Source organism: Neolamprologus multifasciatus, chromosome 14 (genome assembly GCF_963576455.1).
Source record: "Neolamprologus multifasciatus chromosome 14, fNeoMul1.2, whole genome shotgun sequence".
Lineage (NCBI taxonomy): Eukaryota > Metazoa > Chordata > Actinopteri > Cichliformes > Cichlidae > Neolamprologus > Neolamprologus multifasciatus.
Window position 1 is genome coordinate 9,973,115 of NC_140452.1, and position 144,179 is coordinate 10,117,293.

Here is a 144,179-nt window from a genome sequence, read left to right on the forward strand (position 1 = left end):
AATACAAATCTAACCTTAATTACTGGGGGGAAAGGGGGGAGTAATGAATGATGCTCATAGTGGAAAACATTTAAAGCTGCTGTACAGAATCTTTGAAACAAGCTAGCTTAAAACATTTTTAGAATCTCCTCACTCCACCAGGGCTCTGTTTGGCACTTTCTGATAATGTGCAAATGTGGTGCACGTACTGTAGTGCAGTCATACAGACAACTAGATGGTCCAAAAGTTGGCCTACCTATTACTGGCTGAGGTTTTAGTAGAGTTGTGGCTGAACCACATAAAAATATATCATTAATTTTAATCTCCCCAATCAATGATAATGTTATGTTGGAATGTTGTTAAAGAGGGTCAAAAAATGTTACAACCCAGTTTGTGTTGCAGATTCTGTATAGCAGCTTTAATATAGGGAGAACACAACTTTCTGATTGTGTGAGTAAAATCAGGTTTTATTTCTTTGTCAGTTTAACAGTTTCTGTTTTGCCTGTCACTGTTCCCTGTCTGTTTTCTTACCTGGTTCTTCCCAACCTTGTACTTTGTCCTCACGTTCCCCTCTTTCCTCTCTCCCTCTTTGGACTGACAATCATACACAAATAGATTGTATTCAATTAGATGAAAAAAATACATTAGAATTAAAAAAATATATATATATTAAGATAACTAATAATAAAGTCCTTTTTCGGTGTACTTTCAACCAAAAGGCAAATAACCAAACCACATGTACATCTAATAAAATATAAATATTGAAACACTGAACCACATTGATTGATGGATCATTTGATCTTACACCTTTTTTTACCTGAATGTGGCTCCTTTTTTTGTGAAAAAACTTCCTTATATCCATTACGAACTTGGCTCTCTCTGCACACACACACACACACACACACACACACACACACACACACACACACACACACACACACACACACACACAATTCAGGAAAACAAACAAATAGGCCTACAAAACTAAAAATTAGCCCTGCTATGAGCCGGCAGGTGTGCCTGACAGACTGAACTCAGGGCACCGAACGTCCCACATCACAGTCCTAAGTGGTGACGTCGTCTTCCTCTTAGTGACTGCTGTTATCAAGATGGCGCTGCGGCCAGGATCTGGGGGAGGTGGCAGGTATTTTAGCCATTTTAAACTGACTCATTTCAGGGGAAGTAATTTGTGCGTGAAACATTCAACCCCGACAGTCGCGGGGCTTCACATTTAGCCACGAGGACGCCCTCAAATATCGCGATAAAGGCTGGCTTAGTTTGTCGGAGCAGAGAGATGAGATGAGATGGCTGGTGGTCAGGTGCCACAGCTAACGTTAGCTGGCTCCTTCTGCCTTTACCTGTCCATGTTCAGAGTGGACCAGACTAACTCCACGGTGTGGTCATATTAACAGATTTCACGCTTAAGTTATTCTGTGGTAGTCATAGTGTCCATTGCTCTCGGTCTCTGGTGATATAACTTGCTAGATGAATCTCTTGTAGCATTGCTAGGCAGGCCTGTGGATGGCTGGTGGGGACAGATATTTACACTTTCTCAGTATTATGTTTTCTGTTATTAGGGATTTAGTATGGTGTTGGCTATTTAGGAAGATAAAACATTAGGACGTGAAGATTTGTGGGAAAGGGGTTGATTTAATTAAGTTTTTGTCCCTGTAACACACCAAGCAGCAGAGACTCTAAGCCCTTCTTCAGGAGTCAGATTGCTCTAATAACTCTCTGCTGAATTACATAATCAGCCCTGTCGCACATGCATATTCCAGTAAGTAGCTGTAAATGGTGAGGAGATGTTCAGGTGTCTTATTAAAGCAGTGTGATGATGGTCTGCAGAGGAGATGAAAAGGCCAGCCTCATGATTTTTTCATAACACGAGCTCCAGCACCCTGAATAATAAATATACTCTGGCTACAAGGCTAGCCAGGTGATACTGATCTGACAGGTGAAACCAAAGCCCTCAAGACTGTCTGTGGCATTCTTTCACTGTGGCTGGTAAAGCCTCTACTGTATACGCTGGTAGATTTGGGCTATTGTCATTTATGAGATGGGCCATGCTTAACTTTGACTTTGGAACTCTTTTTGTAAAAAAAAAAAGTATCTACTTCCATGGTGCAGTGTGACTTTTTTTATAATCAGTGGTCCCATTTGGTAAAAAACAATCTTGGAAACTTAAATCTTGGAAATCTTGGAAACTGAGTAGCTGCAAGAAATGACAATGTGGGTATGATAAAAGTAAAATGTACCTGAATGCTAAAGTGCAAAGCCAGGAGGTGAAGCCTGTTTGAGAATTCCAGCAACCTTTTGTAGTTTGTAATAGGGCTGTTCGATATAACGATATATATCGATGACGATATGAAAACGTCTATTGTTTCATTTTACGCTTTCGTGGTGTCGCAAAATAAACTGTTGACAGCAATATTTTTTCACTGTTTTGATGGTCACTGTAGTGGCTATATTAATTTCTTAAAGTTCTCTCCTTCTCTGATATTTAATATAACCACACTACAGACGGACAAGCGCCTGTTTTTGGTTAGCAACAACGACGGTAACACCATCATGTGTCCGCTTGTTTATGTACCACATAAACCTTTCACAATAAAGCTCAAGATCCTGTTGAGACTTTTCAAAATAAACTGAATCACGTGAAAGAGCAGATTATTAACGGATGAGAAGTAAAAACAGAGCCGCCAGGTGCTAAAAAATAAACCTTTTATTAGAAAAGCCTGTTCTAATAAAACGTTAGAACAGGCTTTTCCCCGCAGCACGCCGTGTAATAAATACTCGGCGGCTGTTACAACTTGTGTCTAAAAATGTATCGTTTCATGCATCGGTTAAAACACTCGACTCCAGCTACATGACGCGCAGCTGGAAACACTTCCAGCAAGTCGAGCTGCCCGCGATTCACAGAATTTACAGAAAATGTTACATTTTTGTGATTTATATCGTTATCTGGACGATAGAATTTTTATATCGGGATATGAGATTTTGGTCATATCGCACAGCCCTAGTTTGTAGGCTCCATGCAGATCCTCTGTTTTCAACAGGGCATGTGATTAGATACTTTATGAATGTCAGATGATATCCTGTGCAGAAACCATACTTTTTACGCCAGCTATTTAGAATATTTCTTCTTCTCTCAGCTGCTCCCTTTAGGGGTTGCCACAGCAGATCACCTACCTCGATCTCACTCTCACTCTACCCTTCTCTTCTGACACACCAACCCTCTGCATGTCCTTCTCACCACATTTGTGAACATCCTCTGAGGTCTTTTTCATTTCCACCTGCCTGGCAGCTCCATATTCAACATCCTTTCTTTTTTATCCACTACCCCTCTCCTGCACATGTTCAAGCCTCTCTAAATTTGTTTCCAAACTGGGCAACTCATGATGTTCCTGTATATGAGAAAGAAAATGATTAGTGCTTGCTTTTCAGAGTGCTTTCGGTTACTTTTAGTGATGCATTAGTTGTAAAATTCTGGGCCGATACCAGTGACATTTTTCCTGCTCTGTTTATTCCCTCTGTTATGTCAAGAAAACAAAGAAATCTTCATTATACATGGATATCCAAAGTTTTTTTTAAAAGGGCTTTCAGCTCTGAAATACAAATAATGACATTAAAATCAATACAACTGATAAATCAGTAAATAAGATAAAATTTTCTGAGTTCAGTGGTGGATCTGTTGGCTAATATATCAGCCAAATGTCAATCAGCTGGCTGAAGTATTCGTCCTACTTACCTCAGTTTTTCACTTAAAGCAAGTTTTTTTCTTGTTTTGATTAATAAACAGACCAAAAAGCAAATGCATTTCATTCAGTGACTGAGAAAACGATCAAATCCTTTCATCTGAGAACCAGCAAATGTTTTGCTTTTTTTTTTTTTTTTAAACTTTCCATTCATTGCATAATGAATCAGGGGACTTATGAAGTGTCATAATTTAGTGGTGCCTTGATAGCAAGATCGATACCAGTACAGATGTTTGATTATTTAAAATTCAGATGCTTTTTTAAAAAAAATGAGAAACATTGGTTATTTTTTTTTTAAATGTATTATATTTTTTTACAGTATTTATCCATGTTCTGCACGATTCTTCTCAGATCAGCTGGTTGTGTTCAACATCATCACTCATAACACTGGTTGAAGGGTGTTTTTTCCCATCTCTTTATTTATTTTTTTTCCATTTTTACTTATCGGTAAATAGCTTCAGACAGCTAATAACAGCTGTCCGATAGATTCATTGGCTCTAGCCATGGCAACTTTTTCCTACATAATAGCATCTATGGAAGCAACAGCATTAGCAGCGAATGAGGAAAAAGTGCATTTGGAAGGCAGAAAATTGAGAATTTCTAGCATGTTTTTTTGGGTAAATAACAAAGCCCTAAATAATCAGTTGTTTGTAAGTATATGCTTTAGATCTTTATGTAGCAGAAGTGGCAGGTCTATTAAAAGTAAGCTTTTCCTTTTTATAGGAGTGATTTTAAGTTTGCTCTCTGTTCCTCTATGAGAGCAAATAATTTTAACAGTAACGACTCTGGCTGAAACTGTGCCTTCTGTCCCCAAGCATTTAAAGCAGTTTGATGGTAGCTATTAGATGAATCCAGACCTTTTACAAGGCTCAGGCCTGCCTGGTGTCCACAGCTGCTGTCGCCGCTTATCTCCCTCTATGTTAATCCACTCGGCCATGACCTCTGATTTGCTGAAGGATGGCAGAGAGTAGTGCCGTCGTGCTCAAAAAGCTTTTTAAGCTGCAAATCTTCCAGCGAGCAGATGCGAGAATCTGAAACCCTCCGGTACTTGTCATATTACAACAGTATCCTGTGAGGGGAAACACTGGCTTCTTGCTTTTAGTTTAAATGTTTTTAGATGAACAGAGAAAAGAGGACCACTCATCAGCACCAAGAGTGCCCATAAATTCACATTAGTGTGAATTAAATGTGACAGACTCAGGACTTGAACAAAGAGCTGTTGTGACTATGTCCCAAATCATAAATGTACAGTACTATGTTGAAGTTGAGCTACAGCAGGGCTGTAATTTCATGTACTACCATTTGGCAACACAAGATGGCACAGTGATTCAATTGAACCTTTTGTTTAAGCAGGCAACTTATTAAGAGCACATCCATTTTAACAATGGAAGCCTGCAAAAGGCAAAACCTCTTGGAGAAACGGCTAACCCACACACCCACTGGTAAAACGGTGCCACCTGGTAGAGAAAGCTTTAGGTAAATTCTGCAGAGGGTAATTACAAAAAGTACCTTTAACCCTTAAAATAACAGATAATTTTGTCTCTTTGAAGTAAGCCCATGCAGACACCACATTTCCATGCACTTCAGAGTTCCTCTTGCATTGGGAAAACTCAAAATTTCAAGGATTGTAATTGACCAGTTTTCTAAAGTGGGATTTAAATTACTCAAACAAAAACAACTTGTGTTTTTTACATGGACAGAAACACGAGGAAAATTCATAGACCTTAACTAAGGTAACAGTTGTGTCTGTGTGCGTACTCCCTCCCCAGAGGCCCGTTTTGTGTTGGAGAAAACCTATAACTCCAGCGGACATGTAGCACCACCTGATAAATATATATGGTTTGCTCTCTGCCAGCTCCCGAGGGAAATATGTGGTTCTTAAGCTGCTAAATGCTCCACTGGGTTTGCTGGCTAGTTACTAATTGTGTTTCAGATACAAGGAAATATGAGGGTTCTCCGGCTGGTTAGACAATGCTAGTGAATGAAGATATTTGGAAATCGTAATGACTCGGTGAATAATGATAATAACGAATAACGGACAGGGTTAATCGATAAAGAATAGTTGCAGTCGTCGTGTTTACAAGCCTGCATTATGAGCCAGTGCCTGCTTTCTGTGACAGTGATCTCTCTGCTTCCCTTCTGTCAGCACAGTTGTCTCAGTTCTAAAGTTATCAGTATTATATTGTCAGTGACGGCAATAGTGATGATCACATTAAACTGGGAATCGTTGGAAGCAGAGGCCCGGCTGGCTCCGTCTTCTGTTTGTTTCTGCATCAACGCTTCCAGTCTGTGAGTTGTAGTAAGTTATTTGACAAATAGCCGAAGGCCTGTGTGGGTTGGCTCCGGCGAGGGAGAGACTTGGCCGACTCGTAGAAAGACTTCCTCTGATTATTTCTTAAAGGCCTGTTTCTCAGCACAGCGACAAGAGTCCAAGTCGCCTGCAGAAACTCGCCCAGCCATCTACCCTCCTGTTTATCTGGCGTGAACGTTGCTCCAAAGGATCTGAGGGGTTCTTTGTGAATAAGCCTCAGCTGCTTCGAGTCTGTAGAACAAAACTGCGTCTGCTTGTTGATGTCACTGTCATCAGCAACACACTTTTATCGCATCCGTGTTTAATTTTACCCGTCGGCTTACAGGAGCGCGTTACTGTCATCTGAAGAATTACAGCAACAGGATTCAGATTTGACGCAAGAAGGAAGGCAATTTAAAGTTGTTTTGAGGAGCTTGCAGTTTTACTTTTTTATATTTTTGGTTCTGTTTTGTCATCTCAAATGAGATCAGTATAAAATGGAATAAAATTAAACTGAAGGACCACATGAAACGGAAAAAATGGACTGGTTTGTACAACTCACAGCCTCTCAATCTCATTTATTGTCAAGCAAACATGGCGTCACATCTAATTTCACTTATCTCTTCCACGTCAGTTGTGTTATTATAACGGCTGTTGATTTTAAAGGGTATTGTTGCAGCTAAGTGACAACAAGAGTCATCTGCTGCTATAAATGTTCAGCAGGGGACTGGGGAATAAAAAGGCCACATAAATGAAGGCTGTTTTTAATTTCAGCCTCAGTTTGAATCTCATAATCTGTGTTTTTCTTTTTTATTTCTTTAGTTTTATGTATCCTGTTGGAGGAGGCTTGGGACCGCCGCAAGGTGAGTCATTTTGCAGTGAATATTACCGCTCTTTCCCTCCAAACAGTTTGTGTAAATACATTCAGCTGAGGAGATGGCACACAAATGTGTTTTGTGTGAATTTGAATGGGACCATAGAATATTGCTTTTTGAAGCAAACTGTCAGGATATTGCACTTTAGAATGTAAACATTGTTTATTTTGACAAATGTTACTAGAAATCTTCATTTTAGTGGATATTGAAATACTGATTTCCTAACAAGTATGAGCACAATAATAGTCATTCTTCCCTCGATGTAATCAGTCACACAAGATGTGATCAAAAGTTTCTCGGCTCTGTAAATAACTTTAAAAAGTTTGGCTCATCTCCTCTTCAGTGTCGCCTTCTTTGGCAGCCTTGTACTCTTCTGAAAAAGGCTGAATTAAACTTAAATTTAAGTTATGATTACAAAACCAAATAATTTCATCTACTTTCTCTTTAGAGCTGTTTGTTTTTTTTATTGTGCTATAATTCAAACGCACTCCGTTCCTTTACAGTTTGTAGTTTTTGCTTAGTTGACTAAAACAGATACTTCTCTTTACCAAGATCCATATATGAAAAGAGATGAAGAGAAACCCTGGATTGCTCAGGGTCTGTCACCTGGTCCACTGTCAGCACTATGATGCATTTTAGAACATAAATCCACTCCCAACATGTTTTTAAGTTCAGTAAATTAATGTTTAAACTACAGCATTGACCATAATAGTTGTGATTATGATTGTTGCTTTAATCGAGTGCTTGCTCTGGTGATTGAACTTTGAGCGCTTGATTTGCTCCCCTGTATCAAACATCAAGCCTTCAGCTTTCATTTGGGGAAGAGGGTGAAGCCAAATCTGGGTTGGGAGAAAAAAATAAACCAAAATGCAAAATGAAATAAGAGGAATGATGAGGAACATGCTGCAAGCATGCCCCTCTTTAGAGCTAAAGGGAACATGGGAGGACAGCCTAGTAGGGGAGATAGGTTGGCTTTTGACGTTAACTTTGATTGTTTTCGTCCTTTCCTTTTAGTTATTGGTCCTTGCAGTTCTTGGGCATATGAGGATCAGTGAGGATTCGGCACATTGCAGCTCATATCTTTGTTACAATGCTCAGCACTGAGCAACGCAGGTCTCAGATGTACCATCATTTAGCTGTGGCTGCTCGTCCTACTCAGACTGTTGGCTTTGCAGTAACGCCTCCAGATAAACCACGCATGCACTGGTGGGACGAGCGTCTCTTAGGGGTCATTATATGCTCCTGTTAGCAATGTCATTTTAGTCCAACAAATTAGAATGTGCACAGTCTCCCAGACAAGCCTTTTACACAGCCCAGTTGAGCCCTAACACGGTGAATCATCTGGAGGCTCCAGTCGGAGCTGGCTGCTCAGCTCTGGTTGTCAGCTTACGTGGCGTCTCTGAAAATAAACACACACTTTTCCAATTTTTCTTCCCCCAATCCTCTTGTTTTGCTCCAAGTTGTCACAGTAGTCACCAGAGAAACAGATTTGGCTGTTGCAAAGCCTGTGTCTTTTTCCAGCTGTCGGAAGAAATGGTAATGGATTTGCAATACTGAATTATGACCAGCCTCTGGAGGCTTTTGTTTTTTCTTTTTCTTGATAACTTAAACTAAGATAAGTAAGTAAATACATTTTATTTCTCCCAATAGTTTGTAAATTCTTCATTATAGCAGTAAAAACATTAAACGCAGCCTATAACAGTGTAGCTTAATAAAATAAAACATGACCAAAAATTTACACAAAGGAAAGGCGCAGAGTTAAATGGAAGAAAAACGAATGAGCTCAAAAAGTACATTTTTAAAAACACAAGAATCCCCTGTAAAAACCTGAATGTAAAACGGGAAGAAAAAATTAATAAGAAAAAACAGATTAACTTATTAAACTTGTAATAAATTATTATAAAGAAACAAAGAACTTTATTTATACCAAAAGTTGGGAAGTTACCGTGTTTCAGCAGCCAATAAATCCAAGCACTCATTTGTATTATTAAAAAATTACACTAAATAAGGAGCTCAGATAAAAAATTAAATAAATAAAAAATGAAGAGCTCGATAAATCAGACTCCATATTATTTTGCGGACGTCTCACATTCCCCATGATGATTGCGGGAAGACCTCCAAATCTACTGTTTTCTATGTAGCTTCTCCGGTCTTACAGGCCTTGCTCCGGGCAGTAAAACTGTCAGTGCAATCAGCTGGTGAAGATTCTCTGTTGGCAAGAGAGTAATATGAAGAAAAACTACTAGAAGGCTTGTAAAAATTGACTTTACAAGACCCGTGGGTCAAACAAAAGTAGCCAAATCAACTTCACATGAATCACACTGAGTAAGAATCAAGGCTATCAGTTAATAAAACCATTAAAATAAATACAAAACAGTAACAATGGAAACTGCATCTCAGTATGGTACCAGGAAAAATGCAATGTAACAATTTGAATGTAATACAATAAAAGAGAGTAAAAGAAACTCAATAAATTCAGTAAAGCATAATAAACATGTTACATATAGAATATTTTAACCATGTCTACAGTATGTGATAACAGAGTGTGTGTGTTTCTGCAGGCATGGTACCCATGCAGCAACAGCAGCAGCAGCAACAGCAGGGCTTCCCCATGGTTCCTGTCATGCAGCCTAACATGCAGGGCATGATGGGAATGAACTTTGGAGGCCAAATGCCCCCAGGTGCCATCCCTATGCAGGTCAGCGCTATTTCTTATATGTTGTGCTTGATTCTGTGTTTGCATGTGTTTTTTGGGGGGCGGGGTCAAATTAATATTTCCCTGAGGATTTATTTATGTATATATTTATTCTCTTGTAGTATTTTGAGTGAACTTGCTAATTTGGCTGCATTTGGTGCATACATAGTAGTGAAACACTGCTGTATTGATTTAACTGATTTCACTCATGTGGAAGGCTGGCTTTACAGCTCCTCTTGAACTCATTTGCTTCCATGTTAATCTCTCCACAAACAGTTTTAAACACCAGCACATTAACAGGAATTTATTGTTGCCTGGTGATGTTTAACAAGACTTTAATCCATTAACATTTTGCTTTCCCTTGGTTAAAGCATTTGACAATCACACGAGCGGAGCAGGAATGCTAAATAGTTTGTTGCATGTTTTTTTTGGGGGGGTGGGGGTCTAACAGGGTGGAATGGCGATTGGGATGCAGACCCCTGGGATGCAGTTCTTGGGTCAGCCACAGTTCATGGGTATGAGACCAGCAGGACCCCAGTACACAGCTGACATGCAGAAACAGATGGCTGAAGAGCACCAGTAAGTCATCTTTACACCTCCATTATAATTCCTCTTCGTGTACATCAAGTTTAAGTAAGCAGCTAGCTTAAAAAACAGTGCAGTGGAAAATAAACTTCCCTTTAACACAATCGAATTTTCTGTCAACTTCAGTTTCTGGTTACTTCTCATACTTTTTAATAGAGCCTTAGTGTCCAAATTAGGTAATTTTTTTCCCCCAAATACACTGAAAGATCTGAGTTAACCATCTGAGAGCGTTCTGCTACTTTTTAGGACGTATAATCCCCCAAACCCTAACGCACTAACCCTGTAAAGACTCTTGGATTAGCTGGAAAATTCATTATCACAAAGCTGACAACATAAAGTTAGGTGATTTTTAAAGCTCTTGAAAAATGGACTTCTTCAACATCTTCTCACAGCACAGCAGCACTCCAAACATCTTAAAGAATATGGGTGCTGGGTTGGGTTTTAATCATGTGTTGTTGCTTATTTTACTGGAGTAAAGTGTCTAAATGCGTCTTTGAGCACTGCAAAAGAAACCACACTTTTCCCTGCACTTTAGTTTACTTATTTATTTTTTGATTTCTAAATGTTTAGATTTGTGTGACTGTACACTTGAGAGATTGGTGCATCTTCAAATGCGATGTCTGCACGTTACATTTAAAGGAACCAAGTGAATCCTTGTTTTATGTCTCACAAGTACTATTTTAGCCCCAAACTGTAGATTGTGCGGTCACTGTTGGTCCTCAGTGGATGAGTCCTAATAACCTAGATGGTCCCGTTGACAAGTTGACATTTGTGGTTTTAAATGAAATGTCACAAAAACTCTTGGTTGGACTGCCATGACATTTGGTTCACAGATTCATGTACCCGTCATGATGAATTGTAATCAGTTGATGAACTTTGCATTAAAGGCCATCAGGGCACAGTTTAAATTTGTCCAAACACCTGTAAAGCTGATGACATTCCCGGCTGCCTCAGCTGTACTGTGTGTAGTGCTAATTAGTGCATGTGAGCGTGTGAAGAAGAAGAATATGAAGCAAGAGAGTAGTAGAGAGAGGAGGAGGGCAACCGGGGTGAGCAGCAGTCAAACATGCAAATAATCTTGTCTCACTAAAATAAATACACAATACAGGATATTAACATGTTGGCTTCATCTTTATATATTCAAATAAATTCATTTTCAATTCAGTTTTATTTATAGTTGTGTTAAAAAGTGGTCGCTCCCTTTCTGAGTTCCTATTTTTTATTTTTTATTTGGATACTTAAATGTTTCAGATCATCAAACAAATTTAAATATAAAGATCATGCACGTAAACACAAAATGCAGTCTCTAAATGAAGGTGTTTATTATTAAAAGGAGAAAAAAATCCAGACCTCCATGGCCATGTGTGAAAAAATTATTACCCCCTAAACCTTATAACTGGTTGGGACAGCGTTAATAGCAACAACTGCAATCAAGCATTTGCGATAACTGGCAGTGAGTCTTGTGAAAGAATTTTGGCCCACCCATCTTTGCAGACTTGTTGTAATTCAGCCCCATTGGAGGGTTTTCAAGCATGAACCGCCTTTTTAAGGTCATGCCACAGCATCGGATAAGAGAGCTTATCACAGTTAATTCATGATTTAACAAGGTGGTAGCAGTCACTTTTTCTGACAGAGCCATGTAGGTTTTGGTTGTTTTTCCCCTTAATAAACACCTTCATTTAGAAGCTGCATTTTATGTTTACTTGCGTGATCTTTATCGAATATCTAAATTTGTTTGATAATCTGAAAGATTTAAGTCTGACAAACATACAAAAAATTGGAATTCAGGAAGGGGGGCAAGGACTTTTTCACACGACTGTATATAGCGCCAAATCACAACAACATTGATCTAATTTATGTTGTCAGGAAAAAACGTGCAATACGTCAGGTTGGCCTTTATTGCTTCTCTTAATGGAGCACTGTGTCCAAGTACAGCCTCACAAACCACACGGCTAATGTGTCTTGTGGATTTGATCCTTTTAAGATTATTTTCCAGAACAAAAACTAACACACTGAATCAGTTTAAGCACCAGGGCTGCTGCTCTTAGCTGACCCCTGATCTGATAGCTTTCTGGTCCTCTTCTCCATTAAAATAAATAAATCATTATTATTTTTTTTATAGATCCGCCTTCTCTTTTTTAGTAAGATGTTTTATTTTCACAATTTTCTGTCAGTTAAATCTGCCCATTGTATCTCAATACTAAAATATAAATATGACAGTTTTCAAAATTTTGCCTCTGTACACCATCGCAATAACTCAAGAGATGATTAAAGTGTATAAAGTGAAGAGTTTCGGCTTTACTTCAAGGCTTAGGAATTTAAATATTATTTGTGCTATTTTTTTAAGAGCATAACTTTGTAATTATAGGTTTGGATTTGCGTTTCCCTTCTTTCTCCTCTCAGGCAAAAATGCAGAGAAATACTTAATCCACAAGTTTATATGTAAAATGGTTAAAGTGATAAAATGTTAGTCTAGCTATAATAAGATAAGTAAACCGCAGAATGAACCGAATGAACTGAGAAATGTTGAAACGTTTTTACAAACTTCCATCAGACAACACGAACCTTCAGCTGCCGTTTTAACAAGCTTCCTTTGCGCTCATCCTTCTTAAGAGTCATATGTATTATGCTGTACTCTTCTTGCCCTTTAGAAAACGTCTGGAGCAGCAGCAGAAAATGCTGGAGGAAGACAGGAAAAGAAGACAATTTGAGGAGCAGAAACAGAAGCTGAGGCTGCTCAGCAGTGTCAAACCCAAGGTGAGCCTCTCTCCACATGTCGTTCTCCTTGTTTTTTCTGGCATGTCCACTGCTCGTTTTACTGACCCTCTGAACTCTCGATACCCGATTGTGCTGCGCTCAGACGGGGGAGAAGAGCCGCGATGACGCCTTGGAGGCAATCAAAGGCAACCTGGACGGTTTCAGCAGAGATGCAAAGATGCACCCCACTCCATCATCTCAGACCCAGAAGCCAGGTACCTTAGCACTTGGAGTTAAAAGTGTTTTCTGCTAAAGCTTCTTGCTTAAAAAAAACCCCTATGATAACTGAGTGATAGCTGGTCAACCAGACCACTGTATAATATTCTTTACTTAACTCACCCCTGTGTATTTGAGGAAATTTTGGAGATGCATTTAACAAATACACCGCATCTTGTGCAGTGCTTCCCGACCTTTCTGAACTATGAAACCTAGCAGTATTAACTTGCTGCTCCATGTTGCCAGTTTGAGATCTGATTTAAGGACACTTCTGAGTATAAGTTTCATTTCTGTAATACTATAACCTGCATCAATCATCTCAAGGCTCCTTATAGATTTATCAGTTTCTCCTGGGTGCAGACTTCTGCTTCAGCTGTTGGAATCTGTACAAATGTTGCAGTTTTGAAAATGAATAATCAGAAATCCATCTAAACGACATGTAGTAAATCTGAATATAAGTTAAGTGTTCTTCAGTTTGCAGATCTACAATTTCTGCTCTTGCACAAAAAGTCATTATCTCACTCTTGCACTGTGCAGCTCCGAAATCATCTTCCATTGTAGTGTGTTTGTCATGTGCTGTGCCATCATCATTATTTCTTCATTTTTGCAGACTCATCGCCATCACACCCGTCTGTCACTGCTCTCTCCCTTCCCCCAGCTATGTCTGAGGATAATGATGACTTTAGTGACTTTCAGGGCCCCGTCGATACCCCCACGTCGTTCCCTTTGCCCCCCTCCTCATCCTCTTCCTCCTCCACCACCACTCCCTCCAGCTTCGGGTTCTCCTCTCAGGCCCAGCCTTCATCCTCTGCCCCCAACATAGGTTTCTCTGAGGACGATGACGAGTTTAGTGACTTTGTTCAGGGACCTGTAAACACTTTCCCTTCTGCCAACTTCCACCTCTCCTCTCAGTCGCAAGTCGAATCGACTTTTCCACCCTCACAATCCCTCCCCTCTTCTGTGTCCATTCACACTGACACCCAACACTCTGCTGTCAGCACCAGCACCCAGTCTGCATTTCAAGGTAACTCTTCTCTTGCTTTGTTCACACCTCCCCCTCCCATCCCTCTAATTTGCCCTTTTTTCCACCTAGTTTGGAGGAATTTTGTACATTAGTGATTCTATCACTGATGCTGAATGCTTTTACTGGTAACCTTGGATGATGGGTTCGTTTTGACCTGCATTAATGTGTGAGAGCATGCATCTAGCTAGACCAGCAGATGACCTCAGTACTCAACACTAAAGGGTAAACAAGGATGCATAATAAATAAGGAATACTGTTGAAAATGACTGTTTCTCAGTAGGTTTTTCCCCATGCAGTAGTTGCGTTTGCTTTTGATAGTGAATTTATGATTTGTGCACTGGTAGAGGACTGTCATGTCATTTGTCATTTGCCCTGTAATCTCTGGGATGAGCAGCTGCTCTGTGACAGCTTTCAGTCTCAGACTGTGAATGACAGGACGCAGAGATCACCTTCTGTCCAGAGCAATTCAGCAACCCTCCGTCCAGTGTCATCCTTGATTCTCTGAGACATCTCTGACCTAATTGTTTAGCATCTGGAATAAGCAGATTAGATGGCTGATGTATAGATTGCCTCTGATATTAAGAGACCTGAGGAATTTATCTTGCAGTGTCTTTGTTGAAATTCAGTCAGGTAACATTTCTGTTTAGGGGACTGTTTACAAATGATCTCATTTGCTTTTTAAAAAAATCTTATTTCCAACAAATAACACTAAATAATATCTGATACTTGGCTTCTTACGCAATATCTAAAGAACGGTTTGGTTAAAAAGAAGAATATATTGGTACCCCTTGAGAAAGGCTGTACTTTTGGTAATAATGGTTAAAGTGCCTGCTGTTACCAGCTCAAGAAAAAGATCTGTCACTGAATTTGTTAGTGTGCTTTTGTATGTGGGATTTTGTGTGGTTTTTGGGTAAATCTCCTTAAAGCTTCTTAAAGAAGCCCTGTGGAGTTCTCTAGAGGAACAAAAATTACATTTCTGTTCAGTCTTAGTCACCAGAAACTGTTCTTAATTCTTGACATGATGATTGAATTCCTGCTTTCTAAAACATTTGCAAAGACTAATTGAATTTAAATGTTAAAATCAGTATTCAAAATTGTGCAGGCATGTTTTCCCCTGCCTTTGTTGGTGTATTGCTGCACATTTTGGCATGTTACTGCAGCTTGTTATAAGTGCAGTAGGGAATCATGTGTGCATGCATGCATTCATCATGCCCATTCTGAGTGTGCATGTGAGAACACATTGACAAACAAAGTTGGACCAGATATTAGTTAGTTGATGTTGGATTGCACTGGGTTGCAAATAGTTAAGTTCAGTTAATGCCTGTTAAGTAGTTATGTGTCCTGCCACCTGCATGATCTACCCAACGGCTCCCATACCTAAAGCACAGTAGTGGTTCAGTAGTGCGAATGCTTTTAAGGTGGATTATTTCCTGCCGTATGCTACATGCGGAAAAGGAAAACTGTGGAAAGTATTCCAAAATTGTCAGCTGTTTATGTTTGAAAACAGCTACAGGAAAGAAGCACAATAATGCTACAAGACGCCTGAACCATGATTAGCAACCTTTTATAATTGCTACTGACTGCTTCAGTCTTATCTTGCATATCAGATCTCAAACACAAATCTTTAAGTTATAACATAAATCTACTAAAGCATCCGTAATTTCATTTGCAAATTGAGCCTATAAATAGATGCGTTAAGTGTGCATTGTTGCTAGTATGTTTTAAAGAAGCTTGTTCCTCATCCACCCCTCTAGGCCCAACCCTGGAAGAGAAGCTGTTCTCCTCCTGTGATCTCACAGCTGATAAGACTGCGCAGGTTAGCTTTAAGTCCAAGCAGAGTTTGGCTGAAATGACTCCTAGAGCTAAAGTTTCAGCCCAGTTTCAGCCCAGTACTAAAGCGAGGAATTGGGCCGCGGCCACCGAGGACTTGAGCTCTGTCTTCGTCACAGAAAAGCCACCAGAGGCCCCGGTACCAGCGCCCAAACTCCCCCCATCAGCTGCTGGCGCATCTCCTCAAACCAGTAGTGACAGTGGTGAGAGAAGTACCCGTTCACTGGACTTCATAGCTGCTGCTTCTCTCTTGCTTTGCAGCATTAACACACAATCAGGGTGGTAGTTCTCTTTCTGTCCTTGAGAAATATTTTCATTCTTTCTAACCCTGACAAAATAATTGTATGCCTCCTCTGGCAGTTTAATCTCCTCTATCTCTTTGGGTTATAATTGATTTATGCTAGATCCTGGACTGGGCATCCTACTGTTGTAGCCTGCATGCTGTTAAATGAAATCAAGTTTATGTTTTCTTCGCTGTTGAGGTGACGATGTCTTTGAGGTGCCCTTCCTTGTGTCTTTCCATCGTCTCCTAAATCTCTGCTCCTATTTCTGCCTGTTTTATACCTCTGTCTTGTTAGCGGGGCTCTCTTATGTCACTGCTCCCTGCACAGACTGTGGAAATGGACTGTGTCTGTCAAGGTCCTTGGGTGATACCTGCTGACTAAATAAGCCGCCGTCTGTTCACTCACTGTGTAACACCCTCTCAGAGAACGACCTCTGGCGCATGCTGACTGCTTTGGTTTAACAGGGATGCGCATGGATTGGCAGGTGCCACTGGGGCCCAGCATAATCCAAGGCTGATTGTGCATGCTACTCTGCTACTCCTTTGTGCTGTTATTTGTTTGTCTGTGTCCGTGTCCTCCGCGTCATCAGGGGAAATATTGCGGCTCATCACGGGGACCAGGGGAGATTTGTAATAAGATTCATTTAACTGCTCAAGACTGATGGAAGTATTATGTGCAAAGTGGGTGTCTGGGTAAACACCTGCCTTGCAGACAGAGTGTCAGGGACTCGAAATGAGCCATAGCAGTTTACTGAAATGTCTGGTTGTCTGTTTTCTAGAAAAGAATAATTTAGGTCAATGTCAGCAGTTAAATTATATTTTTAGTTAGTTTTTCTTACAAGGCAATTGCCTCTCTCCTTGAAGCTGGAAATGACTCACAGACTGATTTATAGATGTCTGATGTGGCAGGGCGTTTGTGATTCAGTGCAGGGGAGCGTTACATCTGCACCGAGCCTTCCAGACATCAGGTGTATGATTTTGTCGAGTTCGATATGAGCAGGGCTCAGCTGCCAAGAGACTTGGCAGATCGTAAGCCTGGACAAGACTTTTGCTTCAACAGCTAATTGTGTGTCTGTGTGTGTGTATATGTGTGCTTGTGCTTCTGACAGCAGGTGTTGGTGTGTATCCACAACAAGAGCACATTCAGACCATGCTGCCCGCCTGGGTTTACAACGACAGCCTCGTCCCAGGTAAACGTTTACTCTCAAAAACATCCAGTTTAATGTTCAGACGACGATATGAAGAAATGACACGAATTGCAAAAACGTTTTGTTTTTCTTTTCCCAGAAATGTTCAAGAAGGTTCTTGAAATCACCATGACTCCGGCAGGGATAGACACAGCCAAACTCTACCCGATATTAATGTCATCAGGTCTTCCCAGGGAAGCACTCGGGCAAATCTGGGCATCAGCCAACCGCACAACACCTGGCATGCTGACCAAGGAGGAACTTTACACTGTACTTGCACTAATTGGGGTGGCGCAGGTAATCACTGAAGTCAAAACAAATTATCCACTTAGAACAACTCCACTAATCATCTCCCACAGCTTCCGCAGAGCCTCGCCATAAACTCCTCACTGAAATTAGCTGGGCTTAGTTCAAAACGGAGAGAAAAGAAGCGGTGCTGTGACTCAGCCCGCGGCCTGTGAAGCGTTATAAGGCCAATATATGGCTGAGTCCCCATCAACCAAGTTTGGCAGGAGGCTTCTTATCACGCTCAGCCTGTCACCACCACCCCTGGGAAGATGCAAATCTTCAGGCAGCTCACGAAACACTGCATGCCTCCGCTTCCATGCGAAGAATAATAAGACACCTTTGGTGATGTAAATCTTCAAGAAGCTTAAAACACAAGCAAAACAAGGTGCATTCTCTAGTGAGGTGGAAGAAAGTTTGAGTCTGCTGGTGACATCTGTTCAAAAGGATTGTGTTCAATAATTTATATATAAACGTTAGTCCTTATAAACGTTAGTATATAGGTTCACAATGATCCGTGTGCCCTGATACCTTTCGTGATTTAACACATTAACCCCGCCCCCCAAAATAAATGCAGCCAAATAAAACTTTGAAACATCTTACAGGCTTTGTTTTGTATTTGTCATTGTCAACAGTCCTCATGAAAAGACTCAAACTGACTCTGTTACTCTCACTCACTTCTTCACCTTATCTGTGGCTTTCAACCCGAGGCTTTTTTGCAGTCACGGATACATAACTCCATTTTTTAGAAAGTTAAGGTAGATTCCAAAAAAGCTGGGCATCACTGCTTTGACAAACATTGCACACAAAGCGTTTGTTGAAGACTGCTTTGATTATATTTGCAGCTGCAGGACAACGATTTTATCATGTTGTAATATGCTTTTGCACAACAGTTGGGCGCAGGGGGACCTGCTTCGCTTGAATATTGTTTGTTGTGTCCTTACTTTCAGAGTGGCCTCCCGGCAATGAACGTGGAAATCCTCGGCCAATTTCCTTCTCCTCCCGTGCCGAACCTGCCGGCTCTGGCTATGGCCATGGCCCCTGTCATGCCTCAGCACCAGCAGCCCATGATGACCCAGCCCCCGGTCTCCATGGCCATGCCCACAGCAGCCCCGCCACCAGTCATGCCTATGACACCGGCAGCACCGGCTCAGCCACCCACAAACACAAATTTCATTGCCAGTTTCCCTCCAGCACAGGTATCACAGGTATGCTCAGTTTCTTATTTTCCTGCTGTCGATCACCTCACTCACTTCACTCTCCAACATGATGTTTGCGTAGGGAACCAAAGCCGATGACGATGACTTCCAGGACTTCCAGGAAGCTCCAAAGGCAGGAGGAGACCAAGCTTTCTCTGACTTTCAGGGGGAATCGGGAGGAAGCTTCCCTACTACCATTGCACCACAGCACCAAAACAGGTACAGGCTTGTTGATGAAGACAGTGAGTCTGCCTTTTTTTCCAGGCTTGTATAATTACGAGCATTTTAAAAACTTATATGTCCCTAATTATAAGCTACAATAAATAAGATTGGGTATTTCTTATTCTAGCTCTCTCTCCTTTTGCTCTCTGTGCTGTAAACATTTGCAGAGATGAGCATCAAATATTCAGCCCTAGATGATTATTTATAGCTGACTCATCCTGCATAATATTTGTACTTCTCATTGTCTGTCTTACAGTCAGACGCACTGTCTCAATATCTTGTAATAACCTCCTCAGAATAGGAATGAGTTTGGGTCATCTACTAATGAATTCATTTCAGTGGACAGTAGATAAGCTCGTTTCTTTATATTACTTCTTTCCGAGCCCTTCAGGAGCAACCGTGCCTTCAGTGAGAGGAAGCTGAAAGGCAATTATCCACTGAAAGACAACGAGAAAGCAGAATTAAAGTATCTGAAATCTAAGTGGCATAGGCGTTTTATGATTCTCTCCTATTTCGCAGCTGAAAAAATGCAATCCTGACTGTTTCATCAATGTAACAAGAATTCCCCGCAGACTGAGATTGCTTTCTAATTAAATGAGAGGCTGAACAGCTCATATTGGGCTGCCAGCCTGAACTGGCAGCCATAACTTACTGTCGGATGTCTACATACAGAAAAAGCGCTTTGAGGAAACTAATATTCACTGAGTTTAACAATTTCCCTAAGCCCCTGATTTGTCTGTTTTAGCAGATGATCAGGCATAATGGTCATCATATTTCTTGCTTTTGGCCTGTATTAAAGCATCCTTCACTTTCAGGAATAGTTTGGCATTTTGGGATTATGCTGGTTTGTTTTCTGTTGTGTTGAGAAGACCGAAACCACTTTCTTGGACTGGCTCTTTCATCAGTTGACTGAAGTCTGTCAGCAGCAGCTCTTAAGCTCGCAAATAAACCAGTCTGTGCAAAAAAACTGAGGTGTAAAAATATGTTTTGGGTTTCAGTGGTTGATCACGCATCTCAGGTTGGACTGTTAACGTCCTGGAGTCTTCAGTGGGTGCAAGACAGCACAAACCCTCTAAATCAGGGGTGTCAAACTCAAATGTACAGTGGGCCAAAATTTAAAACTGGAACAAAGTCGCAGGCTAACATTAATATTTATTGGAAAAAAAAATCTTCCTCCAGATATAAGAATGAATCTTTTCTTATGGACTTAAACAAGTTTTGCTGAAAAGCTGAATATGGAACAAGCAAAGCTTAATACTAAACAATATATATATTAGCTGTATAATACCAGTAGGCCAGCTCTAATAGTAATTTGGTATGGCTTCCCGCGGGCCAGAGTTTGACACCTATGCTCTAAATGAAATTAAATATAAAGTGGTAATTAACGAGTATCAAAGGGACTGGAAGGTGTTTCCTTTTCACGCTAAACAAAACTAGCTCGCTACTGAATGGCCTGAATATTAGGAGACAGTAAAAGAAGTATTATCAAAATCTTTTTTAGACCTAAATCAATATAGGATTTTTAAGACCAATACCGATATTTGGCAATTTTTAAAAACTGGTATATCACTATATTTTTTAATATAACTATTTAAAACTAATGTTGCTCTAGTGTTACAACAGGCCACGGATTACTTATTTACACTCTGCTTGGATCAGCTGCTTGTTCTTTGTTCTTCTGCTAACACGCAGTCCAGTACATTTTGTCCAAATTAGTAAAACAAGATATAAATACTTTTGTTGGTGAGCTGGATGTGAGACAGTGGGCGTATATTTTTATTCCTAAGCAGAGCTACCTTCTGCCTGCCCAGTGGCCTTAATGGATGAAAGGACACCAAGAGCTTGTAACAAAAGAAAAAAAAAAAGCTGTTTCTCTCCAAACTTTGTGAATCCAGGGCAAACGTTCAGCTCAGGCAGCTTATAGGGATTAAACTTTACCTTTGAACTTCGCCCATCGTGATGTCTGACGATTCGCTTTTGTGTCCCTGCAGCACGCCTGCCTTGCTGACTCCAGTTTCTGGTTCCTCCTCCGCCTCCGTCACATCTTCTGATAAGTACGCCGTGTTCAAGCAGCTGTCTGTGGATCAGCCTGCAGAGCCTACACCCCCTGCCTCAGGTACGTTGGATACCTCATGTAATAGTGTTAGTCCTCTTGGGGGTACATACTGGGACCAAAACATAAAGTCAGTCAGAGAAGGAAACAATATTATCATCACAGCAGCATGGGGAACGGCACGTTCCGTTCCTTCCTGTGTAGATAACTGGCAAGGATTCATTAAAAGCAGAAAGGGATAACATGAAATTTCCAGGTATTTCATCATGTCGAGCCCTTTTATTACATCTAAAATACGAAATTGATCTCTGAAGGTTAAAGCAGCTTACATAAGGACACATTCAGTTCACAAACTACGTTTTGGCCTTTGAACAATACAGGGAGAGTAAATTTCTTTCATATTGCTCTTTATAGTTACCAATTCTTCTTTATTTGCTCTGATCCAGATATTGGAGACAAATACAGTGTATTCAGACAACTCGAACAACCTGCGGAGAAGAAATCAGTCGGTAAGAGACCCACACATCTCGATCTCTCTGTGAAAAAACAACAACACACGTTCACCTAATGTACATATTAGCACATCCTTGCTTTTTGACCTCTTTAGGCAGTGACGTAGAGAACTAAGAGATGAACTTTATGAACATCACATCGTCCCCAGGAAACAAATAGTTTCTTTTTATGTTCTCTAATTAAACTGTGTATTATAACTTGGACAAAGCTGTCAGGTCACCACACTACCACAGAGCCATGTTTACACTGTGTCTTGTATTGCAAGCCTGCAGCGTTGATACCCACTGTGTTTCCCATCCCTGTTTCATTAGAACAGTTTCCGATGGGGACACCTCTTACAACTCCAGTAAGTCATGCTTTGCAGTGACCTTTCTTTGGCATTGTCAGGCTCCATCTCCTTAATGAGCCTATTAGTTATCGTTCTTCCACCGTACACCAGCGGTGTGAACAGATTCTCTATTTCAGCATGCATACGTTACTCCACAGGATTAACAACTGCTGAAAACTTGAGAATTCATTCTGACTTTTTTCTGTGTGGAGTTTGTAAAAAAAGATGCAAAAGTTTTCCCACTGCTATAAGTACCCATCACGGTTATCTGCAGAAAATGATAATAGTTTGTTGTAGAGATGGACCGATCCGATATTACGTATCGGTATCGGTCCGATACTGACCTAAATTACTGGATCGGATATCGGAGAGAAATAAAAAATGTAATCCGATCCATTAAATATCAAAAAAGCATCTCACAAAACTTGCAACATGGCGTAACTCGGCTCATAACCGTAGCTTGTCGGAGCAGTGTGCATCACTTGATAGAGCGGCTGTGTGTATTTGTAGCCTGCTAGCAAACATTTCATCTCCGAGGAAGTTTTCCCAGAGAGAAGTAAAGCAAGTGTGTAAGTTCATCTCTGAATGGTTGTAAAGCATTTCCGCGTTAAGCTTAACAACAGATATATAGAGCAACTGCCTCTTCTCTCTCTCTCTCTCCTGCTGCTACTTCAATCGTGAAACTGATTAATGATCAGCTGATCGGCTTTTCTGTCGCGAGTCCGTCTCTCTTCTTAGTTTTTGGCCCACTTCTCACCAGAAAGAGGAAACCAGCGGCTGAACAACAGCAGCACTATTAAGCTTGATAAGCTGTTGTTAGAATTTATTTAATATTACTTTCTAGACCAGGATCTTTTTCTACGCAGCTGACGGCTGGTAACTGTACAGGGGCGGATCTAGCAAAGTTTAGCCAGGGGGGCCGATAGGGCATGAACAGGGAAAAGGGGGCACAAAGACATACTTTTCTTTCTTATTCTCATTTAAAATATCTAGCTTTTAATAAATAATTATCTGAATCTTACACCCAAAGTTTTAATCTGATGTAAAATGTATAGAAGTCCATTACTGTATATAATAACTGTTAAGTCTAATATACCCTAGTAAACTGTAGTACTTTTTCCTTTGGGAAAGTACCATCTGTGAATTCTGCAATTCTGTTGAAGAAAGATGTTGAATCTATTTAATTATTCTTGAAAAATAATTTATTTCTGTGAATTTTTATCACCCTGCATCAAATTAAAGTTGATTACATTGATTAAGCATCATGAGGAGGAGGGTGGTTCCCTATTTTCTTTTGCTGGGAGTTTGCAACCCTATTAGTTAGGTTGCTTAATATTTCTGCTAAGTACTCTTTAAAATACCAGAATAGGGAGGATGGAGAAGGTTTAACTTTATTAGATTGATCAGTGTTGCTGATCTATGAAATATTTTGGGCGCAGTGTGTTTTTTTTACATACAGGTATAACAGAATAGCTTTAGTGTTGTTGTTGTTTTTTAACTTGAGTATAAACTTATACAAAATGCAGCAAGATATTAAAAAAAAACGTTTTATTGATTAAAAAACACACTATATCGGTATCGGCAGATATCCAAATTTATGATATCGGTATCGGTATCGGACACAAAAAAGTGGTATCGTGCCATCTCTAGTTTGTTGTAGCTTTTTTACTTTTAGCTAACAACTTCATCAGGATTCTGTAGATGTAATATTGTTTCCTGATAACAAGTCATATCTGTCTTTTTCCAAGCTTTGTCATAAATAGCATTTTCTGTCAGGTTCAGACTCTCTCGTCAGAAAACTTCAGACATTTGCATAAAAGTCTGTGATAAATACAGCCACTAAACTCAGGTGTAAACTATCATTGCCTAAAGATATTTGATGCTATATATTTAATGACTTTATTTTATAGCATCATATATTTGATGCTATAAAATATATTTATATTTATATTTGATATATATTTATATTTGATGCTATAAAATATATTTATTTATATTTATATTTGATATATATTTATATTTGATATATATTTATATTTGATGCTATATATTTGATGCTATAAAATATATTTATATTTATATTTATATTTGATATATATTTATATTTGATGCTACAAAATATAAACCTAAAATACAGAAATTACACTGGAAACCATTTGGCCTCGTCTACTTCACTGGAAGATATTGGATATTGTAGACAAAAATGATGTGTTGGATGGTAATTTTTGCAGAATGACTATAATCAACAAAAATTACGTGTTGGATGGTAATTTTTGCAGAATGACTATAATCAACAGTTCCTTGCATGGTAGTGTCGATGCACATGCACTGTTTCTCATTAGTTTGGGGTCATTTCTTTTTAAAAGCACATTTGTTTTTAGTAAAGTAAAGTTGATTGAGAATTCATTTTGTAGGAATTCCATTAAAAGTTATATGATGTAGGAAGTATTACTTTTTTCGTCATTCACAGACAACAGTTTAATTATATATTTAATGAAAAGAAGTGTGCATTTCTTTAAAAAAAAAAAAACCCAGCCCTAAACTTTTGAGTGATAGTGTATGGAGAGCCTTTTGTGCAGTGATGTATGATCTTCTTTGCACTCTGCAGCCCAAAGTTCACCAGTGGAGCAAAGGAGTAACTAACGCACCATTCCTCTCTCTTTTAGGATTGTAAAATAACTGAATGGTAGCTGTTGCAGCTGAGAACTTTTGGCCCCTTTATATCTCTCTGTTGTTTTTTACTAATCTTAAATTCTTCTCTTTGGTTTACAGGAGAAGGATTTGCAGATTTCAAGTCTGTCGGCACAGTCGATGATGGCTTCACAGACTTTAAAACAGCCGACAGCGTCTCTCCACTAGACCCTCCAGATCAATCCAAGCTCTTTCAACCTTCCTTCCCCTCTGCTTTTCCAAACTCTCAGTCACTACAGCAGCTTCCCCAGCAACAGCCAGCAGTGTCACTTTCTCAGCCCAAAAATCCTCTCAACATGGCTGACCTGGACCTTTTCTCTTCTATAGCGCCCTCTGTTCCTGCCCCCACTGAGACAAAACCCAGCACATTCCCCTCTGTGTCTGTGCCCCCCTCTCTCGTCCTCCTGCCAGGTGGAGCAAAACCTCCGGGAGGAGGGGCAGATGAGTTTGGGGATTTTGCCCTCTTTGGCTCTTCTTCTGACTCCACTCAAGCTTCAGCCGCAGGAGGAGCTGCCTCAGCACCTCAGGATGACTTTGCAGACTTCATGGCATTTGGCAGCTCTGGTGGAGAGCCTAAAGGCGAGAGCAGCGCGGGTGTTCAAGGGGAAACCTCCACACAGCAGCGGTCTCAGCAGAGCTCTGACAAATACGACATATTCAAACAACTTTCTCTGGAAGGAGGCCTCGCCTACGATGACACCAAGGAGAGCGGCGCCGGCTCCTTCTCATCACTCAAGAGCGACAACGACGACTTTGCCGAATTTCAGTCCTCGAAGTTCTGCACAGCACTCGGTGCTTCTGAAAAGACTCTGGGTGATAAGGTGGCCGCGTTCAAACAGGCCAAGGAAGACTCTGCGTCTGTAAAGTCCCTCGACCTCCCGTCCATCGGCGGGAGCAGCGTGGGAAAGGACGACTCTGAGGACGCGCTGTCAGTGCAGCTGGACATGAAGCTGTCGGACATGGGAGGAGACCTGAAGCACGTGATGTCAGACAGCTCTCTGGATTTGCCGGGTCTCTCTTCCCACCAGCCCCCTGCTACAGGTGAGGAACTTGTGCGTTTGCTCTGGTGAGGCTCCGTGCAGTGACACACAATATCGCTTTCAAGGCCAGCCAACCTCTCCTTCTCAGTGACCCCTCCCCCAGACAAGGGGTCAAAGGGCAAATAATGAGGTCCTTGTTGAATTGAACATGCTCAATTGCTGAACACAAACATGAGTAACATATCAAATTAGATGCATCACAGCTTTCATTCTACATTTCATCGTTCATCTCATCATACTCTTTATTTATTACTTATTTAAGTATTTATTTATTTAAATCTTTAGTTTCTTCCTCATTAGTTTTTTTTATCTCCACATTCCTCTTCCCGTATATTGTTATTGTAATGACAGGAAGGTCCTGGCCCATATCTCTATTTATTTACAAATGATGAGTGCCTGGTTTTGATATGCTGGCAGTCATAGTTCACAGACGAGGTCCCCCAGCTGCTGCCTGCGCGACTCGGATAAGCCTCCTGTTTGATGTGTCCACACCGCGGCAGGCGGATGTCGCACTTCCTTTCAGTGTACCTAGTGTGTGTGTGTGTGTGTGTGTTGTTTTGGGCGATGCTAAGAGACGGAGCAGTTGAATACAGATGAGTACAGGAGGGCGTTTATCCTCTTGTTTATTCAAATCACAGGTTTTCGAACAATAGGCTGCAGCTTACCAAAGGCGTTATCCGTAAGCCATCATTTACCTTTTTAACTGATGTGTGCAAAAAGCACAGCAGATGACTTAATTTTGATTCGCTTGAAATAAAATGTTACCATTAATACGACGTTTTGCATGCAAAAACTGGAGACTATTTTCATATAGAGCAACACTATTTGTCACTATTAAAAATATTATAGGTGGATGTGAGGGCTTGAATGTGAGTGCATGCATTTGTCTCTTTATGCCTGTCAGTTATTGTATTACCCTGCAGTATTTTCACATTAACCACGGAGTATGTTTTGGATCAAATGGACATCTAATTGTAAGATGTCTAAATAATAGCGTGTCTGCTTTTTCCTCCCCTACCTCACATCCATGAAAGTGGAGTTAAAGTTTACCTAAAGCTCGTCCTTTTATAAAAAGGGAAATCAATCTAGTGTCTGTTAATAATCGGGTAGTGTCCGTGTCCTTTTTTTCCCCTCTCTTCACTGCTCATCATTTATTCATCAGGCATCTCGTCTTCCACATCATGCATCGTGTTTCATGCAAAACATTTCAAACCATTCTTGCAGTATAACATGAGATGGGTTGCATGTGTTCTCAGGTGAAGGCTCTGTAATTCAAACGTTTGTCAGCTTTAAGGGAGCTTTCATTTTTATTTGAAAGCTCAGACAAAGCTTGAGAAGTTTGTACAAGTTGACCAAATTTCCACCTGACAACAGTCGTGCAATCATTTTCCAATATTTCGTCACTTATCAGTTAATTATCATCACATGTGTCAACTTATTTCATCCAAGAAACTGATACTTTATCCTTGACTAGAAAAAGATGTAAACATCCCATTGCCTTATTTCAGTTTCTGTGCAGTGGTCAGATTTTGGTTAAACCCAAACAGGCCCCTCCGCACGGAGAGCAAACAATCCAGTCCATGGAGCTGCAGCGAAACCGCTGATCGGGTAAAGACCTGCCCGCTTTACCATCGATACATTCCTGAGAAGCTTTTACGCTGCCGTGACGGCGGTTTCATTTCACCCTTATTTATCAGCTGTTCTCGGAGAGCTCTGGGACTAACCTGTCGTTAACGTGTAGCAGTCCGAGCAGTTTGAGCACCTCACCACGCTTTGCACTGTGTTTTTGGAAATGTATGTAAGCTTAAAGAGACAGTATTTCTTTTCTGAGGTTCCTTTTGAGTCACAAGAGGAATCAAATTTTCTTTCTCGTAATTTTTTTTTTTCTTTTCAAAAAATCCGTCATCTGTGATATCGCAGCATGAATTTTTATCACATGTGGCTCTACGGTCTGGCTCTTTGAGAGCATAATGAAGTTAGTATTACCCTTCCTGCCTTGCTTTTTGCTGCAGTGTGCCTGCCTTTTCAATTTGTGAAATTGACAAGAACGTAATACAAAATAACCATTTTATGCATAACAGTATTGCAAGTTGTTTTTATCAAGGGAGAAATGTGTACATGCAGATTTAATAGTGTATTTTTATTACAGGAATATGACCTCTTATTTTGAGACTATAGGAAGACTTCTCGATCTTGTTGTGATTTGCCAACTGTGTAAATTAAATGTAGCCGACAGTATTTAGTAGAATCAGAGTATTTTTAGTTCAACGTGGATTCAAACATCAAAGTTTTTAGTAAATAATGATGTGTTATTAATCAAGGGGAATTAGTGCTCATCATCCTGCTTTGACAAACAATCACTGTAGCAAGAGGGGAAAAAAGGATACTGTCTCTTTAAATCTGTTCCTGCATCTGTGATTGGATGTAATGGAAGCCCTTACTGGGATGCCAGGTGTAAGGATGGCCCTCTTTGTTTTCTGTAACCCTTTGAGGGCTTGAATGATATCGCTTCACATGTTTACATGCAGATTAATGCAGATATCCTGATCTCTTACCCTTATTTATTAAAGACTAAATATGTACAGATGGCAGCCTCCTTGCTGCTTCTAAAGTTTAGCTTCCTCCCTGTCAGTTTGTCCCCTCAGGTCCTCAAAGGGTTAATGCTTCCTGCCTTGTTCTTTGAATAATCTTTCAACCTGGCCTTTTCAAGTGTTCTGTATTCAAATCTTTTTTTTTTTCTCCAAAAAAACAAAACAAAAAAAACACACCTGTTGATTTACATCCTTATAGTAAAAGAAAGTTTGTCATCTTCCCAGAATTACTGATTCTAGTCTGTGAATGTGCCTTCTCATTCTGCTTCTATATCCTCGGATTATCTTTGTTTTACTTTCTCGCTGTTTGTTTTCTTCCTTTTCTCCTGACTCTGCATGCACTTGTATTCCAGATGACTGAAATTTAATTTTCAAAGTGTTAGTTTGACTAAACCTCTTGTAATGGTAGACCTCTTTCACAGTTCTTTGTGACCTCTCTCTCTCTCTCTCCCTACTCATGTTGTCGTAATAAATATTACTGTTGGTATTGCTGAAACGCGTACCGTCTTATTTCTCCTTTCCTTTCCTGTGAGGCGTAATGTGGTTGTAATGACACGAGGCTCACACCACTCAATCCTTGTCAATTTCACAAATTGCTTTTTGTGTCTGAGGGTTCTGTCATGCAAAATAGGAAGGCTTCAACAAGGTGGATTTATGTGTTTGCGAGTGTCTGAAGGAGACCTGAATGCTAAAGCGTTGACAAATGTGTGCAAGCTGCACAGCTGTCAGTCAGTATCAGTCATAAAGAAAGTGATCAAAACACTTGTGACAAACAGGGCAGACGCAGTGACAGGAAAGATCTTTTATTGATGTTGTTAGTGCGTCTGCCTTGAGACAAAAGCCTTCAGGTTGCATTTAATATAAAGAGATCAACTCTGATTATTGTTAGCCAAGCTGTTTGTCACCAGTGAAAGCAGCGAGTGTTGTCATATGGCCAGAAAAAAAGTTGCGTAAACATGACTCACCTCAGGCATAAAAACACCAAGGAATGATTTATTAGGGAAGATGTATTACGCTTTGTATTAATGTATTAACGCCTTGCATCATAGAGGGTTGATACAAGGCCTTGTTGTCAGTTTCACAAATCTGCATTATAAAACCAGTTTGTGGGCCCTTTGGATTACCAGGATTTCTGCATTGATTAGTATTGTTTACATATAAAACAACATCTGATCGACATCGGTGTCACGGCTTCAGACAAACACAGTCTGCTTAAACGCACTCCCACAGACATACACACAGAGCGCAGGGTGGAAAAAGTCATCCGATTAAAAGAGGGATCGGGTCTACCGCCAGTCACAGTCAGTCGACATCTTCAAAACAACTTTGGCGCATCAAGGTCGCGATAAGATCTGCCATCAGTTTGCCATGACATCTGTTTGTCATTGTTCTGTTCTTCTTCTTCTACATAAACAGAGTTTCACATTAACTTTGGAGTCGAACCAGAGCCTCACAGATTCGAAGCAGAAATTGCTCTACAAATGTGATTTTAGTGTAAAATGTCAAGCAGTCAGTAACCTTGCTTTTATAATCAAAATGCAACCAGTTAAGTGCAAAAACACATGAGTCGTGCTCATTGGTGCACACCTACTCTGATTGCTCTGCGCTTATAAATTAGGTTTCGGAGCAGTGATCTGCAAATTTTCATCAGTCTGTCTGAGAGGGGTTGCAGTCAGATTGCCTGCCTCTCACTGGGTGACCAGTTGGTTGAGCCCTGAGTGATAGTGTTGGTTTTACCTGCACAGATTGAGAGATATTTCCAGGATTGTGGCTTTCATCCCAGGACACTGGTTGTAAATGGATTTTCATTTCATTTAAGGTGCTCACAAGATTAAAACATGACAAAAAATGCCCTTCCCCAAAATGGTATTCTACATCCTCCTGTAAAAATAAAATGGGAATAGGGGAGTGTTTCCTAAGAGATCATTTCTTTTGATTTAAAGTAGTAGTGCAGATTAAGCCATTGTTCCTAAAGAAATATCTTTTTTAAAATCTTGTGAGCACCATGAAAACAAATATTAAAACGATTACGTTTAAAAAAATAAAAAGGTTCCCCTATGCTACAGAGAACTAAATGGAGGTGAGAAAATATGTTCTGTTAATATTCTCAAGGGCTCTTTTCTCAAGACCAAACTACATTTAGAAGAAGTGAAATCACTTAAAGCATAGATAAATGAGATTAATAACCCGACAGAAATCTCAGACCCCTGTTGAGGCTTATTAGTCTTCCTCCTATCATGACAGCATCTGTGCTATTCCGAGGAACCACCGGTATGTCTGTGTTGTCATTGCAGAAGGAGACGACATGAAATTTGACCCCTTTGGAACGTCGGCCCTCAGCACCATGGCCAGCTATGACTGGTCAGACCGGGACGAGAGTCTTCCCGGTGAGGTCAGAAAGCCACCGGGCTTGGAAGGAGCTGGCCTTCCATCTTTAGTCCCCACACAGAGGAAGGAACTGACCTTTGGCAGCACTGAAAACATCACAAGCAACTCCATAGCAAACATCATCACCTCCTTCCCTGCAGAGGACAGTTCATCATCAGCAGATGACAAGTTTGAAGCCTTTGCTGACTTTGGCTCCGGCGACCAGGGCGGTGTCCATAACGAGGATGACTTTGGAGACTTTGCAAGTACTGTTTCGGAGAAGTCAGACTCGCCTGCTGCCACTGCCGAGGCGGGCTCAGAGGGAAACCAGAGCGAGGCCTCCGATGACTTTGGTGCCTTCCAGGGAGACAAGCCAAAGTTTGGCAGGTCTGACTTCCTCAAAGCCAGCGCTCAGGCCAAGGTCAAGTCCAGCGAGGAGATGATCAAGAACGAGTTGGCAACTTTTGATTTGTCGGTTCAAGGTGAGTTTTCTTGTTGTATTTACTTCAAGTAGGTGGCACATTGTTTTTCAGTTAAAAATAATTGTCTAAATCCAAATAGAATTTTGCTTAAATGATAAAAAAACAAACAGAAAATGTTCATTTTTGACAACTTGGAATAATTGAATATAATGAATGAGTTATTGAAAATTGTTGTCAACCAATTAATTTATTAATTATTTGAAGAGCAGTTTTGGAAGAAAATTATTAATTTCTGCATTGTTGAATTTGTTGACTCAAGCTTCCTCCCACAGTCTAAAGACATGCATGTTAGGTTAATAAAAGCTGCTTTTATTATGCTCCCTTATTTGCAAGGGGTTGCTGCAGTGGATTGATCCTCATGTTTGATTTTACACTGGATGCCTATCCTGATGTAACCCTCTCAGGGTTTTGTTACTGCTTCCAGTGTTGAACTTGGGATCTTTCACCTGTTGAATGTGTTAGTGTGACAGCCAAGAGGTATGTCAGGTTAAGTGGTGATTCTAAATGAGTTGTTTTGGGTTTTTTTTGCCTGTCCCATTTGGTTCTTTAGCCGTCAGAATTGTTGTCTGAAGACCAACAAGGATACCCAATGGATTTACTTTGCCAAATGGATCATCACGGCCTTGCCGTATTGGTCCATTTGATCAACCTTTGTTGTTATTATTTATTTTCCATTTTATTTTCAGTTGTTACAGACGGGACAGACATAACTGAGGGATATAAAAGGGAGAAAGAAAGATGAAGGAAAAGAAAAACAGAAGGGAAGAGGGACAGTGAGAAAGGGCACTTAAAAAGAGAAAGAAGAGAAAAAAAATCTCCTGGATCACCTGTTGAGAGAAAAAGAAGAGAAAACAAGCAAAAAAACAGGGCAACATACTAAACACAACACCATCACGTTAATCTAGCTAAGTGTAAACAGCAGTAAATACTAAATATTGAATGTTGTTGTGTAGCAAGCAGGACTGACAGCGCATAATGTGCTTGGAAATAGCAGCCAATAGAGGTGTAGTTTATGTCTATGAACAGTGAACACCCGTGTGCACACCTGTGTGGATCAGCGCGCTTGTATTCAAAAAGTTTCCCCATGTAATGGTCTGTTAGAGGATGTAGAGAGCCATAGCCCCGTCCCCCAGGGCATGAAGCAGGCATGGAGGAGAGCCAGGCTCCAGACATCCAGAGGCCCCAGAGGTGCGAGAGCCCAAGGAGGACCACCGGAGGGGCATCCATGCCACCCTCCTGGGAATAGCTGAGGAGAGCCTCAGATGAGGGGTCACCCAGTAGCCACGGAGCAGAAGCCAGAGGGGGCCACAGTGGTGTGCCCACCGGCTCTGCCGGCAGCCAGCTGTGCCAGAGTGAACCGAGCCGCAGGCCCAGAGGATTCTAAATTAGTAGTTGACATAAGGAAGCGTTGTTAGAATAAATGACTATATGAATGTATGCATAATGTGGACACATGGCTCCTCTGGCCAGCTTTAAGTCCTTGGCCCTGCACTCTGCTCAAGCACCCCACCCCCACAGACAAGGCCCATCAGATGTGTAATAAAGCTGTCAGACATTAGATGGTAGTGTTGAGATGACAGCTCCACTCTAATGGCAGCGACTGGTGAGATGGATTAGCAGATGCCCACAAATCCATAAGCAGAAATTAACCGTATCCACTTAGAGGCTGTTCATTTTCGAACCGCTGTTTGCTGCTGTTATTTTTCACAAAATAAATTATTACAGTTTCCTGCACTGTGACCAAAGCCTCATGTAGATTCATTTCCCTGTGCTGAAGTTAATGTGTGTGAAGAAGCAGGGCTCGCTAACTCCCCTTCATCCTGTGGCTCAGTGACCTGATCACAGTGGGGCTTCTGGTGTAGGCTGAGTAGTTGTGTGGTGATGGTGGGGTTGAGGGTGGATTACCTGTGTGTAGATGGCGCACGCACACATGCGCTCACAGCTAACCCCACTGGAATAGTCTGGGCTTCACTTGTGTTTGTGCTCGTGCTTGTTGTGGTACCTTGCCAGGGTTTTTGTCCTTCTATGAATTATTCATACCTGCATATTTGTGCCTCTGTTTTGTACCTAATTATTGTTTGTCACAATTAAGTATTTACTCATGCTGTCCCTGTCTGGGAGGAATTAACTACAAACAGAATGGAAGTAGAATGGTTGGAGACAAACAGGTGCACAGCCCAAAATGAGTTGCATCACAACATGTCGCTGAATTGATATTTCTCTCATTTCTCTTCTTCTCTGCTCCGTCTTTGCTGCAGGTTCCCACAAGCGCAGTCACAGTTTGGGTGAGAAGGAGATCAGGCGTTCACCCCCGTCTCCGGCACCAGAGCAGCCCTTTAGAGACCGATCCAACACCCTGAACGAGAAGCCCGCACTGCCCGTCATCAGGGACAAGTACAAGGACCTGACTGGAGAGGTGGAGGTGAGGAGGGAACCTGAATATCAGTAGATTTCAGCGCAATACCGAGGACTGTTAAAGCTTCAAAATACATAAATGCCCCTTTTTGTTCTCTTCTGTTTTCCCTTTGTGTTCATTTGAGATAATTTTGTGCTGTTGCAGGAGAGCGAGCGCTACGCCTATGAGTGGCAGAGGTGCCTGGAAAGCGCTCTGGAGGTTTGTGTTTGTTTGTGTCCTGTATCTGACCTCATACCTGGGAGAGACTTAATTGTGAGAGCGACAGCAAATGTTCTAGAGTAATTAAGATAACCAAAATACACTGAAATGTTTTTTTCAGCCAGGATTTTACCTGTCACGTATGTCTTGGGATATTTTATTTTCTTGAAACTTGCAAATATAACTTCAGGACTTTTGTGTTTTTAAAGCTCATCAAAAATTGAGGATGTTGCATGACAAAATGTCTGCTGGAATATTTACTTCTTGTTTTAATGTGTTTGACATTTCAATCCTGGGTAAAGGCCATAATTGTAACACTTTACTGTTGGATGCTCATTATGAGTTTTATAAGCAAGACCAGTGTGTATGCAATAACGCCAGCCTCTGTCCTTCCACGTTAAGGTCATCACCAAAGCCAACAACACTCTGAACGGGATCAGCAGCTCTTCTGTCTGCACCGAGGTCATCCAGTCTGCTCAGGGCATGGAGTACCTGCTTGGTGAGGAGCTGCACTAATGCACACACGGACACAGCTACTACTACCACTACTATAAACACACCGGGGGCCTCATTTATCAAACCATATAGGGAAAGTGCTCTAAATCTGTGTGCAACAACCAGCACTTTGCACAGTAAAATGTCCATTCATCATCCACGCACCATAGAGCAACCTTATATATTGTAAACCACTTTCCTTTCAAATGCCTTTAAATAGGTCTCATTGCCACCAACATGAGAGTTGGAGGTCCCGATCAATGAAGTAGCACTAAATAGAACTGTTTATTTAGCATGTTTTCTGGAAGAGTGTGGACACTGACAAAAAAAAGAAAAACTCAATGCTGCAGCTGTTCAGGTCAAAGAGAAGTAAAGAAAGTACATGTAAAAAATAGTGTTGATGACCACAGAATAAAAAATAAATACTGCCACAGGAGTAAGACGGTCCACCTCATCAGTATCGCCTGTGGATGGAAAAATTGCTTCAATAATTGGTGAGGTGTCTGTGGCAGAAATCATCCCTGAAGGTGATGCTTGACACGGTCGGTGAACCTCCACAAAGCACAGAGGGGGCAGGGCCATCATGAGTAACCACTTTATTTTATAGTGTGGTGATTGTTTTGGAGTTTTATGGCCATGAGTATCACACATAGAACTGAAAACACAAGCAATTTTATACCCTCCCCTGCAGCTGAGGACACTAGAAAAAATCAGAACCAAGATGACTTGTGAGTTCATTCGGATTGCCTCTATAGAACAAGGGCGACGTAATGGCAAGACAATGCAAATAACATTTGCTGATTACTCCTCACTCTTTGTACGGAAAGGTCCCTGCAGTCCCTAAAAACAAGCATTTCATGCTAAAATGTATCTATGAGTCGAGCTCAGCCCTTGAATGTTTGATGATATTGATAAATAACACTATGACCTGGAAACATTTGCACATAGAGAGTTAATACTTCCACATACAGTTAAAAAGAAATGAGGCCTTGCGAGCCTCAGAGGCAACAAGGGCCTGTTAAAGAAGCCGGTGTGTGGCCTAACACCCTGTGAAGGACAGAAAGGACAAGATTAAGATGAGCTCTGGTGTGATGGCTTATCTCTGCCCCGTCTGACAAGGTCCTGCTGCTTTACTGTTTCTCTGCTTTTAATGAGCCGAGTGGCTAACACGTCACGGCTAAGTGCTCAACACCGACTAAGGAAGTGTGTTTCTGTGACATGTGTGCGTTTGTTTTCTCCCTCTCAGGCGTGGTGGAAGTGTATCGCGTCTCTCGGCGTGTGGAGCTGGGCATCAAGGCCACAGCGGTGTGCTCTGAGAAGCTGCAGCAGCAGCTGAAGGACATCAGCCGTGTGTGGAACAACCTCATAGGCTTCATGTCGCTGGCTAAGCTCGCTGTAAGTTGCTATGACGTTTGTACGCACGCACCAAAAGGCAGGACAGATAGATATACAAACAGATTCATACACTTGGTTGCTTTCTTTTTCTAGTGGAAGTACGCACTGATAACAGAGCATTGAAGGTCAGTTAACAATGCAAGTCCTGCCAATAACATGATTAAGTGTTAGTGAATCCAGTATTGTCGGTCCATTAGGATAAAATCAATGATTCATTGATTTGAAAGCAATGCAGATGGAGTCTTTTGGTAGGCCGCTGTTTGGATCAGCGGGGATGATGAAGACTGTAAAGATTTATTTACCCAGCTGTCTCCAAGTATCTGTAAAACGGGACACAAGAGGAGGACTGTTCTCATCCGCAGAGCCAGCAGACGAGGAATACTGTTTGTAGAAGATAAAAATGATTTAGCATCTTGAGAAAGGAGGCAGAAACAAAATGCAACAAATGTTTAATTAAAGCAGGGATGTAGATTTCTTTCCTTATAAAGGAGAAAGATGTAAACTCGAGAATTGTTTGTTTTTAGTCTGAGTAGCCAATGTTGTGCCAAGTCTTTATTAAAAAAAGTTGATGCTCGGAGATGTTTACTGTAAGTCGACTTGTTCTCTCTGCTGTTATTATAAGAATAGAAATGACTACGTTTTGCCCTGCGGCAGGAAGTAAAACGTCTGTGTGGTTTTGTGTGTCTAGCCTGATGAAAGCTCCCTGGATTTCTCCTCCTGTATTCTGCGGCCGGGTATCAAGAATGCAAAGGACTTGGCTTGTGGGGTTTGTCTGCTCAACGTCGACGCTCGCAGCAAGGTTTGTGTGCACGCACACTCACACAGAGTAACTGTTACTGGGTACTGTTTTTTGTTGTTTTACACACATGATGCTGTGCTCATCCCCAACAGATAACAACTGACATTTCTTTGACTTTGAAACATTTTTCCAGAACAAAGAAGAAAGCACTATTGGACGTCTGTTTAAACGAGTATGAGACAGTCAACTGTCATCCAAATCTCATTCCACTCTTTCCTGTTGGGGTCCTTGGGGGGCCTATCCTCCTCTTACTGACGAGCCCTGCGGGGGGCCAAAGTGACAGGATTCCCTCCTCTCCACTGCTCTTCTATCAGAGCTGTTTTCTGCCTAGACATGCACATCATCATAAAAACCCCACAAAGTATCATCCCAAATCTAAACCCCAACCCCTCACATTACTTTGCCTGTCAAGCTTTGTCTTCTTGCAGCACATATGATGCAAGTAATATTCATTTAACACGAGTTCATAGGGAAGATCAAATTCTTTTCACCTGTCACATTGCAGACTTTTATGCATGTAGTCCTCTATTTAGTTAGCTAACTGTCACCATAAATCTGAGCAGAATCCAGCTGACGTTTATGAATTTTATGTTTCCAGCTCAGTTGTTTGATAGCTTTCTGTAGATCGAAAAACTTTTAAAGAGCCCTGCGTAATGTAACAAAAGATTAATGAGCATAACAAAATAGTTCTTGAATTATAATTTCCTCCTAGTTAGTCGTAGTGTGATTGGGATAAATGAAAGAGATGCAACAGCATGCTTCATATCTTTTATTATTGCAAATAGATTAAAATTATCCCCAGAGCTGCCAACCTTGGCCAAAACCAGACGGCTCAAACTCAGCTGTACGGCCCAGTTTGATCTCAATGCAATTTTATATAGACGTCTCAAGCTTTATATTGTAATCTAAAGCCCTACCATCAGACAGTCACACACTCAGTGACTGTGGGGAGGAAGAACTCCCATTTCATAGAAAGAGACCTCCAGCAGAACCACTGGGGTGGGGTTGAAAGGAGAAAATAAGAATAGAGACAGAACCAAATATAAACTACAAGAGAGAGTAGACACAGAGGTATTTATATGTGTAGCAGCATATATACACATCAGTAATGCAAAGAGGAATAGAGAAGTGCTGAGTGCATCATGGGAAGTCCCCCAGAGGCTTAAATAGAAGGATAAGCAGGGAACCTGCTTATCCGGAGGAGCTTTTCCTTCCCACTGTCACCAAGTGCTTGCTGACTGGGCATAGTCTATTTGTTGGGATTTTTCTCTCTATTACTGTAGGGTCTTAACCTTAAAATATAAAGTGCATTGAGGTGACAATTTTTGTGAATCAAACAGAATTTTACTGCAGCTGAGGTTTATAGTCACCTGATAGGGTTAAGCCAGTGGTGTTAAACATAAGGAGTCTTTGCAGGGCCACGCAAAGACTCTAATTCAACCTTCTGAAAGAAGTCAAGGAGAACATACATTTTTTCATAGGTTTTACAACTTTGTCTACCAATAAAGACCCCCCCCCCCCCCCTAGCCATCCATACTACTAATTAGGCAATAGATAAACAGTTAAATGTAATTACATTTGATCTGATGGTGATGCTATAAAAATGATCTGTATGTTTAGAGTCACCACATTGAAACTGAAATTAAGCGATTCCTTCAAAACGTCTATCAAGTATATGGAGGTGTTGGATGTATAGTTGCAGTATGAAGAGACTTGCTTCTATTTCTGATAGAGCTTTCCTTTAATGTTACTCCAGAAACAATACAAATAGTCCTGAAAGTGATGCTGCAAAGTCAGTGTTTCGGTGGTTTTTCCTTTGTAAACTCTCCAGACACTCTAAATGCCAGGTGTCACTCCTATTAGTGCCCCACAATGTGAACAAAGTCAGAGCTTGACAGGCTCTGATCAGACAGTCACTGCAGGGGAGACGGTGGGCAGACAGTCACTTTAGGTCGTCTCCCAGCTTTTATGGTGAAGTATGAAGTTAGAAGTATCCACGGATAACAATGTGCGCTCTTGAAGTAAATGACAGAGAGGGAAGATGTCACTTTGGCACCTCGGGGTGGGTTTTTTCACTCTGTGACCTTGAGGAAGCAATCACAAAGGTTGTTACTTTGTCTTGGAAGGGTTTCATTTTCTATTCTGCCACCTCCATCTCGATGTAGCTGCACACTTTGCCACTTTGAGCTAACAACCGTCGGTGTTTCTAATAACTGTTCAGAGAGCGGGGCAGGATGGCGGTACCTCTTTGCCTAGGGTGTCGTGATTTTCATCGACGTGGGCCATTAAGGGTATTCTCGGACCCTGCGGTTTAGAGGGCAGGATGGTAGCGTTGATTGTTTCTTGCGATCCGTCTGCTGCTCTGCCAGAGCCAGATGGATAGTCCAGACGAGATAAGGCTGACTGAGAGGCATCTAGGCTGCGAGCAGATGTGGCTTACACATTAGTCATAAGCAGGGAGAACGGCGGATAATAGACCTGCACACACAAACGCACTCTCTCTCACCTCTCGCTCCTCTGTGCGCAGAGGCAGTCTGAAATTAATGCAGTTTTATTTTGTCTCTGTGCCACAAGCATGAGATTAATAACCCATCTTTTAATTACATTTTTGGCACAAACCACCCTGGTAAGACTGCAGAGCGGAGAATAGCATCCCCTGCGAGTATAATGAAGTGAAAGAACAGCTTTGGCTACGGCAGACAGCACCGATTGTTGCTTTGTCCCTCAGTGAAGAGGTGCCGATTTGTTTTTTCGACCAAAGGTGCAGGCGGGTGGAGACGTTGATGTGGCATCAAAGAAATGCGAAAAATGCTCGACAGCCGATGTGCTCAGTCTCTCCTGTTCAATTCATGTTTTGAATTCTGATATTATTCTTGATCCAAACAGAGCCAAACAGTCGCTTTCAGCCAGACTCACCGTGTTCCTGTTTGGCTAATATTCTCTGGGTTGTCGCACCTTTTTTTCTTTTTTTTGGTTTAAATCATTCTGCATGTTATCTTTGGGTTAAGGGGCTTGGATGGGCGACTGCAAACAGCTTCATCTCTCCTCAGTTTGTCACTCAGAAGCAGCAGCAGTTTCACCCTAAGTGATACTTTTTGGCTAATGATGCTCCAGCTCCTCCACTAAACGATAAATGCTAATTTAGGCATTTACAAGGAGAAGGACTGGAAAGGAGTTTAAGCTGAATAATTTAGCATTTTTGACTATTTATTTTAATGCAGCTTTTTCAAGTGCCTCAAGCATTTGGATTATCAAGTTGAATGTGTGGTGTTTTGACAGCAGCACACGGGAGTTTGGACCACAGCTTTGTTCTTAGGCTGCCCATCTCTTTCACAGCATGTTTCCATCTGGTCGAGGTTAGCGGGGCTCCTGCACATACAAAGAAAGTCAGGAAAATTACTTACCGTGCAATACCGACATTAAAGAATTTGGGAATTGAAAGAGCACTCTTTGAAAATGTTCAAAAGCACAAATTCGACAAATCTGAAGCTGAGAGAAACTGAGAAGTTGACGTGTTTGTCTTGGTCATTCAACAGTCGTCCCTGCAGCACAAAAAAAGTGGAACTAGTCTGGCTCCAAAAACGCCGTGGTTTCTTTTTACAAAGCCTCATCAGCCTGGTTCGGATATTCGTCAGCGACTTCCTGTGTGGAAGTGACATAAATTAGCGAAAATCATGTCCCCATCCCAACTTTAATTAAAACATGTTGGTGCTAGCAAATTTAGACTGAGCAGATATTTAAGTAAGTATGTTATTTCTTGTTTTTGTTATATTGTTATGTTTAATTCAACATTGTAACATTAAAATTAGTTTCAAATTATCACTTTGTTTACATTTTACTTCACTTTTTTAAAAAAGGGTTGTGCTAAAAGTAACATTAAACTTGAGCAACAACCTTAAAAAGTAGCGCTCGATTCCAGGTCTGGTGATGTATCACGGACAACTTGTAGCTTCTTTTTTTTTTTTATTATCTCACAGTAAAGAAAGCTGTCAGTGAGGGCAGGTTTCAGTTTGTGCTGGCTTGTAAATCTTTGAGTCATTGATGGTTTTTTTCACCATGTAACACATGCATCCACATGCTTTGTTGTTTTCGATCAATAACCCAAATCCCAAATATATTCGGTTTATTATTGCAGAAGAAAACCACGAAACAGAGATGAAACTGTAGCTTTAAGTCAGCTAATGTTTCAGGCGATTGGCTGATTGTTTCAGCTCTAACCAATCATGCTGTTGTACCAGCAACACGGCAAAAGATGGCAAGATCAAAACATGAGGGACTGGTAAAGGTCCTTTCTTGGTTTTCTCCCAACATCTCAGCTTCTTTTTGAGCAAGGGACGTCTGATTAAACCAAACCTTTGTTCTTTCAGCCTTCAACCTTTATTTTAATGTCAGTTGATAACTGTCATTTTAAACACAGACTCTGGTTCATGTGAGGTGCTGCCGCTGCAATAGCAGCTTTTCTCCTTCTGTCTACAACCCAGATTTGTCTACAGGACTGGATTAACTGTGACAAACCGCGCTGATTTGTTTCAGTGAGCATACTGGCCAAAATCTTCAGTCAATATTTTAGATCGATCGCGGCAAAATCTCTTGAATTCTGAGTTGGAAAAATGTGTAGGAGCCCCGAGGGTAAAAACTTTCATGTTTTCACCCAAAAACATGCTGTGAAAAGTGGTGAAACGGCTGCTCGCTGCTTATTCTGTGCACACTTTGCTCTGGGCGCTGCATGAATATGCTTCACCTCTCTGACTGCTCTTGTGCTTACAGGCATTGACTAAAGACAGGGAGAGGAGCTTAAGGGTAATTATGCCTTGTTTTTGTTTTTTAACTTCTAATAAAATAGTTTGCATTTAAGCTTGATTTTCATATCCGAACAGATAGAGGAGCCAGGACCTTTACATGCAGCTGAAAGGTCAGATGAATTAGCAGAGTCTCTGTTTTATCTGACAACTCCAGCTTGAAAACATAAAACCCACACTGTAGTGTCACAGCAGGCTTTTATTAACCTTTATTTAACCAGGCATTAGAAACAAATGATTTTCCAGGGCAGGCTGTGTACAAGGCTCTGTTTAGTTAAAACAGGTGGATATTAGCCTCCCTTCACTGACACACAGGTGAACTCTGGAGCAGGAAAGGCACTGCAGTGAAAGCAGGGGTGTGTTTTAGTTTGACCACCCTTTCATTTTGCATCCTCTCCCTCCCAACATTTCCCAGCTTTGGCACTCCTCTAAGTGCAGGTTTGTGGAAGCAAGTAGGCCAGGGCACAGAGGGGTCTCTGAAAGGAAATCGCTCCTCCAGTGAAATGTGAGCGTGTGAAGGAAAAAGCGAAAAGTGGAAATGTGTCATTCGGCTCGTCTGAGAAAGCCCTTCATCGGGCGGAGCATCTGTGCCGCAGACTGCATTCAGGCAGGTGGAGATGTGTTTGACTTAATGGTGTGTTGTGGTGGTGTATTTCTGCATGCGTCTCCCCTCTGCTTCTGTGTGGGAGGCTGTGATTCACTGCACATGACTCATTCCTCTCTCCGGCTTCAGCTCCATTATTTCACCGGGGATGCAAACTCCTAAACTGCACATCACACACATTAGCATCTCCTGATTGCGCCCACCGTGCCGCAGCTGGGCCCAGTGAAATCGCAAACTTGCATCAGAGCCCTCGTGTGTGTGTGTGTGAGAGATTTCAGGAGTTTCGGGTCAGTTCGACACATTTCATTTTCTAAATAGCTCCAGTTCAGGCAATGTTTTTCAGAATCAAATCGCATTGTGACGCAGCAGGTTTTGCGGTGGGGCATTGTTATCCTTTTTGTCTCAACAAAATAAATGAGGTGATCCATATTTGTTGATACAAGTACAGACAGTGATGGAATTACAGCGTCTGCAGTCATAGCATGATCAGATTTTTTTCTCCTCTCAGTTCATTTTATGTTAAATCTTTGGGGAATAATTTTGCTTTATTTTTGCCCCATTTAGCAGTCACTTGTGGTGTGTTTGGATCCCCTGATCAGGTTGTCAGCAGGTTTAAACATGAGATTGCTATCATGTTTTTTTTAGCTTCCTCTCATTTTTCAGTGGATTTTTCCGTTTTGCCCCCCCCCCCCCCCCCCCCCCCCTTAATATAAAAACTGCAGACATGGCTTCATCTGATTAGACATGCAGCTTCAAACATATCTAATCTTCTCCTGTGGTTTGATTGAGCTAAATCAGCATGCATGAAGATATCCATGGCTGCTTTGATGGCTCTCATGCATACCTCCAGATTTAAATAAAGAACGTCATCTGATGCCCAGCTGTAAACACGTTACTTCAACACATTATTTCCATCTTGGATGCATATTTTGTGTATAAAGAGAGGACTACACAGCACCTCTCATCTTAGGTCTCTCTAAATGTCAGCCAGTGCACATTTATTTGTTCCGGCACATTTACAGAAATACCAGGGGCACTGTCATCCTTCTTGAGTTTGTATATATATAACAGTGTAAAAGTGTCACAGCATGCAGCATCCCTTGATTTCAACCACAGTCACATTTTTTAAATATGCAGAAAATCTTTAGATTTAGTTTGACTCCTTATAAACAGTCAGATTTAGTTATGATCAGTGAGATGTTCACACCATGTGGCTCTCACAGCATTTCTGTAGATAGAACATTTGTACCCGTTGGACTATTATTCATACACTATTTTTTTCTTCTTTTCCTGTGCTCTCATATAATTTTATGCAGGCCATTTTTAACGACTTGAGTTTTTCCCCAGTAGGTGTTGCCCATGTGTATTGAAATGTTTTGCTTGCCAGAGGCAGATTTTCATCCCGCGTAACTTGGCTGTAATTTACTGCAGGGTCACCTACATTGAAGCTGTGCTGTGCTGTGCACCACTGTGCTGCTCTCAGAGGATAGCTGATTCATGCTCTGAATAAGCGTGCTGCACATACTTTTATAAATACCATCAATACAGCTGAGTGGTAATGGCATGTGTCATATTTCCCAGTTAATTAAGAGGCTTTTATGGTTGGACTGGTGCGAGCTTCCTGTAACCTTCCCAAAAAAGTCGATTTTAAAAGCTGCTTTCAGATGCTCGCTTACTCACAGGGGCAGATTTCCCCCTCCCCCCTCCCCAATATTTTTCAGTCTCTACAAAAGTAAGCATAGAAATAACTGCATTGTGGGGTTTTCCATCTGAGGATCACGGCCATCGGTAGATCTGACATGGACTCCATAGCGTGTCTTTTGTCCTCTCCCCCTCTTACCCACAACCACAGAAGACTGTCCCTCCCTCAGCTTGGTTCTCCCAGAGATTTCTTCCTGTTAAAAGGGAGTTTTTGCTTCCCACTGTCACCAAGGTCTTGCTCATAGGGGGTCGTCTGATTGTTGCGGTTTTTCCCTATTATTCCTATTCCTATTAATAGAGTCTTTACTTTACAATGTAAAGCACCTTGAAGCAACTGTGGCTGTGATTTGGAGCTATATAAATAAAACTGAATTGAATTCAAGTTAATTGGATGCTGCTGCAGGCTGCTTTGTGCTCGTCAAAATAAACTAGCCTTTTTTCCCTTTCAGCAGCATTAAAATGAAGTCCGGGTAAAGCAGGTGCACACACAGGTTTATATTATTATAATATTTCACCCTTTCACTCTAACAGGCGTTCAACTCGGAGACAGACAACTTCAAGCTGATGTACGGGGGCCATCAGTACCACGCCAGCTGTGCCAACTTCTGGATTAACTGTGTGGAGCCCAAACCCCCTGGCCTCATCCTGCCTGACCTGCTCTGAGCTGCCATGGTAACGCGGCAAGAACTAATTACCACCAGATAGGTGGAGCGGCCACTCGCCTCACACCAAGAGCAAGAGGAGGACATCTACAGTCACTGGATTCCTCTAGATTTTCTTTTTATTATCCTGAAATCTCACCCAGACTGTGTTCATTTGCAGATCTTTTCCCTGAATAGTCATTGGTCGGTTCATATGGTTACTCTTTCGTTCAACCATACAGGTCAGCAGTTGAGGTCATATTTAAATCTGTTTTTAATGCTGCTTTTGACAAATTATTTCTGCTGACTATTCGTGCAGAAATGCAACAATATTAATAAATATAACTAATCAGTGAATCCTATTTAAATTATTAGGTGTGCAATATCCTTATAACACTGGCAGAGGAGGTTTTTGCTTCTGTTTGTATATTTTTTGTTTGCAGTGAATCAGACTTAATGAATCATAAGTCTACCATTGAATTACTTGAATTGTATTTCTGTCGCGGGTCTGTTGGATGAAACTCTGTAGCTGTTATGGTTTTAATGTCTTTTTGAAAATCTTTAACGTTCAAACCATCTCTGCTCTGCCGGAAGGCAGGCGCCTCTCTTTTTCTGCATTGTTTCACTGCGCTGAATGTCTTTTGCACTGTTTGTGAGGAAACTTTAACACCTCTTTGGGTATTTAAATTGTATTTTGTAGGTGTTGGGGATTTGAAGGGAATCTGTTGTGACTTTGTGTTGTTGTTGTTGTTTTTGTTGTTGTGTGCAGAGCTGAAATTCTGGAAGTATTTACTAATGCTGAATTTGAACAGGAGCGGCATTTTCTGTATATTACAGTGTCATGCTGCAGCTTTGTATTAATCACCCAGCTGTAATGTGAATGTTATGTAAATAAATGACGTGCAAACTGGTTAAAGTGTCGCAGAGTTAATGTAATTATCAGGTTTACAGGTCATGCAGACCAAGTTCACCTGAAGGACATGCTTGTGTGCACTGTGGCGTTTCCATGCAGACACAAGAAACTGGAGGGCATGTGTACATCCACTCTGAGCCTTATGATCAGCCTTTAATGAAGCCACTTATTTAGCTTGGGAGCCGTACATAATCTTGAATGAAGAAAGTATAACTAACCTGGACTGAATACACAGCAGTTCATCATAATTTTCCATAAAGTAACCAGCTTCTTCTGAGGAAAGCAAATACTTCTGAAAACTACATGTGTAGTTCTAAAGTAACTCATTACTTTGGTGAATATAATTAATGTTACTACTCCATTACATTTTTTTAATCACCTTTGGTCTTTTGCCACATAATTGCCTGAAGTCAAAGTTCTGCATATAAAATCCCTTTTAGGATAAAAAGAAAATACAACAAGTATTTAATGCAAGCTCCTTGAAATTTGAAAAAGTCATGCACAAAAAAATTGAAAGCCTCTGTATTTTAAGACCCTTCCGCCAGACAGGCATAAAAAAATAAGCCCTGATTTATATATTCTCTTACTATAGCTACTGCATTCCTGTGCTGTGGACTGTTTAGCCTGTTTTTTAGCCAATTTCCAGGTGATTACTCGCCTTATAATCCAACGGATAGTGGATATAAACTTGATGGTACTGTTGGAAAATGAAACTTCTGTGATGCTTTCACATCACTTTTCTGGATTCATTCATCCAGTGTGTTCAAATCTGAACACAGCACAGTCTTAAAATGACTCATTTAATTCACGTGGCTTTCTGCTCTTATTCCGCTGCTTTTCCTGTGATGCTTCCTCTTCCGAATGCATGAATGTTTCTGCACATTTCCCTCTGTCATTTTACCCAATAATGTACTTTCTCTCAGGCCATAGAGTCCTCATTTCCATCACTTTGCGACAAAATGGAATAAATTCTCTACCAACAAGCCTGCAGGGCCATCGCTGGCGGTTGAGCTCAGCCAATCAAATGAGATGTCTGGGGGAAGGTAGGGGTGAAACCAGTCTTATTATTATTCCCCCGCTCTTCAGGTGTGTTCTCCAACATCCATTTTTATCTCTCGCCATTCCCTAATTTATTTCCTGCAGAAAATGAATTCCTCTCCTCTCACCGTGAACACCGGGATTACTAAAATTACAAACACTGAAATCAATTACCGAGCGAGGCCGCGTAAATCAAAATGCAGCCTCGTCTCTCTCCTTGCTGCGCCCATCTTCACGCCTATTGTCTGCGATGGCGTGCTGAAACGATCAGTCTGGCAGAGACAAGAGATTGAACTGATACGGTGCTGTACTGAGTGCTGCTCTTTGGTGTTTCGTGGCCATGGCCCATCATATTATTGATTAAAAACAGCTGCTTCTGTAAGTTCATCTTCACCCTCGTGGAAAGAGCTGCTTCCCGCTTTACATTTTGACAACATTTCCAATTATTTATGTTTGAGAAGCTAAAGCAGCTGTTTCAGTGTTTACGGGATTTAATCACAGTGACAGCAGAGGAAGAGCTTAAATGTATTAGCAGCATTCGGGATGATTAACTGAGCACTAATCCTGCGTTTTTTTGCGGGGTGGTGGTGATGTTTGAGCAAAGTGTTTCCTTTTAATCAAGCAAAAATGTATTCAAAGTAGTCAAAAATTTTAAACTATCAATAAAATGACTCGAGCCATTCATCAAGCAAAACGTACAAACCGTCAAAGGTTTACATTTTTTAAATCGGAATGCTATTCCTGATAAATTAGAGCTGGAAGATGAGTCATGATATTGATTTTTCATAGTTTTTCTGAAATGTTGCAAAGTGATTAATTGGTTAATTACTCATCTACAGTAGAAATATTAGAACTGGATTAATTATTGAAGACGCAACTGTGAAATTACCAAAGTTGACTCAATAACATGCCTTGTCAAAAAAACACAATAAACAAATCAACATCTAGATTATACTAAATAAAACACAAATACAGTAAATAAATACTTTTTTGTGTTTACTGACCTATGACCTATTCAAGCATAAGAAAAGGCGACAAATACACAGCAGAAAACGCTTAAATTGGGTCTCCAGGCACTTTGTTACTAGCAGCCTTTCACAAAACCAAATCTTTATTCCCTTCTTTTAACATTGGCCTGCAAAAAATACCCACAATAACATAGTGTGACAAGCAAAATAAAAAGTAAAATACTATTTTTATGTCAACAAGTTGAACAAAGAGGTACAATGTTAAGTGTCTACAGCCATTTGTAAAACACAGTGGAGGCTCTGTCATGGTTTGGAGCTGCATTTAAGCCACCATCTAACTGGCAACAGCTCAATCTTTCAGCATGGTAGGAACGCTAAACAAACTGCCAACAGTACAAAAGAAAGGTGGTCTAAGAAAGTTCAGTCTATGTTGAAGAAGGTGGCCAAATACTGACTTTCCAGGCCCAAAGCTCATTGCCTGAGTGAATGTGTGCCATCATCAAAGCTAAAGGTGGTTCAAGAAGATATTAAAGTGTCACTTTTTTGGTCACCTCATGAAAAGAGCATGTCATGGAAATTATTTGAAAGACACATTTAAAGTTACATTTTTTTAAAAGTCCTTAAAATGCTGGGTACTGTGTTATTTCTAACAAATGTGACACAAATGGAAGTAAATAATATAAACTGAGGTCTATTTTTGGCCTTGGATTAATGCACATTGAGCTCCCGAGTATTTAACAGTAAGACAAATCAAAATATACTCCATGGTCTAAATAAAAATTAACAAATATGGCAAATGGACTTTTACACTCCCACTGGGTTTCAAAGCACTCAAAGTGCTTTGAAACATTACAAGTCACATTCATCCATTCATCCAGGGCTTTAGGAGCTTTTTAATCTGTCACACACACAATCACACTCCGGTGAACGCATCGGGAACAATTTGGGATTAAATACCTTTCCCAAGATACTCAATCAGATCGAACCAACAACCTCCTGATTGCTTGACGACTAACTCTATCTCCTTAGCCACAGCCGCCTGTACAGAGAGTATCCTTTAGCGCTCATCTTTGGGTCACTGTTAGTGGAAAGCAAAAGCCAACACTTAACACACTTAACCAATTTCCCCATTAAGGACCTGGACACAAATATTAGTCATTTCCACTGCTTTGATGCGCAGTGCACAGACTCAAGCTTCGTGGCTCACAGTCCTTCGCTTCAGTGTCCAATCAGCTGAGACAGCTGAGACTTGAAAGGCAGCCGACAGATGAGTCACTGCTATACCACAGAGACAACGCGCTCGTTCAGCTGCTCGCCGAGGAACAATGACTGTTTCATGACTAACTAAATTCTGCTGTGCTTCAGATGACCCTCAGTCAGACTGTGGGGCTGTTTTTCCTCCCCTTTCTCCATCTTTTATTCTCAGTTATGGATTTTTATACAACTGCTTGCACCCTGAATTTTCATTACCATAACACAAAGCACTAACAACATTTAAATCTGCCCTTTGGGACTTTTACACGGGTTTCCATCTAAGCAGCATCCTCTATGTGCCAATTCTCCTAATGTTTCCAACTGTTGTGAAGCTAAAAGAAATGCAGGCTTTGACTCACACCACACAGCTGAAGCGTATGTTGCTGTTTGGCTAAATCATGTTGTCAAATTATTACTATAACGAGCATGTCAGGTCTAAAATTGAGGCAGTGTGTTTATATTAATAATGGGCTTGTGTGGATGGCCTTATTAAAATGGAAATGCAGGATTTACAACCGAGTGATACGGCAGTAGTTGTGTAGCTCATGCAGATTATAGTGGATCATTAGAGGCTGTATAATTTGAAGCCCAAACAGGCCATAATTCAGTAATCCATTGCAGCCACAGTGGATTTTTTTTTTTTTTGCTACGTGTGGTTGAAAAATTTCATTATTTACCAGGACTGCAGCAACAAAACCTACGATGAAAACTGAAAACTGTATTTTCTACCGATTTTACATAATAATAACAATAACAACATAATAATTTAACTGTTGTGTTGCATTTTCAGTTCCACAGTTCTTATATATTCTGTTTATATTCAATCACTATTTTATATTTAACATAATATTTGGTGCTAAAAATAGATAAAGATAATTATTCTTTTAAAAAAAGGAAAGAAAAACATTTTCTGATATAACAATGCAAGAATGACCTCAGGATCTACAGTAGCAGCTCCAACCCTGAATGATTAACCGACTGTAGAAACCACATAAATATTAATTAGTTAGTTTGTTTATGTTTGTTTAGTTTGTTGTGATTTGGCGCTATATAAATAAAATTGAATTGAATTATGTACAAATAAAAAACACTGATGTAATCTTTTTAATTCTACATTAGTTTTATTGTTAAACAGCAGTCTGCTAGCGGCTCTGTGAGTCTGTACTGTTCAGCATTCGCATGCCGATGCGTGACAAAATTACAGCATTGATGACTTGAATGGTATTTTCTGTCAAAGTTACGAATTCCAACTACAATAACTTAAACAGAAGCAGCTAACTAGCAGTGTTGGTCAAGTTACTTGAAAAAAGTAATCAGTAACTAATTACTGATTACTTCCCCAAAAAAGTAATCCCGTTACTTTACTGATTACTTATTTTCAAAAGTAATTATTTACTTAGTTACTTAGTTACTTTTTAAAAACACGATTCACAACCTGAATAGGTGATAAAGCGATAGATCTTTCAGCCCAATTCTACTTTTTCTACATAATCCATCACACAAAATATAATCAAATGGAAAGGTCCCCTTTTAAAACTTGTTTTATCAGTTTTAATCTTTTAACTTTATGCATCAAGCAAAAATGTAATCATATGCAACATTCTCTGACTGGAAGAAATTTGTTTAATATTCAAACCTATTTTCTGCACATTCCAGCACATAATATATATATATATATACAGTGGGGCAAAAAAGTATTTAGTCAGCCACCGATTGTGCAAGTTCCCCCACTTAAAATGATGACAGAGGTCAGTAATTTGCACCAGAGGTACACTTCAACTGTGAGAGACAGAATGTGGAAAAAAAATCCATGAATTCACATGGTAGGATTTGTAAAGAATTTATTCGTAAATCAGGGTGGAAAATAAGTATTTGGTCAATAACAAAAATACAACTCAATACTTTGTAACATAACCTTTGTTGGCAATAACAGAGGTCAAACGTTTACTATAGGTCTTTACCAGGTTTGCACACACAGTAGCTGGTATTTTGGCCCATTCCTCCATGCAGATCTTCTCAAGAGCAGTGATGTTTTGGGGCTGTCGCCGAGCAACACGGACTTTCAACTCCCGCCACAGATTTTCTATGGGGTTGAGGTCTGGAGACTGGCTAGGCCACTCCAGGACTTTCAAATGCTTCTTACGGAGCCACTCCTTTGTTGCCCGGGCGGTGTGTTTTGGATCATTGTCATGTTGGAAGACCCAGCCTCGTTTCATCTTCAAAGTTCTCACTGATGGAAGGAGGTTTTGGCTCAAAATCTCACGATACTTGGCCCCATTCATTCTGTCCTTAACACGGATCAGTCGTCCTGTCCCCTTGGCAGAAAAACAGCCCCATAGCATGATGTTTCCACCCCCATGCTTCACAGTAGGTATGGTGTTCTTGGGATGCAACTCAGTATTCTTCTTCCTCCAAACACGACGAGTTGAGTTTATACCAAAAAGTTCTACTTTGGTTTCATCTGACCACATGACATTCTCCCAATCCTCTGCTGTATCATCCATGTGCTCTCTGGCAAACTTCAGACGGGCCTGGACATGCACTGGCTTCAGCAGCGGAACACGTCTGGCACTGCGGGATTTGATTCCCTGCCGTTGTAGTGTGTTACTGATGGTGACCTTTGTTACTTTGGTCCCAGCTCTCTGCAGGTCATTCACCAGGTCCCCCCGTGTGGTTCTGGGATCTTTGCTCACCGTTCTCATGATCATTTTGACCCCACGGGATGAGATCTTGCATGGAGCCCCAGATCGAGGGAGATTATCAGTGGTCTTGTATGTCTTCCATTTTCTGATGATTGCTCCCACAGTTGATTTTTTCACACCAAGCTGCTTGCCTATTGTAGATTCACTCTTCCCAGTCTGGTGCAGGTCTACAATTCTTTTCCTGGTGTCCTTCGAAAGCTCTTTGGTCTTGGCCATGGCGGAGTTTGGAGTCTGACTGGTTGAGGCTGTGGACAGGTGTCTTTTATACAGATGATGAGGTCAAACAGGTGCCATTCATACAGGTAACGAGTGGGGGACAGAAAAGCTTCTTACAGAAGACGTTACAGGTCTGTGAGAGCCAGGGATTTTCCTTGTTTGAGGTGACCAAATACTTATTTTCCACCCTGATTTACGAATAAATTCTTTACAAATCCTACCATGTGAATTCATGGATTTTTTTTTCACATTCTGTCTCTCACAGTTGAAGTGTACCTCTGGTGCAAATTACTGACCTCTGTCATCATTTTAAGTGGGGGAACTTGCACAATCGGTGGCTGACTAAATACTTTTTTGCCCCACTGTATATATATATATATATATATATATATATATATATATATATATATTAGGGGTGCAACGATACACAAAATTCACGGTTCGGTTCGATACTTTGGTGTCACGGTTCGATATTTTTTTGATACAAAAAAAATGTTCATGCCTTTTTAATTTGTCATTTATTAAAATTATAAATATATATTTTAACTCAAAAGTACAGTTTTTAAATTTAATGTTGCTGAAACAACAAAGTAATAAAAAAAAAAATCTATCTGATCGAGAAATCACTCATCTTTGGAAAAGAGAGTTTATTACAGAGAAATGGCTCTTTCCAAAATAAAAGCTATACTATACGCTTCTTCTGGGCTATATTCTCAGCAGCATATTAAATATATCAGGTCCCCATAAGGAGAATCATGTGCTAACGGCTGTCTAAATGACTCGGGTAAAGTTTGTAGCATGCGTGCTTGTTGTTTTTGTCTGCTTCCACTTGTCTTTGCACTAGGATGATGTCGGAGTAAATGTGCAGTCATATTCGTTGTGTTCACACTAGTGCTGTCAGCGTTAATCTGAAATGATGTTAACGCCACAACACGGCAAATCGCCGTTAACCAGCTACCGCGGATCGCCCTGTCCGTGTGCCTGGACGGCCAACACGTTAATGAGCTAACTGCACGAACGCACTAGTTCCCACCAATGTAATTGAGCATTGCTGGCACATCCAACATACTGTTTTACTTTAGTCCATGACGCGCTTACCTTCAGGATCATAGGTCACATGAAGACCAAAATAGTTTCAAACGCCAGATCTGAATTAGGGTGGGGGAGGTTCAATTTGCCATGTTGCAACGAGAGCTTAACTTCTGTCTCGCTAGCTTGTGCTGCGCTCAGTGAATCTGCGTTTGACTACTCCGCCTAGGCTGCACTATCGAGCGCAGATCCACTGAGTGCTCAACACAGACAGCATCATCAGAAGAAAAGTTGATAAAATAAATTAAAAATTTTGTATTGCTCGATACATATGCGTACCGAACCGAAAGCACTGTATCGAACGGTTCAATATCGATACGAGTATTGTTGCACCCCTAATATATATATATATATATATATGTATATATATATATATATATATATATTGTGTGTGTTTACACTCAGTCTTTCAAATAGATGCAAGTAAAACACAGCAGAAAATAAATAAAGTCAAAGACTAGCGGTCCTTTTGCTCTATTTTCACCTGTGAAGCAGGAGCGGGGTAGGCGGAGGTGTGCCCTGGTGCAGGTGTGCTGCAGCGGTCAGTTGAAGAATCCGTGAGTTTGTCTGTGAATTTCCCATTACGTCGTAGTGCACTTGGTGCTTGTGTGGTGGATCATAAATTTGATTAGTTTTGAAGTTGTACATCTCTGTTCCTTACGTTTTATGTGATGCCTTTATTAATGTTTTATTTGTTGCTTTGACTGTTTTCGAATAGAATATGCAGTGGGAATATAGAGGGAGATATGTAGTGAAAGTTTTGCCTGGGCTGATTGTGCGTCAATCCATTGGTAATGCCTCAGGGCTCCAGTAGGTGGGTTCGCGCTCTCCTCACTATTTCCCCTGTTTAAGGGCACAACATTTGCTTGGAAGTTTGGGGGGGGGGTTTGCTGTAAAAATAAGTTTTCTTCCCACGCACAACGGACGCTAATGTTTTTGTCACTTTTTATGGAATCAAACTTAAAGTAAGGTCAGTACTTCCATGCTTTAAACGCTGCACGCTCATACTCTCTCCCGCAATCGATATATTATCCATTGTTGATCTGCACACAGCTGTTGTCACGAACGTTGCACTTGCTTATGTCACTGTCATGAGACATTCTTGCAAAAAAATCACGGTTTTAGTAACGCAGCGTTCCTACGGGAAAGTAACAGTAATCTAATTACCGTTTTTTGCAATAGTAATCCCTTACTTTACTCGTTACTTGAAAAAAGTAATTGGATTACAGTAACGCGTTACAAGTAACGCTACAAGTAACGCTACAAGTTACAAGTAACGCTACAAGTTACAAGTAACGCGTTACTGCCCATCTCTGCTAACTAGTAGTTAGCAACTAAAGCAGAACTGGAGCTGGGCTGTACTTTGTGAAATACCACTTTGTACCACAGGATGGCGTAGTGATGATGGAGCAGTCTTTATTAATGAGGAGACTTAAGAGCACATTCTTCTTCAAAACGGCAGCCTGCAAAAGACAAAGTTAAAGCAGCACACAGCAGGAGGTAAAATGCTGCCCCTAGTGGTGAAACCTTTGAGTAAACTATACAGAGGGTTATTACAAAAAACACCCTTAAGCTAAATGCTAATTTTCCCAATACTGTCCAAAACCTTGGTGTGAAAACTAACAGATCACTAGATGTCCGCATCCTAGCAACAAACCATGAACCGAACATTAAAAGCTTCCACATGAAACACTTTCCTCTGTCTTTAGCCAGTGCAAACACAGTCAAAAAAGATCATATTTGGGGTTTATTCTCTCATTTGGATAAAGCAGGCAGTTTGAAGATGCCAAATTGTGCATTTTTAACTTGACATTTTGTATACTGAACATTAAATAATTCATCATAAAACAACAAATTAAAATATCATAAAGACAATATTAGCACACAGCGGTGTGTTGCAGCTCACCAGTATCTGATGCTTTCCGTTGAGTTGCTGACTGAATGTCTGAATGTCATCTCCAGAAATGTCCTCAGTGCCATTCGTTCTGCATGGACTGCACGGCTGGAGCCAGGTCTGCTCCGACACTCAGGATGATGCAAATGGTTTTGCTTACTGCTTTAATGATAGACGATAATATCCTGCTGCTGATGAAGGATGTGTTTACTTTTAGTGCTTGACTGTGCTCTGAAAAACCCCCCACGTGCATGTGTGCGCGTTAACACTACCAGGAGGGTAAGGGGATAACTAAAAGAGTTTTTTGCAACCTCCAGCAACATTTAACGCACTCCCACCAGAAATGGTGTGCGCGCTGTATAATTTGGGCCCATCACTTGAGCATTTCAGTAGTGAGCCGCGTCTCTGTGGGTAATGGAATTCATTGTTAGGACCACTCTGGAGGTCCCTCAGAAGTGTGGGCACAAGACAAATGGTGCTCATCAATATCTGCCTGCTGCTCTGTAACCACAGCAAAACGAAATGAATGACACAATGCTTTTTTGACATCTGAAGACATCTCTTGGGGAAATTGGCTGTGCAGATTGAACATCAAGAGGCCTTTGGAGAAGGAAAGACTGCTGCCTGTTCATGTGAAAAAATCCCGGAGATGTCTCCATTCACAGTTAGAAAAAGAAAAGAGAGAAAATGTATGCTTTTAGTTTTGTTTTAAATGTGCACTCTGATTCTGGTAAAAGTCCAAAACAATGGGTGTAGGGGTGAATGCAAACAGTGATATTATCTTTTTATGTTTTTACATTTCACTGTCTCAGGGTTTGAAATAACATCCTCGTACAATCCCGTACCTCTGGTGTTTTATTCCTTTTTACACCTGGGATATCAGAAAAGCATCTGTGCACTGATGTCCGTGGCTTGAAAATTTCAGCTCAGTGCTGGTCTCTTAAAGTAGTACTACAAAGTGACATTTTATTGCACCATTGCATGGTTGTACTCTCAAAAGAATTGCTTTCTTCTAGGGATGCACCGATACCGATACTGGTATCGGGTATCGGGGCCGATACTGTAAAATGTGTGTGTGCTCATACTCGTAAAAGTTAACCGATACCATGAACCGATACTAACTTATTTCATTAGTCAGAGGGTGGCTGGTCATTTCTGTTGTAGTTTTTAGATTGGTCACTAGGGGGACATCCCGCGCTAAACAGGCACAGGGTTAGGCGAGAGAGAATGGCGGCTCCAGATAAAAAAGAGAAACTGGAGGCTGCTGTAGCTAGGCTAAACAAAATGTCAGCAGTGTGGACTGGAATAGCCAACTTTAACTCAGGTTTTGGAAAAGCGATGAAAAATGTCAAGAAAAATCCACTGGCAGTTAAAATAACAGAGGCTCTGACTCATTTTATTTCTCTGGATGACCAGCCAATGCCGGTCGTGGAAAGCATAGGATTGAACCGTCTTCTCAACATACTCGAGCCGCGATATGAAATTGGACACTCTGCAATAATTTAAAAGTTTATTTTATTCTCAAACCTAATTTGTATTTATTTTATTCCAAACAGAAGTGTTTATTTATTATTCTGAAAGCTCGAGACAGTGCCCAATAGTTCAGTGATATTTTGTTAAATTACAATGTGGATACTCCGCAATAATTTAACAGAAGTGCTTATTTTTCACTTGAAATTTTTTTTGTGGTCATTTTTATTACGATTTTATTTTTTATCGGCAGAGAATAACATAAAACCTGTCTTCCAGTTCATTGCATTTGTGTGTGTGTGTGTGTGTGTGTGTGTGTGTGTGTGAGTGGTAGAAGTATCGATTTTGTACTCAGTATCGGCAAGTACTCAGATCCAACTATCGGTATCGTATCGGTTTGAAAAAATTGGTATCGTTGCATCCCTACTTTCTTCTTAAATAATAGATTTATTAATCATTGCTCCAGTACACACACAAATGTTGCTTTTTATTAGGAAAAAAAATACAGTTTTTTTCTTTTTTGCTTCTTTGCTTTCTTTTTGGTTTGCAACAGAGTTTCTCATTATATTAAAAAGAAATATGGATGTACTGACAGTTACCAAGAAGTGGCCTTAAAATATGTTCACAAGCCGGTGGCTTGTTGAAATATGCCATAAAATTCACCACCTCTATGCTAACAGTAAGCCCAAGAACGGAGCAAAGGCAAGCAGGTCAGCGCAAGCATCGGGCAATCGCTGATCACTAGGGAAAAATGTGAGTGGCTGCTGGAGGTTGCTGAAAGAGAGGTTGTTGCACAGAAAATCTTCCAGTTGCTTTGGTTGCTAGCAGGATGCTGTGGTTACATGTAGTTTGCATGGGAAATGCTGACTTGTCTGCAAACACTTGCCAACTGCTCTCAGTAAAGTACTGAAACTTGAAAAAGATAATAATTTGTAAGCAAAAGTTCTCCATTTCTTCAATATCGCTTGGCAAGTAGTTTGCGTGCAAACGACAGCCAACTGCGATAATCTGCTTGCAACCAAAGCAATCACAAGAAGGTTTTTGTAGTCGCTGCCAAATGTTTGCAGACAAAACAGCATCTTGCATGGAATCTACAGGCAACTATCTGCCAAAGACCAAAGCAATCATAAGGCGGTCTCCGTGACTGATTTCACCTTGCGAGAGTTTGCAACCTTCAGCAGCCAGTCACTCACTGGTTGGGGAATACACATTTTTTCCCGAGCGACTGGAGGTTGCCAGGTGGTTGTTGGCCGATCTCTAGGTTTGTGTGACTGACGACTGAAACAATGAAGCATCTTGCATATCGAGTGAATTTTTCTTAATGTTGTTTCTGTTACATGAAAAGCTTCTTTCTGTTATTATAACTGAAAGGTGTTTCAAATAAAGTAGTCACAAGGGAATGACCTCTCCTTAACCATGTGATTCATCATTGTCTGTTTCACACAACACAGAGGGGTTCAACAATGCATTTTAGCAGCTGATTCTGAGGGATCTTAGGGCCATTAAAGGGCCATATTTTCGATTCAATTTTGTACTGTAGGAAGAAATGGTGAGGTGACATATTGTCCATTTTAGCACCTGCACTCTGTGGTACAAGGGCTCTTTGTCCCACTGTGTGGTTTCTTTTGATGGATATAGTCTTGGACTTTGGCCAGAAGAAACTTAATCTGAGCAAATTCAATAAATACATACAAATTCATTATACTTGAGGAAAGCTGTGTTTTTCAACAACCAATTTTTCAACCAGGGTTATGTTTAGTTTGTCTATAGTTTTGTCACACTATATGGATAATATAGTACTATATTATACTATTATATAGTACTAGAATGTCAGTAAATGCAAAAACACTACCCCAAATAAAGCAGTAGAGACTAGATAGCGAGACAGTGAACATGAATGTAGGATTTAAATATTACAAAGCTGGATTTTAAGCCAGGCTTTATGAGAAGGAAACACATTCTACAGACACAAAAAGTCCACTTGATGGCTCTAAGAGGACAATATCACTTGAAGTATGCAGACATTTTTGTATTTATTCATCTTTTATGTGATAATTGTCCCAAAGTGTATTTTTATTATGATTTACTGCAGCATGTCTCAGACCTACAACCAGTATTTCTGAAGTGTGGCTAGAGCGTGCAAAAAAAGTTTAAATTTCATCCTGCAGATGATAGCAAAAGAAAAAGAGAAAAAAAAAAGATCTTCAGCCTACTGATCTTCAAAAGAGCGCTACACCACAGAGGTGGACCAGTTTCCAGACAGAAAATAAAATGTTTTTTCTGTGCTGCGCTGATCTTTTTGCAGCCTTACCCGAATTGGGATAAAAGGCAAAAACTGTGGGATGGAAAATTGACTTCATAGAGCTACCGTTTATTGAGGCAGCAGATATTTTCTTTAATATAGCATCAAATAGCACTACAATAACATAGTGTGGTCAGAGGATGGAACAGTCAACCCTGTGTTACACAGGAGCTTTCCCTAAACCTCGATTCCTAGCTTACATCTTTTCAAATTTCACCTTAAAAAAGGTTGCTATAACATCTTTGATTCTCATTCAGTTAAAATGCACCATAAGCTTTTTTCCCCACTCACTATCATTGCATTCCAATAGAATATTTTCCCAATATTTTTTTCTGTACACTTATCTTTAATGCTACCATAAATTAAGAGCATGCTGCTGCCCTTCACACTAAGGATTACTGCAAAACTGGCACAATACCACCACATGACACCACGTCAGGAACAGAACTTCAGTCACATCACTGTTTGAACACCTCTATCATCCGCTGGAGCTGGAAAGACAGACCCAGAGAAGGACGGCACTGACTTCAACTCAAAGTTTTAACTTGTTTTGGTGTCTGACATCATTGTGGTCCCATCCAACCTCTGGTCTGATGGATTCTGGGCTTTAAGTCCCCTTTCTCCCACTTAAAGACTTAACTGGAGAAAATTGGTTGGATCAACAGCAGCACCATCAACGGCCAGTGTTTGATTGAACTCCCTCTGTCCAAAAGCACCATCACTCATTAATTAAGCTTCACACACACGCACACTTGTGCATTTTCTCTTCCTCTGTCCAGAGCAGGTAGGAACCTCCAGTCCAGAAGGGCAAAAGGGCTTCACTTTCATCCTCGATCCCCCACTGAACAGTCGGCACTGCCTCTCTCACAGGCCCCAGTATGGAGCGAGGCTCCTGCGGTCCCTCTCATAAACATCAGGTATGACCCCGTAGGGCGTCTGCACCATCTTAACAGAGTTTCTGCCGAACAGCTTCCTCTCGTACTCGATTAGCTGGCGCCAGAAGCCACCGTTGGGCCTAATAACGGGGCGGCGGGCTTTGACCCAGGCGTGGGCCTCGGCCAGAGACACACGGTGGTACTTCATGAGATACGCCAAACACAGAGAAGCGGAGCGGCTCACTCCCGCTGCACAGTGCACCAACACCGCCCCTCGCTTACGTCCCACACTGTGGATCTTATCGGCCACGCTGTCGAAGTACAAGGAGATGGGGGAGTGGGGCATATCTGCCAGTGGGACCTTTACATATTCCATGTGAGGCCAGTTAAAGTTGGGGAGCTCAATGGTGGCGTTGACCACACAGGTGATGCCTTTAGACAGCAGCAGGCTGCGGTTGGAAGCCACGTTTCCTCTGCTGAGGAAGAGGTTGGGGGTGATTTGTGCGATGCCTCCCAGCAGGCTGCCATTTTCGGGCAGCAGCCTCGGTACCGTCGCAGGCACCATGGAGTTGCGATGGTGGTGGTGATGATGATGGTGGAAGAAGCCTTGGCTGCGGGAAGCCATTGAGAAAACAAGTGGGCTTTAACAGGAATGGATTTTCTTTTTTCCTTTACAAAATCTTCATGAGCTCAGAGTCATAGTAGTGCAGCGGCACCAGCCAGACAGCTCCTGAAATACAAAAGCAGACTTAGCTTTTATCTAAATTAAACATTTTTCTATTTCAGTGCAGGCTGACAAACATAAAAACACTTCAAGGATGAGTAACGTGACTGCTGTTTGAAAACACTACAAAACAAGGGCACTAAGATCCTTCTTTTGGAGGGCAGAGTGCTGCGAATCCATGAAATGGTTTGGATAAAAAGAGAGAGGGAAAAAAAGGAAATGCTTTTGTAAGTGTGCGTCTTCAAACTTTAAAAACCCAGACAAAAAAATCTGTTAGAGTCACAACAGTTTGAACTCATTTAAAAATACGAAGCTGTGAGCCTCACAAAATTATACGAGTGGGGTTTTCAAGAATCCGCCGCGCCGCAGAGACCAGTCACTCTACTGTACGTGTCTCAACACTCAGGTCGAATGGCCGCACGCTGAGACGAGCCTCGCTCTGCCATGTGAGCGCAGACGTCCCGCAGGCAAACACTCACCTCATCTCATGTTCATCCATCCACGGCTCCCACATACAGATTACATCTCGTCTCTCTGGCTATTCCTGCCGTTAATGTCATTTCTCTACTGCACCAAACAGCAGGGTGGAAGCTAATCACACATACTGTACGATCATACCAAACTTAATTTAAACACACGATTTGCCACCCTAATTTCATTTTCTTTTCTCTTTTTTTTCCTAAAATGAAAATTACCTCTACTCTCTTTGAGAGTACAGCACATACAAGGAAAAGTATATTATGGAAACTCTAATATGATATATACTACTGTATGTGCTCAACTGATGGAAACACCTGTGGCAATGCTTAGACTATCAGCGGAGAACCCACAGCTCCGGGCTGAGCTTCACACACTGTTGCACTTGTCGTGCGTCATCCACACATCCTGCACCAGTCTAGGCTGGCAGGTCTTTCTCCCTTATTTCTAGTGCGGTCTGGTTAACAAGACGCATGGCAAAAACACTGCTGTGTGCCGTCACCTTGCAGACTGGGATTCTTCTTATGAATTAAATTCTAATCAAAAACATGAGTGCGGAAGGTGCAATTAAATTGTGATCGCAGCTTTCAATGCACAAAAGGGTTGCAAGGTAAATCAAATCCTAATCCCTCGTTCCCCACCTTTGATGAGCGGATGCTTCATTTTAATACAAGGAAGAGCGTCTGCTATGCTTTTCCATATTTTCTGTCATGTTATTACAACAGTGGACGCTCATGTTCAAATCAAGAGTTCAGCATATGTACAGGTAACGTCCCTGTGAGCCAAAATCTTTTCCTACTCTTGGCTCTGTATGATGTCAAAGAGAGTGTCCATAAAATGTTTCTATCGTTTCTAAGACGCAGCCAATCACAAGGAAGTCAGGTTAAAGGAGGACAGCCTTAACCCTTATTCTACTGACTGGGGTCCATGTAGACCCCCAGAGGTGTATTTTGTCATATCTCACAGATGTTATTATTGTTGTTTTGTTTTTAATTGTTCCCATTTTTATGACTTTGTCAATCAATTTGTTTCGTTTTTTCCAATTCCATTATGTAATTCTCTTGACTTCATCAAAGCATGAACTTGGTAAAGTGATTGGGAGGAGCACCTGAAGACATGGTTCTCAGCCAGGAGAGGGTAGAGTTCCCGCTCCACGCCAGTAATTAGTTCAAGTAACTTGGGGTCTCGTTCACGAGTGAGGGGAGGGTGGAGCGGGAGATTGATAGACAGATTGGTCCAGCAGTGTTGCTCCCGAGGTGATTCAGGCAGGTGTTATTTTTATGGGGTTTCAGCCATGTCCTATTGGGAGGAGGTTGGGGCAGACCCAGGACACACTGTAGCGATGACATTTCTGGGCTGCCTTGCTTTGTGTTTGTTTTAATGATTTTATACTGGTTGTTTTTTTCTTTCGTTTTTTTTTTTTTATATAAATACAACACAAATTTTACCTTAAATTATTGAAAACTAAGTGTTACCATAATCAAAGGTTGGTAAATACACTGTTGAGTAGTAATGTGGAATATACTTCCATAAAAGCTGCAGGCTGCAAGAAAAGTAGATTTTCATTTTACAACATGATTGAAAATGTAATGTAATAGAAAGGGAAAATGTAGGCATACAAATAATAATGATTGGATAAGAAATAAGTTTTGATATTATTATTATTATTATTTCTATTACACTGAGGTTAAAAGGAAAGCAGTTAAAATGACTTGTTTCAGGCAGAGGATGTTTTGAGTTGGTGCACAAACGGTTACCATAAAAAACACTTCAAACAAACCTAACCTTGATTTCTGCTGTGATTTTGAATCCAGCCCACAGAAGAATGACGAGTTTGATGTCTGCTCACCATTTTTATGTCACTTTGTTCTCAACAAATTACACAGTGTATGTCAGTAAAGATTTTCAACTGGAACAGTTCATTCATCCAAGAGCTGATGTGTGATTTAAGTGTTCCCTTAAATTCTTTTTAACTTTTACTCAACTCTGGAAAGTCAAAGAACAAAAGCATTTAGCTGTAAATCAACATAAAAGGACCACTTTAAAACCCATAATATAAATAATATCAGTCATAGCTTTTATTTTTCCCAACAAGTTTCTCTCTGCCTGCAAGATTTTTCTTTTCTTTTTTTTTTTACATTGTTAATGATTTTATTGCCTAAAGCTTGCATAGAAAATCAGTAAGTCATGGAGCAGCTAATCTCCCCAAGGGCTAGAAAAGCCTTTCCTTGTATTGCTCACAGCTTTGATATCCCAGCATGGCCTGCTTCCCTTTAAAAAAAAAAAGAAAAGGTAAAAAGGAATGAAAGGATAAACTAAAATAATGCAAAATAATGCTATCAGCTCTCTGTGTTCCTGGCTGCTATCCACCATGGACTTTGCTATGAAATGGTTGCCATAAACCTGCTGCACCTTCATCCACAGCGCCACCACTTGTGATAAAACAACAAATATGTTTCTCACTGTAGAGCCGTCTCAAAATCCCAAGACTACATCAGAGTGTGAACAAGTTTCCTGTAGGAGCATCAAGTGCATAATAAGTACTAGCAGTGATTTACCTCACCTGATGTGACAGTAAATTAATAGATTTTTGGTTTTTGAATTGCTGGGTTGGGCGCCTAGGCAGCTCTAAACACCAATAATTGAAGATTAACTGATAAGGAAAATCAGTTAAAGTACCACAGACCAACTGCAGCCAAAAAATGAGCCACAATTTACTTTATTAGTCAATGTTAATCATGCAATCACTTCATTTCAGCAATTTTAGGTTTGTTAATGGGGTCTTCATGGTTTTAATCATTCAATAATGAGTGATGGGTCCTTCAGTCAAAATGGATGTTAAACCTAAATCAAAAGTTTTATATTAAAATGTGAAAAAGTAACTAGCTGAGGAGGATTTTAGAGCTGAACAGGTCTCAGAGACGTCACATGCAGCAGAACCACAGAACAATAAAGATTTCTGAAACAGACTCTCCCAAATGAGTTATCTTCACTCTTCAGTTCACTTCACCTTTAGTGACTCTTCATAGTGCTTTACTGTCATTTTTGCAGAAAGATTGATATTGTAGCTCAAACTCAGGCACACCTCCCTGTGTAACAATCGGTGAGGAGTAGTCAGTCTATGAACTGAATGACAGACGATGTGTTTTGTTGTTGCTGCTAACTCAAACAATCACTGCTCATTTCCACGTTAAAAAAATCTATGTATGCATGTATGTATGGACCCTAACGACCTCAATATCTCTTTAACCTTATATTTTGAGCAAAATCATTTGGACTCTAAAAGAACTATATTGTATTTTGATGGTCAAATGCCACTGTGACCTTGTAATTCAAGTTTCTGGCCAAAACTCAATCACTCTGAAATATAAAGATGACGACATGAACAAAGTGAAAAGGTCAACATCCCTTTGACACCATAATTTCAAAAACTTTTCATTACTGAAGAGCCTGGACTAAAGCTAACCACTACGTGACTGAACTGACTCTTTGGTGATCAGCTAATCCATCTTCACTAAATACTATATGAGTCTGGAGGACATGGATACAAACTAGTAATTATTCTTTTACCAAGTTTTTGAAGGTATACCAGACCAGCATACACTGGGCCTTAAAAAAGAAAGTGGGACAGGGTCTTAATAATAATAATAATAATAATAATAATGGATTGCATTTATATAGCGCTTTTTGGGGCCCTCAAAGCGCTTTACAATTCCACTATTCATTCACTCTCACATTCACACACTGGTGGAGGCAAGCTACAGTTGTAGCCACAGCTGCCCTGGGGCAGACTGACAGAAGGCTATCGTGCCATCGGCCCCTCTGGCCATCACCAGTAGGCAGCAGGTGAAGTGTCTTGCCCAAGGGCACAACGACCGAGACTGTCCGAGCCGGGGCTCGAACCGGCAACCTTCCGATTACAAGACGAACTGCCTTCTCCTCACATACAAAGTCTTGAACCATCAGGCTCTGTCGTATCTTAAAAGACCTCATAGTACAATGTTATCCTAACATAGCATTGCTGGCTTACTTGTGGTTCGAAGAGTTTCTAAAAGTTGAATGGGAGGCAGAGCCATCAGCTATTACGCCTCTCTCCTGTGGAACCAGCTCTCAGTTTGGGAGACAGACACCCTCTCTACTTTGAAAATTAAGCTTAAAACTAATAGGGCTGGATCAGGTGGCTGTGAACCCTCCCTTAGTTATGCTGTCATAGGCTTAAATTCCTGTGGGACTTCATGCACTAAGTACTTCTTTAATCACTTCTTTTTGTGCTCCACCTGTTTATATACCATTGCAACATGTCATAAAAGTTTTGCCTTTTCTTCCTTATTGTGTGTTTTCCCCATTTCCCTATACTCTTTTTCTTTTCTCTTTCCTCTTTTTGCCTCGACCTGCAACTAGTCGCAGCAGATGGCTGCACCTACCTGAGTCTGGTTCCTCTGGGTTCTTTCTGCTAAAAGGGAGTTTTTCCTTCACACCCTCGCAGATTGCCAGCTCATAGTATTATTGTCGGATCTTTAACTCACAGTATAAAATGCCTTGAGGCAACTGTTATTGTGAATTTGCAATATATAAATAAACCTGAACTGAATTAAATTCTTCTCTGTAAAGCACGTGAAGGGGTTCTCCACCAGTTCAAGTCCCACACCTTACACCAAATGTGGGACAAGAGACTCATTTGCGATGAAGCTGATAGGGAAAAAAAAACTGGTTAGAGAAAGATGAAACAGGAAGGGTTGAATAGATGAACTTTCAAAATAAAACTCAGATGATTCTCCACTATTAAAGTTATCCCAGTCCCTAATCTCACCCACATCAGTCTTGAGTGTAACATCTCCAGTGACATCTTTCTAAAATAACAAAAGCTAAGCCTGACCTGCGAGCAGATGCCTTGTCTTGAGTCTCTATGTATTGCACAGCTGATGCAATAATTCACAGACAGAGATAACACAAACTGAGTTGCTGGGCAACCAAGTAACCAACAGTGCAACAGCAGTAGCCACATCAACGGGGAAAAGAAGAAAATAAGAAAACCAAATAAGCCCAGGCCCTCTCCAAAGTGCTGATGAACCACAGCGCTGGGCTGTGCTGAGATTTGCTTCATCCACATGGTTATTTATACCCCTGGCAGGGCAGAAGCGGAGGAGGAAGAATTATGCACAGGCTGTCGTCACTGAAAACTCTACTGTACGTTGGAAATGCTGCAGCTCACTGTCAGTCAAATTTACTCTGAGGATTCAAAGGACAGCATTCCAACTTTTACTCTACAACTAATTAGTGCTGAACTTTACAAAAGACCAAATTGAAGTTGTTTTATTATATACATTTTCATTATTATAGCCTCATTACTATAATAGTCAATTCTCCAAGCCAATTATTCTAAACCTATTAACAAAAATAATAAATCCATATTGGAGGCAATCACATTTTTAATTTCTCATTAGGCTACAACTATTTTGACGGTGTCTTTTATGGTTGTGTTTTAGACCATTAAATTCTTAAAACTGATTTGTGAAAAAAAAATCTTTCAGAGAAATCCCAATGAGACATTTCCCTCAAATCACCTAAATTTCAGGTTTTCTTCTTCTGATCTCGTTTATGTTTCAGAAACATCCCCTCTCTCAATCACTCAGATGAATCTGTCAACAGTTGGTGCCACCTCACAAATCTTGTGACGCTGCTCTCTCGCTGGGGAGATTCCTCAGGGGTCCGGTTCCACCTTCGCTAACACAAATTGGAAACGTGACCCACCTGCAGGAAAACTAGAGTAGCGGTCCCGCTGGCAACCTCGTCCTCACGACACTAACGAGTGAAACCTTGATAGAACTGAACTTCCTGACCGACACTCCCTCACACCACAGAACGAGATAACTGAAATAGCCGGAGACAGCTGCGATTTCTCAATAAAAGAGACAGTCTGCTCAGGTTGAGTGATGTCTGAAAGTGTCTCGGCACAGACTCAATAATGATCTGGGGAGAATGAGCAGCAATGACAGGGACGGTCTTTTTGGGCAAGCAAGGAAGGGCACGGCCTCTCAAATGTCTCCAATGCAGCTGGATTCCAGCACAAACAATGCACACAGTAGCTGCTGTTGGTTCAGAGGAGGGAAAGTTTCGAAACAGAGGGACAAATGCCACATGAGAGTTCGGCTCTGGCACCTTCCTGCTGCAGCAGCACCACCCAGATCCACAATGTCACACCTCAATATGTCGCACCAAGGGGAAAATCACTGACGGCCACAGATGGTCACATGTCATGTAGTAAGAGACAGGATGCCTCCTCCCTTTCCTTTGAGATGTTTTCCACAAATTTGTCTTTAAATGAAACACTTAGTGTCGCTTTTAGAGATTACTCACTGTAGCAGACACACGAGACAGATAAACGGACTCTACTTTTACACAATGGGAAAACAATGACAGACTGACACAGACTTAACCTTTTATTATCCTTAATTGATTCCACAAGCTGGGAATGTCAAACACTGCGAAAATTAACCAGGAACTCTTCCTATTTGTTTTCAAATATATCAAAAAATTTACTAATTTCAGCTTTTTTAAAATGTGAATTGTTCTTGCTTTTCCTTATCACCTTTGATAGTAAACTAGAAATAATTACATTTTCAGATTTCTTTAAAAAAAAAAAAAAATTAAGAAGCTTTTATTCAGTGTTTTACGACATTTTACACATATTTTTTACCAGTTGGGAACATGACAAGCAGATAGATTACTACTTTAAACTTTTATAATTAGCCTTGTCTCGTTATTTTTCGTTTTCAGCAACCAGTACGAGTCTAGAATGTGGAGTTTGAAGTGAATGACTCCTCAAGTTTAATAATTCAAGAACGAGCCGTGAATGAGGACCGCTCCTCTGCGCACGTTCCTATGCCCGTTCGCGTGCGCGTGACGCGGAGATGTGCTTGCGTTGTGACAAGTTGGGCTGTCGGAAATAGAGAATATTAGTAAATAGAAAATGCCTGATGGAAGTGTCAGCGACACGTTTGCTGTCCTGGCAGGCGCGCTCGCTTCTCCAGTTTCACTCAGCTTACATCACAAAACTAAAAAGCTCGACATAAACCTGCCCGGAAAACCCATTTTTAAAAAATAAGTCAAGGCTTTAAGGTGAATTAGTAGGCATCTTATATGAGGTCCTCATAATGCCGATAAACTGGCTCAACGTCAGATGGAAAACTCAACTTACCAGTCGACTCTCTCTCAGGCAGAGATGGAGGTTTTCAGAGCGCCTTCGCCGCCTGCACCAAACCGGCGCGCACGGATCTGCTGCTGTCACACATCTACCTCCTGCCAGTCCGCTCATGCACACGGCCGGGTAGAAGGCGAGAGGTTGGCAAACAGCCCGCAACACACAATAACATCACGTGAAAGTCACCAGAAATACAGTACGAGCCATCGGTACATCCGCCTGGTTGTGCGGCGTGCAGAGGGCAGCGCTGCCTCCAGTATAAGGGGTGATCAGTGCCACACAGAGGGGGAGGAGGGGGAGGCAGGAGGAGCATGTTGGCTTACTGAGATGATTCCAGGCTTTTCTATTGGGAGATTCAGCCAGTCTGAAATCTACAGGGCTGTGGCCGAACCATGAATGAGCCTCAAGCTCCAGATTCACCGTCTGAACAAGACTAAGTGCACATAAACCGATTTACTGCACTAGTTTTACAGGAATTTTATAAACTAAGGTGAGCGATCTGTAAAAGTACCTTCACGATGTGTGATCGATTTTTAGGGATGAAAAGCTGGGGATCAGGACCAGAGGCAGTGAGACTGATCACAGACTGTGAAACACCCCCCACAGCTGTGGGACTGTAGGAGGGTCAAGTGCATGACGGTTCTTTATACTGGTGATTCTAGAGTTTATTGGGGTTCTAGGCAAAAACAGGTGCCCATCCACTCAGCATTCATCACCACCAGAGTTGGCCCAAAATTTTATGGGTCCTTTAAGCAGAATTTTATTTGGGGACCCTCACCCCCACACAAACCATCCCCAACTACCCACAGAAGCAAAGCTAATATGACCAGGCTTGATCATTTGTGCATTATGCATCAAATACAACTATTATCATGGCTTACTAGAGTGCTGGAAAGAAATGAAACAAACCAACAGACAGTTCATGTAATTGTATTTGAAATGCACAAAAGGGCAGAAAAGTCACAAAATTTAGCATAGGCGTATATATTATTTTTGCATAACAATGCAAAAGTTAAAACAGACAATATGAAATACATTAACAGAAACTACCTGGTTAGAGCTAACAGCAGGTTACCAACCATAATGCCTGTGGTTTCCACCTAAGCCCACAGACCTTGACTGAACCGATGTCTCGTGTGACGCTTCTGTTCTCTATCACATCAAGAGTATCTCTCCACTCTGTATGCAGGGCGGACATCAGCACTGAAACTCTGTGAGCTAAATCGCAGTAATTTGTTTACAGAGGCATGACTGACACCTAGAAGTACCTACATAAGACACATACACAATCCTTTTTAAAAATAACCCTCAAATTATGACTTTTGTAAGACAGGTGCTGAATTGATTCTTTTTTCTTGCCGTTACAATTATTAAGACAATTATCATTTGAGCGGGTGGTTGTGATGGCAAAATTAGTCCTTGTGGAAAAAGCGGTAAAGAAAAAGTTCAGCTAGAACATAATAAATACTGCATTTAACTCTAGTTCATCACTATGTATGTAGCCCCCAACATCACTGGATATGTAGGATGGCCAGATGGGTGATCAGAGTTGAGTCTGTGATGGCCGTGCTTGTGTGCTTGGCTCTGTCTGTGATTCTTGAAACTAAAGACAGACTGCGGTGGTCATATTCTCGCATGTATGCGACTGTTGTAGAAACTTGTGGCTTTTCGATGCACAGACGTGTCAGCACTTCGGCCAAGCTACTTTACAGTTTGCATGCATTTCCGAAATGAATGAGCAACACTGACAGAGCTGTTTCTTATATCTCAGTGCTGAAATTCACCCGGCAATCATGTGACATTCTTCACCGTGACTCCATACAGTGTGATACAAATCACAAACCAGAATTTTATTAGAGCCATCCAGCACATTGTGGCATTCAGTAAATATTCACAGCCACGGTTGTTTGCTGATGTTATCCCGAGCTTTTCTACTGGAGGTAGATTTTCTAATGTGTGTTTTTCTGAAAAATAAAAGTTTGTATGATCTTTGTATTGTATTGTATATTATCACCAAAAAACAAACAAACACAAAGATTCAATCAGCAGCAACAAAAAGAATTGCTGCGTCAGTCGGGAAAAACCTGTTTACATGAACATATTCAAATGACACATCAAAGTTCCCGATAAATGCATAGATGCTCCAATTAGTGGAAATCATTCATCATCAGGACTGATTGGTGTAGCCTTTACCATCTGGAAAAAGAATGTATAAGAAAGAGTGAGGATGTTGATAGTGAAAATAGGTTTGCTTCATTTAAACAATTTACAGAATGTTTATAAAATTCCTGCATCAGGATTTTCCCACTGCTTAAACAAATCAAGATTATATTAGAAAACATGCTTACCTTTGATCACGAGACCCTGGATGTGATGAATAATTTCTACCAGGCACTATAAAACTGTCTCTGGAATTAATTCAATTTCAATTCAATTCAATTCAATTTTATTTATATAGCGCCAAATCACAACAAAAGTCGCCTCAAGGCGCTTCATAGATACAGAGAAAAGCCCAACAATCATATGACCCCCTATGAGCAAGCACTTTGGCGACAGTGGGAAGGAAAAACTCCCTTTTAACAGGAAGAAACCTCCGGCAGAACCAGGCTCAGGGAGGGGCGGCCATCTGCTGCGACCGGTTGGGGTGAGAGAAGGAAGACAGGATAAAGACATGCTGTGGAAGAGAGACAGAGGTTAATAACAGATATGATTCAATACAGAGAGGTCTGTTAACACATAGTGAGTGAGAAAGGTGACTGGAAAGGAAAAACTCAATGCATCATGGGAATCCCCCGGCAGCCTACATCTATTGCAGCATAACTAAGGGAGGATCCAGAGTCACCTGGTCCAGCCCTAACTATATGCTTTAGCAAAAAGGAAAGTTTTAAGCCTAATCTTAAAAGTAGAGATAGTGTCTGTCTCCCGAATCCAAACTGGAAGCTGGTTCCACAGAAGAGGGGCCTGAAAACTGAAGGCTCTCCCTCCCATTCTACTTTTAAATACTCTAGGAACAACAAGTAGGCCTGCAGAGCGAGAGCGAAGTGCTCTAATAGGGTGATATGGTACTACAAGGTCATTAAGATAAGATGGGGCCTGATTATTTAAGACCTTGTATGTGAGGAGCAGGATTTTGAATTCAATTCTGGATTTAACAGGAAGCCAATGAAGGGAAGCCAAAACAGGAGAAATATGCTCTCTCTTTCTAGTCCCTGTCAGTACTCTTGCTGCAGCATTTTGGATTAGCTGAAGGCTTTTCAGTGAGTTTTTTGGACATCCTGATAATAATGAATTGCAGTAGTCCAGCCTGGAAGTAATAAATGCATGAACTAGTTTTTCAGCGTCACTCTGAGACAGGATATTTCTAATTTTAGAGATGTTGCGCAAATGGAAGAACGCAGTCTTACATATTTGTTTAATATGTGCGTTGAAGGACATATCCTGGTCAAAAATGACTCCAAGGTTCCTCACAGTGTTACTGGAGCCGACAGGTTTTAGACAGGCTTGGGTGGATGAAGTGAATGTGGAAGTAAACAATTAGGTGTGGGAACAACATTTGGAGAATACACATAACTGTTTAGTGAATGTCAGACGTAGGCTAACATAGGTCATACTACTCCAGAGAAAGGCTTCACACTCTCTTCTTTGATATTTCACCTGTCTGTCATAGATGTAAATCTGCCGCTGGTAATCTGACTCATTTATTCTGGTGCTGTACAAAACACACCACCACTCTAAAGCATTTGGAGAGAGCTGACTACTGGATGTATTTATAGATATACTTGATGTGACCAGCTCTTTGATTTCTGTAAACAAGTATGAACAATTGCAATTCTGCTCAGAATGGTGACTGCAAAAAGTTCATACTACAGCGGTGGAAAAATAACTTTCTACCCACATTTGAGCTTTGAACAAGTATCTACAGAGACATCTCAGTGAGAACAGACTGAATATAATTGAGAGGTCCTGGAGTCCTGTACTGGCATTTCTGAATTGGGAATAATTAGTTTGTATTTACATCTACTGGTTTTATCTTTCTACAGGTTTAATGCTGTCTCAAGGCTGTGGGGCTGTTGCTGTTAGATGTGCTTTCATTCAATACAATAACAAATATTAAAAAATACACACTTTAGGTGTTTAGGTATTTGACATGTGAAGTACAAATGTGTTTTACCTGAATGCAACTTTCCAAACTCCAGGGCTAGCTAACACCTGTTTTTTGCTCACGTCGCCCTCAGAAACAGCAGTGTGTGTCAAAAGTGATGTTACAACTGCACTTTAGTGTCATTTTGACCCATTCTGTTTTTTCCAGACCGGTGAGTATGATGCAGTTGGCGGGGATATGAGCGTACAGTCATATTTGGCTTTACTGCCATTTCAAGCTTATAGCTGTACAGGAGCCTAGAGGTTCCCTGAAAAGATACGACTTCCTGGCGGAAACTCTGTCAAACTTCCTGTTTTGACTTCTTCAATTCCTATACCAGCGCTGATGAGAAAGTGGCCATGCCTATTGCTCAGGAGAAGACTGCACTAAATCTGGCACACCTTTAAGTCCCAGTAAAAGATGACGAGGCTGTGTGATTTCACAGTTGGCATGTGACATGTGATTGTAAAGTAGGCTTTGTTGTTTTGCAATCTAGAACAGACTGTATACCTGAAATATTTACTGTTATTTCAGCAGCAGTTCTGTGTGGTAACCCCTTAATCAAGCCTACTGACCTTAGTTCAGCCATGCTCTGACCACCATTTAGTTTGAAATCTATCACAGCTAATGTAGGCTGACAATGAGTGGAAAGAAAGAAATAATTTATCAGTGTTTTAATTCTATAATCCCAAGAACGTTTCCCACAAGGTTATTGCTATGCTTGATTTAATTGATAAAAAGTCAAGACTATTTATTACTAAAAAGCACTGAATATGACATAAAAGCATGGTGAGGTGAGAATCAACAATCAGAGGCAGGTGTGCCTCGCATGCTACTGTGTCCCTGGCATCAATCACTCCTCATACAGAAGCTGTGGGAGCTTCTGTATGAGCTCCCTGAAAACCTCCCTGAAAACTGTGAGCTACAGCTATGGAACAAACAAACCTGTTAATGGAATCACTAAAGTCAGAATGAAACTCTCTTTGCTTCTTTAAATGAATACAAACAGGACTTAATGAAGACTACAGACACAGTCACACCAAACTGACATCCACCAGCCATCATTTATTCTACTTATAACCATATTTCCTCTGTCCACCCATCCATCTGGTTATTTGAGGTTGTGGTAGTTTATATTTTGTATAAAATCCTTTTAGGCTCACATATCAGTATATTTGGTGTAACATTTAAAACCAGGATGTGAACTGTTCTTTAAAAAAGCTCCCCTTGAAAAATTGGTTTGTGAAATTGTGTTTGGGTCTCTAAAACACTGACAATTTACTGTTTTTTCTATCTGCAATATTAGGCTGTCACTGATTAATTTAAGAGAATGATTCATCACCAATACACTTTAGTAATGATACCAGCATGAATGCTGCGCCCGTGAAATGTAAAACAGAAAATAAACAAGTTAATGAATGTATGAAGAGCAGCACTCAGGAATCCAAGAGCTGTACTTGCTGAAGTCGTGTTTTCCATTATGACCATCGACATCTTCTTTTTTTCCAAAAAGGACGCCTCAAGCAAAAGGTGGTAAAGCCAAACTAATATACAACTGTCAGTCATTGGTAGCACTTTGTAGCACTTTGTGAAACCAACAGTTTAGGAACTATACATGCAAGCACTCTGTAAGGTCTGCGCAGCTGGCTACACAAGCTGCATGAGCTACGATTGGTACATCAAGCAGTAAAGTCTCCAACCAGCACTGTCTGTTAGTGGAGTAGAAGAAAGTGGTGCAATAGAAAAATAGAAAGCATTGCAGTTGATGGAGGGGGGGGGAGGGGGGGAGAGAGAGAGATTGCCCATGCAGGATGCACGCAAGGACCCAAGACCTTACGTCCTCCTTGTTAACATCTGCGCTTCTTGGAGAACAAACTGGACTACCAGAAGCTAAGACATGGCTAAATCCATCCATTCCAAGTGTTACAATAATATTCTGAAGCTGTGCTCTTATTACCTGTAGTCGTCGTGTGTGCATTTACACTTAAAAGAGCTTGTGCAAAAATACTGAAGTCATCTCAAGTCACAGCTCTTCACACACAGCGTTTTTGACTGTAAGATCTAGGCTCTTCTACCTGACCATTGAATGTACTGTTATTAGCATCACAGCTGTGCACATTCCCTGCAGTGCAAATATCAAGGAAGCCCTGAATACTCTCTACTGCCATCAATGACTTGCAAAATACTTATCCAGATGGTGTTTTCATTGTAACAGGAGACTTTAATCAGGCCTGCATGAAAACAATTCTCCCTCATTTCCATCATGTAGATTTTGCAACTAGTGAAAAAAACACACTGGACTTAGTCTATTCAAACATAAAAGAAACATTTAAGGCAGCACCCCTTCCTCACCTTGGCTCTTTGTGTGATACTGATTCCTACATACAAGCCCTTGCTAATCAGAGAAAAACCCACCATGAAGCAAGTGAGAATCTGGCCTGCAGGAGCATTGAAAGCATTACAGGACTGCTCTGCTTTGAATATGCTTACTGGGACATGTTCCTGGCAGCTGCAACTGACAATCAACATGCAAATGTGAATGAGCATGCCAAGTCCGTGTCTGCATATATTCAGAAGTGCATGGAAGATGTCTCTGTCACCAGAAACATCATCACATACTGGACAACAATAAACTGTGAATGAGTAAAGAGATACATGCGATGCTCAAAGCACAAAATGATGTGTTTAAATCAGATGACATTGTGGCACTCAGAACAGCAACAAGTCAACATGAATCATTCCATAAAAGCAGCAAAGCAAAACCACGGTACAAGAATACAGAAACTTCTCCAATGACCCTGTAAGTACCAGGTGAATGTGGCAGGATATCAAAGCCATTATGGACTCTAACCCAACTCACTCACCCTGTGAGAACAGTATAATCTTTTTTAATCAACCTAAACAAACATTTTGGGAGGTTCAAAGTGCTTAACAACACCTGTAACACCTGCCTGCACACCCTGATGTGCAGGCATTTAGTCTTGAAACAGCTCATGTCTGGAAGACCTTAAGAAAAAGGGAACATAAAGGAAGCATTGGACCCTGAAAACATACTAGGATGGGCCCTCAAGGAGTATGCCAACTAATTAGCTCTGGTTCCCACAGAAATCTTCAACATGTCACTGAACAAGGCTGTCATAGCATCTTGTTTCAAGATTGCTGCCATCGGCCCTCCAATGGCAGGGCCCTCTCTCAGGCCCTCCAAGGTTTGGAGGCACAGCTGGCTGCCGGCGGAGCTCACGGGCACGTCACTGCAACCCCCCCTGGCTTCTGCTCCGTGGCTGCTGAGTGACCCCTCATCTGGGACTCTCCTCAGCTCTTTCTGGGACAGTGGCACGGCTGCCCCTCTGTTGGTCTTCCTTGGTCTCTTGTGTTCTGGGGGCCTCTGGATGTCTGGAGTTTTGATCTCCTCCATACCTGCTTCATGCCCTGGAGGACGGGGCAGTGGCCCCCCACACCCTCTAGCAGATCATTACATGAAGGAACCTTTTAAGAAAACAAGCGCGTCCATGCTCACAGGTGTACACACGGGTGATCACACACACAAACTACACCCTTTTTGGCTCCTACCTCAAAGCACACTGTGCTGTCGATCTTACGTGCTGCACAATAATGTTTAATATTTAGTATTTACTGTCATATTCCCATATATCATTGTGATGTTGTTTATTCTATTACTCTCGTTTTCTTCTGCTTGTTTTCTTTTTTCTTTCTCAACAGGTGATCCAGGTGATCGATATATGTATTTTTTTCCCCCTGCTTATTCTGTTGGTTTTTGTTTTTTGCCCTTCTCCCCCGTCCCTCTTCTCAACTGTTTTTCTTTCCCTCTTTCTTTCTCCCTTTTCTTTCCCCCAGTCAAGTCTGTCCCGTATTCAGCAAGTGAAAATAAAATAAAGAATAAAAGGTGAATCAAATGGACCATTACGGCAAAGCTGGGATGGTCAATTTGGTAAAGAAAATCTGTTGGGCATCTTTCTTCACCTTTAGACAATAATTCTGAAGGCAAAAGAACCAAACGGGACAGGTAAAAAAAAAAAAAAAAAAAAAAAGATTGCTGCCATCATTCCAGTACCCAAAAATACCCACAGTCACTCATCTTAATGATTACTGCCCTGTAGCACTCATCCACATAATGAAGAAGTGCTTTGAGAGGCTGGTAAAGGACCACATTGTTTCTCACTACCTCCTGCATTCAACCCATTCTGGTTTGTTTACTGCCCATATCACTGCATAGAAGACACCATACCCTCTGTGCTGCTTCTAAGCCAGGCACATCTAGAGGAGAAAAAAATACATGCAAATGCTGTTCATGGATATCAGTTTAGCAGTTAACACCATCATTCCACAACACTTGCATAAATGGGTTTACCTGTGTAACTGGCTGTTAGACTGCCTCACCAGAGCCCAGTTTGTTTGGGCAGGTAAAAAATGCCTCTAGCATCATCTCCCTGAGCTGCCATCAGGGCCGCGTCCTGATCCCGCTTCTGTCCGCTCTGACGACCCACGACTGCTGTGCCAGATCTACCACTAATAACCCTGAGGCCTGCTACTGTTTACAACAGTAGTGTTTACAACACACTGTTTACAACACATGAGGCCTGCTACTGTTGTAAACAGTAGCAGGCCTCATGTGAGATAATGACAGCTAAGCCCATGCAGAGGAAGTGAGCCAGCTGGTGGACGAGTGCAACACTAAAAACTTGACTCAAAATGTTAAAAAACAAAAATTAGTAGGACGCAGCAGAGTCACACTTGGTTGTTCAGCAGCACAAAGTTCCTTAGTGGACAGATAACAGCCTGGTCATTTCATATTGGAGCAGAAATTAGATTTTGTGCTGATTGAGGGGAGCTCACCTCTCCCCGCCCATTTGCAACATTTGCAGCATCTGCAGCAGAACAGCTAGATTCTGCATCAGCTTCTTTCACCCAGCCATCAAGCTGCTGAATTCTCAATAAGTCACCTCATCACTAACACACACATACACTCACTCACACTGGACCGACTGATCCTGGACTACTCAATATGTTCAACACAGGTTTCTATCCATGAAAAAACCAAAAAACAAATATGGCTTGTTTGGAAGGATTGCCAGGAAAAAGCCTCTTCTCTCTAAGAAAAACATGGCAACGAAGATGGCAGCTTAGCGCGGTCGCTCTCAGGACAGTGTACAAACCTTCCATAAAAAACCCTTGTATATGCTGTTAGTGTTGTCTGGAATATACGGCACTGACATGTCAAAGGCTTCATCTGTGAAACAGTGTGAAATCTTTACCCGAAGACGCAAGACAGGCGCTATACCATCAACGTCCGACACAGATGCTAACATGGCTAGCATAGCCGAAATTTTGGATGAACTCAAATCACTCCGGTCGGATTTTGGAGCCAAGTTGGACAGCATCGATATAAGACTGACTGGGATGGCGAGTGCTGTGACTGCACTGGAGGTTAAAGTCTCGGAGGTAAAGCAAGACATATTGAACCAGGGGGCTCATATCGAAGAGGCCGAAACCCGCATTGCCGAAGTTGAAAGCACACTTGAGAAAACAGAAACGTCACTGAACTCGGCTATCAAACGAATCGCACTTCTTGAAGCCAAAACAGATGATTTGGAAAACCGCGGACGACGAAAGAACCTGCGCATCTTCGGCATAAAAGAGGGAGCAGAGGGGCAACAATCACTCTTCGACTTTATTAACATCATGCTACCTAAGTGGCTGGGGCTAGCCCCCGACAAGTCATTCACACTGGAACGAGTGCATCGCACGCTTGCCTCCGGGAAACCAAACCAGAGCAGAGCGGTGCTTATTCGTTTCTTAAAATTCCAAGAGAAGGAACTGGTATATCGGGAAGCAAGAAAACAACAAATTACACATGATGGGGCCAAGATCACATTTGCACAGGATCTGTCTGCGGAGACGGTTCGGATCCGACGGGGATTTCACCCGGTTGTCAAACTGTTTATTGATATCAACGCCTTCCGTGGATTCCAGCACAACCCATGCAGACTCAGGATCCTGTACGGTGGAAAGATCCACCTCTTCTCAACACCTCAAGAAGCCGAAAAATTCTACAAGAATCTGCCGAAGGAAACAGCAGAGGATGCTCATCACCAGTGAGTCGGTTAAACAACAGGTTAACCATTAAGACACTCCATAAGACTGCCTCTGCTTCAACATAACCGACCAGTAATTGAGTCACTGATAAGAGACAGATAAAACTTTGAGTTCGAATTTATGTGGGACTTATGTTAACATAACTGGGCGTTTTTAAGCGCATATTCGTTCTAAGTTTGATCGCAATCGTTTTTGGGTTGTATATTAACAGCTCAACCTCAACTGTCTTTTTTTTGTTTTGTTTTGTCCTACCAAGGGTAAACTTTACTTTATTATGGGGGAAAAAATCAGTATCATTATATGGTTAGTGTACACTGTCTGATTTATGGGGTTTTGGAGAGGTCGCGTTGACTAGTTACTCCTCAGTGATGTGGATTAACGCCCTCCAAATAATTTGTTCAAGGGAGGGGGGACACATTTCCAACAAGGAAATGCAAATGTTCAATCAGAAATTGTTTACAAGTTCTTTATCTGGTATGTGTGAGTGTGTGAATGTATGTGCAAACCCGCTTCTTCAATTTTTCCTTTACTTTGTTTATTCAAGTAAACAGTCTGACAATATCTTATGGAGAGGACAACTAAAGAAAACATTTTGAACGTTAACATTACAACCTGGAACGTTAGGGGGATACGGAAGTTAGTTAAACTGAAACAAGTATTAAACTGACTAAACCATTCTAACTCTAGAATTATTTTCCTACAAGAATCTCATCTTACTGCATCAGAGATACATTTATTAACCAAAAGATGGCAGGGTCAGGTATATTACTCTTCTTTTACTAGACATGCCAGAGGGGTCATTACTCTTATACATAAGTCAATCCCATTTCAAACTTCGAGGGTGATTACAGATCCAAACGGGAGATATGTAATTGTGCAGGGCCGTATCTCCATGTTAGAAATAAACCTGATAAATATCTATGGCCCCAACGAGGATAACCCATCCTTCTATGAAAATCTATTTCTCACAATATCAACCTTGGAGGGCCTTTATATCATAGGAGGGGACTTCAATTGCGCCCTGGACCCTAACCTGGATAGGTCGTCTCAAACTGACACTACTCATACCCAGACTAGAAAAATACTTTTTAACTATATGAAAGATTTGAGAATAAATGAGGTCTGGAGAACAAGGAATCCAAATAACAGGGAATTTTCATGTTATTCTAGTTCGTATCGAAGTCATTCGCGGATAGACTACTTTCTTATCTCTACAGAGTTACTACCTTGTGTTGAGAACTGTTGGTATAACAGTATTGTGATTAGTGATCACGCAGCAGTATGTCTATCAGTTAGATTGGGTGAAGTCAATCAAGGGGTAAAGCGATGGAGGATGCAAACATTTTTGTTAAACGACCCATCATTTGTCAAATTTATAGAAACTTGCATTGATCAATATTTTCAAATAAATAAAGATGAAACCACTGCTAGTATTAGGTGGGAAGCATTTAAAGCTTACATAAGAGGGGAAATTATAAGCTATAGTAGCAACAAGAGTAAGCAATATAACCAAGAATTAAAATCGTTGGAAAGGCAAATTAAATCTAATGAAACAGAATTTTACCAGAGCAATGATCCCACTAAACTAAACAATCTGACTATTTTAAGAGCCAGGTATGATAAATTAACAGCAGAGAAAGTGGCAAAAAGTTTAATGTGGACCAAACAATTATTTTATGACCAAGGAGAGAAGGCAGGAAAATTATTGGCCTGGAGGATAAAAAAGATGCAAGCAGAAAAGGCCATCACCCACATAAAGTCCAAATCGGGTATTATAACAACAGACCCTTTAAAAATAAACGAAAATTTCAGAGAGTTTTATCAATCTTTATACCAATCTGAATATACAGGAAACAGAGAAACACAAGATGCATTTCTTGATCAGTTAAAATTTCAAACCCTCTCAGAAGAGGATAAAACAGCCCTTGATAGTCCTTTAACAATAAAAGACCTGTCAGAAGCCATAGACGACCTGAATAGCGGTAAAACGCCTGGCCCTGATGGACTTCCAATGGAATTCTATAAAACATTTAAAAATAAATTAATGCAGCCACTTCTTAACATGTATGAGGAGTCATATAAGTCCGGAGTACTCCCAGACTCACTGAGATTAGCTACAATAACCCTTTTATTGAAGCCAAATAAGCCTCCGACTGAATGCTCCTCTTATAGGGGAATTAGTCTTATGTAATGTGATACGAAGATTTTGTGTAAAGCACTCTCTAGGAGACTAGATAAATATGTGCCTAATTTGATAACAGACGATCAACAAGGTTTTGTTAAAACGAGACAAGGCTATCATAATATAAGACGTGTCCTCAATGTACTTTATGAGAAAAACAATAGGGAGGACACTGCGCTGCTATCACTAGATGCGTGCAAAGCCTTCGATAGAATAGAATGGAATTATCTCTTGCAGGTGCTCCCCAGATATGGACTAGGTGAAACATTCCTGAAATGGATCCGATTATTGTATACACATCCAACAGCACAAGTTTTAACTAATAATAACGTATCAAAACCCTTTAATTTACAGCGATCAACCAGGCAGGGCTGCCCTCTGTCGCCAATTCTCTTTGTGTTAGCAATAGAACCTCTGGCCATAGCTGTGAGAGCAAATGCAGGGATATCAGGGATAAGAATTGGAGGAAGAGACCATCTAATTTCTTTATTTGCAGATGATATTATATTTTTTTTGACTAATCTGAAAGATAGTATCCCTAATTTAGTAACGTTAATAAAAACATTTGGAGAATTTTCAGGATACAAAATTAACAATTCTAAATCAGAATTAATGTTTCTTAATGAAGAAGAAAGAAGAAGCTCTGTGGTGGCCACCCCATTTAAAACAACTACAACAGGCTTTAAATATTTAGGCATTAGGATCACCCCAAGCCTCAAGGACATAACCTCAATAAATTATGATCCCCTTGTAAAAGAGGTCACGGAAATGCTAAACCGTTGGACAAACCTGCCTGTATCTATGATAGGCCGGATAAATATCCTAAAAATGACAATTTTACCCAAATTTTTATATTACTTCCAAACACTTCCGTTGCCTCTACCAACTTCATTTTTTGACAGTTTAAACAAACTATTTAACCAATTTATTTGGAATAATAAGAAGGCAAGGCTCCGCTTACAACTACTTTACTTGCCCTATGAAAGAGGAGGTCTCCAAGTCCCCAACCTCAGATGGTATTATATGGCTGCCCAACTAACATCAGCCACCCATTATTTCTGCCCAACAACACCTCCAGCCTGGGTTGACATTGAGCAAAAATCTGTTCCAGATCTTCCCTTACACACCTTTCTATATTCTTCAGACACTAAGACATTAAGAAAAAATACAAGGAACCCTTTCCTGAAAAATACAATTATAATTTGGCATGCAGCTCATAAATATGTGGGCGATCCTCCATCGCTTTCGCAATTTACCCCTATTTGGGGAAATGAAAAGTTCACACCTGGTAAAAGTGATGGAGGTTTTAAAATATGGAAAAATAAAGGCATTCAAAAAATTAAAGACCTATATGCAGACGGCATGCTGCTCACATTTGATCAGTTATGTAAAAAATATTTAATACCCCCAAAGCACTTTTTTAAATATTTACAATTGAAAAACTATTTGTCATCAAAACTGCAAAGGATTGCTGAACTCCCACCATTGACAAAAATAGAGGAGGTATGCATTAAGAATACAAAAGGGAAAGGTTTCCTCTCTATATATTATAATTTACTGATGCTTTCCTCCAAAGACTCAGCAGCAGATAAGCTGGATGCTTGGAGAAGGGAGATCCAAGAGGACATAGATGAAAATGACTGGAACCAGGCTTGCTTAAAAGCACAAAAACAAACAATAAACACACGCTTTAAACTACTGCAATATAAATGGCTCATGAGAACCTATATAACACCTGTCAAGCTTCATCATATGTCCAATGATATTCCGGACATCTGTACTAAATGTTTAGTTGATAAAGGAACTCATCTTCAATGTCTATGGGAGTGTCCTAAAATCCAGGACTTTTGGAAAGATGTTATCAAATATCTGTCCAAAGTGTTTAAGGTAAAAATCCCTTTAAAAGGAAAACTCTGTGTACTTGGAATATATCCAAGGGAATTTAAGCAATCGGGAAAAAAAACGAAATTACTGGACTATGGACTACTTCAAGCCAGAAGAGCCATTGCGCTATGTTGGAAGAGTATGGATGCTCCCTCCATGGGACTCTGGAAGAAGGAAATTGCAGACTCTCTAGGCCTGGAAAGACTAACATATATTGCCAAGGGCAAACAATGGGACTTTGAGAATATGTGGAAGCCATATATGGATATTTTAGGGAGTGGAGGTGAAGGACATTTATGAAAAAGAAGGAAAAGAAGAAGGGAAGGAAGGGAAAATCTTGTCTATCCTATCCCATTGTATTTTTGTATTACTGTGAGAACTATGCTCATTTCTACATTTGAATGTGATGTAGGCAGGTTTGATGTATGTATGGATGTGTGAATGAGAGGGTGTTCAACATTTGTTTGTAGTGTACTATAAAAAATTTCAATAAAAATATATGGGAAAAAAAAGAAAAACATGGCAACAAAATTGCATCTGAACAAGCCACAGAGCTTCTGGAACATCGTCCTTTGGAAAGACGAGACCAAAGTGGAGATGTTTGGCCACAATGTCAGAACCAAACACAGAATATCAGCACAAATATCTCACACCGTCAGCCCCGTGGTGCAGGGGTGATGATTCGGGTGTTTGTTTTGCAGCCAAGGGACCTGGGAACCTTGCGGTCATTGAGTCGACCATGAACTTCTTTGTATACCAAAGTATTCTAGAACAGACTGTATACCTGACAGTTAAGCTTGGCTGAAACTGGATCATATGACAGGACAATGATCCCAAGCACAGCAGAAAATATACAACAGAAAAAGAAAAGAATCAACGGTGTTGCAACGGTTCAGTCAAAGTCCAGACCTCAGCCTGATTGAAATGCTTTGGTGGGACCTTAAGAGAACATAAACAACCAAACCACAAACCTCAATGAACTCACGCAATGGAAAACTGCAAAAACCTTTGTTTTCACATGACTGTAGTATTTGACATCCTGTAAATGAATTAAAGTGTTGGGCAATCAAGATAAGTGACAAAGGTTTCTGCTAACTTTTCAATGTAATTTTTATGATGCACTAATTTTGCATATATTTGTAAGCACAGCCAACTCGTATTAATTTCGATTAATACCATTGTAATTAATTTACAGTTTACTTTCATCAGAAGGACACTCATCAAACTGCTCTCGTATTTGTTCCTTCAGGAATTCATCCTGTTGAATTAGTGAGTTAGCAATTTATTCACTGGTACTTTGTCTGAAAAACACAGATCATCTGATCAATCATTTATTATCTCTCTCTCTCTCTCTCTCACACACACACACACACACACACAACATGCCACTGCTTGTTTACGATTCAACCTACTACACTCTTTTTATCGTGCTTCCTGTCTTGTAACCTGTTTATTTCATCTATCTATACTCCTGTTATTGTTTCAAATAAGACAGGGTGTAACGGGCTGCAGCAATAAATGTACCCCTCTGCTACGCTGCTATATTATATGTGCTAATACGCTCACAAGGTGTTTTCTTCACCTCTTTCTTTTGTGTGCAGACAGCTGCATCATACAAGAGGCACGCTCGATACTGTAGCTTCACAAACAACGTGAACTATTTATTTGACCGCCTGCAGAGACGTGTGATCGTGTTGCAGGTCTTGAACTTATAAAACCCACGAGCAAACCGAGTTGGAGATGTAATAAACAATGTAGGACCACACTCCACAGCGGCTCAGGCAACACATATCCACTTTAGTATGCTACTGAGGACGCGCACATTACCAATTTAAATGTTGCCTTGGCATGGCAGGCTACAGGCGTACATGGAAAACAAATATACTGACTGTTCTTTAGGTCTGTTATTTCAAATCTTATTATGCCCTGCCTGGAAGAAAACAGCTCTGACGATCTATGGCCACAGCTCGGAGACCTTGGAGATTGGAGATTGCAGCTGCATCTGCGCGGCTTTCTGTGCAACCCTTAGTGAATACATCCATGTGCAAAACCGTAATTAGACGTGCCTTCCAAAGTCAATTCTATTTCAAAGGGCTCCTAGGGGAGATATTACGCTACCCGTAAACCCATGGCCCCGGCCTCAGTCACTCCTAATTACATTCCAAATTCAATCAAGTGGAAACAAACAGCAGCAGTAACAATAAAAAAAAAAAAAGGTTTCAGGCAGACTGGTTCTGCTTTATGAGGGAAAAAAGTGACAGACTAACAACGATTTGTGATCCTGTACTTAAAATGCATCCTGACAAGAAAAATGCAGAGGAGAGGTATCAGCTCGAGCTGATTGAAATTCACCTGACGAATGTTTAAGGGGGACACTGTGACACCAAATGTCTGTGAATGAAACGAGCAAGGAGTAAAAGACGAGTGATAGATGTGTTAAGAATGGCTAACCTTGAATTAGAACAGTGAAAAGTGAGAGAAGAGATGGATGGAGATGGAAACGGAGAGAGAGAGGGAGGAGAGAGCTGCAGGCTGCAGAGACGGGGACTGGGGTTCAGACTGAAATGTCAGATGAGTCAGAGGCATTCTGGGAAGACGCTCCTGTTTAATATGTCTCCACAGTCTGCCATGGAGGCTGAAAATTTACAATGACACCATTGCCATAATAACAAGCACCTGCAGCCACGTTGTGAAGAAGCTGTCTGCTCCGAATGAGCGGCGAAGTGACATTGATTAACCCTGACCGCCTGTAACACCAGATAACTGATGTGGAGAGGGTGCCACGGCGATTTAACCTTAAAATCCTGTGCACATCCCTCAAACGCGCGGACGCTCAATAACCTGTGCTTCTCAGTTATGGCTACTTATTTACACTTTCTGAGAGCCAGCACAGATCTGTCAATCCAAACACTGAATGATGAGCACGGCTGTGAAAAATCACTGAGGGGGAAAGCTGTAGAAGACAGGCGAGCACCTTTTGGAGTCATGCTGTGAGAGCTGAGGCAGAAACACATGCAAGAGGGACCAGAACATCTTTATCTCAAGATGGGTGTGCGACCTGCAGATTATCAGAGTATCTGTGTCGTCTTGCGGATAATTAGAGGAACGATTATCTCTGAGAAAGTAAAAGCAAAGTGTGAAAATCTGATCCCAGCTGGCTGGTAACACTAGAGATGTTTATTTCTGTCCATGGTGCTGTGTGTGTGTGTGTGTGTGTGTGTGTGTGTGTGTGTGTGTGTGTGTGTGTGTGTGACACTGGTGGGCCGGGGGGTGGTAAGATGAGGAGAATGGAAAGTGTTTTGTGGTCAGATGCAGGCGTGTGTGTCTCTGTGTGTGTGCACATCTAAATAAAGTTGCCGCTGATCCCACAGGCACCCCAATCGCTCCAGCTGTGACGGTGGTAAATAGACATGGGATCTAAGTGTTTGCTGTGGCAACATGTGAGAGCAGCGTGGAGGCTGAGCTCAGCGGGAAGCCTCCCCGTCACTCTGATCCGCTCTGACATCAAACGCGCGCATACGCACATGTGACGCTGCACAAAAGAAACACACACACACACACAGAAATACAAACACACATCCTCCGTACAGTGGCGGCATCTCTTCTCATCCCAATAATATTATCTTACTGAGTGCTGAATGGCTCCCTCCATGACAGTGAGTCACTGAGAAAAATTGCACACAGACGGATGGGTGGGGGAGAAGAGGGGAGGGGGGCCACAGCAGACTTCACTGCTCTGGTTTAGTCACGACTCCTCTGCCCAACAGATGAGCATGAGCAACAGGGCGAGCGTGTGTGTGTGTGTCTGTGCATCTCCATGGAGCTGGCCCCCTGCCCCTCCTCTCCACCGCTTCATCGCTCAGACTCCAGCATGCCACAGACCTGGTTGCCAAGGTAACCTCTTGTGTTGATGGGTTCACCTCTGTGTTAATCACTGGCTAGCAATAATGACCAAAGGATGCATGCTGTGTGTGGTTGTCCTTGTAAGGTCGAGTTTATGGCTTAGGTTAGAGCCACAATAAGAGCTTGGATTATTCATTTAGCTGTGATGGTTAAAGAAAGGAACCACTGTCCTCACAAAGGTAGTACAAATACGTGTGCAAGTGAGCCTCTCAGCAACACACAGATGTGAGAGACATCTTTTTCCCTTTTCCCTGAATAGCAGCAAAGTTAAAAATCAATAAGACAGCAGCAAAGGAGAAGCTCTGAAACCAATCGATTGATTTTCTCTGCAGAGTTTGTGTTTTCTGTTTCCATATCCACAAAAAAAAAAGTAGTCTAGTTTTTCTGCCTTAAAAAAAACAACTATATTCAAATGTCTCTGCTGCAAACATGCAGATCATTAAACTTGGTATATTATGGACGATTAATTAACACTAGTGCAATTTGTCAGCTGGGATGGGCTCCAGACCCCTGGAGCGATAAGTGGTTGAGGCAACAGGTGGATAATTTCCTCTGTGTTATGTATAAAATCCAGCTCAGCCTGATGCAGATTAGCAGTGAAAAAAAAAAACAACTAAACTAAAAATCTCTAAACTTAAGTGCAGCGTTCAGATCCTTGCACTTCTCCTTCAGTCATTTTTTGTCACTTTAAGCTTTTATTTGATCTCAGATGGAAAATTGTTCTTTTTAAATCCTGTGTTTATCCTGAGAATATTACATGTATTATTATATTACTTATGTTGAATATGTTGAAGCAAGGCAACAATATATAAAGTGATAAAGACCAGTAATATCTCTACAACAAATGTACACGTTAATGCAAATGTTATAAGTGTGTTATTATGCCCAATACTAGTACTTAGAATTACATATTTATGCTGGTAGTTTTTGTACTTTTACCTGTAGTCACATGGAAAAGAAGGTTTTCACGTGGATCTTACATTGTTGTTGTGGAATCTTGGCTCTTTCTTTTACAATATCAGTTCAGCTGAGTTGAGTTTGCATGCATTTGTTTATGCACAGCTCTCTTAAAGTCCCACCACAGCATTTCAGACATAGTGCGATCAGGATTTTTGCTGGACCATTGCACCATTTTGATTCTTTTCTTTTTTCAGCAATTTTGTTGTAGATTTTCTGCTGTGCTTGGAATCATCGTCCTATTGCACGACTCAGTTTTAGCCAAGTTTTAAATGTCAAATTGATGACCTCACATTTGACTCTAGAATATTTTGGTACACAGAGGCGTTCATGGTGGACTCAGTGACTTCAAGGTTTCCGGGTCCTGTGGCAGCAAAATAAACCCAAATCATTGCCCCTCCCCCACCACGCTTGGTAGTTGGTATGAGGTGTTTGTGCTGATATGCTGTGTTAGGTATTCTCTAATTGTGGCATTGCGGTCAAACATCCCTACTTTGGTCCAAACAACATTGTTCCAGAAGTCTTGTGCTTTGTTCAGATGCAAGTCTTCTTTTTAGAGAGAAGAGGATAAATATACAGTTAAATTCACGTAGCAAATAGAATAGCCCTTTGTCATTGTACATGTACAAATGAATGAAATTATGGAATTTTTTTTTCTTTTTCCAAAGTGCCAAAATGTCTGCTCTTACAGAGGTGCTCACACTTGTTAATGAAGTGCATTTTCACCACCCTACATCACATCTGCTGTTTAAAAATCTAACACCTCAATACTGCTAATTTGGGGTTGCTGATTTAAAAAATAGCAACGCATTTTGCTCAATCACATTGTGGGTTTTTTTTGGCAATTGTAAACATGATCAAGATGGGTTCTTTTTTCTGGAATATCCGTGGATGCTTCATTACATCAAAACAGCCAAAACAACCAATAACCAAGACAAGCAAGCCACAGGCACCTCATTCGGTTTGCCAGGAGAGTGTCAAAAACCTTGAAACACTGAGTAAGAGAAGGAGAAAAGAGCCAAATCACTTTGATGACAGCTACTTCTGTTTAGTTAATATTCTGGATACACACATGCACGCAGCGAAACAGAGAACAGAGGAGAGCAACACAACAACAGGAGAGACTCACACCAGGCTGAAAGTCAACACAGACAACACAAGCAGCAAAGATTCATATGTTGTGTAGCACAATGAATGCTATATTTTCATATTGCATTGTAAATCACCAATTAGTGGCAAAAGTTGCTAATGTTAGATAAACCTTTTTTTGAGATCACCTTCTCTGACAAGTTAAAAGAAAATCAGTTTCTGAGATTTTCATGTATGAAACCATTTGAATCTGTGCATCCTGAGACTGCCATCTATTAATCTGTCAGTCCAGCTTACTTACATACTGTATAGATGTTACATAAAAAATATTTTAGGGTATGACTGTGCGAATTTCTCTCTTTGAATATATTTATTACCAGTATATAAGCTGAAGAAATTCAGCTTTGCTTTACCTTTGTGAGGAGTCTGAAATGAGCAGAGAGCAGCAGGCACAGTCTGCCTGAGAAGACAGTATGTGGGTGGATTGAGAAATGCTGCATCTCTGCACACATGCAGAGCGTTGACACTGACATCTGCTCCATCTGCTGCCCCTGCCACTTCAGCACAGACTTTACAGTGACGGAGAGCGAAGTGAGACACGTGCTGGGCGAAACAGGTGAGGAGTCTGTTCAGCTTCGCTGCCAATGGAAGACTCGGGGAAAAAATACCTGCTCAATTCGGCTTGAAAGGGGCTAATTAACTTGATCATCTCTTACTTCAGCACACTTGATGAATCACAGACTTGTTGCAGACTTTTCCTGAAAAACGTCATCTGCTTGTGTTGTCTTTGTACACCTCCATCTTTGTAAGCCACAAGTAATCCAAAGCCAGTGACAGACTGGCACACACATCAGTGAAAAAAAGCTAAAGCTGTGGGAACAAATGTAACACCTCTGCCACCTCAACCTGACACGAATCACATCCCTACAGTTCAAAATGCTGAACTAAACCAGAAGGAAGAGCTTGTGCAAAGTATAAAGCGGCAACGGCACCGTTTACATGTTAAATTAATGAGCAACATTTATTCAGATGATGATTGGGTAGAGCTTGAAAAACAAAACATATTCTGGAATAATCCAGAATGTAAAAGCCAAAAATGAGCCGCAACTGTCAATATTAACACATTTTAAGTGTAAATGATATTTTACTATTAATGAAGATATATCTAGTGCCTTTTCCAGATAAGAGTTTCCAGCAGACCAATTTCTTTATGTAGTGAATTTTAAAGGCCAGTATATAGCTGCCTGTTTCATACTATTCATTAATTTTTTCTCCTGTTCTCAGATAATAAATTTCTCAGCGTGTCACATATGAGACCAGCTTGGCTATGTAAAATATATTCACCAGCCGCTTTGTAAGGTACACCTGGTCAAGAGCTTGTTACTGCAAATGTTTAATTATCCAATCACACGGCAGCAATTGAGTGCATTTAGGCACGTCGCCATGGTTAAGACGATCCATTGAAGTACAAACCGAGCATCAGAATGAAGGAAGTGTCTGAGTGTTTCAGAAACTGCTGATCTACTTGGATTGTTCAACACAACCATTTCTAGTGTTTATAGAGAACGATCTGAAAAAGAGAACATTTCCACTGGTTGAAAATACCTTGTTGATGCCAGAGGTCAGAGGAGAATGGCTTTGGGATAACAGAAAGGCAACAGTAACTCGACCATTCAAACAACCATTGCCCAAGCTACGATTTGTGCTGGAATTTGAATGGTAGGGTCAGAACTTTGCATAAATGACATGAAAACATGGATCCATGGTGCCCTGTATCAGTAATTCTGGCTGTGCAGTTACTTGAAGAACTACAAAACTCCCATTGTCTCAAGAAAATCACCCAAATCCTTCAAGACCCATCATGCCTCAAATCATCTCAAATTGGTTTTTTGGACTTAGTTCATTGTACTCAAATGGCCTCCACAGTCACCAGATCTCAATACAATATATAGCCTTTCTTTAAAAGTCACAAAATTCAGCATTTATTCATGTGCCTAAATTGCAGACCGAATGAGCACCAGTTTCCACTCTGCAGAGGAAAAAGAGTTGAAGCTTTAGACGGAAAATAAAAGGCAAAGAGGAAAGATCAAAGTCTAGTTTTTCGAGGCTGGGTGGAACACATTCTCCAGTAAAGACACAAAGTTGACATAAGAAAAACTGTATTGAGCGAAAGAAGCAATTTCACTTTGCTGCCTCTTGTTTTGTTTTGAAACCTTGATTTTAGAAGACTTGTGGAGGCGTAACAAGTTTTTTTTCCTTCACATCCTCTTAAATTTTCTGCATTTCAGTACAGACGCCTCTCCGCAGTCATCAAAGGTTGAATCTGCAGTTATAATCAGGCCGTTAGCTGAGGCTGATGCGGCGGTTGCTCTCTGCTCCGATAAGCCTGCCAGAGGCCGGCGGTCTCCTGCCTGTAATACATTCGTCACAGTTTCCCCAAGACACATGAGCGAGCCCCACACAAATGAAGACTGAAATATCTGCTTCCGTTTGTCTGCGTCAGAGAAGAGCATCGTTCACCCTTACTCAGCAGTATTCGGTCTCAATTTGAAGAATCGGCAATGAGGTGTGAATGCCTCTCAATATACTCGTCATTCCTCTGCCAAGGGAAAAGCAGAGGTATACTTTCAGTGCTTTTTGTCAGCAGGAAAGATCACAAAATCTAGAGTCAAAGATCATGTAACTGGGTAGAGAGATGGAACAGCAGCCAGAGGAAGAACCCATTAAATTCTGGCACAGACATACATGAACCAGTTTAAAGATATGACAAAGGACATTGTTCTTTCTATTTGTATAACTGTTGAAAGAAATCTACAATAATGTATTTATTATATGAGAAATTCTAAAGTGCAATAAAAGCTAATCAGAATTTATTTAAGTTCATGAAACTATTTGTAAAATTAAATCAATCTTGCATAAACTGACTCTGCACATTTCTGTGGTTTCTCTTCGAGTTTGCCTCAAACTTATTTCAGCAGATCCAACTTAATTAAAAGGAAGATAATCATTTCAATTAGCAGTAATTTATATTTGGAGGATGGCTCTTTTTTGTGACCTACCAGTCTGTTTCGGTATAACCTTGTATGTGTAAGCATTAAAAAAAAGGAGGTGGTGACATGGAACTGGTGTTGGCCAGAGGGGCCGATGGCGCGATATGGCAGCCTCGCTTCTGTCAGTCTGCCCCAGGGCAGCTGTGGCTACAACCGTAGCTTGCCTCCACCAGTGTGTGAATGCGAGAGTGAATGAATAGTGACATTGTAAAGCGCTTTGGGTGCCTTGAAAAACGCTATATAAATCCAATCCATTATTATTATTATTATTATTATTATTATTATGGATTGGGGTTGCCAAGCGGCTTGAAGATGCAATTGTAAGCAGGCCAAAGATGTTATTCTGTGCCCCCCATGCCCTCCTGACACCCCAAGTTCTCATATGGGGACATTAAAATTTGATATTTCTGCACCTTATACTCTTTTTATAGTCTTTTATACTTTGTCAAATAACGTCAGCTTTATTGTGTTTTACTTTAAACTACACTGTCCCCATGTGAGGACAAACAATCCCCAAATAGCTAGGTGAAATAAAAAAAAAAAAAAAATCAACCCCAAACAAAAGCTCAGGTCTCAGTGGGATGGAGACTTGACTGATACACAGAAGGTTCAGCTGAGTAATCGAGTGACTTTGATTTTATTGTTTGCATTAATTAAAACTACATCCAATCTAACAACCATGACATCCTGAAGAGGATGCTGCTTATTATCATTTTAACCCTCATTGCTGCAGTTATGTGGCTTGTGCCATTTATACAATCTTCACTTCTGCAGCTTTCCAAAAAAATTACAATGAAATTATGTTTTCTTTTTATACTCTTTCCCCCATAAAAACAGCATTTGATGACTTCTTCCTCAATGATGAGTTTTGACACCTCAGTAAAAACCAATAAAGACGTGGTTAGACAATCATTAGAATAATTTGTGTGTTTTTCCAGGAGTAGTTAAATGGGCAGAGACCACTCACACCAACATCTGATTAAAAACAAAAACAAAAAACAGTTACCTTGCTCTATAAGCAGCCCTGAAAAACCACTCATTTCATAAAAGAGCTCGTTTCATCACTTGTTTTTTGCAAATGTAAACAGATCTCCACTAGGAAGTACAAAAACAGCTAAAAAAAAAAAGATTTTTAAAGAAAAAAAGTAAATATTCATGTTATAAATATAATTTTACTATAAAATTTACTGAATTGTATGGTTTCGACAAGCCTCACATTTATGACCAAATGGTGCTCTGGTTCTTAATTTCACTAAATGAATCCGCTTATTAATTCAAACCTACAGTAAACTAAAAAGTTACCAAGAATTTTAATCCAAGCGGCTCTTTTACAGTTTAAAAATATCAACATGTACATCAGGTCATTTTCTAACACTTTATATCAGGAGAAATAAATACATCATTTTAATACAATCCCTTGTTCTTCTCACAATTATACAAGACTTGAGTACATTTAAACTAAAACACACAATAACAAATGTTATAATATAACAAGCAGCAACAATCTGAACGTCTTACAAAACTTGAGCTGACAACATTACAAGATTAAAAACAAACTAATCACTAACCACGATCGAACTTCCCACTGTGGTCAAACACTCCTACGCCTTGGTGATGTAACCCTCTTTGATTAGGAAGTCATAGATCTTGCGAGTCTTGTTGACGTCGATCTTGATCAGCGCCCGCGCCTGCGCCAGCCGCAGCCCGCCCTGCCGTCTGCACTCGTTAAGTAAAGCTTGTTTGTACTCCAGGTAGGCGCCCGGTACCAGCCGCACCACCTGACACAGCTACAACCACAAAATAAATACAGGGTTTAGAAACGGAGGGAGAGAGTAGCTTTAAAAAACAAACACACTGGTAAATACAGTGCTAAAGTCTTGAGCCAACTCTCATTTCTTTACCTTTTTCTAAGGAAATACGTGAAGTGATTTATGTATTTTTCAACTTGGGCATGCTTTTATTCCAAAGGCAGTGTATTTGGCATCATTGTCAAGCTGGAAAAATTAAGCCAATCACATGCTTTCAGATAGTATTCCACGATGGATCCAAATCTGACTGTACTTTTCTGTGTTCATAATTCCATCACTTCTGATAAGATTCCCAACACCACTGTCCAAAATGGAGACCCAAACCATGACAGAGGGAAGTCATTAAGAGAGGCCAGGGCCAAGTTGTTGACATAAATGTGTAAGCAGATGACTAATGAGACACGACTTAATGCATATTGACCCTTATTCCATCTGCGTGACCCTATCTTTACCTCTTTCTCCCGCTCGTTGAGCTTCTCTGTTCCCGGCAGTCCGGTCAGGTTGAGAGGTGGGGCGCTCCGCCTACCTGTTGCTGTGGAGCAAAAAATTTCTACAGTCAAATGGAAATTCAGCACCACAATGTTAGCCCACACTTCAGAGAACATAATAGCAGCCTGGCAACATGCAGTTAATTCCTTTGCATCGAAGAGACGGGCGAACAAATATTTACGCTGTGCAAATTGTGTAAATATAGCCATGTGGGAGTGTGCGTCCCATTTGTGCTCCGGAGGTTAGGGAGAGGCAGTTAATTTGAAAGGGAAACAAAAATAGCTAGAAAAATATGCAAGCAGGGGGCTATTTTTGAGCAGATAAATGGAGAAGTTGTTTGCATTAATGTGCCGGGAGCCACGGAGAGGACAGAATACATAAGGAAAGGTGGAAAGAAACGCCGTACCTGACACTGTGATTGTTGTGACAGCTGGAGTGATTCCAGCATCTCTGCAATCATTAAGAAAAGTGTTATTATCTTGGCTACCATGTTTATATATGTACACACACACACACACACACACACATGCAGTGCATCCCTGGGCTTTTGTTCACTACTCTCACTCCTGGATCATCAACCAGAAAAGATGAATCATAGCATTCAAGGTTTTTTTTAAAAGGTAGAATAATTGGAAGAACTTGGATAACATCCAAAGAAAAGGATGAAAACAAGAGGAGCAGCGACCCATTAAAAGGACTAAAAATACAGCAGAGACTGTGGTGTAAGCGAGATGCTCTATAATACAGCTCGATTCATCTCAGCATGACCGGTGCTGGGAGTGATGACAGAGGTCAGCGTCTCCGGAGAGCGCAGCTTCACCAGCCCTTCTATTACACGCTGGGCTACGAGCGGGGAGTTTAGAGACTTACATTGCAGCCTGTTTGCTGAGCCACTGCTGACAGGCTCTGCCATCCTGGATGTACTGCAGCACGTCACACAGCATGGTCCTCTTCCTCCGCTCGTCTTCACGCATTCGCTTCACCCGCTCGTACACCTTGGCACCTATTGCACAGAAAGGTGAACAAAGAGCGTACAAAATTAGGGCTGCGACTCGAAACTGCTACGCTGTTTATCAGAAACTGCCAAAAATGTCCTTTACAATTTCGCACAGTTCAAGCTAACACCCTCACACTTCTTACTCTGCTGGAGCAACAGTCCACATACCAAAGAGAAGCCCTAGGAGCCTGCACACTTTTAGTCTTTCCGTGGCACACATTAACAAGCTGGTCCAAGATTAAAATTCAAAAATCATCCAAACACTGTGAGTGTTCTGCTGGTGCAGCAAAAAATAATTGATTTGAACTGAACTAAAAATAAAGTGCAAGCCTGAATATGAACACATTTTCCTGCTTATGCACACAACTTTAAAATGAAGTTTTTGTTCAGGGGAGGAGGGAAAGAAAAGGTCAAACTTGACTCACTGCAGAAAGACTTGATCCCTGCTTTCCTGTACTCTTGCAGCCTGCGGATCTCTCTCCTCAGCTCAAACTCCACTGGAAACAAAGAGAGAGAGAGAGAGAGAGATTGAGAGAGATGAAGGTAGTTAAAAGCAAACCTGTGCAGACTGTTGCAGAGATCCCTGAACTCACTTTCACACAGCTGCAGCTCACATTTCATTCAGCACAATGAGTAAGCATTTTGTGCTTCTCAGAACAGTTTCATACAGCATTCATAAAAAATTAAATCAACATCTGGGGACTGGACGGCACATCTATGGCCAATATAACACCATCAATTAATCTACCAAGCTTCAGACTGTGGGAGGAAGCCGGAGTACACAGAAAACCTACATGCACAGTATTCAAACTCGACAGAGAAAGGCTGCAGTAGACCAGGAGATCTGAACCAGCAACCTGTTTGCTGCCCAGGACTCTAATTTTTCCAGTTTTGAACTGTTTTATTGTTGTTTATCTAGGTCATTGTCTTTTTTGTATCACCTAGCCTCTCCTGAACTTCGGGTTATGAACTGGTGTCCTGATTTTTTTTTGATACAATAGATACAAACAGAGACAGCAAAGCCCCAACAAGCTTTATTTGTGTGCACTGCTTTTCATGACACTGCCAAGGAATTGTTATGGGACATCCAGCTGGTCTGTTGCAGACTGCTTTCAGTCACAGATACATGAACACGGATTTCAGCAGACTGTAGAGAATCCTGCAGGCGTTGATGTTATCCTGGTGGTTTTTTTCCCTCCTTTTTAAGCAGTGGACTTGTTCTCACTGTGAACTTTGCAGCACGCCCACCTTTAGGGACAGTCCTGAATTTTCTTCATGCATGGACACTTTGTCCTACTGTGAACCAATTAACAGTGTAGTTTTAGCTTTGTGCATCTCTGCAATGATTTGTCTGCAGTCCAAAAAAGGTGTTGCAATAGATGCACGGTTCACATCAACTGTAAGTCCTTGACCATAAGAGCAGGTCTTTCTACTATCCTGAGTTTTTTCTTTTTTATTTAAAAGAAATCAGTAACCTGCGCTATGACTGATTAATTAGTGTGGTTCAAAAAATAATGTTATCAGTTTAGTTCGTCTATCCATCTTCCACTTATCCAACGCAGGGTCACTGGGTGCTGGAGCCTAACCCAGCTGCCACAGGGTAAAAGGCAGGGGGTACACCCTGGACAGCTCACCAGTTTTGTGCAGAGCTAACAGCGAGAATGTGTTGCTCAATAACTGTGAAAGTGATTTTGATTATACTACATTTTATGAGTAATCAATCGATTAAGAAATCCTGGTTGTTCCAAAGATTAGTTACGATTTTTCTTGTAGAAGGATTAGCGTTTAACTTGAAGGTTAAGAAGACTGAAACCAACCTAATACATGCCTGTTTAATCTGTGTGCTGGCTGTCGAACTGCAGCCAGAGCAGAGTTAGCTTAGTTTAGCATAAAGATGGTAAACAAGTGGAAACAGCTAGCCAGGCTCCGTCCATCAGTTATGTAAAGAAAAAGAAAAAAATCCAGTCAGCACTTCCAAAGCTGACTAATTACCTTAATATATGTGAAGTGTAAAAATAAAAATCTGCTGTTTAAAGACATGTAGGTGCTTGACTATTTCTTTGCAATGAACTGCAACTTCCTGGAGTCCCTGCTGGTTGCCAGGAAACTGCAACTGTCTGTGAGATGCCAATTTAAGAGATATCCAAATGACAGCAGAGGTTCAAAAACTTGATAAGCCTGTGTCAAGAAGCATTGCTGACTAATGAAGACATTTCGTGTTAGAATTTTCTTTAATTTGTACACAGACATAGTGGAAACGTGGGAATCTCTGAGAGAAAAACAGGAAGGGGTCTGGCATTACCTTCCCACAAAGATTAAAAATAACCTCCCTTGACGCTGCGATCGTCTGTGCGATGCTGAGACAGTGTGGCAAAAACTGGTCAAATCGATTCTCTGTGTTTGTGACTGTTGCTTAAATTGCACGTAATCCTGCCATGTGAACTCAGCCAGATACTAACATGCGTGACTTTCGATGAATTTGTCGTGTTCAATTGGTCCAACCACTCTGGCAAATCTTCTCATGACATCATACAGCTCCTGCACCTCCTTTGGGTAGCATCGCTCCAGCACTACCGGAGACAGAGAGACGAGAAAGAGAGTGAGATGTGAGTAGGCAGGCAGATACAAACAAATATAAAACAGAAATATGAAAGAAAAATATCCCCAGCAGACACTTTTAGACGTGAGCAGTTTTTTTTTTTTTACTGCATTCTAGGTGAAGTAATTTGGTTTCTTTTTTGCAGTTAACCACCAGATAATAGCTGTCAACTTGCAGCTCTGCATCAATGCTGTGCATATAGGCATGTAAATATTACCAACATTTATCACAGTCACCCTGTAGATGCACTGCTATGATTCTCTGAAGCTGGTGCAAGGGGAGAATTTGCATCCTGTAGCTACTAAATGGCCTGTATGGTCTCTCAGCATCCATGCAAACAGTGCTTAACAGATTTATCTGACCACAACCCAATGTAAGGCTTATGGCATAGCTGCCCTGAAGTAACAATACTGTTAGTTACCATCATTTATTCGTGTTGTTGTAGGGGTTAACTGTACAGTAACCGTTCTTGTTCTGACAGGTGAACACACCTGTCAGCCAAAGGATTTCACACACATTTCTTTATTACACCTTCTTGCAACTGTTTCTTAATTTTTTACATATTCATTACTACAATTTACACTACTCTCTTGCACATCTCTCAGTCTCACTGTTTACTTTTTGTTAACTGAGCTCTTGTTGTTTTGGGGTTGTTTTTCTTTAACCACTGTTGTATGTATGAAATGTTTGCACTCTCTCACAGTATAAGGCTCTCTCTGTGCACCCGTGGCACTTTTAATATGTTGTTTATTTTCTGTAGACTGTAACACTTTTAATCTTGATCCTGTTGCTGAAACACAATATTTCCCTTGTGGGACAGACTGACTGACTGTAAGTAAGAAGTAGCAGCTCTTTAATCTAAATTAGATGTTTAATGCTAAAACCTTGTTATCCAATAATTTTCAGATTTGCTTTAAAAACAAACACACAAAAAAAAACACGTTACATGTTGTTTTTTGATTAGGTTGCAGTTATTTAGTTGCATTCCTGACAGATTTGTGTGTTTTTCTTGTTTTTCTGTTTTTCCAAAACAGCATCCAACGCTGTTGCTCCAAGAAAAAAAGAAAAAAAAAAAACCTCCAAAAAAAACAAAACAAAACAAAACAAAAAAACACACACACAACAATTTTATCCACCTTTTCTAAACTCACAGTCCACAATACCTCATCCCAGCTATCACAAGAGCCAGGGTTACTGGTTACTGGTTACGGACAGTTTGCCGTTCCTTCACAAGGCTAGAGACAGGCAACCATTCATCCTCACATTCACACCTACAGCCATGTATCCTAACATGCATGTCTCTGTCCTGTAGAAGGAAATTGACTTACTGGGGAAAAAACAAGGTCCACAGCCAGCAGGTGGATTTAAACAGAGAACCTTCTATCTAAAAGGTGACACTGGATCACTGTACTGCCCCTAAAATTCTTCTCCTATCATAACTTACTTACTGAACGGACATAATCATAACTTAAAGACTTAATAGCATCATATCATCTCAACAGAGTTCTTTGCTCTGAGCTTCCAGGCTTACACGTGGTTCACAGAATGGGTCTGACGAACTCTGAGTTATGGAAACAAATGCCATCTCTACTTTCAAGATTAGATTTTAAACTTTCCTTTTTGATAAAGCTTATAGTCTGCAGGGGGTCTGCTAACCTGAACCACTGCTTAGGTGTGTTGGTACAAACAGACCTCAGCAAAAGTGCTTGGGGACTTCTTTTGATGCACTTTTTGTCTCCTTCTGTTTGTTTTGTCCCATTTGTTTTCATCCTTCTCCCCAAAAGGTTGTGACAGATGGCTGTCTCTCTCTGTTAAAACTGAGTTTTTCTTTCTCCCCATATATGACTGTCATATCCTGGGGATTGACAAACACTGAACTGAAAATATATAATATCATAACATAAAGCACCGTGAGACAACAGTTGTCCTGAACTAGCAATATATAGAAAAAAATTCAAGTGGAAAAAATCCCTCAAAACATTTTGATAATTGTGATTACAAGCTGAACGTGGGTGACAAGTTTAAAAAAAAAAAGTTAAACTGTGCTGGGTTATAATATGCCAACAGAACACTTTCAACGTTCCATGGGTTTGCACACATTTTGCCTAAAATTCCTGAGAACTGTAGTCCCGGGAGCTTTTTTAAACCAACTTAAAGGTTCCCTCAGACTGCTGGTTGTCAATGTCACCACACATCATCAGCGTACACCTGTTGTGTGCTTTCATCTGTAACTCAGTGTATGTGCTGAAGAACAATGAATTAAACATTGTTTTGTTTAAGGTTGGCTGTAATAAAATGATATCAGTATTTGATCAAAAATATTCAGGGCTGTCAAGAAAAAAAAAGGATTTCTCCAAAAACGGTATGGTGGTAGAGATAAAAGAAAAGAACTCAAAGATGAAAAATAGTAAAAATAGTAAAGGGCATGACTGATTGTTTGTGTCTTGGAAACTCTACTGGAGAGATGGAATACCTTATAAAAAGATATTCCCCCTTATCTGTTGCTTTTACGATGACGCGCGACCGCTGTCCACTACATGTTCAGCAGGGATGATCTGGAGATCGCAAATGCCACAGCAAACGACTCACATCATTTTCATTACATCACATTAGAGACCAGGACAGAAATGCTTTATCACAGTATTAAGGTGAACACTCAGATCAACTTTATTGATTTGCAGTGACTCTTCACTCCAAGGAGACAAGTGAGCAAAAACCATTTGGAAAAATGATTCTCACAGCAATAACAGAGCCACTGCATAACCCTCATCGCAAGGGTCAAGGGCTCAGGTTTCTCTTTTAATTTGCCCCGCCCCCTGTCTACAGACAAGTAAATAATGGCGAGTTTCAAGGCAGTTTCACCTCCAGACTGCTCAGGTCGGACAGAGGCGGTACACTCACTAATTGTTTTTGCACACAGTCTGTCACTTTACAAAAGTGTTTTGAGACTGAGTAATTTCCACACAGACAACCTTCATCAGTCGGAGGAGGAGACTGAACAACCTGAACAATTTTTCTGTGTATGACTATTTGGTGTTCGTACCTAATTCAAATCTAAACAGCCTAAATGAATTCGCACATTTCTGTACAAAGCTGCAGCGTGCCTTCTTCAGCTATAAATGCTGAATACATACAAACTGTCCTGCTAGCATACAGCCGATGGTTTAACTTGACAGTGCAATCAAAAGGGGCCAAAAGATTCAAGTTTCAAAGCCAACAATCATTTTAATGCAACAGTTCTAAATTTAGTTTTGGTCCCCTATCTTTTCTAATTGAAAGTGTAGTCAAGGAGCACTACAGGAAGAAAAAATGTATGAACCTAAACAGAATCAGCAACCCTGTCCCTGTGATTTGTCACAGTAATGCCCCACTGCTGTGTATACACCACGTTTAGCTCTCACTCTGAAAGCGCTTATTGTGCTCATGTGAAAGCATTGCCCGTGTTGCTGAGTAACAGACAAGTGTCAAAGCCACCGAGGAAAGCTGATGTGTGTCAGGGTCAAATTCCATCGTCAGACACCAGCCTGCGAGAGCTAATTATCAGCTGCCATCTCAGGCTAAACAGATGAAGTCATGCTCTGAGCAACACAAGGAAAAATGTTCATATCTCCGAGGAGACATCAATGCTGGACCTGTGTGTGGTTTCACATGATCGGCACACAAAACTCTGACTGCAAACAGCAACGCAACCTGAATCATTCAGAGAGGCGAGCTCTTACAGGACGTCAAACAGATCGCTGTCCTGAAACAACAACGCTGGTCATTCTGCCTCCAGCAGTCACTGAGACATGATACCGTGAGCCTCCTGGGCTCAGATACTGCTTCCATTATTGCATGTGACACACACACACACACACACACAATCTTTGACAGTCTCCATGACAACCAGTCTGCAGCTCTACAGCTACTCTGAGTTCCCTTTTGTCTCCAAAGACTGGGGAGATAAGGGAAAAAGAGGAAGGAAGGCTAACTGGAGGCTGGAGGATACATAAATAAAACATGAGGGGAGAACTCTTCAACTCCCCAACCACAGACAATTTCACAGAGCAACACATGGAGATATAACGAAGGGCAGGGTGGTCACACATAGTTTAAAAAGACACGCTCTAATTGGACAAATCCATTCACAGCAGTTCTCGCTGTGTAATGAAAAAAAACCCCAGAGATGCAAAGAATCACGTTACTGAGCTCGCTGAAACTCAACCTGTAACGGTTGGATCAATAAAAACAGCTCTCTTTCTCCTGACTCACTTCAGCCATTATGGCAGCAAACTCACCGCACTGTGATCGCAATTATGCCACGGCACACTCGAGCCAACGCAGGCTATTCGTACCCTTCGCTGTAAATACAAGCGCGGCCAGTTGCCACACATCAGCTACCAGAGGGGCCGTGGAGGTTAACGGTGGTTATTACAGCGGAGTTATTTGCATGCATCCATAGAAACCCTCGGTGCCGATTTGGCTGCCAGATATCGCATGTCTCCCTGAGCTGCTATGAATACTGCCACAGCCAAGCCCAAGAGTGTTTCAGAAGAGGACTCACTCTGGAATTTCCGCAGGTTGATCAATCCATGGTCTCGGATTATCCTGAAAGAAACAAAGACATGGATGTAGACATTTATTTTCTGACTTCCGCTACACTTTGGCAAGTTAAAAATACAGTATACATCAACTATATGATCATTTTGAGGGCTGTAGTTTGGTGTGCTCGTGTCCATCACATTGCATCATAAAGAGGTTCTGCATTACAGCCCACAAACGACATTCTCCAAACTGATCCTAGAGCTGAATCAATCCTCTGTAAAGTAATCTGCAACAAAAACTGAGCATGCTGATCTTTGTGATGACGTCCAAGCTGCACTGTACCCAACAAACTGGACACTGAGTGCATCGACATTACGCATTAATACACTGAAGCTTTTAATAACAAGCAGAAATGACTTACCATGTTAATTAAATTAGGAACAATAACATTTACAATTACTTACAGAAAATGAATTTACTGACTTATAACAGTATAAAAGCAATACATTTTTATACTTTTAAACATTCAGAAGATTCCTACTTTCACGTCTGAGTTTCACAACATCTTTTTCAACCACATACAGAAACACTTTAAAACCAACAGCCCTGTTGATAAATGAAGGAGGAATATTTAGGATGCCTGGAAATTAAGCTCAAGGCTTTTCATGACTATTTAAAGGCCTGTTTTGAGGGGAATAAATTAAATGGCCTTTAGGCCCTCAAAACCTGCAATTATGCTAAAAGGTGTGCTTTGAGATTCAGCTCAACTTCTGATCTTAAAAGCCTTTCTGACAAGCTACAAGTTAGCAGAGATAAAACCGGGTTTCAGGGACAGATGAGGGAGCTGTAAAACACTCATTCCCTCCTAGTCAGACATGCCATTCCAAGCGTGCTCAGGGAGCATGAAGTCATTAAAAGTTGATTTAGTGATGGATACGCCACAGCAACGCTTGTCCGTGTATGTCCAAGAATGACAGCTAATGTGTTAAAGGCAGATTAATATCCTTGGAAACCTTTAAAATTGACTTCAATTTCTTATTACATCTATCAGAATACAGAAAAATAGTCATTGTGATTTCCTGCAGCCCACAGTGACTTGAATTTGAGGGCTTTCCAGTACCTAATGATAACCACCAGTTGCCATTTTATTAGGTACAATGGGTTTTACTGTTTACTGTTTTAACTGCTGCTACATAAGCAACGTTATCTATATTTTTCTACCCACCAAACTTAACTCAATAAATGTGAGATACATACAACAGAACTGAGTATTACTGGGATTTACAGTGGACTGTGAGATGAGCGTGAGCTGGGGGTGTGATCCCGGTAGCCTCTATGATTAGCTACAAGTAAACTGTGCACAGTACATTTTCTATGAGCTTCAAAACATTTTCCAAACGCTCCTCTGCTGAGAATGCTCTCCATGCCCGACTAAAACTGGGCAAAATGTCAAGCAGCTTGGCATGCACGTCGTTCACCGGGGGGACAGACACATTTTCCCAATTTCCAAAAATATATTCAGGGTTTGAATAGAAGTTCCCGCAGCTTGTAAGTTGCACCTGAATGACTCCCTGCGGCTTGTAATGAGAGCCTGAAAAAGGCTTAAATATGCAATTATAATCACGCTGCTGACTTTGTGACAATCCCTCTCAGGATTCGTGTCTTTAAAAAGCTTTTAAGAAAATAATAAGGCTTAGATTAGAAGTTATAAATGTATTAGCGTAATGAAATCATTAATATTTAAATGGTGTAGATAGGATGTTGGAATTGTTAGCCTTGTTAATTTTAATACAGTATGAAATGCATTTATTTAACCTGAAAGTATAATGAAGTATCTGTGGAAACTGAGGCGCCACAATAAAGGCTTATGATGCCACCTGCTGACACACTGGAGTCATTACATTACATTGAATTAATTTGTCATCCCATAATAAAGTAAAAGAGACCTACTTCTTCCTCCGTTGTCTCTCCTTTAATCTTGAATGATAAATATCAACAACTGCAAGCTTCAGTGCTGAAAAACAAGAACATGTGCGACACATTTCATAGGTTTTGTAATGTAAATGCTGGGATTCACACTGTTGTTTAGTTGTCAATAAAACAAAATGTAACCCACCACGAAGGACGTCTGAATCATCATCCACAAAGTCAATATCTTTCAAATCCCATTCTGCATAGTTGTCAAACTCCTTTAACAGAATGGACACATAAGGGAAAAGGCTATCAATATTAAACAGCAAATCAAACAACAGGAAGATTCATAGACCTTTTACATATGCCCAGAAGTTGGAGGAAAGCATCCCTACAGTAAAGGATGGTGGTGGCAGCGTCATGCTGTGGTTAAGTTTTCCGGCAGTAGGAACTGGGAGACTAATCCGGGATGAGGGAAAGATTAATGATAACCTGCTCCATAGCACTTGGAGCAGGTTATCATTAACACAATATGTGTTTTAAAGGCCAAAACAAAACAAATATAACACATTAAAAAAATAATGTGGCGATCGTGGCTCAAGAGTTGGGAGTTCGCCTTGTAATCGGAAGGTTGCTGGTTCAAGCCCTGGCTTGAACAGTCTCGGTCGTTGTGTCCTTGGGCGAGACACTTCACCCGTTGCCTACTGGTGATGGTCAGAGGGCCCAGTGGCGCCAGTGTCCGGCAGCCTCGCCTCTGTCAGTACGCCCCAGGGTGGCTGTGGCTACAATGTAGCTTGCCATCACCAGTGTGTGAATGTGTGCGTGAATGGGTGGATGACTGGATGTGTAAAGCGCTTTGGGGTCCTTAGGGACTAGTAAAAGCGCTATATAAATACAGGCTATTTACCATTTAACTCATGTAACTTGCCACTTAAGTGCTTCATGAGCCACCTTTATCTTTTCCACACATACCTTTATTCTGTGCACTTTAGCATTACCATGCATCCAAACACACAATCAGCTACAGGACAAATGTGTTCCCTCACCTCCATGAAGTCGGCTCTGGCAGGCATGTATCCAGCCATGTCGCGAGACAGCACCGAGTCAAATGTGGGCCGAGGGGGATCGTCGCTCGCTGTGGCATCACAGAAAATTTAACAAGATAAAGCTTAAAAATGATCAACAAAGAGCACCACCTCCAAATTTTGTGCATTTTATAGTCAGACGCGTAACAACAGTCTGTCTCTACTTTGAATTTGTCAAACGATGCAAGAATAAGACGTTAAAATGCTTGTGGAGCAGTCGACACTGTGACAGATGGAGACCTGAAGCCCGCCAGGAAATGAGACACGATCCTCAGTCACCAACTGCTTCTGCCCAACTGTCGGGCCGGTGGCTTCAAATTTTATATGTTAAACTTTCTTCTAGATGCCCTAAAGGCCCATAATGAAACCTGGAATAATATTTAATAAAACTAAATAATAAAAAATAATAATAATAATAAACAATCAAACTTAATCTAAACACTTTTTAATAATGAAGTAAACATTGCGGGTCCTTACGTTTAAAAGGAATAGCGCCCTCTGCAATACGAGAGTCTTTTGCTTTCCGCAGGCTGAGCAGGGTGGAGGAGAAGAGTGGGTTATTGATGAAATTCTTCATGTAGTGGCTCTCACACTCCTCTTTGGTTTTAGTGCGCATCTGATACGCAACATCTTGCCTGATGAAGACAAGCAGGGAGAAGGAACAGATCAAAAATAACTGTAGGCTTTCATATGATACGTTTAGCCAACTAAGGCTATAGTTATGGCACTGTATGGTTCAAACACCTTTTTATGGGAGAAAAAAAATGTTCTTCATTAGAAACTTCAACCATGTCCTAAAACCTCATCTTTGTTTTCAAGGCATCACCAAATCAAACATTTGAGTTTCAATCACCAGGCGTGTAAGTCAAACAATTAATATTTAACTTGTGATCAAGCAGAACAGTTTGTGAATGCAGTGGTGCAGAGTGGTGACACCAACTCAAGAGTTTCAACCTCCAGGCTTTGAAACTCAGTGTGCTAAAAGAGCAGGAATTATAGGAAGAGGTCTCAGTCTTATGCAGGCTTGGCATAATTAGAAGTCAGAATTGAACTAATGAATTACATTTTCTGTGAAAAACAGCAACTTCTTTATCATCAGAGTTTGAAAGCTGTGCAGAAACAGGAGGAAAAAATGGATTTGCAAGATACATGGATATGAACCTACAATGCATTACACAAAAAACAACTATACAGTTAATCTACACCTTAATCTATTAATCAGCTGGCACATCGCTACCCTCTGGGAGAAGGAGGCCACCTCCTGATATTCTAGTTTTTCTACTAGTGAGCTTGAGTTCAAACATGGGTGACTCCACTGTGACCCTTGTTCAGCCTTTCCTCCTTCGTGTTTTTCTCTCCCTGTGCATGAAAGCGTGGAAGGGTTTTAACAGCTTCAAGCTAAGGGGCAACTTGAGCTGTAGCAACCGTTAACAGACAGTTAACACTACATGGGTCAACATTATAGCACTAGCCTGGAGCCAGCTCTATAATTGATAGTTTTAATTATAATTTTATTTTAATTATAAATTATAGTTTTATAATTTATTGTTTTATAACAACTAATAAAGGCCTGTGCTACAGTACTGTTTGGCCAATTCATGATGTTGAGAAACTGATAAACTTAATCACACTGAGAAAAGTAGATCATAAAATCAAATATGGCAACATCTCCAAATTGTGACCCTTACAGTAACAATGTTACATCATTTGAGTTAAGCTTACGGTATTTCAAGATTATATCAAACATTTAATGTTTGATAAAAAACTGTTTAAATGTACTTAAGCAAATGGGATTTGAAGCCATAAATATGCAACTTAGGGCTGCTCAATTATGGCATAAATGATAATCACGATTATTTTCACTGAAATTAAGATCTCGATTATTTGACAATATTTATTTAACAATAACAATGTATTGAATAAAGGCTTTAAAGATTGTCAAAAAATAATATAAAATAGTGTGCAAATACTGATAATAGTGCAAATGTTTGCAATATAAAAAAATAAATGAAAAATGTAAACATCTATATTTAGTTGCTCTGTGGTGCAGCTACGACACCGTAGCAAAGTTTACACACTATGTCTACTTGATCCACGTCTGACTCCACAAACCCATAATGTTTCCACACCACTGCAGTCTTTCTTCAGCAGCCATTATCCTCTCCTCTCCAAATAACTTCTGCTTAGCTTTCTGAGCTTTCCTCGGGTCCTCTTAATTGTTGTGATGTCTGTGCGAAAGGCAGAGAGGTGCGCTCGATTTGCCACACAGAGCAGCGCGAGAGTAAAGCGCAAGGGAGGTGCTTATAATCGGCTCAGTCATGTTTAATGATCGTTGAAAACCCCGATCGTAATTTAGATTAAAATTCGATTAATTGAGCAGCCCTAATGCAAATATTATGAAAAGTTATGTTCTAAAATACTCATTTACTATACGGGTGTGCACTTGGTTGAACAAAACCTTGCATACCAGTTTTTATTTAAACACAGAAGAGGGGTGGACTGTGTCAGGCTGACAGGTGTAGTAATACAATAGTAGACAGTGGGCCATTAACCATACATAGATGTAGATACATTTTGCTCTATATAAATATACAATCAGTCCAATATTTATTTCCTATTTATTTACAAAAATAACATCCCATCCCAACATTTCTTTAAAACTTTTCTCAGTTTGATTAAGTACATCAGCCAGTCAACAGCATAAACAGGCCAACATGTACTGTCTGTTTTTAGGTGATTCCTAAGCAACATAACATTGTAACATCAGATATAGATAAGAACTTGCAGGTTTCTAAGTCACACCTATGTGCCAAGTTTGCTTGCTTAACTCCTGACTGTGCAGAAGTTTGCAGACAAGAAGCAAACAAGAAATTCTCTGCAACATTTCGTTCTCTTGTTATCTTTGTTACTGTCGGTAACAGATGTTTAGAGCTTTTTTTATGCACAATGATCTGAAAAATTAGCTTAAAGAGATGCAATTGCCATTAAATGAAACATTTATGTTGGAAAATAGTTAGTGGTTATTTTTGCTGCCTGAGAGCAAGTAGAAGCTGTGTTCAAAGCCACAGGCCAAATAAGGCCTTTCTGTGTGGATTTTGCAATGTTCTCCCTGTGCCTCTGTTGATTTGTCTAGATACTCTAGACAAGATACTAGATACTCTGGCTTCCTCCTAAAGTCCAGAGACTGCTTTTTAGGTTGTTCTAAAGTGACAGTAGATGAATGTGAGTGTGCACAGTTATCTGTCTCTGTGTTAGTCCTGCCACAGACCAATCACCTGTTTAGCTTGTACCCCACCTCTGGAAATTGGACTGCATGCCATAATCTTAGCATTCAGGCTTTTTAAGAAATAAGGACATGTGTATGTAGTTTATGAGGAAATCTCACCAAACAACTAGAAAATACTAACCAATTTCCAAAGCCACAGTCCATGACGGCTTCAAGCAGGGCCATCTCTTCCTGGGCCGTCCACCCAGGCTCCAGCACGGGGAAATCTGATGTCTGCATAACGGGGTGAAAGATGAACATTGATGTTGAAAGACAGCCACACTGGATAAGATTTTATTTGTTTGTTTGTTTTTTATTTCACTCACCATGATTTCATATTTGTGATCACTCTGGTGCTTCTTGTACTCAAATCCTCTGGTGAAGCACTGAAGGGAAACAAAATGTTTAGTTTCAGTCGGACTGGGTTTATCTGCAGGTAAATTTAACAGTTTTTGTGACCGATTCACCTGGAGGCACAGCAGGAAAGGTGAGGGTCCACATTCTGCACATTTGATATAAGGCTCAGTCAGATACGATGAACAACCTCTGCACGGCGGTTTATCGGAGGGGTCATCTGAAATCACGTGATTTTAACACTTTAAGTCACCAGGTAGGGTTGTATAAGAAATCAGCTGACATTTCTTTACATGAAATAAGCTTACAATGTAAACAAGACTGCAGATTTCAATTTATTAGGCTTTACAGCGAGCTTTAAGCTAAACCACACATGCTAACTTTAAAGCGCCATGTATGATAATGTTTCATCACCGTTTGAAAAGCAGCTCAATAACAAAAGGCACTAAAGGCTGTTAAAGTAGTTAACACACCGTGTTAGCATCGCTGCACGCTAACGCTAATGTTAGCATAGCAGAGCTAGCTTAATATAGCTAACCTGAGATAATAACCCCAAAAATGATAGATGATAACACTTTAAAGCTGAAGTGGATACGTGTATCTGTGACATATTACTACCACTTACTTGCAAAAGATGCTAGGCGGTCCATAGGATTACGTTTAAATGAAACTTAATAACAGCTTCGACGTTAAGGTTCCATCTATTTTTCAAAGCTTGCAAGTGACCCTGATTGTGAAGGCACAGCTAATCGAGCTCAGATAACCCAGTACTCCCCTTAGATATTTTCTAAGGAGGATCGATAACTAACTAAGAAATGTAATACATGTAAAATAATTTGGTATTTATATTACGGCTACATATATAGAGATTATAATAATCCCACATTGAGCAAATTTACTTGCTACAGCAGCACAAGGGTCAGAGACAAAATGTGAAGTAATTATATATTAGAAAACAATAAAAACAGAAAATAAAACAAGATTTGCAAAAAAGCTAATACTTTTAAAAATGCAAAAATCAATAAAATACAAGACTAAAACATTTTTGTAGAAAATATACTATATACACACACTAATATACACTAAAAGCCACATCACAGAGATTTAAAAACAAAACAAAACATATGTATAAAAAGTGCAGTGGGAATGATAATACATACACAAGTATGGTGGGCCGTCCTACACTGTGGCTAGAGGACTGGCCATGACAAAGCTGGCCCTCTTCATTAGAGTATTAAGTTGTTTCTGGTTCCTCTCTGTGCTGCCACCTCCCCAGCAGAAAACTGCATAAAAAATTGCAATAGACCTCACCAGGTCATAAAAAGTCCCCAGTAATGTCCTGCACGATGCAAAAGACCCAGAAACCAACTTTGACCCTTCTTGTACATAGCTTTGGACCAGTAATCAAACCACTCCAATCTACTTTTAAGGTGAACCCCCAGATATTTGTAAGTGTCCGCCACCCTGATGTTCAAACTATGGATGTTCACAGGTATGATAGGTGTTGGTTTTCTCCAGAAGTCAAACACCATCTCCGTTGTCTTACCGGTGTTAATGTGCAGGTGATATACAACCACTTTAAGCTAGAGGTAGAGTGAAATGGAGGCAGATGATCTGCTGTGGTGACCCCTAAATAAAAGGAACAGCTGAAAAAAGAAGACTGATATATATTTATATAATCATGTTAATTATTTTAATTTTAATGTCACTTCCCCCTTTATTATTTTATTTTCTTTGCAATGACCTACCAAAACTTACAATAACGATTATATTGTACTATATTTATTTTTGTATGTTTTTTTTTTTTTCATATTTCTTGAGTTTCAGCATTTCAGCTTCAGTATTCAAAGGCACTGTCTGCTGTCTGGGTTGACCTTTCACCTGGCTGGCTCACAACACAACTATTAAAAAGGCAATCAAAATACATAAATAAACACATAAATATAACAATTATTAAATGTAGGAAAGGAAATTTAAACAAGAATATAAATAAATAGTTGAAATAATAATAATATAATAATAATAATAATAATAATAATAATAATAATAATAATAATAATAATAAATGGTACAGGTAGAGACAAATTAAAGGTGAAATTTCTGTTAATGTTGCTGACAGCTCTTTATTGTTGTTTTTGCCATACATGTACAACAGTCCAAGAATAGTATGGAGTATAATAAATAATAATATCATATAAAATATAAAATCAAAACGTTTCACAGACACATGGAGATGATCTGTTTCACTTTTAATCTCTCACTTCTCTCACTGCAGTTTATTGACATAGCCCCAGACCTAGTCCCAGTGAAAAGCGCCTTTATTAAAAACGATATTAAATAAAATTACAGCATGTTAGCAGGCTGGACTTCTTCTGAAAGGACCCCGTTTAGAAAAATGAAATAGTGTATGTATGTGATCTTTATTATTTTCGCCACTCTTCTGTCATTCTCCATCTTACCACAGGGTGCCGATCTTGGACTATTTCTCTAATGAAAACAATAAATGTCGTGCAAGTCTTTGTCTGCCTTTCTGTACACAGCACCACCTGAGCTTCATATAAGCAGCGTATATTATGCTGAATAATGGAAAGAAAGACCATAGATGTGGAACTTTATACGCAACATCCCCATGCTGTTTTTTCTTGTCCCCCATAAAATTCTTCTAGAAGTACTACTTGCCCTGAAAATGACTTTAAAACAGCTCATTCTGATGCAATAAATAGCTATGACTCCAGATATTTTCCAGGGTCTGTATCCAGCATTGGCCCCCTGAATCAAATATAAACCCCAGCAACTTAAGGTCGCCCCCTGTGATTGTGCGCTAAGGGACCTAGCAAAGCAAATATCTGAACATTGATGTGTAAAACTGTAACCTTGCATGCATCAAAACCACTAAAAGTACGGGGAAAAAAAAGAAATATTTTTGTGATTTGAGTAAAAGGACCCTCTGATTCAGTCCAGATGTGATGGAAGTAGCTTGGTAAAAAGAGGGCAGGCACTGGTGTAATGGTGTTAAACTAGGCCTATTGCTTTACACCTTAATTGCCACTCATGATATTTACAAAGAAATGTAATCCATTTCACATTTTCATAGTTTTCTGCTTGATTTCAATAGATTTAATGGTGTGCTTTATATAATTTGCTAAAGCCCAAAATTCATAAACAGGATCTAGTGTGGCTGTGAACGTGCATACTCTGCTTTCCTCCTGTTACCCTGCGCTATGTCCATGAGGACGATCCACAGTGACAAGTGCGTTCAGTTGCAGCATACTCTGCGTCCCATCTCCTGACCCTCTGGGGCTGCACCAGACCTCTGGGGAGTAACTCAGACAGCACAAGAGCCCAGAGCAATGCAGATCCACTGGTAATGACAAAGTGGCTATCCGACAGACTGTGCATAATAGAGGGACAGTTGCACTCTCCCCCTCATTGGAATTTCCAGCTTCCTGCCAGAGCAGAGTTTATTTAACAGTCCTGTGAGAACGTTATGATTTATTTATCTTTGAAAGAGGAACTCTTCATTTCTGGGTGACAGTTTGGAGTACAAATGGAATATGGATGTGTGTAAACTCATAACGGCCACCTTTAAAAAGTGAACCTTTTCTTCCTGCCGGATGTACACTATCTGATCAAATGTTTTATGAGCATACAAACACAAATCTCACATTAAACACATTAAGTACAATGAGATTAGTGCGTGTACATAAGTGAAATTTACAAGGCAAAAGATCAGTCTGAGAACGTTTTTTCTCCTCTGTGATTTGTGTGACATCAGTGATATGGATGTCCTTGAGCATTTTTACAATCATCCTATGATTCGGTAGCTTGTCGAAGCAGCTTTAGCAACAACAAGTTGAAGTGATTGTTTTCTGTATGACTTTATCAGTGGAGGAACTCTGGCTCACTCTTCTTCACAAAGTTCCTGGAGTTCATTGTTGTTTGTGAGCATTCGGTTACACGTAGCTCTCTTAAGGTCCCACCACACTGCAATCAGGTTGAGGTCTGATTATTTTCTTTCTTCAGACATTCTGCTGTAGATTTGCTGCTGTGCTTGGGATCATTGTCTTGTTACATGATATAATTTCAGCCAACCTTTAGCTGTCACGCAGATGGCCTCACATTTGACTCTAGAATACTAAGGTATACAGAGGAGTTCATGGTCGACTCAATGATTGCAAGGTTCGTTGGCTATAAAACAAGCTCAAATCAGCACCCTTCCACAACTGTGCTTGATAGTTGGTATTAGACGGTTGTTCCAATATGCTGTGTTTTGATTTGCCAAATATGATGCTGTGCAGTGTGATGAATGTCTCCACTTTGGTCTCATCTGTTCAAAGGATATTGTTCCAGAAGTACTATGGTTTGTTCAGATGCAACTTTGTTCCTTGAATTTTCTTTTTACAGAGAAGAAGCTTTCTCTTGGCAGTCCTTTGATTTTATTTGCTTTTGATTTTGATTTGCTTGTCCTTTCAAACAAGCAAACAAGCAATTTAACATTTGACATCTTGACTGTGGTGTAGAAAGGCTCAGATGGAGTTCTTGGGTTGGAAGTTGCTGAGATGTCCACTCCTTAGGAAGATTGTAGAACTGTGATAACATAAACCTGAATGCTCCAGATGAGGAAACTGAAAAACTTCTGCTTTTATAGAGGTGCTCACACTTGCTAATGATCAGTTAACTAAGTGCATTTATTTGATTAAGCACCTGACTGCTACTTACTCTTAATTTCAATGGAAGCAGCAAATGTTCACTTGGTTTTCCTCAGTACTTCATATATTAAGGACATACTGTTCAAACCTTGAGGCAGGCTGACTAAAAGAGAGAGGGCACCTTGTTTTTTGTCAGAGGTTGAACTGAGAGGCTGGAACAGGGCCCAGTGTGTAATAAGGATTGTTTTGAAATGAGAATCATGCAAAGCTGCTTTTTGGATATAACATTTCAGAATTAGTAAAAATTATTATAAAAGAATATCAGAGATTAAAAAGAAAACAATCGCAGAACTCCAGATAACATCAGGAAAATGAAAAAATATAATATGGTAGGATCAGGAAGTACTATTGGAATATTTTCAAATTAGATTGTAGATCAGTTTTTCCTCTGTATGAGGTCAGCAACTGATGCTCATACTTCTCCCAAAAAGTATTGGATGGGGTTTAGGATGGTCAAGATCTTCCACAAAAATGAAAAGAAAAAGCTTGATAGACTTTTCCATAAAGATTTGCTCAAGGTATCTGAAATAAGACCCTTCACCTAACACTTCAAACTAATTTGTAGAAAATACGGTTGTCTAAATTATTATTGCATTATGTAGCATTGGTGGCAGAGTGACCCATCTACTGATTGGAAAGCTGGCAGTTTGACTTCAGTATTCTAGAGTGAAAAGATTGACTCATCTTAACTTCTCCAGCCTCCAGTCCAAGTATTCTTGGACAAGCAACTGAAGCTTGAGTTTCCCCTGAATGCATCTGTTGGAGTGTGTGAATGTATGTGACTGGGTGAATAAGACATGCTTTGAGGACTTTGAGTGCTCAACTGAGTAGAAAGGTGTATATAACTACCAGCAACTCAGGATCCCACAAATGGTAATGAATGCATAAAGATAAGAATATAAAAATATAAATATTCTGAAGCTGGCATTTCCTGCAGCCCAGTTTATGAGGACAGTGCTGTATCCTCCATATGAATTTAATTAAGCAAAACTCTCACTGGAAGCCAGTTTCAGATGCCAGGGTCAGCATATGTGAGAGCATACTGTATAAAATCACATCTTGGCAGAATCCATTATCCACATGGAGGCTAACAAAGAAAATAATGTCAGCCTCGCAGAGTGACATGTGCGCTCCCCTGCAAGGGCCCCTGCTGCAGCATCACTGCCTGTGGGCAGACAACCTGCTGTCTCTTGAGCCACATGCCACCCCCACCTACTCACAGTGTCTGCTCCCTCTGCCTTCACACCCAGAGTAAAGGACCTGAACGACCAGGCGAACCCCCATCGTGCAGGCCTCACACTGCTCATGTGGATCAAAGGCAGGGAGCTTTGGGGTTTCTCAGCAATAGAAGTGTGCCAGATTATACAGAGGCCAAACAAATGCACACCCCACCCCATTAGATCTTTAAAAACTCCCCCAGTTCCTGCCCACTTCTTTCTTTCTTACCAAAGCACTTCCCAGCTGCTGTGATTTGAATATGGGGGTCCTGCTCAAGAAAAGAGGGCATCTGGCACACGCCTTGCAGGCTAACAAAAACCCCTAAACTGCTCCTGTCATGGAAATGTTCGGAAACAAGATTAAGCATCTTTAAAAAAGTTGAGAGTTAAAATGGAGACAGCCACTAAAACAAATCTGGGTAAAAGGCAATATGATACGAAGGCAAGATTGAATGCTACACACTGAGAGCTTTTCTGTTGATTATACAGTGAAGAAAATACTATATTATTTTAATTGTGTAACTCTCCAAAGGAGGCTTCCATTTCACATTTATTAAGCTACCTGCCTCCATCTGGCCACTAATGCAAATTAACATATAATTGCTCAAAGTGTAGACAGAACAGCGTTACATTTTCTTTCTTTCTTTTTTTTTTGTTGAAATATACTAAAAACACATTTTATTTTTACAGTACTTCTAGTTGATGACATATTGCCTGTGTCCAAGAGACAAAATGGAGCGGAGCAAAAGCCAAGGAAATTGGCGAAGGGTACAAGCTTTACTACAATGGGGAAAAAACCCAAAATGGTGTGGGTATCGCAATCGCTGCAAAACTCAAAGACAGCGTTGTGACTGTCAACTGATTGTGTGATCTCATGTCAATTGAAATAGACTCTGGAAAGACAGCTCTGCGAGTGGTCTGCTGCTACGCCCCACAAGTGGGGTGCTCAGATGAATTTTGGGTACAACTTGAAGACCATCTACGCTCAGTCTGGCCAGAAGAATGCTTGGTCATAGGCAGTGACCTAAATGGTCATGTGGGGGCCAGAAGAGATGGGTATGAACAACACCATGGTGGACAAGGATACGGTACGCGAAACGATGAAGGCTGCAGAATCCTGGATTTTGCCGAAACTCACAACCTCATTGTAGCGAACACCTACTTCAAAAGGCACCCGTCTCACCTGATAACTTACGCCAGTGGAGGACGGTTCACACAGATTGATTACTGGCTCACTCGCCGAAACAGTATAAACCTTATCTCAAACGCAAAGGTCATTCCATCTGACAATGTTGCCCCACAACACCGGCTGCTAGTGCTAGATATGCACCTAGATATTGGACAGCATCGGCACCCTCCAACAACCGGACCAGCCCGCATCAAATGGTGGAAGCTGCCCAAGAATAAAGACCAATTCAAGATGGGACTCAACCAGCTGACCACCGACCCTGGCCAATCAGCAAGTGCACTATGGGATAGTGTCACCGAACTGATCCGAAGGACTGCCAACGACGTGCTGGGATAGACCAAACCAAGGAAACGCTTTATTGAGAAACAGACCTGGTGGTGGGATGAAGAAGTGCAGAAGATCGTCAAGCAACAGAAGGCCGCTTTTAAGAAATGGCGTCAAACACTGGTCGACTCTGATTACCAGCAGTACAAAACTAGCAAATCGGCAGCAAAGAGAGCAGTAGCAAAAGCAAGATCAGCCCACTACGACCAACTATACGCCGACATGAATACACCAGAAGGAGTGAACAAGATCTACCACCTCGCGAAGGCGCGCCACCGCTCAGCGCAAGATATCGGTCAAGTCAAATGCATCAATGACAATAACCACCAGGTCCTCCGAGATCCACCAACCATACTAAGGCATTGGAGCAACTACTTCTCAGAGATCAGTAACGAATTCCCCCACCCTCCAATTATAAGTGCCGACCCAGTACCCAGACCAGTCCCGCCTATTACACCCGCTGAAGTGGAAACGGCCGTCAAGAAGATGAAAAATGGAAAAACAACTGGACCAGATGATATCCCAACCGAAGTTTGGAAGCTTCTCTGGCGACCGGGAACAGCCATCCTGACAGAACTGTTTAACAACATTGTCAGCACAGGGGAAGTCCCGAAGGTCTGGACGACCAGCATTACCATACCCATATGGAAGAACAAAGGGGATGTAGCCGAATGCTCAAATTATCGTCCTATCTGCCTACTATGTCACACAACGAAAATATTCGAAAGAGTCATCAATGCACGTCTTCGGGAAATTGTCAACGTCACCCCCAACCAATGCGGTTTCGTAAAGGGATGTGGAACAACTGACGCCATACACGTCGCCCGACTCTTGCTGGAGAAGCACAGGGAAAAGAACAAGACGGTACATATGGCCTTCCTAGACCTTGAAAAGGCTTTTGAGAGGGTACCCCATGACCTCATATGGCCCTAAGATTGCATGGTGTCCCTGAAGCGTACATCAAATGGATACAGCTCCTCTACGACAACGCCACCAGTTCAGTCCGATGCGCAGCTGGACTATCACCTCCCTTCCCAGTTAGTGTTGGGGTCCACCAAGGGTCAGCTCTGTCACCCCTCCTCTTCATTCTCTGTATGGATATCATCACTGCCGACCTCTAGTTACCTCATCCATGGTCTCTCCTTTTTGCCAATGACGTATTCCTCGCCAGCAAAGACAGAGAAGAGACCCAAACAACGACGCAACTCTGGAAGACCCGGCTTGATGAATACGGTATGCGGCTCAATACGAAAAAGACAGAATACCTGGAAGGAGGCCCCCAAAGTGATGGCACCATCATAATTGACAACGAAGAGTTGAAGACGACAGAAGAGTCCCGCTACTTGGGCTCAGTCATTAGCTACGATGGAAATATAACCTCCGATGTCCGAGCACGAATAAATGCAGCCTGGTTAAAATGGCGACAAGTCACTGGTGTCCTTTGCGACAGAAGAATGCCAGATCGACTCAAGGGAAAAATCTACAAAGCGGTGGTCTGCCCAGTAGCTCTGTATGGTTCCGCATGTTGGTCAGTCCCTAAACACCATGGAGATGCGCATGCTCCGATGGAGCCTGGGAATTACAAGACGGGGCCGTGTTACGAACAAAGACATACGGAAGCGACTAGGTGTAGCCCCAATTAAGGAAAAGATGCTCGAGTCCCGTCTGAGGTGGTATGGACACGATTCGAAGCGATAAGAACTCTGTAGCAAAAACGGCAATGATGATCGACCCAGAAGGATGCCGGCCTCGAGGCAGACCGAAGAAACGGTGGATGGACAAAATTAAGGAGGACATTAAGACCATCAACGCATCACCTGAGGACGCCTTGGACAGAACCAAATGGAGAAACCTTTGCTGAAGAGCGGACCCTGCACCAGCGGGAACAACACCAGGATGAAGAAGAAGATAAGTCTTGATTTGCTTTTCAACATTTGAATGGTAGGGTAAGAATTTGGCATCAACAACATGGATCCATCATATCTTGTATCAACAGTTCAGGCTTCTGCTGCTGTAATAGTGTAGGGGATATTGTCTTGGCACACTTTGGCCTCCTTCATTTAAATTCCACTGCCTACTTGAGTGTTGACCATTCTTTTACAACCACAGCGTACCCATCTTCAGATAATGCACCATGTCACAAAGCTCAACTCATCTCAAACTGGTTTCTTGAACAATGTGTCCAGTGTACTCAAATGTGAACTGCAGCTCCAACTTGTTTAATTCCATTTAAGTACGCTTGAAGCTATATGCTTCATTTCCTTTAAAATACACTTAATAGACCACCTTTCTTCTAGTTTCGAGATTAAGCCAACCGCAGAAAGGTAGGCACCTATTGAGCTTATCCTAATAGCAAGATTCATATATTAGTCTGATGTGCAGTAGTTTCAGACTTTTTCTTATGTCTTCTTTATCCGTGAAGTCTCAGACCCACCATATGTTTGCCCTTCTCCTTCAGAATCTACATTTTATTACCACCTAATAACCCATAGAGATAAGTTTATTATCAGCAGCTGCAAATCCAGCTCTAGCCTTTGCTGTGTTTATGATCCTGCAGAGACTACAGAGAAGTTTACGTACAAGTGACCCTATTATTCACTAAGGAAGCAAAACCTTTCTGGCAGGAAATGCTCACGTAGTGCAGTGACTCAGGACAGAGCTATGAGTCTTTAAACAGAGAGCATGTGTTGATGAAACCTTTGATAAGAAATGCATTTTGTCATCATAGGAGCAGATGTTAAACCTAATTTTCCACTTTTCCCACAGTCTCATTTAGCCTTTGCAGAGAGTTTTGAGTGCAATTGAAATGGCTTTTGACACACAGCACTCGACACTTCTGATTCATGCACAAGCACAGGCCGTGAGGTGATAAAGAAATTAAGATGTCTCTGTGTAATGTGCCATATAAATGTCAATAATAATATATGATGACCTTACTGCTTTTGAAATTACTCAGTTTCAGCAAAAGGGAAACTGAGTAATTGAGCAAAAGGGAATAACTTCATAAGCACAGATGACTCCCACACAATTGTGTCATCAGTTTACTTTTGCTGAGTGAGAGGTTCTCCTTACATATGTTCCTCCTCCCTGTGAGCTTGGTGGATGTCCTCCCCCCACGCCCAAGGTAACATGGAGGAATCAGGTTCAAGAAGGTCAGCAAGTGAGTGTGGAATCCATGTGTTTCCCACGCGGAGTAACTTGAAACTCAAGCACTGAGAAGCATCAGTTATTGCTCACAGAACTGGAATTCAAGTAGACCCAAAAGGACCACCTTTTGTGATGAGGCATCAGGCTTATTGAAAAATAAAAACACTGGTGGGGGAACTCCAATCCTTTACTTAAGCACAAACGCATATCAAATCCAGCAATGTTACCACAGAGAACAGAGAATCCAAGATGTTGAACTGACTTCAAAAGTCCCCAATCCGACAGAGTAATGTCACAACAAGCCTGATCTTTGGAGGACATTGGAGGCCCTGCAGTACAACCCAGAGAACCCAGAAGATCTGCTAATGTTCCAGTGCCAGACACCACAGGACACCTCCTGAGGTTCTTGACCAAATGAGTGAGAGTTCTTTTTGTAATATAAGGACACAACTTTTCAGAGTGGTGATTGTGTTGTCATGTCAAAGCTCTTTAAGTCAGAGCATATAGTTTTAGGATTAGATGATACGTATTAGATGGAGATGACTATATGGTTTTCCTGTTGCTTTTCTGCATTTTATGTAGCGTTCTAACCTCCAAGTCTGAGGCCATAGTTTTCAGTTGGAAAAGAATGGAGATTCCACCTCAGGTCAGGGTTGAGTTGCAGTGGAGGAGTTTAAGATTTGAGTCGGAGATTGACATGGATTTATCGGTTGGTGTCATGTCTGCAATGATTGCACTGGATCGATCTTAGAGAGAGAGAGAGAGAGAGAGAGAGAGAGAGAGAGAGAGAGAGAGAGAGAGAGAGAGAGAGATCTATGTTCCTACCCTCACCCAGGGTCACAAGTTCTGGGTAGTGACTGGAAGAATGAGATATAAGCGGCAGAGAGATGAGATTCTTTGAAAGGGCGTCTCTCTCTTAGAGATAGAGTGAGGAATTCAGTAATTCGTTAGGATCTTGGAATGATGCCACTACTCCTCCCCATTAACAGAGGTGGTTCAGGCAATTGATGGATGGATAAATCAGCATTTGAGCATTCTTGCATTTAGAGAAACACTGCTAGATTTTTAACATACGCTCTTAAACTGAAATGTTGAGCATAAAGTCACATAAAATGGAAACATCTAAGAAAAAAAAATACTCCAAATTATAATTCCTGGGTTGATTTCCACCACTGCGGGGGAAATTTCATCAGCACCAGAGTGGGAAAATGTTGTGGGAGCTGAGAGAAGAGATCCGTGTGGTTGAAATGTGGCCACACGCACACACATAAACACACAAAGGTGATGCATCCCACTGAGGCAGAGCTGTGGATGGAGAAAGAGCTCCCCGTGTGAACCACCATGTTTCCTATGTACCTCTTACGGCAGAGCGGATTTACCACAACACTGTCAGAACACATCAGCTGCAGTAGCCCTGATGACCTCCACACTCAGGCTCTCCCAGCACAGCCCTGGAGACACACCACAGGCCTGTTGCTTTAGTCCTACTCCCAGCGGCCTGCTCAGCCTGCCTGGGTCTCAGCACAGTGGAGAGGGCTCCCTAACACAATACTCCCACCCCTCAGTTTAATCTAGGGGAAAAATGATGACGTGGATTAAGCATTATCCATGCTGGCGTTTGGGAGACTAGACAGAAATAACAGCAAAGGGTCACATGGGACATTGCAAAAAGTTTTTTTTTTAAAGGTTGCTCTATTGTGGCTGGAGCAGAAATGGCATTGAGCCCTTGAGCTATAGCTCCTGCTGCTTTGTGAGAAGAATAATATCCTCTGAACATGCCCACTGACCTCTTTGGGTTGAGAGACTCAACATATTCTGTAATGTCTTCCTTCTACTAGGTGGCTAAAAATGTGTCATGTCATCACTATATTCTCTTCTCACAATGGTATGCAGCCTGTCAACAGAGTGAAAGTATTCTTGGTTGTCACCTGCTCTTTTAGAGATGAGGAGGCATGAATTTCTGTCGGGTCAGGAGCAAGAATGCAAAAGAAGCAGTGAGAAGTAGAGAGATAAAGACACATGCATGTGGCTTGACTGACACCGGTTCAGGGTTACGACCTGTCTGCTTTGCCACTTTCTATTACACAGGGGAAATGTAAATCATTGCACTGAGCCTTGGTGAGTTTTCTGTTGAATGGGACAGCGTTGGGGATTTCGAAGGTTTTTCCCCCTAAAGTAGACACTTAACAAGGGCACAAAGTGTTCTTTTAACAGCCCGCTGATGGTCAGTGGACACAGCGTCATGACACCAAACCCTGGAGTGACACAGATGATATGTTGTTACCAGCTTGCAGACATCACAGGCAAGGATGAGGGCAAATGGAGTCATTTTGCAAGTACATCCTAGCAGAATGGTCAGTGGTAGGGTTCATTGAGTCAGCTGAGGCAAGAGACTTAAATAGTGACAGTATTTTGGAATAAACATTATAATTTTTGAGTTGTATTAAAAAGAAAGCATGCCAAATGCTTATATTCACCAGTTTCTCACACTTTTGTTTAACACTATTCCTGTCATTGATAAGATATTCTGTCAATCAGTGCTTTTACTGTTACACAGTAAGGAGCATTGTTATATATCTAATTAAATAACACAGCGTGTTAGGTCCAAAGCAGACAAATATAAATATGTGATTAGTGTTTTTATATGATTATGATCAACATTCATTCATGCTGATTAAAGAAAGAATGAATAGGCACAGAAGCTGTGACATCTCTTGTTGCAGTGACTAATCTGTTCCATCATGTAAATATAGTCTATAATTTGCACATTTTTTCCACAACATTAATGTGTGTTTGCTACCTTTGGAAACATTGCAAGTTCAAGAAGAACTTAAAGAACTTAATCTACACTTTGATGATAACAAATTTTTAAATGAAAATGAAAATTCAAGCAGTTAGCATTTTTACACCCATCTACAGATACCGTCAGCATTACTGAGATTTGAAATTCATGGCAAAAACATCCACAAAAGATGAGTAAGAAGCAAAGATAGCCTCTGATGAGGAAAGTTTGCATTGTTTTAATGCTTGTGTTTACTTCTTCTTTATGTCAGAGCCTACAAGAATGGACCAACTGGTTGTTCTACATATTTTCCCTCAGCTCCCTGTTCACAATAGAGTTATGGTATGTAGAAGATGTTCTCCAAAGCTCTTTGTAGGACCAGCACACAACCATGCTAGTCCCTTGAATTTCAGGTCATTTTTAAGCCATCCAGAGACAATATTATAGTATTTTATTTTGCTATAGCATGGTATCACTTTGGACAACTGTGCTTCTGTGAAAAAGCCCTGAAAATAACTACAGACACACAGAGTTAGCAATTAGCTGGTAAACATTTCCCTCAAGACCAGCGAGAGACTAAAAGCAGAGCTAAAAGAGAGTAATTTAGACATATATTAGCCAATTAGCCAAAATTGGCTTGAAGTGAATACTTTTATATTTTGTATAAAAGTTGATGGTTATATTAAGCATCATCGATCCATCCATCCATTAAAGTCCAGGTCAGAAGAAGAGCCACTGAAAGATATAATCTCTGTAGTGTGTTCTGGGCTGCCTTGTGGTTTCCACCCAGTTGGACATGCTCATATCTCACCGAAGAAGCCTCCTGGTCAGATGCTTGTACCACATTAGCTGGCTCCTTTGGATGTGGAATAGCAGCAGTTCTACTTGGAACCACTCCCAGATGAACAAGCTCCTCATGCTTTCTCTAAGAGAGAGCCAAGATACCCTTCCAAGGAAGCTTATTGGTAACCACCCTACTACTACCAACAGCTAGTGGCTGTAGATGAGTGCGAGCATGTGGACTGACCAGTAAAGCCTAGTATTTCTGCTAAGCTAAGTCTTTACCACTGCAGACTGTCTGCATTACACCAGGCCGTCTGTCATTCGTAAACTCTATCTTTCCCCCAAATACCTGAACTTCACTTGAGGAAATAACTCCTGTAAAGCCCTTTTCTAGCTTGGAACCATGGTTTCAGACTTGGAGGTGCTAAGTTATCACTTGGCTGCCAATCGCCACAGTGCATGCCCGAGGTCACTGCTCGATGAAGCCAACCGCAGCACCGTATCATCCATCAAAAATTATGAACAGAATTGGTGATAAATAGCAGCCCTGATGTTGGAATACACCCACTAGTGACAACAACTCTGGCTTAGTGCAATGTGAACCAAGCTCTCACTATAGCTGTACAGGAACCAAAATCATCTTTGACGACATGAAATTCCAGTTGTTAAACTAATTTAAACATATTTGGATCAGTCCTACATACAACAGAAACAGAGCACCATCAGTCTAATACACAGGTGAGCAGTGTTTTTTGTTTTTTTTTCATGTTTGTTGCGTGAGCAGCAAAGGTTGCAGAGCCAGTCTGCAGACAGCTGGCTTCAACGTGTCTGATCTCGTATTACAGGTGTGAAAATATAAACTCAAGCATAGTAAGCCTGTTTTTCCCCACCAATGCATGCACTCTGTGTCATCTCCTTAAACTATCTGTAGTTATTTAATGTCAAAAAAACACGTTTGGGAGGGGCTTTATAGTCTCACAACAGCCTAAAAAAGTTGAATGAATACAAAGCCATTGTTTGCAAGCTTGGGAATGGGGTTCCCAAAGGACAAGACATGACAGAAAACAGGGACTGTGATCAGGGTATTTGGGTTTAAACTAGCATGTGGTTCTCATTGCTGCAGCATAGTGAGTGATCATTGTGTACTAAAGCTTTAACTGGCCCCAGCCTTGCACATGAGCCGATCAAAACCACATGTTCCAGTGCGATTGTGTCTGTGGGCTTGTAAAGATGGAGCTTTGGCTGAAGAGCTGCGTTTGGCTCACACAGACACACAGAGCACTTTCTGCATGTTAAAAACATTTTTTCCACTATTGGCTGATGCAACGTAGTACAACTTCCACATGGAGAGTATTTTCCCTGACTAAGGGGTTTGGGATCTGATTTATAGTACAGCACCGTTGTTCAAATGAGGAGTGAGGCTTTGTTTTTCTAAGAGCCCTCATTGAGTTAATATTCCAACAGCAATCAAAGAAGAAAGGAAGTTATTAAATTGATTATCCAGGCTATAAGCAAAAGACTATTTGGAGGCACTGAGAGATTCTTTGCAGAGTTACCATTAAGCTCAACAAGATAGGCTGAACTATTTCTACATAATTATTTTAATTTAGCAGCCTTTGAAATGCAAAGATTCTGTTTAAGAAACTGTTAGGACATCTGCTTTGTATTTCCACAAGCATTTTTCGTGGTCTCGTTGCTTTAAAAAAACAAGCTATGATCTATTTCAGATGAAAACTCACAAAATGTCCTAAATAATAATTATAAAGCTTATGATTGCACATGTTTTTAATGTTTCCTAAAAGTTTCTTCTTGTCCTGCGTTGGCGTGCAAATTTGTAATTCGTGAAAAGTTTTCTTACACTTAAAAAAACACTTAAAATGTAAAAGTCGATTAAGAGCTTGTCCAAAAATTGAAGCAAAGAGGGAAATTAACAATCAATATCAGTTAGCCTATATTTCCACTGCTCCACCTGGTAACTTTCATTGGTGTTTATAGTTTGTTTAATAAATGATCTTTTATTCAAGTTAACATTTTGTGTTCACATACCCTGAACCACTATGTAAGACAAATGGGGTCTTGTCCGGGATTTGAACCCAGAACCTCTGACAGCCCTCCACTTGTTTATCTGGGCTGGCTTTTATAGTCTGAAAGGTCCAGGCGAGCTGCATCATCTCCCGACCCTCCCATGTCAGCCAGTTTGTGTGGCAGGACTTTCCTGGAGACTTCGTTATTTCACTCCTACAAACATATGAAATCATCTTTAATTCAGTCCACATATTTTAAAGATATTCATTAGATAGACCACATCATTATATGTCAGTTAATCTATAAATGTTAGATGTGTGTTAAAGCATAAAGCAACTTTTCAGTTTTAAGTTGTATTACTTTTAGCTACAATTAGCCTATTTAATGTAAAAAACAACAACAAACAAGCAAAAAAGCAAACCAAAAGAAACCACTACTTATGCTGTCCTGCTGTTATCCTGCTGTTCTAATAATCATTTTAACTGTGCATTAAATACGTTTTCAGTTATTTTTCTTTTAGATGTTTGTTTTAGTCTTTTATTTATAACTTTCTGTAAATCTGTTGTTTAAATCTGTTACCTTTTCCTTTTAATTCTGTCCATGACCTACCTTTTCTTAATTTTTTTTTTTTTTTACAGTTATCACTACAAGCAATCCCATATGTAAATCCAGCATCTTAAGCTTTTTCAACTGTAAACCTTTTTAAATAAGTGTATTCCATTATTTTGATAACTTCTTATTTGTTTCTGGGGGTGAATGGCTGGAGCCTATCCCAGCTATCATAGTGGAGTCTACCCTGGACATGATATTATAAGTTTATACTGGTTAACTGTTTACAACTTTAAGTGCCATTTTAACTTTTCAGCTTTCTGTCATTATACTCATCCGAAAGCTTCAACCATTTGTTTATTGGCTTTATTTCTGAATCGATGGACTTTCACAGCTGATTCCTGAAGCATTTCCCAATTGCTTTCTATTCCATCAGTACTGCAGAAACATTCAGATTCAAATGTGAATTAATCAAACCTATTTTGTATTATCTGAGTTTCTCCACAAGACCTGAATACCTGACTTACACTAAAAGGTGAGTATATGACGATGATGTGTTCAAGGGAGTGGTATGTGTTAGTTGGGTGATAAACGAGGGACCGTTTGTGGGCTGGCTGAGGTGTTCACAGTGTTGCTGCCCTGAAGTCCCTTGGAAAAAAGCCAGCTACAACCTCACGGAGACTTTGTGCGCCTTATCTCCAGCAGCCAGGATGCTGATTACAGGGCGACAGTAGAGGCATGCGCATATATCCTGGTCTGTGTCAGAGACGGTATGGCTGTGCATCTGCCTCCATGGCACCACAGATATTCACAAAGTCATTATAATGTCACTCTCCGTAATAGGAGAGTGGACTTTTGAGGCAGCAATGTTTGACAAATACTGTTTCCTTGGACACTGGTGGCATCAGGTTGCAAAATTGTTTTAGGTTATGATGGCACTCTTTTATTTGTATTTTATACAGCCAACAATATCTTTGTTGGCTTAAAATCTAAATGCACATAGACTCTGTCAGCAGTAGACTTTTAATGTACCTGGTTTAAAAACCCAGAGTTTTTAGGTTTATTGTACATGCAAAATATAATATAATATTATAATATTATATTATAATATTATATTAGAATAAAAGTCAAATGTTATCTTGTTATCAGTGGTCTTGCTGTTGTGTCATGGATCAGCTTTGCTATCAAATTTTGTACACATCGCCATCACATTCTTTAGATCTTTAAGTTTATTCAGATTTACAGTACTGTGTCAAATGACCATAAAGCCAACTGTAATGCTGTCATAACTGTACTAACTGAGCTGAGCTGAGTATTTCTACTTGATGCACCTTCATTTGGTCTTTGATCAGTGGTTGTTGATCAAAGTTAATTCAAAGTTCATATTAATAATAAAGAAACTGACCTCAAAGTCCATTGTTTACCAGTGGTGCTAGTTTCAATCAAATGTACACTTTATGCATCATCTCCTGATCCTCCCATACAAACCTTATAAAGAGCCTCTACTCTAAGGTTGTGGAAACCTGTAGTTAAGTGAGACCAAAGTAGTCACTTGGATGAGTGATGAAGTGTTTCTCCCCCTGAAAACGCTACGTCCAGAAGAACAGAATCAACTTTTTGGGGGTTCTTCATTTGGAATTATTCCACTTTTTACATTTATAGCATTACATATACAGTAATGAGCAAAGGTCTTGAACTACCCATCATTTCTTCATATTTTGCTTCTAAGGAGCCAGACTTGTAAATTGTTAAAATTGTCTTGAGTAATACATCTTCAGGCTTTCTAAAGGTGTTTGAAAGTTTTTCTTTGGACATTGGCTGCTTTTTCACTCATTTTTTTGTCCAGTCTGTTTAAATGACGATTTTCAGAGACTGTTTTGTTCGTTTTGTTCATTTGTTTGTTGGATAAGCGGAAGACCATGGATGGATGGGAACCATTTAACACTAACTTGTGAATCAATCACAAAAAGGCACATAACTCAAGACATTTAAATCAACAAAAAAACAACAACAAAACGTTATATTAACCAATCGCTCCACATGTGGGCCAACACCTGGTATGCCAGATTGTAGTCAAACCCTGAAGAGAGGTACAAGAGTGAGTTTCTACAACAATCTTTGGAGGCTCTGTCATGGTTTGTGTCTGCATTTCAGCCAGGAGTGTTTGAAATCTTGTCAAAATTGATCAAGTATGAACACAGAAATGTGTAATGCTATCTAGGAAATATCTGATTGTCTTAGAGAATTCAGGCTACTCATGTGCCAAATGAAACAAATGAGGCGTGGCTCAAGGCCCACACAATACTTGGTTCTCAGATACAATTCCCTGCATAGAGTAGTAAGAACAGCAATCTGAGAGAAGTTTAATGAATAATAACTTCAGTGTTTGTGTCTTTCCCACATTTTTCAATCATAGATCAATTTTACTCTCCTGGGATGAATAGTCACACTTATGTCAAACAAGTGGGATGTTAAAGGTCCTGAGATGTGTCAGCGTGTCAGCTGAGAACTGGACTGCTATTTCTGAAACTCTGCAGCTGCGAAAGAAAAGTGGCAAGAAGGTAAGTTAATGATTTGTGTCAGCTATATTTGCTTCACAGGAATGTGACACCAGATACACAAGCAAAAAGTAAAATTTGACCCATGAACTCTCTGACTCTGGTTAAGAAAGACATCCCAGACAACAAGCTCACACACAGGTGTGTGCCAGAACAACAGACTTGTCTCTGCTCTAGATGTTTCCACATATATTTCTGATACAAAAAGGGCAAATATGTGAATACAATAAATGTCAGGAGATAAAGGAAACTGTACAAATACAATGCTTGCTTTTAACATTGAAGAGGATTAAAGCTCAGCTGTTATCAAGTGCCTCCAGCAACCTCCAGGCTTTCTGTTTGTCTCCTCACCAGTTTGGCTCTCCTTTTGATCCACAGAAATAGAGCTCATGAAGCTCTTGCTCCCTTTTTCATACACTGGCAGTAAAAAAAAAAGACAGCATTAGCCTTTTATTTCAGTGTCCAGTTCTCTTTTCAGGAGAAGAAGGCCTGTCGCAAATAGATTTAATTACATCCTGAACTAAATGCAAACAAGAAAATGTTTGACACTGAAAGAAGGCATTTGGTGCACATATTACATCAATAATGAAGTTCAGCTGGCTTATATTGCCAATTAAATGAACATAAGTTTAAATTTATGACAAATTAAATTTATGTCATTATTTGTTTTTGGTTTTTTAGGTCTTCATTGTTGCAAAATATAGAACTACATATGGATAAAACAGCAAGCTGCAATCAAACCTCTTTTCCCTCCCTCTTTTTAGTGACTGCAAAAGGGCTAAAAAGTCCACTAATGTGGTAGACAAGGGGATTACATCTACATTTTCTATCAGTATTCAATAATCTTACAAGCTCTTTGGTTTACCAGCTGACTAAGACATTTAAAAATCTAACTTTAACCTCAGACTATTTGCCTTTTATCCTGACACTTAGATGCAATATCTCTCTTTTGCTTCAGGTTGAAGATGACCGCCTGCAGCAGAACAGAAAATCTGGCAGCACCTGTCTCTGCTGCTGAGCGGGGGGTCTCGACCCGCAGACCACCAAGGCTGCTAGATGTTAGCCGAGATTACAGTACATTCTTCGTCTACTTATAAATCTTCCCAATTTCTACATCTTACAATTTTTCATAGTTTCTGAAAAGTAACTCTGTCACGTTATTGTCAGTTACGTCTATGGATTGTTGTAAAGTTCTGCAGAGTTTCTGTAGTTAAGAATCATGCTACAGTGTCCTGGCAGGTCCATAAGGATTCTCAGAGTCAAAAACATATATGTGTATGTTTATTTTAAGTGACTTGAAGACTTCACAGCTCCCAAACAATTGAAGTCAAGCAATAATCGCTTTCCTCTATGTTTGCAAGGCATATACCTTTAATCAGATGTTTCCTAAATATTTCTTTCAAGTCAAGTTTTATTGAAGCTTTTGCGTAACTTTAATAAGGAAGATCAGTAATCAGTTACCTGCCTGCTTTCTGGGAGTTTGGCTGCCAGTAGTCTGCTACCACTTTCCCATCTTGTCAAACTTAATATCGTGGTGGTTTAAATGTGCTCTCCATCATTTTCCCTTTCCGACTCTCATTTGTGCAACCTACCTCCTCCCTATATCCATCTCACCCAAGTCACTCAGAGTTTCATCCAGGCCTTAGTTGTCAGCTTCACCACCAACACCATCATCTAGACTCCACGGAGTCTTTTCTTATATCTTATCACTGTTCCGTTCTACTATGATGAGGAGTCTAATCGTCAATTACATTATTTCTCTATATCAATAAATCATGCTTAATTCTTCCAAACTATTTTTTTTCTCATTGAACTTACAATGTTTATTCAGCTGTTTAATTTTTCCATTATTTTTTTTTCACTTTGTTGATACTACAGAGCAAGAATGGGCTTCTCATGTTATACTTTAGAGTTGTCATCCTCATTTGGTGTGATCTAACCACTGGTGGCTATTAGATGGTGCAGCACCAAAAACCTCCTTGTGATTGCTTTGGTCACTAGCAGATTGGCATGGTGGCCTGTAGTTTGGATGACACCCCCTTGTTGGCAAGTATGTGCTAACTATAAACCGAATGGTACTAAAACTTTAAGGAGTGTGTTGCAAACCATAAATGGAGCCCATTCGCCTTGAAAATGAAAAGTTGGGATTTGGCGCTGAATCCAACACATTTCAAAAGGCACAACGTTTGCTTTAATGGGAAACTTCCAACTTGATTTGTAGTTTTCACAGGTTTACTACCACTCAAAGAGTAGCTAGCAAGTTTTGGTGTCTTCCATGCTACTACAAGACAACTATGGCAATTTGCGAGATACCAAAGGTTTTTGCCTGACTGTCAGATGATCACAGACTATTATCCATTTCTGTGTGAATTAGACTTTATTCACTTGACCCTACATTTACAGATGTCTAAAATGGTGGTTAAGGTAATTTCATATGTGGTTATATGACTGCAAAACATCAATTGGACATTGGTGCAGTGGTTAGCGTGATTCTTGGTTTGACCCAAAACTAGTAGATAATATAGAAGTAGAAGCTTCAACATTAGCATTTTGGCTAGTGCTAGTAAGCCTGGTTAACATTAATAAACTGTGGGAGCAAGCCATAGACACATACATCATATATTATTCATTAGTAATTGGGAAATACAGAAATAAAATGCTATAATTTCTCTAATTTCAGGTTACTTGTCAGTGAACCTGTTGGCTGACCATGACCCTGGCTCTTTTGTCCAGCTAAAAGTGTGTGATATATATTAGCTAGCTAACTAGACAGCCTTCAGTTAATACTTTTTTTCTTTTGGGAGATATCTTGGATTAGATTTAGTTAAGAATAGTGAGTTATTCTCTAAAAAGTAAGTTCCACTATGCTTTCTTGTCATCATCTTTTTGTAAATGCAATGCTCTTTAGGACCATATTATGTTAATAAAATATTACTTGCTGCTGATTAATAATTTTATTTTTAATCTTATTTCTTCAGAGAAAATAGGTGCTGTGGCTGTTGAGCACATGAGCAGGCAACAATGTCAGTTACAGTCAACCGTCAATACAATTTTTTCTGCTTTGCTTAACTTCTTTCTGATAACTCGTCCATGTGCTGAAGCAGTTGAAGAACTCTCGAGCTTTTCCTCTTTCTGCTATAGCAAAACCTGCAATCCATCACCAACTTCCTGTTTGTGCAGAGGCTCAGTTTACATGCTTCCTGTATATGCCAGAGGACTTCCCTCACGACACTCTGGATGCACCGACTCTTTCAACAGCCTGCTTATCTCCTAGGCACAGAGTGACAAAAATACAGGCTTAAGATTCCCTGGTGACAGATGCACACACCTCAAAAGAAAGGCATCTTTACAAAAAAAAAAAACATAAATAAATAAATGAGTACTGGTTCAAATACAGGGCAGTCTTCATTATCCAGCACATATTTCTGATACATTTTAAAGTCATGAAATAGTTTTTGAATGAGAGTTTGCCTTTTTTCAAGTGAAAATCTGTGACAGGGGCTTTGACAGATTCTCTGGTTCAGTCAAATGTTTATTCAAATGATTTCCAGCAAAAATATCATCTTCTATTTGGGCTGAATATAGAAAGTAAGGCTGCCAGTGCTATGGATGAATCATAATATTTGATTGCTACTATTTTGCCCACTTATTCTTTTCCATTTTCAAAGCACCATTGACACTTTACCTTGGTGTTGACAGAACCTTTCCGGTTTGGGCTCTTGTTTACTTCTCTCACTGATCTCTTGCCATCATTGGGATCTGCCAGGAAATGCTACAGACACCTCCACCACAGCAAGCTCTGTCAGGCAAAGTCTCAGTGAGAACAAAGAGAGAAGAAAGTATGCCAAAAGTTAGTGTGTGGTATAAAAGTGCTGATCTTGTGTGTTAATCAGGGGGAAGAAGTGCTGAGATTGCTCATAATGCCTAATGGTTCAAATCAGCCTTAGGATGTATGGTAGTGGGTTATAAATACCACAGCTGCTAAGATGATGCAACTAAAGTGCTACTTGTGACTGTAAAGTTTTGAGACTCTTGTGCAGGCAGACCCAGCTGGTTATCGACTGATAGCAAGGTAACGCTCCCTCTGGTCTTTAATGGTACAATGTTTAATTCATAGACAGGCCACGACTCCCACCAATGCTTTCATGCTCAGGTTAAATGTATCTGAGCAAAAAAAGCAACTGCCTTACTACATGTTAAAATGTGTCTACCTTAATTATTTAGGACTGCACACCGATGACAAGACTGTAGAGCGAAAAAGTCAAGTTAGAGAAAAAAACTCTTAAGTTGATAGCATTATGGTAGCAGGGGTTTTTATGTGTGTGTGTGTGCTGTCCATGAGCAGAGATGTTATTCAGCTGGTGCACTTGGCCTAAGAGCATGTGAAGTGGTGCTTCACACAGAGAGGTGATCTGCCAGATGTAAGTCTTCATAAAATTCACAGTGCATTTGCCACTTTAGTCATTTAGCCAGGGGCATCCTCAGCAAGGACATCACTAGACTAAACTGGAGTAACATGAAATTAACATTACATTTTGGAAATTTAATTGCATTGCTGGTAATTTGGGGAACTTGGAGGCAGAAAACAAATAAAACAACTATTATCCCTCAAATATTATCTTAACCTCACCCAACAGCACCACCTAGGCACAGGGTTATTCTTGTTTAGGCACAGGGTTATTCTTGTTTAGTCACATGCAGTCTTTGGGGATGCAAAATTGGTTTAAAAAAAAAGAAAAAGAAAAAAAAGTGACCGTCAATGGATTATCACAGTGACCCATTTAGAGCAACTGTGGGGATCCCTACACTGGACAGCTGAAAGAAAAAGAAGATAACCAAGGTATGCAGAAAAGAATGTCTGAGCTGAGCAACAGAAAATCAAACCAGATGCCACTCCTGTCAGCCAGGAATGGGAATCTAAGGCTACAGTTTGCAAGGGCTCAGCATAATTAGACAACAGAAGACTGGAAAACATTGTCTGGTCTCATGAGCCTTGATTTCTGCTTCAATATTTGGATAGCAGGGTGAGAATTCAGGGTGGTATAAACAACACCAAACCATGGATCCTTCCTGCCTTGTATCAACGGTTCAGGCTGCAGGTGGTGATGTAATGGTGTGGGGAAAATTGTCTTTGGCGTCCACAGTACCAACTGAGCATTGCTTAAACACCGTAGCCTACCAGAATATTGTCATTGAGCATGTCCATCCCTTTATGGCCAAAGTCTACCCACCTTCTGTTGGCTGCTTCCAGTTCAATGCACCATGTCTCAAAGCTCAAATCAACTCTGTTCCTTAAATCTGACGAGTTAATTGCGCTGAAATGTCCTCCACAGTTTTCAAATCTCAAACTAATAGAGCACCTTTGTGAACACATTTGGCACCCCCGCAGCAACAGTGTGATGCTATCATGTCAATTTTTACCAAACTCTCCAGCCCAGTATACCAAGGTGTAATTAATAAAGTGGCAGATGTTGTGATTTAATCTTTATTGAATGCTTGATCTAAATTTGGAACTGTCATCCCATTTATAGTAAAATAGACATGAAAACGTGATATGCTTTAAGGTGAGACGTCCTTGTACTTGATAAGTTGCTCATATTTGCCATTCTGTTTCTCACCCCTCGTTTCTTCTATTTGTGTTTCTCTGGTGGATACGTTTGAATTTTAATCTATTTTTTAATAGCCAAAACAACTGAATACTGATCAGCTCTGCCCTCTTGTCCAAATACAGCTCATTCCAGTGTTACGGTTTGCAGAGAGGACCTAAATGCAGGATTCCAGGTAGGCTGGAAAAGTTTGCAATGGAATCGGGACACACACTTTTAAAGGATCGTAAGGTAAAACCAGAGCCTTCAAAATGGTACACAGTGGCTGCATTCATCTGGACATAAGTCCATATTAAACGTGTCTTTTCTGTTTCTTTCAATTTGATTGATGATGCTATTGTTTCCAGAGAGCTGTTGACAGGTTAACAGAGATGTGACTGAACAGCATTGAGAGATGAAAAAATAAAAACCTCAAAACAAGTAGCTAAAATGGGTTAAAAACTTAAAGTGACATGCAGTATTGTGTAACAATTCTATGTTAAATTCCAGGGGAAAAAGCTGCCTGATTGATTAACAACAGTGTAATTTTTAATAAATACTCTCATTATTTTCAACATTAACTTTTTGGATGAACGTATAGCAGATACTTTATGACCCTGCAGTTCCCATTATGTCCAGGATTACCTGGAATCAAGTTCATTTCAAAATTGCAGGTGGGGATTATGAGATCAAGGTATTATCTCCGCAATCCCAACTCTGATGTTCAGTGTTTAACCTGCAGATTATAGGGACACAAGGTTAGTGTGAAGTGTATTCATCTTAGGTCAGCAGCCATGGGACCAGCAGTTTATAAATCTAATTTGCATCTGACATGTGATGTGGTTTCCTCAGGGAGAAATAAATCTGTCCTGAGTGAGACAGATGAAGACGTGAGGTACTCCCCATTTTGGGTGAGGAAGTTGTGTAAGACATATGGCTGTTTCCCCTGATGAAAGACCTTTTTCTTATGTTGTCAAACTGCAGCACAGCAGCAGCAGGGAGAAACCCCCACCTTGCAAGAATCCAGCAGAGATCAAAGGTCACTGCCCTTCCTGCCAGTCAAAGCAGAGGAGTGCTAACAGAGGACTGGGTCCATCTGTAGGCTGAAATCGAACCACTAGCTTATACTCCTCCTGCTACATCTCTTGTTTCTATTGTTTAAACAAAGCTGCTTATTTAGAGTGGGGGGACTTACTATAATATTTCTGCCCTGCTCTCCTTGCATTGTTGCAGAGACGTTTTGTGTTATAAGAGGGGGACGGACTTAGTGACTTTCTTCTACCTATCATCTATCTTTATTTCCTCTGTCGCCACAGAGCTCATAAAGACAGTTCATGACCCTCCCTTTGACTTCAGCTCCTTCATCTTCAGTTGTCTCGATAGGCTCAGCTGGCAGATTTATACCCACTCAAAGTCATTGTGTTCTTATCGCCCTAATTTCTCACCACTTTTTGACGTATTACATGCTGGTTTGATCAGGATGTGAAGGCAACCCTCTCACTACTTTAGAGAGATATAGTAGATTTCCTGTTTGAGTGGGAGAGGATGTCCTCTTCCTTTGTGGCTGTAAGATGTATCTGTTCTTATTTCTAATAACATCAGAAACCGTATGAAAAGGTTGCTAAATGCATTAGGGATATCCATCCAGAGATTTCACCTAATCACACAAATACTCTTTTGCACACACACCATTTTGTTAATGTGTGTTAGGCTGGCTCTTTCTAAGGGTACCAGGCAGAGTAAATGCATTACGCCATGGATCATCATGAGGCCATAACTTTGAAGGTTGGCTGAATTTATGCTAACTGGAGTCCACCGATGAGAAGCTAAAAGAGAAAAAACAAATTGATGAGATGAGGTAGAAAGACAACAAGAAAACAAAAAACACTTATCCATATTTATGGATAAGAGTAATCCCAGCTGTGACTGCAAAGAAAAGGGTATTCCCAAACGTTAAAGCAGAAATAAAAATCTTTGTCTGTTGCTAATTTCACCCTTTATAAGAACTGCATAGGAATTAGGGGTCAAGTGAAGAAGGCCCCAGTTGCAAATTTGAGGAAAAAAAAGTTTATATAAAACTATTTTTGTGGAACAAATGTCGAGAATTTAATTGTATTACTTGATAAAATATAATAAATATATTATTAGCTTAGGTTTGCTGTTAGCCAAACTGCTGGTTTAATAGGATTAGCTAACCTCTTGGCTAATGCTTCAAGAATGCTAAGGCGTCATTGGTCAGTCGCAATGTTGATCCTATACCAAAATTATCAATGATGATGATGTACGTGTCGCAGTCCTGGGTCAGTGACCCAGTCTTTTGGATTTTGCATTGTTATTTTTTTTTTAGTCGTCTTTGGTTTCATCTTGCTTCATGTATATTAGGATTTGATTTCTGTTTGGTATTTCTATCTCTTAGGTTTTGGTCCCCGTGTTCCTCATGTCTCTGGTCCCTGTACTCAGTGCTCCCTCTGTTTAGTGTCTGGTCGGTGTCTCTGTACCTGCCCTGGTCCTGCCTTTCCTGTCTAGTCGTCCCTGTCCTTATGTTCCTGATGTACCAAATCAGTATTGTGCGTCTGAGTCTGTAAGTTCTGTTTGTGTTTCCTGTTTTACTTTTAAGGTCCGTGTCTCAGGTTAGTGTATTCTGTCTTGCTTCCCTTGTCTCGTCTTGGCCAATTAGATTCAGGTGTGTCTCCCTCAAGTGCGCCACTTCCTGGTTTCCTGGTGTGTTCTGTCTCCCTTGCCGGTTTAGCTTATGTTTGTATGTTTCGGTTTAGTTCAGTTTTTGTCCAGCAATAAAGCTGTTAAAGCTCACACCTGCCCTTTTTTCGAGTCTGCATTTGGGTCCTCCGTCCCTGCCTGCGTGCACACAGTTATGAAAGTACGAACCAAACCTACACAGAGATATCACAGCATGGTCCTGGGAATCACTGGTTGCTAAGGAAAAAATGTATATTCCCTGACTGGTTTGTATAAATCTCCTCATGATTGCTTGGTCCATCCATTTTTTTTCCGCTGATCCATTTCAGGGTCTCAGGCAGGTTACACTCTGGATACGTTGCTAGACATGCATGTCTCTGGATTGTGGAAGGAGTACCTGCTGAAAAACCATGCAGATATAGTGAGAACATAGTGAGAATCCTCTATTTTTCCTCTTATCACCAGTGGTCGCTAGATGGCTGCAGACTGGTCTCTAGAGTTGTGTAACTGAATTGCACACTGATAACATCACATGGTTATTGGTCGTCTGTCTGCAAAGCCACAATATCGCTCTGACATTCTATGAAGATCTTTTTAGAAGATAAAATAAACATCAATTGCAATAAAAGACTCAAAGATAACCTAGCAGCTTCCCGCAAACTGAACCTTAACTGTCATAATGTTTAATCAAAGAAAGAAAGAAATGCTGATGGGTTATGGTCAGAAAAACATACATTTGTTTTAACATACTCTCATCGCTCGTCTGCATAGATAACATCCACATCTTCATTGTGTTATTAGACCCTCCAAAGTCCCATGCTTCACCGGTCTGAGATGTGAATGATCATCTTCATGTTTTCCTAGCAGACTAAAGATATCTATCTCACCGTAAGATCCCACGCTAACCACTATTAGCTGTGCCCTCCTCCACATGTACAGTGGGGCAAAAAAGTATTTAGTCAGCCACCGATTGTGCAAGTTCCCCCACTTAAAATGATGACAGAGGTCAGTAATTTGCACCAGAGGTACACTTCAACTGTGAGAGACAGAATGTGAAAAAAAAATCCATGAATTCACATGGTAGGATTTGTAAAGAATTTATTCGTAAATCAGGGTGGAAAATAAGTATTTGGTCAATAACAAAAATACAACTCAATACTTTGTAACATAACCTTTGTTGGCAATAACAGAGGTCAAACGTTTACTATAGGTCTTTACCAGGTTTGCACACACAGTAGCTGGTATTTTGGCCCATTCCTCCATGCAGATCTTCTCAAGAGCAGTGATGTTTTGGGGCTGTCGCCGAGCAACACGGACTTTCAACTCCCGCCACAGATTTTCTATGGGGTTGAGGTCTGGAGACTGGCTAGGCCACTCCAGGACTTTCAAATGCTTCTTACGGAGCCACTCCTTTGTTGCCCGGGCGGTGTGTTTTGGATCATTGTCATGTTGGAAGACCCAGCCTCGTTTCATCTTCAAAGTTCTCACTGATGGAAGGAGGTTTTGGCTCAAAATCTCACGATACTTGGCCCCATTCATTCTGTCCTTAACACGGATCAGTCGTCCTGTCCCCTTGGCAGAAAAACAGCCCCATAGCATGATGTTTCCACCCCCATGCTTCACAGTAGGTATGATGTTCTTGGGATGCAACTCAGTATCTTCTTCCTCCAAACACGACGAGTTGAGTTTATACCAAAAAGTTCTACTTTGGTTTCATCTGACCACATGACATTCTCCCAATCCTCTGCTGTATCATCCATGTGCTCTCTGGCAAACTTCAGACGGGCCTGGACATGCACTGGCTTCAGCAGCGGAACACGTCTGGCACTGCGGGATTTGATTCCCTGCCGTTGTAGTGTGTTACTGATGGTGACCTTTGTTACTTTGGTCCCAGCTCTCTGCAGGTCATTCACCAGGTCCCCCCGTGTGGTTCTGGGATCTTTGCTCACCGTTCTCATGATCATTTTGACCCCACGGGATGAGATCTTGCGTGGAGCCCCAGATCGAGGGAGATTATCAGTGGTCTTGTATGTCTTCCATTTTCTGATGATTGCTCCCACAGTTGATTTTTTCACACCAAGCTGCTTGCCTATTGTAGATTCACTCTTCCCAGTCTGGTGCAGGTCTACAATTCTTTTCCTGGTGTCCTTCGAAAGCTCTTTGGTCTTGGCCATGGCGGAGTTTGGAGTCTGACTGGTTGAGGCTGTGGACAGGTGTCTTTTATACAGATGATGAGGTCAAACAGGTGCCATTCATACAGGTAACGAGTGGGGGACAGAAAAGCTTCTTACAGAAGACGTTACAGGTCTGTGAGAGCCAGGGGTTTTCCTTGTTTGAGGTGACCAAATACTTATTTTCCACCCTGATTTACGAATAAATTCTTTACAAATCCTACCATGTGAATTCATGGATTTTTTTTTCACATTCTGTCTCTCACAGTTGAAGTGTACCTCTGGTGCAAATTACTGACCTCTGTCATCATTTTAAGTGGGGGAACTTGCACAATCGGTGGCTGACTAAATACTTTTTTGCCCCACTGTACATCCTGTCAGTGTGACACTGTTACAGACGTATATATGACTTGATAAGACAGCACCAATATTACCACAGCAGAGCGTGTCTGTATCTAAAGGAACATGATGGAAATGTGAGACACCCCAGCTGACGTTTCTTTGGATGACTGGTAGTGTCACACACTGTACAGCCTCGGTGACTGAGATAACACATCATTATCTATTTTCAGTTGGCTTTACTGCCTAGTCTGTCATTATGTATGCAGCACAGAGATGTGGAGGAGAAGGGTTATAGACAGGAATGTGACACAGCTATAATTGTTTGGTTGTCACAGAATGTAAAATCTCCACTTTGGTGTTGATCACATCATTTCCATCTTTACTGCTGAGCATTACAGATTTATAGCCTGAACTATAAACAACTTATTTTTATGATAGCAGCACTCCTGGCATATTGATTGGCCGCTATTCTTTCTTTCCTTCTCTCTTGCTTTGTTGTTTTTTATTTGTCTGGATTCGATTTAACAAAACGTTCTCTCCAGAAACAGCATCTCCCAAGGCCAAATGTATTACCATATCCAGATGAGAAAAATGTGCTTTTTGTTTTTGATTTTGTTTGTAATTTGAGCAAAGTGGCCTTTTTAAAATGCATTGAAGTGTTTTAGAACAGTTGGCTGATTTCAGCTGAGGCAGGTAAGATCCTTAGTCTTTTTAGTGGCACTCTTGAGAGCAGCTTGAAACTGGACACCCAGCGTTGCACTTTTGTCTCCTGACACCAACTCTCACAGCTCCTCCCCCCTCTTTCACTGGAGTTTCGCAGGGCCCTTGTTTTATCTAATTTATCTTCAAAATGTGGTAATAAAAAGTAGGAGAACAACTTGCAGTTTCGGCTCCATTGTATTTGGGATTTGGGATAAGAGCCAGGCCTTCTCTGAACGGGGAGAAGTTGCGCTAATAAATGCTTCTCATGGTTTATCATCGGTGACACATGATGCAAGCTGCTGAACGTGGTTTGAACATGGTTTAATGTTTTACTTTTCCCTGCCTGTGAAAGTCTGTGTCCATATGAATGGAATGTGTGAATAACACCCAGCAGCTTTGACTGTGGCACAAAGGATGCCGAAGTCACTGCGGTATAATGTCGAGTCCAAACTGAAACATGAGATCAGTTTGCAAAGTACACACAACCTCAGTAAGGCCTCAAATGATTTCTGAAGTGTCCTTGGGCAAAGTCCTGCAGCACTAACCTTGTGTTTGATCTCTTGGAAGGCAAACTATGCTTGGGATATTGTGAAATCTTTCCTATTTTAAAATGAGTTGGAAATACCAGAGTGATAATGAATAACATGCTGATACAGCTGACATATAAAATGAGCTCATTTTGTGTTAAATATTCAGAAACAAATGGTTTCTTTAATGAAGCACTAGTGGTATTTATTGTAATATTTGTGTTTATAGTGGATAATATGAGTCATGTGTAGAGAAGGTACGTAAATTCTTTACTCATTAGTTGTTTTTAATACCTTCAGTAAAATAAATTTCAGCTATGAGATCAAAACAATCTAAAATGCAAACATATACTCACCAACCACTTTGTTAGGCACGCCTAACACCATGTGATTTTTTTCCTTGCATCTTTATGGCGTCGTTTCAACAAAGTGTTGGAAATATTTCATGAGGTTTTGGTTCATATTTACTTGATAGTATCACACAGTTGCTGCAATCAGCAACGATCTCATTCCTCCACATCCCAAACGTGCTCTAATGGATTGAGACTTGGTGACTGTGGAGGCTATTTGAGTACCATGAACTACTTTTCATGTTTCAGAAACCAATTTGAGATGGTTTGTGATATGGCACAACATCTGATGATGTGGTTATAAAGGGGCAGAAATGGTCATCGAGATTCTCGGGTAGACTGTGGCATTTATATGATGAGTTTGTACTACAAGGTTCAAAGTGTGCCAAGGAAAAGCAGAATGGATCCATGTCTTCCTGTTGTTAATGCTGAAATCTGCCCCTTACATCAGCAGAAATCAAAACTCGTTCAACCGCGGATTGTTTTTTTCGATCTTCTATTGTCTTATTTTGGTGAGCCCGTTTGAACTGTAGCCTTAGTTTTTAGTTCTTGTCCTTAGCTTCACACAGTGAAGTCTCCTGATGCGATAACCCAGCGGTCCCCAACCCCTGGGCCACAGACCGGTACCGGTCCATGAGTCGTTTGGTACCGGGCCGCGAGATTTGAGGCTCAGGTGTGAAATTTATGGTTTTCAGGGTTTTTATCAAGTTTTAGCATAATTTTTTTTAAATCATTTTTATTGTTAACTCGGTTTCCCTGGGTCTTTTCCCATGTGTTATGAATAATTATTTTGTTTTTTGGTACCGGTACTGGTTTTATTTTGTTTTATTTATTCACGACACCTTAAAGGCCGGCCTGTGAAAATTTTGTCGCACATAAACCGGTCCGTGACACAAAAAAGGTTGGGGACCGCTGCTATCCTATCTGCTTTAAGATTTGACGAGTTATGTTCAGATATGCTCTTCTGCACATCTCAGTTGCAACGAGTGAAATTTAAGCTACTGTTTCCTTCCAATCAGCTTAAAGCGGACTTTTTCCCTAACCTTTGGCATCAACAAAGCATTTCTGCCCAGAGAACTGCTAATCACTGGATTTTTTCCCAGTAGATCAACAGTTTCTGAAATGCTCAGACCAGCTCACCTGCCACATCTAAAGTCACTCAAATCAACTTTCAGTCGACTTCAGCAGGTCATCATGAGTTGCTCTAATGAGATTGGCTGATTAAATATTTGTATTAACAAACAGCTGAACACATGTATCCAATAAAGTGGCTGGTGAGAAGTCCTTGAAAGACCACTACCCTCAGTTTGAGACACACAGCTGAAACAACAAATTAGTCTTTTTTCCAGATGTTACCTTCCCAGTACCAAACATAAGATAGGAAAGTTCCCACCTAGTGTAGTGTAAATAGTGGAGTAAATATTGGACTTTAGCTGGAAACATTTGTCCATCTGAATTCTCGTGTCACTTTGCATCTGCTGGATGTGGACATAAGCAATTGTTAGTTTGCTATATCAACCTCAGGAAGTGATACTTTGCTTATTAAATCTGCTTTATTTGTAGTCTGCAGCACAAGAGGAAACATGAACTACATATGAGAACACAAACTGGAGAATATAAGGTGTGGTTTACCCCTGATAAAATCTGTCTGCTCTTCTACAACGGGTGCCAAATTCCAGCTGCATTCCTCAGACTGCTTTACAACAGCGATTTGGGCTTCAGTAAACGAGTAACCTCCTGCAGCAACAAGTCTTGAATTTACATTGTGTTTATAGAGAAAACAATACAGGACCTCTTTAACAGACCGGCCACTAGTCATGGTGTTGTGGACCTCACCTTGGTAAAGTGCCACATGAGCTAGATAATCCACTCCATGTGCCTGTAACCCGACACAATGACTGAGAATGGACCTTTAGTTGATGGACGACTCCCCAGTGGCACATCAGTACAACACAACACTGCCTAATGGCAGGTTATTAAAGTTAAGGTTAAACTAAACTAAAATGAGGAAAAAGCAATTTGAAAAATTAAATTAAAACAAAGCTGAATGCCATGAAATTTGGTTGTGAGATGAGGCATAGGCACTCATACAGTTGAGGCAGCGTTGAGGACAATGGGGTGGAGGAGTTGGAGGTCACGTTTCAGTTCCCCGCAGCGGTTCCTCCTCTCTCTCAGCCATGCTGCAGAGCTTTCCTCCTCTTTTGGTTCAGTTGAACAGTCCTTCACAGAGAGAGACTGAGCACATCTGGTGCTGCAGCCATGGGGCCAAACACGGCGCCAGCCCAGCTCCCAGCCAACACCACAAACACACACACAGAAACACATACACACACATATGTCCTAAAATGCTGCCGTGTGATGGCATTGAATAGTTTGTCTCTCACTCGTCATTTGTGCAAACAAGAGGCCAAACAGTATTTATGTATATTTTCATTAATGCGGAAAGCTATTTTTATTCAGTTCAACAAAGCAGGCAAAGAGTTATACTACTTCAAAAAAAAATCCTTCCAACTGAAGTGCTCTTTAAAAGCTTCTTAAATTAATCCTGTGAAATTAACATAAGCAGATACCATTCCTTTCTTATTGAGGCAAAGCAGACCCTCATGCACGTTAATTGTTCACAGCTTTTCTAATCCAGTCGTGCACATGTGGGACCTGATCCAGTCTGCCTGTTTCTGATTAAAACTAGTGGGACAGGAGATGCTGAGAGCGCAATCCAGAGTGCATTTTTCTCGGTTTGTGGGATCCGAAACTATTGTCTTGACTGGCCAGCTGAAACGTCTCTGTCATGCTCAGAGTTGTGATTATTGCTGATTTAACCAGCTGAATGAAAATGATACATGCCAAATACAGCTGGGTAATTACATCTGTCGAGAAGGCGCACAATTGGTTGATTGCTCCTTTTAGGGGGAGGAACATTTTTAACGCACACCACCCTAAAATCTCTAGTCTTTGGGCTTCCACTTTTATGGGGATTCAGCATTCAGCATTCTTGGTTGGCTCCACTTTTTTTTTTCCTTTGGCAAGATTAAAGATTAGAAAGTACAAAGTTATTAGGGCTTAAGATGAAAACAAAAACCAAAAACAAGAAAGCACAAACTGATAAGGGATTCTGCTTACACAGCATATTTTTTTAAGAGTGAAACATCAACAATATGATGGATTGCCATTAAATTTTGTCTCCTGGGGATGGCCTACTGAATCAGAGGGTCCCCCGAGCTTTGTATTTGTCAAAATAAGATCAATGAGATTGCTGTTTGTATTTTTGAGTAAAATGTCTTAGCAATCAATATATTAAGGAGGACTGGATAACTCAACAGTTCAGCTGAATGTAAATTACTCACCTGGTGCATTGGCAGGGAACCATTTCCTGCTTGGTCCACAGAATTTATTCTAAAAAGCTGTCAAAAACAGAACAATTTTTTTTAATTTTCTGGGCAAATTTAAAATTTAAAGGCAAGTTAAAGGATAAACAGAGGAAAACAAAAGCCGGTGCAGATGTGTCCAAAATTTGGATGTCCATATGAAGCTGAACAAGCTGTCTCCACCTCATATTGAAAATATATAACTTGCCATTTGTGGTGTATTAAAACTTAAAGATATGTGTACAGGCTGCAATACTGCTTTAAATAACAAGTATAGATGCTCTATGCTAGTTATGCTTTTATTGCATTGGTTACATTTACGGGATCTTTGTCATGCTAGAAAATGAAGCTGTTGCTAATCAGATGCTTTCAAATGCTGTTTTCCCTGTTTCTGACCCTGAGACCATTTCTGAGGAGGCTTTAGCAAACAGTACATGGATCAACCAAAGGGCCAGATGGATCAGCAAACAACAACAACAACAAAATAACATCCCCTGAAAATGGTCAAGTACAAGGACAGAACTGAAACTGAGTGAAAAAGCAGCCAATGTCTAAAGTAAATCATTGAAATATCTTCAGAAAGCCTGGAAAACTGTTTCTTTTTCACCAATATTTGCTAATATTTTTGGAAGTAATTAAATGATTTATCCTCATCCAAAAGTAAATTAAAGTAAATTTTAGGGTGAGGAGCACAGTAGTTCAACAGGGACTCAGGGTAGTGCTGCTGCTGCTCCACATCGAAAGGAGGCAGTTGAGGTGGTCTGGTCATCTGACTAGGATACCTCCTGGATGCCTGAGGTATTTTGGGAATTTTTTACCAGTAGGAAGCCCCAATGCAGACCCAGGACTCATTGGACAGGTTATATCTCTCGGCTGGCTTGGGAACAACTCGGTGTACCCCTGAAGGAGGGAGGAGGGGTAAGGGAAGCTTGGCCTTCTCTGCTCAGATGGCTGCCCCTGAAACCCAAAACCACAGAAAGGGTAGAAAATGGATGGAACAAACAATTTAGGTTTCAGTAAAATAAACAAGACCTTTTAGCCTTTCTCTTTTATCCAGATGAAAAGTCAAGACTTTTTTAGGGAATCTAATTTATCCTCAGTTTTAACTTTTACCTGTGCTATTGGATTGCAAATATGTCCTCACAGACTGAATACACTTTTAAACCAGAGTAAAGTGAAATGTGATTGCTGCACTGATTTTTATGGTTATGAAGCAAACAAGCAGATCCTAACGTGTTGTGTCTACATAAGTGATGGCTGTCAGGTGTGCTGTAAATCAACCAAACTTGAGACTTTTTAAAAAATCGAATTAACTCCCCCCTCTTATTAAGACTTAAATATCGCTGATTTACATGTACAATTAGCATTGCTGAAGGGGTACATTTCA

The 144,179-nt window shown here is 40.7% G+C and overlaps 3 protein-coding genes across 18 annotated transcripts; 1 reads left to right on the forward strand and 2 right to left on the reverse strand.

Annotated features, from left to right (window-relative positions):
• Nucleotides 1–1,021: 1,021 nt before the first annotated feature.
• synrg (synergin, gamma) lies at nucleotides 1,022–45,205 on the forward strand. 16 transcript variants are annotated; one of them, XM_085184429.1, is made up of 24 exons: nucleotides 1,022–1,123; nucleotides 6,847–6,887; nucleotides 9,461–9,597; nucleotides 10,046–10,173; nucleotides 12,831–12,936; nucleotides 13,040–13,151; nucleotides 13,763–14,176; nucleotides 15,931–16,209; nucleotides 17,399–17,479; nucleotides 17,577–17,773; nucleotides 18,712–18,969; nucleotides 19,043–19,179; nucleotides 21,174–21,298; nucleotides 21,682–21,744; nucleotides 24,849–25,808; nucleotides 30,693–31,247; nucleotides 33,506–33,669; nucleotides 33,808–33,861; nucleotides 34,264–34,360; nucleotides 35,603–35,751; nucleotides 36,440–36,550; nucleotides 36,684–36,722; nucleotides 41,318–41,350; nucleotides 41,765–41,879. In XM_085184429.1, exons 1-24 carry the CDS (start codon nucleotides 1,089–1,091, stop codon nucleotides 41,849–41,851), a joined length of 4,362 nt encoding a protein of 1,453 aa, XP_085040555.1. In that variant the 5' UTR covers nucleotides 1,022–1,088; the 3' UTR covers nucleotides 41,852–41,879. The 16 variants fall into 16 exon arrangements, with proteins under 16 accessions (XP_085040555.1, XP_085040548.1, XP_085040549.1 ...); XM_085184422.1 differs by lacking the exon at nucleotides 41,765–41,879 and adding an exon at nucleotides 44,186–45,205 and having other exon boundaries at nucleotides 1,023–1,123; XM_085184423.1 differs by lacking the exon at nucleotides 41,765–41,879 and adding an exon at nucleotides 44,186–45,205 and having other exon boundaries at nucleotides 1,023–1,123; nucleotides 17,402–17,479.
• A 12,919-nt stretch (nucleotides 45,206–58,124) lies between these two features.
• Nucleotides 58,125–74,752, reverse strand: dusp14 (dual specificity phosphatase 14). Its single transcript, XM_085184441.1, has 2 exons — nucleotides 67,416–74,752; nucleotides 58,125–59,746 (listed from the first exon to the last, which is right to left on the reverse strand). The coding sequence occupies exon 2, from the start codon at nucleotides 59,639–59,641 to the stop codon at nucleotides 59,006–59,008; it is 636 nt and encodes a 211-aa protein (XP_085040567.1). The 5' UTR covers nucleotides 59,642–59,746; nucleotides 67,416–74,752; the 3' UTR covers nucleotides 58,125–59,005.
• Nucleotides 74,753–91,356: 16,604 nt separating this feature from the next.
• On the reverse strand, nucleotides 91,357–108,533 carry tada2a (transcriptional adaptor 2A). The gene is made up of 15 exons (XM_085184439.1): nucleotides 108,396–108,533; nucleotides 107,884–107,990; nucleotides 107,743–107,802; nucleotides 107,559–107,650; nucleotides 104,629–104,786; nucleotides 104,113–104,201; nucleotides 103,272–103,344; nucleotides 103,106–103,169; nucleotides 101,175–101,218; nucleotides 96,492–96,602; nucleotides 94,458–94,529; nucleotides 93,906–94,038; nucleotides 93,442–93,485; nucleotides 92,999–93,078; nucleotides 91,357–92,525 (listed from the first exon to the last, which is right to left on the reverse strand). The coding sequence occupies exons 1-15, from the start codon at nucleotides 108,418–108,420 to the stop codon at nucleotides 92,340–92,342; spliced, it is 1,338 nt and encodes a 445-aa protein (XP_085040565.1). The 5' UTR covers nucleotides 108,421–108,533; the 3' UTR covers nucleotides 91,357–92,339.
• Nucleotides 108,534–144,179: the final 35,646 nt, after the last annotated feature.

What these genes read in the sequence shown, in the direction of transcription:
- dusp14 (XM_085184441.1), bottom strand. Translation starts at nt 59,641, where the DNA reads ATGGCTTCCCGCAGCCAAGGCTTCTTCCACCATCATCATCACCACCAC.
- tada2a (XM_085184439.1), bottom strand. Translation starts at nt 108,420, where the DNA reads ATGGACCGCCTAGCATCTTTTGCAA. An exon ending in ATCACAAATATGAAATCATG is followed by an intron (nt 107,651 to 107,742) that starts GTGAGTGAAATA and finishes CCCGTTATGCAG; the next exon opens with ACATCAGATTTCCCCGTGCT. An exon ending in CTCAGCAAACAGGCTGCAAT is followed by an intron (nt 93,486 to 93,905) that starts GTAAGTCTCTAA and finishes TAATGATTGCAG; the next exon opens with AGATGCTGGAATCACTCCAG.
- synrg (XM_085184422.1), top strand. Translation starts at nt 1,089, where the DNA reads ATGGCGCTGCGGCCAGGATCTGGGGGAGGTGGCAG. An exon ending in TCAGCAGTGTCAAACCCAAG is followed by an intron (nt 12,937 to 13,039) that starts GTGAGCCTCTCT and finishes TGCTGCGCTCAG; the next exon opens with ACGGGGGAGAAGAGCCGCGA. An exon ending in TCAAACCAGTAGTGACAGTG is followed by an intron (nt 16,210 to 17,398) that starts GTGAGAGAAGTA and finishes TGCTTCTGACAG; the next exon opens with CAGGTGTTGGTGTGTATCCA.